This window comes from Pelecanus crispus, chromosome 7 (genome assembly GCF_030463565.1).
Source record: "Pelecanus crispus isolate bPelCri1 chromosome 7, bPelCri1.pri, whole genome shotgun sequence".
In the NCBI taxonomy this organism is placed as follows: Eukaryota; Metazoa; Chordata; class Aves; order Pelecaniformes; family Pelecanidae; genus Pelecanus; species Pelecanus crispus.
Window position 1 is genome coordinate 47,890,806 of NC_134649.1, and position 144,179 is coordinate 48,034,984.

Below are 144,179 nucleotides of genomic sequence, written 5' to 3' on the forward strand. Positions count from 1 at the left end.
TGCTAACTTTCACATTACCTTAGTGATCATTCCACATTTGTCTCTATATGGACACTCAGTAAAAGCAAGCGTCAATGATCTTTTCAGACTGAGGTGCTTGTAGAGATACCATACTTAATGGGACTGTTCTAGGTTGTTCTCATGAAAGCTCAGCATAAAGGAACTTAGGGATAAAATATGTATATTTAATTTATTACTGGAAAAATCTCATGTTAAGAAGTTTAGGTGGGACAGGTGGAGAGGAGAAGGAAGGAAGGGTGAGGAGGGCAAGTAATCCATTGCTTAACAGTGGTTGAAACTGGGAGGGCAGGAAAAATGCAGAGCACTAAATACACGTGAAAAGAAAAAAGAACATTTATTTTCTCATAAACATCAAAATAGGAATTCAGGTTGACACACTGTCATGTAAATCCCAACAAATTTGGATGAACTCTCTTCTTCTCTAGCATGTCCTGTGGCAGCCGGTACAAATAAAGTTCTCACTTCACCTGATCTGAGGCAGAGGGACAAAATCCTTGAGTACCTCCCAGCACATTTTTGGATTGCAATAAAAGGATGTGGTGGGGAAAATGGATGTATATGTCGATGAATATTATACATGTTGCTGTGAGTGTGTACATATTACTCATGTATGAAACTGTGTGGAAAATAGTTTTCTTGCTATCTGCTGTTAGGTGTGATTGAATAGAAGAAATGCTGTGATTTATTTAACAAAGTTTGTATAATGGCCTTATTTGCCCTGAGTTTGGGAGAGAAGGGGAATATTCTATTTACCGATCACACAATCAATTTTAATTTTAGATATTGATTCCTTTGTCTCTGTTAGTGTTTTGTATTCTTGTTCAGTCTCCACCCTGAAATCTGGGTCGTTATGTGGAGCATGTCTGTGTATGTTCCACAGGTGTGTGTTTTGCAGTGGTAAACCAGTATTTTCCTTTACAAAGTACAAGCAGAGCAATTTTGCCTCAGGTAAATTCTTTCTCCGGGAAAACCCATTCAATAATGCTTCAGGGCTTGTATCTCAAGATAAAACAGAAATCTGTCTTGCTGGTAAGATGTGAGTAAATTTTCATGTCTATGACATCTGAAGGAAAATTAGCAGGAAAAAAAATTATACTCTGTAAGGTGGGGGGAAAGCAACCAAGCCCTCAGAATATATCTATTTTTCTTAGTTCTTGACATGAATTTCTGTCTCCTGTGAACTGCACTATGCAGCTCTCACGGACCCATCTTAAGCCTTCCCCTACTTGCTGCTGGTAAAGCTCCCAAACCTCTATCGGATTTCTTCCTCCATCTCCTTCTCTCAGCCTTTGTGAAAAGACAGGGTTACGGCGAGGCCGTTCTTCTTGCTCTGGGGTCTGGCTTTGGCAGTGCCAAACGATGTGGGGGGATCTGAGGGTTTAGTGAGAGTTTTTGCCTGCCCTGGGGGTTCCCTGGCGCGATGCGGGACCCCCACGTGTCCAGTGCTGCTCATTTTGGTGGCCAGCGCTGTTCTGCTGTCTTGGATGTATGCATTAACTAGTGGGAGTGGGTACACATTGGTTGTCTTTAGAAGGAAAAGAGATATTTATGGTGGGGAATTTTCTTATTCTAAGGTAGATGCTGTGTTTTTGAGGTTTGACTATTAAAGACGACAGACATTTGAATTTCTTCATTTCTTTTTTTTTTTTTTTTAATGTAGGGTCAGAGGTTTGACTAAGCTGTAAGGTACACACCTGAACTTTTAATTTGTTTATTTTTCTGTTTTGACAGCTGCATTTTTTGTCACTATATGGTATTAATGAGGTCTGGTCTTCCTCCTTACTCAAAGCTGGAGGTTTGGTCCGCTGTAGCTTTCCGATCAGCATAGGCAGCAGGATGGCAGTGTCGGTCGGAGGTGGCTATACATCATCAGCAGGGCACGTGACCGGCCTGTAATTAGTTTACATTTCTTTACAGCTCCTCTTTTAAGCAGGGGAATTGCATAACTTAACGTGAGTAATACTAATCATTTTGGACCCATCATTGCACAACTGATGATGAATAATGCAGATACTGCTGTGACGCTAAATGCAGTTATTGGGGATTTTTTGCTTTTTCCCCTCATCATCTGTCTTGAAGTATTGTGACATTAGATGACACAGATAAACCTGAATTCTGTAATTAAGTTTTATTTTAACGATCCTGGAAAATATTCAATTTTGCGTGTTCTCATAGTTTAAACGTGGCTTAATGAGTCTTCCAGCTTTCCTGTCTGCTTCATACACTGCTGACATTTCTCCATTTGGATAGCAAGATTCAGTAGGATAAAACTATCTTCAAAATGCTCTACACTGGCATATGTACATTTTCATATTAATGGAGATATTTTTGTGCCGTTATATCAATGATTTCTTTCCATTTATCTATGGAAGGTCAGGTCAGGCCTATTGCTAAGCAAATAACATCAAAAGTTGAGGGAGGAATTTCAGTGACAATGAATTTGATTTTTCTAAAAGAATTCACTTTATTTTCCATGAACATTGGTATGAATAGGATTTTTTTGTACTGCTGCTTCCCGAAAGCAAGCTTTAAGCCTCCTTGTACAGGCTTTTGCATTTGCAAAAAAAAATTATATTTGATGAAAACAATGACTGAAACCACAGGTTTCTCACCCCCTCACTGTAAACTGTGCACAGAGTCAATTGAATATGTAAGCTACATAGAAAAGCTACGGTTGGGTGGGATTTTCTCAATTCTTGCCACAGTATGCCTGCGGAGCTGCTGGCTGCCTCGCTAAAGAAAAGGCGGCTGTGTGTGTTGGGTGAGGTATTTGTGTGTGTGCAGCTTGGCTGGCTGAGCTGACGCCCGAGTTACAAGAGCTCTGTCCAGAGCACGTCCAAACGGGGAGATTGTTAGAGTGAAGTTGATCCCCTTTAGGCACAGATACTTATAAATTTAACAGTCTTTTTTTTTTTTTTTTTCCCCTCCCTCCCCCTCCTTTTCTTTTTCCCCCTGTGGCTGTTTAATATTAAAAATACTGCATCTTGTGGTAGTAAAGTCAGCAGGGATCCTCCTGCTGCAGAGGAGAGCTAGATGTTAATTATCGGCGGTACAGGGTTCCCAAGCCCCTCGCCAGAGCGCTGCCTTTGAAGCGGCTGAGCCAGCCGGCGCGCTTGCTGTGCCATTGCACCTCGCCACATGCTCTCGGAGGGTTTTGGGCTCCCCAAGGGTGTGCGCAGGCCCTGTTGGCTTTCACAGGCTCTGCGAGTTTGTCCGAGTGGAAAAGATGCCCCAGATTTGCTCTGGCAGTACGGAAAGAGCTTAATTTTCAGTGTTGATTCCTGTAAAAGGAGGACACACTGATGGCCAACTCTCTCCCAGAGGCAAGGGTTTGAAGGATGCCTCTGGACTCCAGAAAGGTGATTTTATTCAATCGTAGACTTGGAAATAAAGCTGAATGTATTTCTGTTTTATCCAGCTATGTCAGAGTGCTTGGGAGTATGAATGACACGTTTCCAACCATAGTCTTCTTCCTCAATTGCAGTTGGAAAGGCTGTGGAAAAGGACTAGGAAAAAAATTGGCTTTTTTGATGATACTTGCTATAGAAGAGTCCTTTAAGTTAAGCAACTTAACTTTCCAAAAGCATGAGCCATTTAAGGATAATGTGTGTTGCTCTACAAACCAAGTTGGTATTTCCAGAAAAGTGAATTCAAGACATATTTATTAGCTCTATTGCTTGAATTCAGAGATCTTCATATGAGAAAGAAACTGTTCTTCAATTTTCCCAGTAGAAACATTTATAATGGCAAGAAATAGTTTGAAAGATTGGCATTTAATTTCTAGCCTAAGGCCAAAGAGAGCAATCGCATACAGACGTATCAGATGTATTCTATGTATAGAACGGTAGAAGAGTCTGTTATGAAGCATCAGTTAACACTATCCCATTATGATTTTTATGTATGTAATTACAATCATGATGCGTTTAGCAAGTGTGAACACTTACATTCCAGTGATTTGTTATCAAATTGGACACGGGGCTTAATTTAGATTAAATTCGGAAACTTTGTGTTTGAAAATTGTTCTGTACTTTATGCCTTTGTAGAGACGAAGATACACTTATTTTTCTTTTTCAGTTTACAAAAAAGGTCTATGTATGATAATAGAAACAAATCAACTTGATGTAAATCCGTTGCAAACCAGAGGTGCACTACATGTATCAAAAGGGAACAGTAAGCACCCTAGCCAGAGTCCTATGGAAGTTGGTTTTTTGGCATCGATTATTGTGAGACTGAGCCTAAGTAATAAGCATGAAATGTTAATTAGGCTACTGGTATATTTTGAAATAAAGGTGTTCTAGCATTAGGAAATGAAATTGAACCAGATTTAGAAGAAACATTTCAGACTGTTTTGTGCAATAGGCTAAAGCAAGTATTGACTCACTCGTACATTAATGCAAACAAATTAAATTATTAGGGATTAGTGAGCAGTTTAGTCTGTAGAGAATCCAAAGCAGAAAGCTTTAACCCTTTCACTAGTCTTCCTTGACTCTTACCTTTGGCTGGAGCAGCAGTCATGTCTGTCTTCTGCACCGAAGCGCTCGTATTCTCCAGGGTGTCCTGGTTTCGGCTGGGATAGAGTGAATTTTCTTCCTAGCAGCAGGCATAGTGCTGTGTTTTGGATTTAGTAGGAGAAGAATGTTGATAACATGCTGATGTTTTTAGTTGTTGCTGAGTACTGCTTATGCCAGTCAAGGACTTTTTTCAGCTTCCCATGCTCTGCCAGGCGCACAAGAAACTGGGAGGGGGCACAGCCAGAATAGTTGATCCAAACTGACCAAAGGGCTATTCCATACCATATGACGTCATGCTCAGTATATAAACTGGGGGGGTTGGCCGGGGAGCAGCGATCGCTGCTCGGGAACTGTCTGGGTATCGGTCGGTGGGTGGTGAGCAATTGCATTGTGCATCACTTGCTTCATGTATCATTATTATTATTATCATTATTATACTGTTACTATTATCATTACTATTTTACTTTATTTCAATTATTAAACTGTTCTTATCTCAACCCAGGAGTGTTTCTCACTCTTACTCCTCCGATTCTCTCCCCCATCCCATCGGGGTAGGGGGAGTGAGCGAGCGGCTGCGTGGTACTGAGTTGCTGGCTGGGGCTAAACCACGACACAGGGACATCTTTGGCCAAATTAGTCCATAATCTTTCATAATACACTCTCCAGAGAGTCTTATTACTAAACGCTCTTGATAAGTAATAGTATATGCAAAGTAGCTCCGCACTTGTAGGTCCTGTCATGTAATAAATGAATGTGAAGTACAGCGGGGAAGTGCGCTGTAGTAAAACCTCTATTAGCTGAACCCAAGTTAGTAAAATTGTTATCATCTGAAATTCAGACATGTCCCCCAGGCTTGCTTATCCACACAGCCCTGGATTTTCAGCAAGCCGGGATCATTCTCCAGTGGCACATCATTTTTGTTGCCTGGGTCCTGGTGGAATGAGAAGAAGAGGGAAAAGTACCAAAGGAGTAAGAAATAGTGAGCATTTGTGCTCCCTTTGCAAGGTGAAGTTGGTGAAGCCCGTGAGGAGGTGGAGAGGGGTGAGCAGTTGTGCCACGGAGGTGGGATGTTGGTATTGGCGCTATCAATGTGACCTTGTCATGTCTTTGAGACCATGTGGGGAAGCAGGAGGAAGGAATCGCTGGAGAAGTTCTGGTTTTTGTCATTGTCACTGATTCCTCCAGAAAGGAAAATCCTGGGGTTTTCTCTTGGTTGTGTTTTATTGCACGTGGTGTATAGCCCCTGGCAGCCACCTCCGTGACCGAAGCTCCTCTGTATGCCCCGAGCCCCTCCAGTTCCCCGGTTTTTATAGCAGCAGTGAGTGTCAGGAACCAAAGTAGCAGTCACTTTCACTTATATCCTGGTTTTCTGCTGTCATTTCAGTGGAAAGCCCACTCAGTGTGGAAGCTGCGGGCTCACAGCACTGTGCAGGAGCAGACGGTGTCCCCCGCTCTGCCCTTACAAAGTGTTGAATTCCAATAAATTCACCTTGCTGATTATCCTGGATATTTATTGATATTACTTGGGTTTTGTGCACTTTAACTCATCCCTGTTATAGGATCCCAGGCATTGTCAATTCTTCTAAACCTCCGTGTAACTTTTTTTAACTGGTACGGGGCTGATTTAGGTATTTTTTTGTTTGTAATTAAAGGCCTGGATTTCCTTGCATATTTGGAAGAAATGCACCTCAAAATAAGGCTTAAATAATACTTTCAGGCCATGATTTTAAGGTGTTGTTATTAGAATAGACCTGTGTATCCTATGGGAAGTCCAGAGACTATATTCATTGCACACAGGTCCCACCCTGAGAAACTTATTGTATGAATGGAAAAGGTGTCCAAAAGATGGAAGAAGGAGGTACGTCGTGGCTGGACACAAAAAGGTTCAGTAAAATCACATGTAAAGTCTGTCAGAGCTGGGATCTGAATTTCTGCCTCCAGTCCAAGACCATCGCCTTAATTAAAAGCACGACAGTGATTTGGGAAAGCAGAGGACTGCAGTGACAAGGTCAGATTTGAGATTTGTAATCCACATCATCCTTTTCCAAGCTCACGTTCTGCCCTCGCAAGCATTTCGTCGAGTGCAGGAGAAGGGCTGGTTTGTGTGTGAAGCTGGCAGAGTCGGAACGCGGACTGATGCCGACCTCAGCTGCCCGCTCCTGCCTGCCCTTACTAGGGAGAGCCTTTGGTTAGGTCCAGCAATTTTGCTAATGCGCCGTATACAGCGTTAGGAATCACTAGCCTAATTTCTTGTTTCATTATGGATGACAAAATAAAACATTCATAGGTTTTTTAATATGAACTGGAAGTTAAATATTCATTATTTCTTACGACTTCAGTGTCAGTAAGCTTTTAATATGCTGTAACTCAAAAAAAGTCCTCTCTCCGCTCTCTATTTGTACCATTTTAATTTACGAGTGTAAAGGTCATCTGAGCATTGCTTCTGGCCCATTTCATTGCTCGGCAGCTCCCAGCTGTACGACACGTTGTACACTGAATTCTGGTACGCACTTTGGCTTTGGGCTAACCTCTTCCTAAAGCTGGACCCGTCCTCCACAACTGCTTTTTCAGACGTGTGCCATGTAGAAGAATGGCCGTGTTAGATGGGGAAGGAGAAACATCAGGCCGGCCATGTGCACATAGCGTCCCAGAGGAATTTGCTGTACCATGTTGTGGTGGCCAGGGAGCTGTAAGGGGAACGCCACGTTCATAACATAACAGCAGCCGAGGGGAGAGGGACCGGCTTTGCAATTTCTTTCGTAAAGCTCTTCGTGTCCTCCCTTTCACCTTCACAGCCCCTTGTTGTGTTTGGAAGGTTATCTTGTTCCTTCATCCTCCCAAGGCAACTTTCATGCAACCTTCTATCCAATTCTCCCCTTCGGATTTGATTTTGTTCTGATACAATGTGTTTATGTTTGTTTCTAAGTGAGCGTGCTGAAAATATTGACTGCCCATTGTGCTTTAATACCAAGTATTTTACATAAAAATTGCATTTGAATGCCGTATGCGTTTTTGTGGCATGTGTCCACAGAATAGGAGCCGAATCTGCGTACACATATATGAAGCCTTCTTTGTGTCTTAATCTTACTGAGAACCCAGTCATAACCAAACCCTGCTAGTTAACGCCAAAATACCATAATCATTAGTTGTGCAAGTCATTGTATGCCCCTATAAGCATGGCCTTTGTTCTGCTGATTAAGATAAGCAGCAATGTGAAAATAAGTATTCAAAATGGGGGGGTTTAAGATGAGGAAAAAGGTACAAAAGTTGATTTTATTTATTATGACTAACCAGTAATTATGAATAATGGGATACGTGGGCGTGTAATTCAAGCTTCTTGTCATGCAAGTTGCATCCTGTGAATCTGGGGACTGAATTGGCAGTTGCTAGCGCACGATGGCACCTCTGCTACCCTCCTAAAACCAGAGCTGTCTGTGGGTGCTCAGTGCAGGTCCTGCTTATGGGTCCCGGTCTCTGCCTGGCATCAGCACAGTCCTCGATGGCGAGTGAGCAGGCTGCTGCCCTGCCGCTGCTGTCCTTAACACCATGAAATTCCTCGTTGCCCTTTTGGGTTCAGCTCTTTTAGATTGCTGAGCGCAGCGATCACAAGATCCTGGGACAATAACGGTTTCATTTCAATAATCTAAATGGAGTTAGTTGCAATGAAGCTGTAACAACGCACATACTGCGATGTTATGGTTTTACGCTATATTGCATCTGGGTATTTTCAAGTAGTCAGTTCCTCACATCCAGGTTAAAGAGAATTCTTCATTAGATACATGATCTCTCCTGAAAGGAACTGCACACTTTGTTTGCTGTCTGATTAAATATTTTGCTACCAAGAAGAGCAAACTAACTATTAAGTTTGTGCAGCGACAGATCTGCGGTACAGCAGTCGCTTGCCTGGTGAGGTGATTGCTGTTCTCTGATGGACTGGATTTTGTCTGTATGCAGTAGTATGCTGAGTAGTAACATTAAGCTGTCACTAGTGATACAACCTTAGAATGAAAGATATTTCATTTCCATACAAACAGACTTAGAATTCCAAATTTCTGGTACAGGTGAGACACAAATGCTAATTTCTCACTACTGGGTGTTGTGTTTACTACCATGAGCAGGTCCATGGATGATTTCAGCACGGTAGAAAGGAGCTAGAATAGCAATAGTCCTAGAGAGAAACTCCAGTATTTGATGAAAAAATAATACAATCAATTAATAGATAATCAAGTGTTAATAATTTAAATGAACTTGGGGATGAATGTTGTTAATAATTAAACATTTTTCTGATAGGTTAAAATTAATCACAGTATTACCTAGCTATCTGGAGGCATACTGGGGGTAAATTCAAGTCTGCCTCCTGATGCAATGGATTTCTGTAATGCACTTCAACATCAGCTTATGTTTTGTGATCCAAAAGATGTTGAGCGTATTTCCTATGGGTTATCTACATTTCTACAAGCATTCAGGGAAAAGAGTCTCAATATCTGCAGTGAAAGGGCGGAATTGATTTTTTTTTTTTTTTTTTTTTTTTTTTTTCCCTTTTTTGGGGTGGGGAAGAATTCAGAGCGTGTTGCTTTGCTACCGTGCCTCGGGAGTTGCTTCATGTAGCGTGCAACCTGTCCCTGGCAGTAAGCACGGGCGATGTTGGGGTGCATGACCTGTGCCCCAGCTCTGTTGGTGCCATGTCAGGTGCCTCTGGTGCAATTTTGGTCCATGGCATCGGGTAGGAGACTCTTGCAGTTGATATGCTATTTGTGTCAGGGTTACCCAGACTGGCTGTGATATTTGAAGTCTTGAAAGAAAAGCAAGTCTACATGAAGGTGCTCCTTCAGGTGTATGAACTGAATGCTTTAAAGCGAGAGTGCTCATGCTGAATTTATAAAGTGATGTCTCTTGATTACTCCATCTATTTCTCCAAAGGTTCTTCAGCACATGTCCCTTTTCAATGAGTTTTCTTGCAGCATTTCAGTCCTATAAATTGCTCCAACTAACACTGCAAAAAGCTGGATGATTACAGTTTTGTCATGTATTTTATTCATAAATCCTGAATGCAGTAATAGGATGTTTGAATTCCTTACTTGGCTGTGTTTTTTTGCTAAGGGCAATGTCTGTTGTATTACAGGAGGAAATGTTTCATCTTTTGTGATCTTTCCTTTCCAGCCCTCTGCCCTTTTCATATCATAGCTACAGCTGCAGATGTTTTGGGGTTATTTTATTTTATTTTATTTTAAGATGCAAGTGAATTCTCCTGAATCATCTGTGGCATTACAGATCAAAATGGTTGGTCCTCATGTGAAATGGCAAGAGTGAGAGGTCAGGGAGCTTGAGGAAAGAGCTAAAGAGCTTTGGTTGTACTAAACTGGGTGTAATGTTAGCCTAGGTGGGCCAAAGTGGTCTGGGCAGAAAATAAGTTGGTTTCATGCACTAACATGCATAGAACTTTGTAAAATTTAGCAGGTACTAAGTCGCCAAAGGAAGCAGGGCACAAACTACACAAGATTATATTGGAATAATGAAGTCTGGACTCTTACACGTGCATTAATTTTCCAGGTAATTTTAACCTCATGGATTCATAGCAATGAATGTGTTTCAGACTTGAGACATGGCAGTTCTCCAGGTCCTTAGAAAAACTTGTTTCTGTTGTTGTCATCCCCTTTCACAGTTCACCTTGCAACTCTAAATGCAATAATTGATTGACAGCATTTTAGATTCCAATAGTTAGTGCTTTATTCAGTGACTCTGGAAGAAAGGCAAGGAAAAGAATTTGTACACATGAGAAGATCCAGAGGCTCCTCACAGGTTTTTGCTTTCATTCAAATTCTTCTGCTTCAAGGCACCAGATTTTTTTTTTGTTTTATGTCATCTGGGGTTTTGCTGTATTTTGCTTCTGTACATTATTTGCTATAACTCATACCACAACTGTATATTGTTTGTAAAACACGTGGTCACTCTCTGTTTAAATGCTCTGACCTCTAATGCTCCATCATCTGGAGTTAAGGTCATCTTCACGTCACATCAATGTTGGAAGAAAGTTCAAGTCTTGGGAAGAGTAAACCCTATGAGCAGCAGATTGCTCACGATGCAGTAGTGTAAGTGACTGTTGTTCAAGCTGATTTATTCCAAAACTACAGACATACAGATAGGTGAACATCAGACAAAGATAAGGGTTTTTTTTTCATATCTTTAATTTGTCATGGGCTTACATGCTGGAAGTATTCGTTGAATGTTATAGAATAAGATACTGAGATTTGGATATATAATACAAAGAGTAAGATTTAAATAGTAATTAGATTAATAGAATCTTTTAATTACGTGTATCATTCACTTAATCATCTACATTAGATTTTGAAGCAGCTCTAAACCAGGAAGCAGGTCCTCCTAGAAGATCTTGTTGAGATAATTAAAACAGGAGACGGATTTATCACAGTCAACATTACAAAAAGGAGAGAAACAAAGCCCGTTTCCTTTGAGGTTGAGGTGCTTATCTCTCCTGCTTTTAAGATGCTTGGATGGAGGGCAGTTTCAGGGCCCCAAAGGCTGTTTTTGTGCATGCGGCAAAACTGAAATGTGGAAGTCTTTTCATCGGTGGATTTGAACAGGAGTCGCTCAGATTTGTATTCCAGCGCTTGCTGGATCTGGCTGGGGAGGCGCGGGGGGAGGCACAGTCAGCCTGTGGCTCTGCCAGCAACACTGGGTGGGAAAACACTTGAGTGATTTTTCTTCTTCAGAGCGCACTGTTACATACAGAGGGTTTGTATGTCAAATCAATACAGAATTACTTTGAGGAAAGTTCCCTGATCGTTTGTGTGTATGTAATTTTTTTTGGTTTTAAATGGGTTATGATTTTCACTGAAATGCACTTGATTCTTTCTGGTTTTACCGAAATCCCTGACATCCCATGGATCTGTTGAGATGAGAATAGTGGAATATTCTCTTACCTGTTCAAGCAGTTTAAAAGGTCTGTGCTCATGCTGCAGACGGCATTGCTAATCACAGAAAGGCCTGGAAGAGGCAAGAATGTAAACTCAGATAAAGTAGAAACTCTCCTGCACATCACTTTTCTAGGAAATTTTCCTTTAGAGAGGGATGCTGAAGCATCCTGTGCGATTACTGCGAGAGCCATGTTCCCATTTGAGCATGTTACGACCTGTGAATCAAGAGGTGCTTATGGCAGCTCTTCTAGCTTAAATATATTGACTATCCATGTTTTAGGTGTTGTCACCTTACCTTAGAAGAGTTGCTGCTTGCGAGAGGGTGGCGACTAGGCAGCAATGGACAGCAGTGCTCTTGCCTCACTGCTTTTGACAGCTAAAATCGAATCTTTCTGGTGAGGACTAGTGAAGGCAAAGGAGTTTGTTGCTGTCCACCTTGGTCTCTTCTTCACGTTCATGCACGTATGCCTACATACATTCATGCATGTGTACTTACAGGTGCATGTTCGACACAGTGGAGAGCTCCAGGAGCCTGCACACGTGCTAGAAAGGATACAGAATGACTTGAGATATTATGCCTACCTGAAACCCTCATACCATTGCTGAGCTGTGTATTTGCTCGCAAAAATATCTGCTCTGTCTCTCAGCTTTCCGTCTACCTAATGGGGAAGAGCACTGCGCTCTCTCTTAGCATTGCTTTTGAAGACAATTATATGAAGAGGTGGTTGGAGTAGTTTGGAAATGAGGAGTGTGGCCAAGTGGGGAAGGGATCTGAATCTCTAGAAATAATTCTCTATCAAATGGCTTCCAGTTTCAGGGCTTGTGTTCTTCATTTTCTCTCCTGACTTGTTTTAGTATGTTTTGGGTTTGGGTTTTTTTTTGGTGGGGGTGTGTGTGGGAATGAAGGTGAGCATTTAATAGACAATAAACTGTATAATGACTGTGATTAACATTTACACAAGGTAACTCAAGGATGGGAAAAAGACAGCTCGGCAAGTCTAATAAGTGCTTTCATAATTGGATCTGCTTCCTCAGTGCTTGGGGAGGATACACAAACCGAATAAAGAAAACCAAAAACCCACTCTGGGATTTTCAAATTACCCCTAGAGATTGGGCACACAGATTGCTTATGGTATGAAAGTGAACAGAGTATCCAAATCCCTTGAAATCTTGGTCTCAATCATGTCGAATGCCTGGAAGAATTGGTCTCCTGGAGGGAACCGTTTCTGCAGAGAGTTGGGAGTTTGTGCTCTTGCTCTGGGCTTCAGCAGCTCAGAGGTTTCGGGCTGTTGAGTCCCAGGGTTTTAAATAAGCTGTGCTGAGTAAAACCCTAAAACTGCGAGTGAATCATGAATTAGGGAATGGTTCCTGCGCTCTGCAGAAGGCAAAACTGTACGAGTGAACTGGATTGGATCTGATATCTAGACAGCTTTTACCAGGACTGGCCCCGTTACGGACATAGGCTTATACAGAAGTCACCTCTCATCTGTCTGTTCTGTGTACATCATCTGTCAAAGCTGCTCTGTCTGCTGGGCATCCATGCCCTTTTGGACAGATTTATGTTATACACCATACTTGCACTATGACCAATATAACAGGAAACAATGAAGGAGGCAGGTGCATGCTATTTCTTAATTTTTTTTTAATTTTATTTTGATGCAAAAATAATTCCATTTTTACTCTTTCATTTTTCTTTCCTTTTTTTTTTCCTCTCCAAGAACAGGTTCCTATTTGTTTTCCTTTTTTCTTGTTACTGTAATGGGCTGTCTCAGCTCTACAGCCATCAGAAATCTTGGTTTGATGAGGCTGCTATGAAACATTTAAAGGTTTAAATTACAAACTCAGAGTGAGAAAATCAGTGATGCATGATTAGTTGGAAGTTTTAAATATAATAGTCATATTTTTCATATTCATGTACAGAAATGGCTTATGTCAAATGTAATGTGGCTTTTAATACATATTAATAGACTCTGTTACGATATAGATGGTTTGTACACCTTTTGGCAGATGGCTGTGGCATTAGAGTCTGCACAGTATAAATTAGTAATTTAGTAAAAGAAAACAATACACGAGCAGTAAGGTCAATTCTGTTCAGAGATGCAGTTCCAGTGCATCGCTCCTGCAACCGCAAGGATTAGAAGCAGGATCAAATTTGCCAACGAAATCAAATAAATTAATAGATAAATTCCTATGTCAGAAAGGAGCTCACTGTTGTTACAGCTTGTCCACGTCCCCGGCTGTGTCTCAATCTTTTTGCTCCTGTCTTCTTAGAGGTCAGATGGTGCGAAGCCAAGGCTTTGGCTCAGCTCGCTCCTGGAAGGGTTGGAGTGGAGCAACATCTCCCACACGGAGCCACGCGGTTCGGGCAGCTCAGGCTGCCTCACCTGGACGTGTGTAAGGCAGTCAATAGTCTGCCTGAAAACTGGCGCAAAATATAAAAGGAGTTGATGCCTGAGCATTGCCTCCTTTTTTTGTGCTGTTCAGAAAACAGAGTTAGCTGGGGATCCATCTGCGAGTTCTTTAAGTGTGTTACACTTTTCAGGGAGCGGCCCAGCAAATGATATGGATTTTGCAGGAAATCACTTTAGCAAACACTAAAGGGCACTCACCTCTGAGCCGAAATGCAGCAGCTGCTTTGGCAATTTATTGCTGTGCTCAAATACCTAATCGAGTCGATTGTTTGTAATCGCTTTGACTTGGTAGCCTTGGCATCACTGAAGTGGTCTATAGAGAGATATTTAAAAAAAAAAAATCTGCATTTTCTTTGTTGGAAATCTTTTGCACCGTTCTCGCTCCTTAAGTTTTCAACAGGAGAGGCAGTAGCTTTTGGCTTATGCTTTGTCAAAATGATTGTCAGGGCGCTTAATGAGCTTTGTGCCAGAGCGACCGCTTTAGTAACATATGTCTCCAGCAAGAGCCTTGCTCCCGCTGGCTGGGCACGCCGCTCCTCTCAGCAGGCAGGCCCCATCTCCCCGCTTAGCTTATCCATGTAGCATTTAAATGTTTCAAGACACCCATTTTGAACTAGGACTTACCATCACCCTTGCATCAAGCCAGTCCCTTTGAACGATTGCTTTGTAGTGAAGGAAAAGCGGAGACAATTTCTAGCACAAATCTCAAGGTGCGAGAAAACTGCCTCTTTTTACCATTTGGGATTGTGTTTTCTCTTTAAAAGAAAGTGCAAGAAAATTGCACTTTAATTCTTCAAAAAGAAACCTTGCGAGATAAGGTGGTAACTAACATTAGTGCACAATAGCTGCCTGACAGGTTTGCACCGTGCACCGACACGTCGTGACAGAGTTGCTGTAGAGGAAGCCGAGTTCTTTGCTGGAGATGCAGCAGTTGCAGATCAAGTGATATATAATTTACTGAGCTGCGTGTTAATTCGATGATGTTATGAAGTCTCCTGGGCATAGAATTACTACAAATGTTTACTTGACTTTACCACATAGCTTGACATTATACTGTAGAAGTTTGTACTCGGCTTGACGTTATACAGTAGAAGTTTGTACCGGAATAAAATTATGGCCTAGCTATAAAATGCAACTATTAGGCAGCAAAATATTAAAGAAGTGTGGATGAGACTAAAGGCATTTTAAAAATGCTTTCTACAGCTTGGAATTACAAACATTCATCCCATCTCCCGCTGATTACACGCTTCCTAATAGCTATTGTTTCCACGGCTGGGGTTTAATTTTCCGCAGCACGCTGCCGGCGCTGCGCTCCGTGCCGGCGATCTCGATAGCGATCCTCCCAGCAAGGCTGCGAGGGCTGCAGGGAGGGCAGCGGGGAGGCAGCGTGACTGACGGATATTTTAAGCCTTTTTGCGGTTCAGGATTAGTGAAACATTTACAGGCAGACCTGGTTGAGTGGGTAATACGTGGGCTGGCGGCCACGCTGGGATCCGGGCACCCACGGGAGGCTCCGCCGCCTGCAGGGAAGCTGGGGATGACTTTGGGATCGGGCCAGTGTCACCCTTCCTGCAGGTTACATTTCAGCCCCGGGTCTCTGCGAAGCCTGGACCAAAGGTAGTGCCAGCTTTCTGATGAAACGCAAAGCCGCCCTCCTGGCTACTCATTGCTAAATTGCTGCCGAGAGGCTTCCCAATTACGCTGGTTGGCTGCCCGGAGTAAAGGCACGGGTTTGAGCTGGGTATTTCAGGGTGTCTGCTTCACCTTCGGCTGTTTGACAGACTGCTGACCTGCCAGGTTACGCAGGCCTTGGGGTAGGCTTAATCTGCTGCTGAGGCCGCACCTGGAATGCTGTGTCCAGTTTTGGGCCCCTCACTACAAGAAAGACATTGGGGTGCTGGAGCGTGTCCAGAGAAGGGCAACGGAGCTGGGGAAGGGTCTGGAGCACAGGGCTGGTGGGGAGCGGCTGAGGGAGCTGGGGGTGTTCAGCCTGGAGAAGAGGAGGCTGAGGGGAGACCTTATCGCTCCTCTACAGCTACCTGAAAGGAGGGTGTAGTGAGGTGGGTGTTGGTCTCTTCTCCCATGTAGTTAGCGATAGGACGAGAGGAAATGGGCTCAAGCTGCACCAGGGGAGGTTTAGGTTGGATATCAGGAAAAATTTCTTGACGGAAAGGGTGGTCAAGCATTGGAACAGGCTGCCCAGAGAGGTGGGGGAGTCCCCATCCCTGGAAGCGTTCAAAAAACGGGCAGAGGTGGCACTTGGGGACATGGTTTAGTCTAGTCTACCCTTGATTGGTTTAGTGGTGGACTTGGTAGTGTAGGTTAATGGTTGGACTGGATGATCTTAAAGGTCTTTTCCAACCTAAATGATTCTATGATTCTATGCTTCGCACCAGGACATGTTCTGCGACACCGGTCCTGTCTATACAGCAGTCCATTAGGTCCAAAACCAGATGAGCTGCACTGTGTGCCAATCCGGATGTTTTCCGGAGTCCTGGATTGTCCCTTTTGAGATGGAGAAGCAGTGCTAGAAATAACGGCTAGCTCCTGGGACGGTTCCTCCTGGCCTGCAGCTTGATGGTAGCAGCCCCTGAGCTGATTTTGCAACTAGCAAGAGCCGCTCCCAAACGCTTGGGATGCCCAAACTTGTCCTGGATTATAGAGGATTAAAGTATTTGTTGAAAACACTGATTTCTTTGAGTGTGCAAGCGGTATTCCCTCATACCCAGCAAGTTCCCGTGAGTCCATTTAAACATTAGGCAAGTTGAGAATGCAAGCAACTTTCACTCTAGTAAAGCAGAAGTTGCAAAATTAGAAACGCTGTTACAAAAGAAAAGCAGACAAAATTAGGAAAGAGAAACTTGACATTTACCTGGGGCAGGTTAGCAGCTGCCAAAGGCGTTACCTCCAAATGAGGAAACTTGTTTGTCTTTACTTCGCAGCTTCCAGCCTGATAGCGCTCAGATTTTGGTGAAGACTATTAGAGGTGGGAGTCTACCTGAGATTTTGCTCTTTGTTTTTTTTAATTTTCTGGCTAGTCCTAAATGTAAGAGGCATTTTATAATAGCTCTCAGGCTCTCCCCGATTCCTCTACTGATTTGAAGGACCTGTGTGTGTTGACAGTTTGCCTTTACCTGCCTGGCACCCAGGAGAGTGCGAATAACTCGGATTTATGGGCGAATGGATCTGAGGAAAGCAGCGGGACTTGGGATGCTGCCCTTTTCTGTTCCTCTCAGGAAGCACGCTGTATTGCAGTTATTTGGTAACGTTTTATAAGCCATATAAATCATATTAATATATTCCCCCAAGAATGGTTTTCCTGAGACAGGTAGCAAAGAGTGGCCACAACCCCAGCCCTGCTTTGCTTTACTAGTTGCTTCTCTTAGCTGGAAAGAGAGAGATCTGGTGCATGAGGGGAGTTTGATAGGTTTCCCGTAGAAACAGAAAATCAGATTTTTTTTCTTTCTGTTTTTTTTTGGTTTTTTTTTTTGCCAGTGAAGGTGATGTCAGTTGGGAGCATCTATCCTGACCTTAAAGGATACAGTCTGGTGTAGGATGGAGTAAGCAAGGGCTGAGTCCTCTTGTGCCAGTGTACTGATGCAACCGAACAGCTTGTACAATCTTGTCTGTCTTAATATTTCTCGTTTATATATAGATAAAAATTGCTCGCTGCTATTAGTCTTTCTTTTTGAAATAAATTCCCACTGTGTCTCTCAGCTTGAAGAGTTCAGGCAGGTTTGAAATACTGTGTTGGATGAAGAATTCGCTGCTGTGCTCTGCCTCAGTGAGCTGCTTTTCTCCCCGATCCCCGCAGACCGCCGTAGCCATCGCGGCATCTCCAGCTCCCTGCCTGGTGCTTTGAGACCCAAACTCTCTTTCATTTCTTCCCCAGTGAGTTACTGCTCCAGCCTCCCAGATTCTCCCAAGCCCTTGCCTGTCTCCGCGCAGCACTGATCCCTCGCTCATCTGCATTCCCTGCTATTTTGATCCTCTCCCAGGATCTGTTCAGTCGCTCATCTACATCTAACGGCAGCTGCTTCTAGTCTCCGCGTAGCTGTACCAGGCTTGTTGCGTCTGGTCTAATTTCCTCATGTACTCTTCTTTCTGCCTCTTTCTTCCTGAAACCTTTCTCTCTCCATCTCCTTTTCACGCGCCGAGTCCTGCGCTCCTCTGTGCGGCTCCACAGCACTTTGCCCATCCAGCTGCTTTCTCATTTCTGCACGGAGGGGTACCACAAGTGTCCGTGCCCACTGTTGAAACATCTTGGCTCAAAAAGCGTTTCTTTTTTTTTTTTTTTTCCTTTACCTTTTCTGCCTCCAGTGTCAGACTGGGTCTGATAGATAGGGGTTTTTTTTTTTCACAGTAAGTTGACTCTCTTGTTTCCAGTATGGAAATAGGTAAGAATCTCTGTGTTCTGCTTAGAGCAGGTCAAGATGAGTCAAGACACATGTTTGTTTTGTGCGATATCAATAGGATAGGAGTTTTTCCCTGACAAAGTCAAGCCTTTACTGGTATTTGGTCAACCCAGTTGCCTTTAATGCCATTCCTAGGGTTACCTGCTGGGAGGAACACAGTGAACAATTCTGTTAATGCATGTGGTAGAGTAAACCCAGTGCCTCGCTGATCCTGGCTGGGAAATGCCATCAAGCATCACAGAGGCATGCTGTACCTGGCTGTGCACAGGAAACTGCTCGGTTTCCTGTGCAGAAATTCTAAGAGAAAGAAATTTCTAAGAAACCTGCTTGAAATCCATATTTCTCAAGAACTGTCTTATTCATGTCCATTTCCATCCTCTGCAAAAACCTGCTTAGTACGTGTCATGATATCATTTACCTGATCTACTTTTCAGTTATTGGTGGGGGAGAAGGAAGAGAAGGGGGGGGGGGGGGGGAATCACTTTTTGAAGCGCTCTCCCAATTTACCATGCCATAAAAGAGACATGTGATAGTTATTACTAAAGTCTAATTATGTAAATGACATGATTTAATAATGATTATTAAATCCCAGCAAGTTTTGTTTCTTTTCCTTGTTGTTGATGGTTGTCCTTGATAGCAAATGTCAGGGTGCATATCATAAAATTAATTTTTGTGGAGACTTTGCATCATTACAGGGACTTGGAGTGCAGGAGGCCTCGCGGGTGAAGGTGGAGGCTCAGCAGACCTGTTATCTTTGGAAGAACAAACGTTGTCCACAAGGATAGCAGGGAGAGAAAACTTACACAGCAGCAAATATTTAATTAAAAGAGCTGCTTGGGCTGACTAGTCGTGGCAGCAGCTGCTTAAACAGAGATCTGTCCTTTAAATAACTTCAGCTAAATAAAGCGAGAAAAAGGAGAGTGGAGGGAAAAGTTCAAAGGGCATGTGCTGTAATTGCAGAAGTGGTTTTCATTTTTACATTGCAATGTCTTTAGTAGCCACTTGCTCCTTCTGTCTGTCTTCGGAAAACCAGGATGCTTCAATCTCTGGGATTTTTACACCAAAAAGTAGAGAGGGGAGCGTCAAGGAAGCCAATGCATCACCTGCCAGCTCCTGTTGCCTGTGCTTTAGATGTACGAGGTCTAATGAGGAAGGCTCCCATTGGCTTTCCTGCCACGTAGAATAAAACAGAATTTGGTAGGTACAGGATTAGCTCTTTCCTAGCATTCGCTGGCTGAATTATAGATAAGTGTGTGGCTCCCCGCTGCAGCAGGTTTGGCCTCGTGCCCTCATGCCAGGGAGCTGCCCTGGCTGTGGGCAGTTTTGTGCATTTCGTATCAGGCTCTCTGTGAGTTCCCTTTGCGCCGCCTCAACCTGTCACGCGGTGACCTGGACCGCCGAAGAATTGATGCTGCTCATTTAACATGAAATAGTATTTATAACAATACAGCCACATTTTTCAGATAATACCTAAGAGCATCCATCAAGCTTCCAGATGCCGTTCAGCTGTATCATAAATGATCTGGTTTGCCCCACGGATGAACCTAATTGACACACCAATTGGGTTGGACAAGGAAGAAGAGTGTGGGGCATACGTGCATTTGTATGTGTTGGGGAGAGCTGCTTGAAATGCTCAGATGTGTAAGGGGTGAAGCCACGCAGCTAGTCTTTCCCATGATCTGGGGACCTCTGTAGGCTCACAGCTGGCTGCAGGGAAGCATGAAGAAGCAGGAGATAAGTCAGAGATGTTTGGGAGTGAAGTGCATGAAAGGTACTGTGCAGTTCTTGTCTTTTTAACAACTGACTGTGTGGTTTTCTTAGCCATTTTCTGGTTAGTCTGTCTAAGGTGCATAACCAGTTCTGTGAGCTAACGATTAGAGGGCAATAAAGTGGATCTATCCACATGATGCGATACAAATGAGATTAAAAACCAATTTGACTGACAGTATTTACAATTTCTCCATTTTTTTGCTTTTTCTTTAAGAAAAAAACAACACGTGTGATGCTATAGAAGCTCTGTACAAAGTGTATAATACAGTTTTCATGTGTGTGACATGGAGAGCGCTTTTTCCCAACGTGCATGTAATTGATTAGTACGATACATCTGCAGACAGGCTGGCGAGCAAAAGTCACACTTGTTCTGAAGAACATCGTCTTATGGACAGAATGAGTAATGAAGACCATGGCTCTGCGTGTTTGACATTTAACATTAGGATTCTCCTTACAATTTTATGTAACTTCAACAGATTTTAATTGTTTGAGCAGAATTTCCCGCTCCTGATGTTTGTTGTACTTCTAATTTAATGTTTACTTTAATTTCTATCAAGTTCACGTTTTTCCAAAAATAGGATGGGAGAAAAACATCGTGTGTTTGTGCTCGGTGTTCGTACAGTCACATCACGGGGAACTGGCAGCAGCTCCAGCTTTTGGAAGAACGACTTAATATTTGGTGGTGTAGTTTAGGTGCGTGTGTTTTACTGTTCCTGTAAAAAGCAAAACCCCAAAAGTAAAGAGAAAGGAAAAGTAATGATGTACCTGCACTTGTGTAGTTAACGGGCACTACCTCCAGGTTGTTTCCAAACCATACTTCTGTTTGGTCTCGGGAGATACTTTACCAAACTCCCACCAGCTAACTGAGGGAATGGACTTAGTTTTGCCCAATTTCCTTCCATATTCTTTTCTCCTGGGAAATAGGTGAGTAATCTTATATATTTCAAGGCTTGCAGACTCTCTGGATAGTGGGCGTGCTGCATTTTGCTTCCTTGTTGTTCTCTGCTCAGGCACCTAGTTGGTGTCAAACTGTGTCTCTAAAGATCCGCTGTTCCTTAAAACATAGTATGTGTGTATGTGATCTGTCTAACCAAGTATCTTCTGTGTGATCACCTGAAAATAGTGCAGTCACTGGCAACTACTTTGCAGCATCTTGTCAGTAGTGAAAGGGATGATGAACGTGGATACAAGGGAGAGAGAAAGAGAATTACAAAGTCTTTTCCCTTTCTTTCGCAACTACAGTAGATATATTCAATATATTGTCAGTTAACTGGCTTCAATTTAGTTGACTGATGTTTTGATTCAGTGCTCTGAAAAAAGGCATTAATGGAGAGAAGCGGCTGTTGCAGCTAAAAAAATCATTGGGATCTGGAGCATTTTGAAAAAAGCTTTTCTCTTACAATGGTAAAACTACACAAGCGAGTGCAGAAAACTGCTGCCCATGCTCAGAAATAATCTTCACCTTATCAACAATTCAGTTCCCATGAAAGCCTTGGTACAAAACGTTTCCATTAACAGAAGCTATTGAAACAAAATGATGACCAGATAAATTGCAGCATTATGCTACTTAGAAGAATGTCTCAGGCACTTCCATTAAGATTCTAAACTCTTCCCTCCCTGGAGATCCCAGCCAAAAACTTGTCCCATCAATTTCTCATATGCCTCCGCTGGGATCGTAACAGCGCCTAAAGAACATAGGTGAAACAAGAGCATCTCCCATATGGATGGGCTTTTGCATGTGTGTTTTTCTTTAAGCTTCTTGGGGTTTTTTTTAGCTGTAAAGTTGTTCACGGAAAAAGGAAATTACTGTAGACTCCAGCATGTAAAGTAAACTCAAGGAAAGTAGGAAATGCAGAATCAGGATGAAATATCCATTCCTCTCTTAAGCTATCATGTTTGCTCTAATGCTTAGACTTCCTAATGCATAGAGTGGGCCAAATCCTGTGCTTATTGCCCTAAGTAAATTCTTCTGGCACTTCTTCCTTGGTAGGCTGCAAATCCCACTGGTAAGTGTGGATTCTCCTGTAGAAGCAAACCAGGATACCCAAACTGAGAGGCGGTGCTCCCTGTCCAGGCAGGGCATGCCAGGATTTCCGAGTTTGTCCTGTAGTGACATGGATGGTGTTTGACGGGTATCCTCAAATGCTTTCATGCAGTGTCTGTGGTTAAATCATTACATTTCACTTTTTACATTTTTTTCTTTTTAAGTAATCCTTTGTATCTCTGGTAACATGGAAAATGTTGGAAGCTTAATGGCCTTGGCTTATTAGGGAAAGCAAGCGTTGTGCGATCTTTCCCAAAGCTGGAAGAGCTAATCTCTTTTATTGCACAGAAGGAGGAAAAATCAGAGGAAGGCAGAAAGTACACGAGATTGCTTGCCGTGAAGCTCTCTGTTGTCATGAGTCGCTGACTGCAATTTAAATTAGAAACACAGTGGCCCAATGACTTTCACTGTCTTGTAGCGTTATTGCCCTGAGATACAAGAATAACATTGATATAGAAGCAGATTTGCTTCAGTTTTGATGTTAGGATTTCTTTTTTCTTGTTTTAAGATTTCATGTGTGAAGCCTGCCAGGATTTTCCTCTTGGGATCTTGGGAACACGCTGAACCTCCCCTGAGCTCGTGAGGGAGAGAAGCGCTGTGAGCGTGCATCTTGCATTGCATGGATGAAGCAGTGGGCTCAGATTTAGGGGGTTTTTATACAAATATTTGACAGTATTCACCAGTGTTGTACACTGTGAATGGGTTTACCTGTCTGGGATACATCAGGAAAAATTGATCCCTGATGGATCAAGTGGGAATAATAGCTGTTTTCTGCTGTTTATAGAGGTAATTCATTTCCAATTAAATGCCTTCCCCCCTACCCCGTTCATATTGTCACCTGGCTACCAGCACAGGGCACTCTCAAGTAAACACAAACCCATGCTGTGAAAATCACTAACACAAAGTGGAACCCTTGTTGCTCTGCAGTGGTTTCTGTTCTTGTCGGATGATTTTCCTGGCACGGGGATGGCTCCCGCACGGTGAGCATGCCCCGCTCTCCAGTGGAGTCCCTTAGGTGCCGAGTGCTGTACATTTTTTTTTCCCCCTCCTTTACTACCTGATAGAGTGCGGCATTTCTCCCGTGGCAGACTTTTGAGGAGCCCGTGCGTATGCGTTTGGGAGGGGGCTAGGCAGTTTGCACTGAGCTTTATGCTGAATGAGCAATCTCATTAGACCCCAGGTCTGCAAGGAGCTCTGCCTGGCAGATTCCCTGCCCACATTTCCAATTCAACAGGGCTCTGCCTGGCTTTGTGTCTGCTGAGCGATGTGCTGCCCAGCAGGAGCCGGAATGGCTAAAACTAACTGTGGCACGAGCTGGTTTTCAGGGTGAGGCAGGATTTCTCCTAGGAGGTGTTGCTTTACTAGAATGCCTTTTTTTTCATTGTTATTAACATGAGAAAGCTCATGATTTTGCTATGATTTTGTGCTTTGCGAGAGGGAGAACAAATGTAAAAAAGAAGACAGCACCTTTGCTGCAAATTCATGTTGAAATTCAGGAGAAATGGCATTGCTTCCGTTGGATGGAGGAGGCTGTCATTAGCAGTCTCATCTGAAAACAAACCGCAACCTGCTTTTATTTCCTTTGTGCGTGGCTGACGTGCCGTCATCCCCAGTCAGCCAGCCCAGTTGCTACTGTACTTTGCTTTATGCTTCATGCTTGACCTATGAGCTGAAATGCTAAGTGCTGATGAAAATTTCAATTAATACAAAGCTAGTTTCAGCCAGAAATGTGGTAAGCTCATTTAGGAGATGTAGTATCTCAAGGAAACATATAATGGCAAAAGCCTCAGATAATAGTTTAAATTTTAACTGGGTGCTGTGTTTTTAGATGTATCTGCAAGGCTCAGATCTGTGCTGTTTTGTTACCAGCAAGGGGGAGTGATTGTCATTGCATATTTGTAAGTCTGCGGAAAAGCCATGTTCACAACGTTCCTCTACTACAGCGTTATCACCTTGTGCTGGAATAATTTCTCTGATTGCATTGGTGAACAAAAAATGAATGAATGTAGGGCCGTACCTTTTAAGAAAAGGAGATACAACAGATGCACATGGGAGGATTAAACTCTTACATCTGTAAAGGTGCATATATATCTAAAGCCAGGAATCTTATTTTATGGTGACTTGTACAAGTTTTATGAAAAGTAGTACACTTTGTAGTGCAAGGAAGAAATAGAATCTAAAATTTCATCATGGTATCTTTAATTCAACTTTAACTTTAGGTACCTTAGAAAATTGCTAATTAAATAATTTAGATTTCTCAGAGGTCTGCAAAACATTCACACAAGCAATTTATGCTGCAGGATGTGGTATATACAGATCAAGTCCACTATTGTAAATCCAGATTTTCCCCTGAAAGAGAGATTGCTGCTACAGTAGAACTGGAAGAAGGCTAGAAGAAGATGAATGTAAAGATATGGACTGGTTCCCACTCAAGGAAAGACGAAGTTTGTGTCTACGGACCTAAACTCATCTGTTACAGGAGCTGCTGTAGTGGCCCAGTGCTCCCACTGCTCAGAATTGCTGCCCAGTTGACCTACTCCGAGAGTGGACTGGGGAAAGAACAATTTTACACGCAGTGGGGATGGCCAGAGAAGCAGGACCTGAGACCAAACCAGGCAGCTGAGTTACCCCACCGCATGCGCATGTTCTGGTTAAGCTGGTGCTCTGGTGGGGTTCGGTTTGGTAACGGGATTGCAAGGGGGGGGTTACAGGGAATTGAACAATCACAAGGGAAGTGGAGGGGAGGACCCATAGGAAGTTGAGGAGAGCCGGTGAGACAATTAAGCAGCAAGTTTAACACCGCACATATTGAGGGACTCGTTACCTCAGGTGATGGAGGTCAAAGTATCTCATCAATTAAGAAAAGAGAAGGTACTTAAATTTGCGGAAGAAAGGCCCGTCGGTAGCTATTACGGACAAAAGGTTAGATGCAGCATCTGCCTCGGGAAGTCCCCACGCAGCTCTAGGAGGTGGGGAGGATTTCTGTCCCTGGAGAGGACCCTTCCGTGCTCCCTCTGCCGCTTACCTGCGCCTGCCGGGTCAGGGGGGCTGAGCCAGAGCGACTTTGGCGTGACCTGGTGTCCCGCTTGTTGCTAACCGCTGCTGTTCTCTTGAAATCAGTACAGATGATGGTGTTTATTCACATCTTTAAGAACATCCGTAATGGTGGAATTTGGCTGCAGGATAAGGTTTATGTGCCCCTAATGCTAGGAATAACCACATCACCGGTTATCTCCATTTACTCACAAGTGCCGTGTCAATAATGTTACAGCTAAAGTTGAATGAGGTATTCATTGTAAACAGCGTACTGTTGGCAGTTAACATTTATTTCTTTGGTTATGAAAAAGCTAAACCAGGTATTGATTTCCACGCTGGATTTGATTTTGAGTCTTTATTACAAGTGCTGCTTGGAGGTGTTTTGAGCTACAGCAGAGCTGATCTGATGGGGCTGGCAAACGTCGTCTCCTGAGCGTCCTCGCAGGGCCGCTACCTTGTGAGTAGGTTTCCATTACGAATATCCACAGCTGCAGAAGTGAACTTTGTTTTCAGCAGTTGTGTAATGTGTATTAAGTTTGTTGTTTTATCAAATGTTCCAGGTTTTAAGCTTGGTCACCCAAATTTTCACAGGAAGCAAAGACAGAAGTGGGGCATTTTATTTAAGATTGCTTGACTTCAAGTGTACAAATGCTGCTGGGCTGAGTCAAGTCCACTTAACATTAGATGGGTTGAACAGATAGACCAAAATCGGTACTGACAAATTATTTATTAAGTTGAAATATCATGTGTTGCCAGAAACGTTGCTCAGTTCCACACTCTTTTTAAAAACCAAACTCTTGCTGACTTGAAAGGAGCCATCCAATGGGGCATGTTGGAAGATGTAATGGGGGAAAAAAAGAAAAAAAAAAACAGTAAAAATAAAAAAAATCAGATAATCTAGTTTATAAGAATCATATTAGTGAAATGACAATAGGGAATCCTTTTTTTTTTTTTTTCTTTTTTTTCTTCCAGGAAAACCTGAAGACCTCTCGTTCTTTGGCAGCAAGTACCTCTAGGTACCTCCTAGGAAGGAGGCTTCACATTGGCAAATGTCAGCAGACAGCTACTGACAAGCAGATCATTTGTACTGATTAGAAACCACATTTCTTTAGTTTCCAATCATCGTGTGTGTGTGTAAGACACGCAAGGCTTTACAAAATACGGTCCTTGTACTCTGTGATTTAGTAGTACAGCGCTTCAGCTACTAGATGTATGAAACAAATTAAATCAAATCTGTCAGGTGCTGTGCCATTATATGGGCAGAGTGATGACCCGGAGAAATCATTAACCATTTATAGCCAGCTTTTAAATGGCTTGAGAGCACAGGGTGCGATCCACTGAGGCTTCAGGGGGAATTTTAGGATTTTGTTGGTAACAGCTGGGAGTAGATAGGGAGCGTTTGCAAAAATGGATAGCTGGTGCCAGCTGCCTTCTCCTGGGGTCGGGGAGCTGCTCGTATGCCTTTTCAGCTTCCACTCGGCTCAGGGTAGCTCTCAGACAGAAATGGCATAAATTGAGTTTGCACACCATCAGCACGAACAATCGAACTAAGACTTCGTCACAGCCGGGCGATAGCAGACCGACGGCTCGGGGACCGGCACCGGTCATCGCCCTGTTGTGTCTGCCTGCCTGGGGAGCTGCCCTGCCCGGCTGGTGTCTGTCTTCTCTTCCAGAACACCAGGACCTGACAAGCCGGGCTCCCAAAACCCCTGCTTATTCCTTAAAACCTTGTCCGAGGGAAATTAATTCTAATACTTACACCGTTTATTGAATTGAATGTTTTACTGCTGCTTGTGCTGCAGTAAAACATTTCGCAGCCTTGTGTACGTATTTCTTTATTATTTATATTCATTCTATCACATTTTTAGAGGGTTTTTTTGTGGTTTGAGAAACTGAAAGATTGATGGATTACAAAATTGGGAAGGCATAATAGTTGCAATCATATTTGAAACATAAATTTTGTGAAATAATGCTGAAGTTGTTTAGCTGCACTAAAAAACTTTTGCTTTACATGTGCTGTCCAGTAGTGTTTATAAAGTCCTTGGCAAGATAAATAATACGTAGACTTCTCTCACTAAACCTCCTGAGAGTGGAATTGCATCTAAAAAAAAAAAATCTCCTTGCCTGTGTGCTACAGTCTATTTGGAAATATTTTACCACGGAAGGAAGAACGCCTTTCTGATTTGGATGATTATTTTAATCACCTCCAGCATGTGCATCAGTGGCTGCTTTTCTGAGAACTGACAACATCCAAAAATAGGTGATTGGGATAGAGTCAAGTGAAGGTTATCTTCTCCCTGGTACTAACACTGGGATGTCAAAAAGCTTTTAGGGGAAAAGCTATGTATAACGTTGACACCTGAAGCAAAACGATGGGCCCTCATGAATATTCCTTCTCATCTTTTCCAAACACGAGTGACTCTGCATGTGGTGGGGTTTTCACAGGGGGGAAAAAAAAAAAAAACAAACCCAAACCTATAGCTGCATAAATACTGTTGCTGTAGCATTACATTTAAGGTTTCACTAGAATAAATCTCAACCTTTTTTAGCTAATTAGTGAAGTAGGGAGGTATTCCTACTTGTGGCACGGAAAAGCGCAGAGGTGATTAATGCTGCGAGTTCCCTGGGGCTCTGCCTGTATCCCAGGGGACTGTGGCCCCTCTTCTGGGAGCTGCTGTGGGACGACTTCGTGGCAGGCTGAACACTTTTCCTTGCCTTAGGAGCGTTTTTTGTCACCCCTTTGCTGGAAGGCTCTGCAGCGGAGGGGAGGAACGGGCACGGAGGCTCAGTGGGGTGGAGATGAAGACTTTCTGAGCAGAAGTCCTTGTCATTCTAGGTATGACGTGCCACATCCCCTGAACCAGGGCGTGCAGCTCGGGGTGGAGATGAAGACTTTCTGAGCAGAAGTCCTTGTCATTCTAGGTATGACGTGCCACATCCCCTGAACCAGGGCGTGCAGCTCGGAGCAGTGAGGATGGAAACAGGCAGGTGGAGCATCCCTGCTGCCAACCGCTCTCAAATTCCTCAGCACCCGAGGTCACTCACTATGATCTTTGATTGAGCCTCATCTTCTCTGGGTTTCATGCCACCAGCCTCTCCAAAGAGGCCTTCAAAGGCGACAGGGCTTCAGGAAGCTTGCCTTCAGAGGCTTCAGGAAGCTTGCCTTCAGAGGGCTACGTTGGGTGGGAGCCACCAGCCTGGCCGCCGGGGCCAGGCTGAGCTCGGGCTGCGAGCCGTGCAGGGACGGAGGCGGAGGCATCGCTTCTGGGGCACCGGTGCTCGCCAGGCTGAGTGCCGACCGCGCCGCCTGGGGATCGCCGGGATGCGGGTAGACGTGGTGTGGTTCACAGCCCGACTGTCAGTTCGGTACTATCCAGCCATCGCCCTGTGTTTTGGGATGGGGGGCATTTTTGACTGTGTCTGGGATTTTTTTCTTCTTCTGTGATTGCAATTGAGACAGAGTGAGAATACTTAATTAAGCTCCTGTGCTGCATAGTCACTTAACTCACAACATATGGTATAATTAAATAACCAAATTTTTATTTCTCATACCAGGAAGCAATTTTTTTCCCCGAGTTCTGTTCTGTTATTCTGTAACTGCGGCCACACCGAAGGCTGTAATTTCTAATTACCAATGGCTTTTAGTTAACAATCTTGTAACGTGTTTGTCACTGAGAAATTAAATCTGATTCTAGCTAATGAAAAGGTCAGCCCAGAAGTGTACCAGTATTAAGCTGTGGGAATTCAGTACGTTCATGAATGTTTGCGCTGTACAGGACTTATACAAGGACTAAATCTTACATATTTTAAGAGGGAGCCAAATAGCTGAGATTGATGCCATAGTTAGTAGTGCAATATAATTTCTCTTGGAAGCAGTAGACCAGTAATCTGGGAATTTTGGCTGTCATCCTGCTACTATTTATGAGCAATTTTAATGTAGTAATTACATATAGGGAAAATTGTTCACTAGGTTGATGAGATAAATGGAAATTTAATTTTTTTTCTTGTTTAGTTGTCCAATATTTTTATTACACACTTCTGCAAGCAATGGTATACAATAAGAGAATCTGGAACTGCATCACTCCTTAGAAATACTGATATTTTGAAAGATTTGCTCACTGTAAGTTAAAGGCAGCTCATTAAACAAACAAATGAGCTGTCCTTAGAGCAATCAGTATTTACTATTAACTGAACAGCACAGTAAATAATGAATTGCAGGTAAGGAACTACAGATAAGTATTTGCAGTGAATTCAAATTACTTGACTTAAGCCTGAGGCGGAGAAAAGTGAACATAAAGCTAGAAATGGAGGAGGGGGAAAAAGAAAAAGGAACAGGAGGGATTTTAAATGTAACATTTGTTGTAGCATACATGTTCACGCATTGGGCCAAGGAAGGGTTTTCTTCGGTAATTTTTTGCCCTCCTCCCTGGTGCGAGGGATGCTGCAGCTGACTTCTTGAGGGAGCAAAAGAGGATGGGGGATTCCTGGCAAAATGCAGGGGTCCAGAGCAAGCTCTGAGCCTGATCCAGCACACCAGCTTGGAGAGCGGAGCTGGTGTTTTTACCAAGGTCAAGATTTTGCAAGTTGCTCTCCGGCACTTACTAGACCCCAGGAGAGCGTTGTGTTTTGGCACCACTGAGACCAAAACCTGCCTGTAGCCGCCAAGTGCTTGCGCAGCTACCTCATTTATTTCTCCAAATTGCTTAAGCAGTTAAATTGTTCATTTGCTAGGAACTGGCAGAAGATGAGAAATTTGGGGTTGGAGTTTAATCATCACAGGAGTGAAAGATCGTGCTGCCTGAAGTTTGGGCACACAGCCGCGTTTAAGGCGGGGATGGGTGGGGTGTCTGGAGGATGTCTGATGTTGCTCATCTAGGAAGGGGCTTGGGGTTGTTTGGGTGCTGGAAATGAGAGGGAAGGTGGGTGATTTAATCAGGGACTCCGCAGTTTCAGCTAAGCTATGGGCCTGAGGCTTGGTAGGACAGCCAGACGCGTGACAGCCATACAAAACGCCTAACGCTTGGCGGCCCTGCTTATACATCACCTTAAATAGGGTTAATCGCTTGACACAGGTCTCCTTGCGGGGAGGACGTATGTATCGACCTGTCCGTCTGCTGAGCACTCTCACTGTCCGGAACAGGGCACAGAAGAGCGACCGGTTGGGTGGGGCACGTCGGCGGTGATGTGCATTAAATGTTAGCTTTCCATAATAACTGTTGTTGCAGCTGGCACAGCCACGGTAACACCTCTGCTACTCCGTAGGGGTAGTATCTATAACATACGAGCAGGAGGCTTATCTTGCAGGATAGTTATCACTAGGTAAATACCTCCGCAAAGATACTGTTGCTTAATTCCCCTCACCCCGCGACTGTACCTGGTGGGAACTGCCACAGAGTAAAATGGCAGAGGTTAAATGCAGCTGCAGGGAGAGTTCCAAGTGGCCTTTGGAAGAATCCGATTGCTGTGCTCAAGTCCAGCGCCATCGGTCCGGAAGAGCTCGCTGCTTCCAAATGCTGGTGTTGTCAGCCCCCTGCATTAGTATTCAACACAGGGAAAAAGAGCGAGGTGCTAGACAGGCCGACTAATTACAGCAGCCTGCAGAGGCAAGTCGTGCCATACCACATGATAAAGGATATCCTTTTTATTTAGTACATTTCTTCTTTGCTCTCTGTCACTTTATTAAAAAAAAAAGAAAAAAGGAAGTGTGAGCTAATGGGTTTGGTTAAGGCATCAAGCTGTTTTTTCTTGTTTTTTCTTGAATTTAATCTGAATCTATACAATGCTTTGTAACGTTCATATAAAAAGAAACTTCCTACTCCTCTGTCTGCAACCTTAGCAAGCTGCACACCTCCTGTAATCTTAGCTCCCCTTCCTCTGGTTGGCATGCTGACACGGGCTGCTCCCGTCCCCCGAGCTGGGGAGAAGAGGGCTTCGCTACCACTCATGTACCATCTGCAAGCAGCAACACCGGCCAGATTTTCATGAGCTTCAATTGCAATCGTGTGGCTAGAGGGTTTGCTGTCAGAGCATCTGTTTTACCATCCACGACACAGGTCTGGAACTGAGCATCTGCCAGGACCAGCTAAGGCAGGGTAGGAGAGCCCAGTCCTGCAGTGGCAGAAGTTGTGCAGCCAACAGGTAGCTGCTGGCTGGGGCCGTTGTGCGGCTCTGGCTCGTGGGTACCCCCCCGTGCTGGGATACAGCCCGCGTTTTATTGCACTGAGGTTTGGAAAGGTCAAGTCAGAGCTAGGAGAAATCAAACTGAGGGAAGTATTGGGGCCGCAAACCAGAACTTACTGATCTTGCCCGATTCTGCGTGATTTGCACCCAGACGCAAGCTGGGGGTGGCAGCTCGGCCAGCGGGTCCCTGTCCCCTCGGTGCCCTTCTGTGCCGTCCCCCTCTGCGGAGCGAGGCGCTAAGCAGATCAGTCAGCTTCTTCCATCAGCGAACACTCGGTGCCTAAGATACTTACAAGACATCTGGTTTTTAGCCTCATTTCTTTAGAAATGAGGCTTATGTGATTATAGCGTCTGTCTCTTGTCCCCTCGTTGGCCAATTTCAATCTTCACCCGGGGATTTTGGTCTCAAAGACGCTAACTTCCAGAAAGTTTTCATGCACTGGTGACCGGGTGAGCAGAAATTCTCCTGCTAATGCCTTTGGAGAAAAGGCCACAGCGCAAGCTGTTGCTCACCTCTGAGAGCCAATGCGAGGGGGAGCGTGCCGGCTAAAAGGGAAATTTCTGCTTTATGCCTGTGTTTTGTAGAGGTCCAGCAAACCAACCATCATGGACCGGAGCGTGCGGGCTGCGTGGCTCGGCGCTGTCTCTGCTCCAGCTGCAGCCAGCTGTGCTGGGCCAGGGCGAGCATCCCCAGGGCGCTGCCCGGGTCCCGCCTCCTGCCTGCCCCCGCATGCCAACTGCTCTCGGTGATCCCGGGATTGCTTTTCTGATCCATGGATTAACCGGCTGGTACGTGCAAAGATACAAGGGCTGTGCGTGAGCCGGGCTTAGTCTGGAAATGTATTGCCACGGTCGTGCTGCTCTGCTTGCGAACTCAGGGGCTTGAATCAGAGCTCGCCGTGCCGTGCAGGGCTGGGCTGCCGGTGGGTTTGTCCTCACCTCCATCACAGCAACCTTGTCTTGAAAATTGCTCTTGCAAAATTATCTTGACAACTGAGAGCTAACTTCTCTTGAGACTGATGTCCCGTAAGTGCTATGTGTTAGAAGATGCAGAGGTACAAAACTTATCTTATACCGGTTAATATTTCGTTGAGATATTGTGAACCATGGTGAAGACTGAAATCCTCTGTATGCTCATGTTTGCAGAATTCTCTCTCCTTTACTCTTCTGTGAATTACACTTAAATGCTCATTAGAGCTGAATATGTCTCCTTCTGGCAGCTGCCTGACATTTTTGCCTTGTAACGCAGAACCTAAGAATGTGTAATGGATTGTGTAAAACCTACGTATGGTAGTTCTGGGATTATGGAAGAAAAGCAAAGGTTTCGTGTTCTGGTCCTTATTAACAAACTAAACTATATCGTGTCCTTTTTTTAAACATAAATGAAAGATAAAAGACATATGAGATTTATGAACAAAGTCATTAGCCTACCAAATTTCTCTCATTAGCTCCATTGCATTACTTTCCAACTTGCACAACTCTCATTAGAAAAATTTATGAACTGGAATGATTACAAATATACCAACTTTTAAACCATTCCCACTTTTAATTGCAAAACAAAAAATAATTATACTTCTGTGCTATAATGGATTTGTACTTCAGTGCATGTATTTTTTTGTTAGAAATTTAATAGAGGACCTTCCCAAAGCCAGGGGGTGGGGAGAGAGGAGAGGAAATTGTACCATTTAGGGCAATTTGCAATTTAGCTGCAAATCCTGAAGCATTGCTTTAATTTAGTAACCTTATTAGAGCCAAGTTAATATTGCAAGCTAATATGGCTGTTTCTTCTTCTTGCTAGACTTTCAATTTCACATCCTTACATCTGATTTGAAGTGACGGTGAGAGGAAGCATAAGGTATCTCTCATTCTGTTTGGACTCCTTGTTTACAGAAGAGTGATGGAGATGCTATTAAGCACAAAAGGCATCACCATATGCCTGTTTTTCTTTGTATTGAGTTTGGCAGCAGCTATTGAAATACCATTATCAGGTGAGTTGTAGCTATTTACTGAACACTTTGCTGTTTTGTTTTGGTATCCTTTTTTTTTTTTTTTTTTTAACCTTTCCCCGAAGAAAAAAATATTAAATCCCGCTTTTCAGTTGTTCCATTTTGAATTTAATTCTGCCACAACATGGCCTTTGGGAAATTCAGATGTGAGAAAAATGTAAGCTACTTTGTTTGGACCCGTTTAAATGTAGCAGTAAACTTGTCTACTAACATATATCTATGTTTGAGATCCAACACGCTGCTTAGCTCCGAGGGTTTGGTTTTGTCCTTCACATAAATTCCTCATTTTGGTTCCGAGTCTCCCTGAAGCTTGTTTGCTGTACATATACCCTTACTTACTTGTCTTACAACCTGCCGTTTCAGTCTGAAAAAGGAGCAGGTGTATGTCTCAGGGTGTACATTAGTCCCCGGAGAAGTATTTCCTACGCCTCGCATCCCGCCCTGGGGAGCACCTCCTTTATCCCTCTCTAGCTACGATGCATTCAAACTGCCTGTTTTACACGGTCCGTGTGGTTTCAGGACACGTGTAAAATATGGGATGAGGCTCACGGGGCACAATGCAATGAAAGCCAGTGGACCCCACTGCCTGGAGTGCAGCCCAGACCTCCCAAGCTTTGTGTTTTTCAAACATAAATGGACCAGGAGGATCACAAACTACAGGGGAAAAAAAACTCCACAACAAAGCAAAACGCAACAATATTGGGGTTTGAATGAATTATGGTGGGGATAAATAAACAAATAAATAAATAAAGCTAAGGAAAAAGAAATGCAAAAAAAAAAAAAAGGTGCTGTAGCCTCAGAGTAGGACACGGGCCAGTTTCAGGGCGTCGTGTGGATCTGCCGTGAGGTGTTAGCACTCTGGGGTCTGCCAAGAGCCCCGGCTGCAAAGCAGAAGGCAATCAAGCAGGTTTATAAGATATTTTTCTAAAGCTATCTGAACTTGTTGAACAGCATTTGGAAGTAGAAATTTTTTAGAGGAAGGTACCGCCGTGGCTCCTTGTGTTTAAATAAAGCAAAAGTAGATCTGTGACTGTAAAATGCAGGACAAACTGCCTGGGCATCCACTGCTTTTAAGTACCTACACGGGGGAACCATCTAGCCTTTAATTTGCTTTAATGAAGCATTTTATATTTTAATAAAAAGGAATTATGTCTGATCGCGAAGCTGGTGGGCTTGGAAGTGTTTGGCTTTGAGACCACATGGTATGGCAAGACCCCATGATTCACTCCAGCTTTGAGCTTCCTGGAACTAAAAGAGAAACCAAAGAGCATGTTAATTTTCTTCCTGACTGTTTATAACAATGTGATGATCCTATTATCCCCAGCTCCACTGCAGGGAGCATTCTCCCTCGTGCGGCTCGGTTACACAGACATTCGCAACACTTTAATTCCTTTAGAAAAAAAAATGTTAGTGAAACATCATTGCATGACCGTGTGACTGGTAACGGCTCTTCCCGTGCTGTACCCTGGAGGGGGTATTAAGTCATCTTTGCAGTCCATGGATTTGCTGGCAATTTCATCCAGGATGGAGATAGCAGTTTGCTACTTCACGTGTGTGTATCTGTGTCTGGATTAAAAAGCCAGTTATTAACTTCACCACTGAGTAAATTTACCAGTCCACGCACCCATGCTTTGGCTTTAGCTTGGGCATGGCCCCAGCCCTCCTCTGTCCTGGATGGGTTGTTCACACATGGAATTGTGCACTGGTGACTCCCCTGAGCGACTGGCGAACACAGGCAGTGCTGTCAAGCCTTCCTCTGGCTGCTGGGGCCGTGATAGTGTTCAGTTTTGGGAGGAGAGATCACTGTCGATGCCAGGAAGATGACGATCATCATCCTTTTTTTAAGGCAAGCCTCGCTCTTTGCAGGGGTAAGGCAATCCTGACATTGTCCATTCCGAAGAAAGGACCTGAGCGGAGCACGGTTTTGCTTGAATGGTGTTTTAACCCGGTACCTCTTTGTGTTCAGTTGTGCAGCTTCCAACAATCACGGAGCAATCTCACACCCAGGTTGCCTACCCTTTTGATGAGGACTTTACAATTAAATGTGAAGCTAGAGGAAACCCACAGCCCACGTGAGTACTGCTTTCACCTGGGGAAGCAAGCAGAAATTGAGTTTGCTGTTAGCCTTTGCCAAACGCGGTTCTGTTTCTGAGGAGGGGAGGAATAGCTCATGTACAGTGACCTCATCGTTGTAAGGGGAGGTTAAGGTTTGCGTTTCCATTTAGGCCATTCAGCTTTTGTTGCTCGATCACTTCCAGTCACTCTGTGAATAGATATCAAGGTGCTTTTTTCTTGCTGGGACATGTTCCATTTCTCTAGCACGTGCTAAGTTCACCCCATGATTTAAAAGAGCTTGTCGGGGCTGTGCTGCAAAAGATAGGAGGTGTGTAATAGTGATCAAAAGGTCCCAGCTGTTCTTCCGCCTTTTCCCCAGCAACCCTAAAAATACCAAGCACATTAAACCGTGTATTCAGAGATCACATTTGCATTTTATCAGGTACCTTGTCTGTAACTTGACATCATCATGGTCATGGTGATGTTGCAAATATACACGTAAGGAGTTACTCAAGTAAATATCCAAAGATAAGCTTTACGTATTTTACACCAATGTAAAAAGGAAAAAGATTTTTAATGAAAATGCAATTAACAAAAATGTAATAATAACACAGTAAAAGCTCCTCCTGAGACTTCTCATCACTGGATGGTCTCTGGGCTAAATTAATAGCTGGTTTGCATGTCGGTTTTACTCTTTAATCCTTCCTCTCTTTTTTCTCTGCAACACAATTTACCTTACTTGTTTTAAAAAAGCAACTGTTATTTTTATATCAAGATGATGTGATCATTTTTAATTGGGGTCTGAATGGAGATTTGTAGTTTTCCTTTGTTTCACTCTGTCAGCGGATCAATGAAAAGTTTTCTGGTATATTTAAATGTATGCGATAGAGCTGGGTAAACGACAGGAACCCATATTCCTCTCCATACAGTCACAAGGCAGTTTTCCTCTCTGAAGTGCCAAAGCATACATTTTTTTAACATTAATTTAGTCTCTTAAACATTGCAAAACGTTGAAAAAGGCACATGTTCCACTAAATGCATGTTATAGTGTAATTTTCAACTGTCTCTGCTTTTGAATCAGTTTAGCCCAATTTCAAGCCATCTTAGACTTCCAGAGAGATAAACTATGACCAATACTTCAGCATTCATCAAAATCACACACCGGTAGCATCAGAACTACAAGTGATTCTATGTCAAGACCAGGTTGAGTCATCTCAGTTTCTCCTGGGTTCAACCATGGGATCTCCTGTAGGTTGTGAGAAGAGCTCCTGTCACTCCTTGCCCATCAAAAGTAGCAACTTTCCTACAGACACAGATTTTTCGCAAACCTCTAGTTCCTTTCACTGTGTGGCTATTGCTTTCACGGATGGCATCTCTCATTTATTGTCCTTGCCTTAAGCTTTGTAGCCTTGTTTCATGTCACAGTCAGTTATCCAAAAGTAAAGTGTCCAACAGCAGAGACATGCCCAATAACTAACACAAGTTATAGTAGCACAGTGGTCATTTTAACATTCAACTCTCTCCTCTCTCACATCAAGTTTTTCCTTTTGTTTTAATAGTACACTATTGGACACATATTTACCACTGGTTTTGTACCATAGTGCTCTCTGTTCTGTGACCTGTCCTTGTAACATTCGTATTATTTTTCAGCTTTAACTGGACTAAGGATGGAAAACCATTTGATCTATTATCTGACCCGAGGATAGTTGCATCTAACAACTCTGGAACATTTGTGATTCAAAATCGAGGAATCATCACCAATTTTCAAGGGAAATATCGTTGCTTTGCATCCAATGTGCTGGGAACTGCCATGTCAGAAGAAATTGAACTAATTGTTCCAAGTAAGGGCTTTTGCTTTGCTTCTGTTTTGGTTTTTTTAAGATGAAAACATGTGTTTCCTCAAATTAAATGGAGAAGAACTAGTTACTAATAGGGTATATGTAAAACATGCGTTGTTTGCTATTTGGTGAATACTGGAAGGAAAAAAATCTGTGTGTTCCCTGGAATGATTTCATTTCATTCCTGGTTTTGAGGACAGAAATCTAAATGGCCGAATCTAAATGCAGGAGTTCAGACAATACGACTGGACTGTCAACCTCTTACAGGTTTCCAAGTGCTGATGCTGATACTCCTTATGAACTTTAATTAATACAAACACAACTGGGTAGATTAGGTATGTTTTCCTGGATATATTAATTTGGAAAACAGCTATTGCTTACTTTTGCTTTCTGAGTATCGTCTGCCCCACTTTGCCTCTAGAGGGTGGGTTAGCGGGTAAATTAGTATAGACTTTTTAATAGCCATCTCAGGAGAGCTGAATGGCAGAAAATTAGTATTTGCTTTGACTTGACAATTTAAATGCCTTTATAAAGCACTTGCTTTGCCTTTGCCATAAACCCCCTAAGAATTCTTTTCTAATTTGTATTTGGTTAGAGTCACTATTTGCTCTTGTGATGCTTCCAGTTCTAATACATTTCTCTTTCTGTAAAGAAGCAAGCATAAATATTGATGAGAGTTGTAGTCTGGTAAATTCTCTGCCTAATCTGGGCAGGGACAATTTGTTTGTGAGCTGATGGCAGCACATCATGGAAATACTGAAATTAAAATATTTGGAGAGGTAAAATAAATAACAGAAAAATGGCAGAGTAGCCATCTTGCAGTTATTGCAAGTAAAGTACCGTTATTGAAAGATATCAGCTGTTCATGAAAGATAGAAATAATGGCATACATGATGAAACAGTGTTAGAAATGTATTAAAAATGTAAAGTGTAGTGGGCAATAAAGGAATAGGAAGTCATTGTCAGAGAAAACAAAATCCGTTTGAGTCAAATCACTTTGGGGAAATGTTGTAAAAGACATTTTGTGACTTTGTGGAAACTCCTGAGTTCAAGTTGGAGTGATGTCTCCAATAGTGGAGAAATTTAATTGATAAAGAATTAGGAATCATGTGATGCTTTCACTTTCCAAACATTTACTGGAAAGCAAATGCTGTTAAGAGTCACAAGACTGTAATATTTCAGCTTGGCAACCACGACTGAGTGCCCAGAAACTGGGAGGATAATATGGTCTCTATCTCCGAGCAAGGAACATGAAATCAGAATCTGGGGGGAAAGATGGGAGAAATAGCAGTTTATTACTGCAAAACAGCAACCTATGCAAATGTTTGAAAGCTCAAGGGGAAGTGATCCAATCAACTGTGAGTTCATTAGTCTGATGTCAGTAGTATTCAGGGTTTGGTATAAATATTTACAGGGAGAATATTAAAGACCCGGAACGGAATGGAAAATGAGCTCAAAAATGTAGTAGTGAAAATTACTGATCCTAGAAATGTGTCCTTCCATCATGAGCACAGAGGAAATGGGTGATTTTGAGGACCAGGGTTATAAAAATAGGAAGAAATTTACTGATTCAAAGTTCAAGGTCATGATTAGGACAACATTGATACAACCGGCTTTGTACCAATACATTTAGGCACTTGTAGTTTGGAAGTAAGATAGGAAGATGACGACACAATTGGTCATAAATTCAGGTTTGAAATATATGAAATTAGAAGAGGAAGATTTGAGGCAGAACCTTCCTGGTGGGAGCAGAAAGGATGAGAAACTTCACCGGCTCCATGATGGAGCAGAGTGAGAACATGAAGCAGACTGCACAAGGTAGCCAAGTGGCATAGACAAAGAAGAGAATCAGCAGTGAAGTGGAGTTTTTGTTCAGACTAGATCCTGCATTTCCAAGTTCCTACAATATTTTGTTATCAGGGGATCTGAAAGCACGGTGCTCATGTGGAAATGGTGCGTCCACGTGGAGGACGCATCTCCAAAGTTCTCAGCCTTTGCAGTGACTGAAGATGGCCACCTAGCTACAAAAAGCTACTCCTAGCAGGTCAGCGCAGATGAAACAGTCTAGGAGAAACATGCATAATAATTTCAGTCGTGTTTTTATCATAAGAAATAATCCTGTGAAGTATTTTATGCATAGCTGGGGTGGGAGAGTTATGGCGCTGTGGTCATGTTGGAAATAAGACACATCACAGGGGCTGGGGGAGTTCCTGGCTGCTAAGGATGCCATGTAAATGAATTGTTATGAGTGCTTCTCATGAAAGACAGGATTTATTTTCCTTCCAGCCAGTTTTATGGTTTTTTTTTTTTTCCATGGGAAATTAATTTCATGTTGCGTTGTACTGTATAGTATTCCCTAGTGCACTAGCTTGGCGTTTGGTGAGGAATGACCAAGATTACATGTATTGCTATATGGTTTAGTCTCTACCAACATCCAGTTGCTAATAGGGATTGCTAATAGGGATTGCTAATAGGGATGCTAATAGCATTCCTTAGTAGAGGGGAACTGCACAGAGTTTCAGGACAGCAAGTTGAAGTTTATTGAACTAATGATGTAAGTTGGCTCCACAGGTAGGACAGTGCAGCTGATGTCAACTGGAGTTTCAGGCAAGAACAGGAGAGTGATGCAGTTACTCAGAGCTTTAGACAGGACATAATTATTCACTATGGACTCTGGCCAGGGCAGCGGGGTTAATATAACTTCTCTTAAGCAAAGTGTCTTAGACTCAGTAATTTTCAGAGGAGTTCAAGACATCAGTGTCATGTTTCAGACATCAGCAGAATATTCTGATACTCCATTGCTACTGAACGACAAAAGATGCTTAAAAATGGAAAACAAGAACGAGTTGATGTCTGTATCTGGGATTATTGGATCTGTACTCAGGGCAGACAATTTTTGCTTTTAATGAAAAATTGTCTGTACTAACCTGAGTAGGTATTAAATATACTGGGGGTAGTTAGCAACAAATTAATTGAGAAGTTACAAACATGGTTGCTATCAAATGCGAGAGGAGTTTTAGTGCCAATACAGGCAAAGCCCTAAATCCAGAAAATAAACAAATGGTATAGATAATATAATTAGAAGGATTTACCCAACTCCCACAACTTTTAAGGCAGGTTTACTTTTATTCATACTTTTCTGTCATAAATTCTTTCATTTAATGGTGCGATGTAGATGCTGCAACTTAAATCAGGATTCAGAGAGTAATAGAAGACACCTTTGATTTTCTAAAGTGCTATATAGTCTACAACTGCGCTCAAGAGAAAGAGAGCTGCTGGTGCACAGATCTGCTGTAAATTAGGCAATCGCTGACACAGAAGAGTTTGGGATAAATTACCTCTATTCACCCACAACTTTTGAAGCAGAGACTGGTACATGTGAGATCACTACATGTATTCATGATAATGATGCAGAGGTGGCAGTGCTTTGCCAGCTGTATTCAAGTAAAATGTAAGCTACTTGGCAAGTCACTATGCCAATGAAGGGAAGAAAACCCCAGCAAGTCAGACGAGGCCAGGTTTTTTCATAAATCACATTTACACTGCAGAAGGAGAATACTGGGTCTGTAAGGAAAGTAAGGTTGCTGCTGAAAAGGAGAACAAAAGACTGTTTACTCGCAGTAGTCATTCCAGGAAAGCAACAGAAATGTCAGCAGAAATGATCATTAAATGTCACCTACATAATGCAAATACCACACCTCCCCTATATATGATGACATTAAGGAGGGTGGGGAGGAATGGGGTCTGTGGATCTCTATATGTTCGCATTGTTTGCAAAGTCCAGATTGGTACAAGATCCAAGCAGCAGGAAAATGCATTTAAATGGTGAGAACACAGACCTCAGCTACCCTCCTCCTGTATTTAGAGAATCTGTTGCTTGAATTACTGAGTAGGCTTAATGCCAGAGGAAGAAGTAGTACGGTTTAAACTTCTTTAATTAACTGCAGTGTAAAAGGCTCTTCATGGTAGACTGCATTAAGATTTATGCTCAGTATTTCTAAAGCAGTTGCTCTGAAAGACTGAAGTTCTAGAGATGGAAACATAGCGTAAACATAAAATTGTCCAGTAGCAGGCTATGCTATGCCAATGATTTTAGTTCTCGCATTCCCAAAGAAAGCAAAACCTGTATTAACATTCAAAAAACCAGACGCGAATATTGTGAGATCATTAAAAGATATTGAGCTGATGCTGAAACAGGAGGTCTCAATAACACACTTTGTGAAAGCTTCAGTATAGCCTTTTTGGAAGAGAAAACAAAAGAGAGTAACTCACCAAGACTTTGCAGGCGGTGGGAATAAAATTCAAACTTCTTGCCTCCTAAGCCAGTGTCCTATTCCTTTGATAACTTTTCTGGCCATCTAAATCATTGGGATCACTCTGACTGTTGCCAGTGACCATCATTTGGGAAAGGGTGGTAGAGAAAGATTTACACAGCAAGAAAGACTGTCACTGAGTCCATCATAAAAGCTTCTTTGAAAGCAAGTGGACTGACAGCCGCAGTCTTCCTGACAGCCAGACTTCCCTAACTTTTCCAATTTAATGCAGCAATTAAAAAATCCATAAAGAAACAGGATTGTATCTCATAAACAGTTCAAAGGCTGCGATGAAAATTGCAGATTTAAGTACTGCAAGTACTATATGGATCAGAATATCAATTGATGTACTGAGATGAGTACTGGAAGCTGCTCAAGCTGTATTTGGTACAATTCATGTGATCGGTGACTGTAAGTCATGTTTATGGTTCTTTGATATGTTGGGCTGTTCACTGCACAAGATATAGATCCGTATAACAAATCAGTCAGCTACTAATTAAAGTGTCTGAGGAGCTGGGAATTTCCAGGATATAGAAATTTCTTGATTATTTCCACTTTTCCTCACTCTTGCATCCTTTAAGGATTTATTTGCACGGAAGAACTTAAGAATATCCATGATGGGTCAGGCTAAGCATCCATCTAGCCCTGGATGCATCTCCCAACAGCATCCACAGAGAAGGTTATAAAAACAGACCTAGTGTATAGTGATGTTTTCCTACAATAGTTTCCCAAAATGTTTGGTAATTGCTGATTTAACATAATGAGTTGACTCCCATTTTACCTCCCATCTACCAAATACTGGTAGAAAGCAGACACAGGGGTCTCAAGGATTCTACAGTTGCCTGGAGAAACCCTTTTCCTTCAGTTCAATTTCTCGACACTTTACCCAGAAACACGTAAAATATCAGACTGAATGGGCTCCATTCTCATATAAACTGGTATAAATTCCCATAGTCGATACATGTACGGTTGTGTGAAGTTACTATAGTCAGCAGTAGGACAAAAACTAAGCTGTAGGACAAAGTGTGCTAATAGGTATCTGAGTAAATCTGAAGCAATCCTGTTGGGGACTGGAGTACCCCAACTCTGGTTGCTGTATTTCTGAATCTATACTGCTAAACTCAAGTTTAGATTTTATATTGCATTGTATTGGTCTCCCTCCTGTTTGCTTTTCATTGAGATATTGCATTTTCTGAACAGAAGTAGGAGGGAGTGACCCGGCCTCCTTTCTGAAATTTCTCTCAGCCAACCTAATTTGCCAGTGGTATTGCAGCCTAATCTCAAGTACAGTTCAGTCATTAAACTTTGAGTTACCCCAGGGATTAATCAGCGTGCAGTTCTTTGCACAAATGACTCTGGACACTGATAATCTTCCATTTCCATGGTTTACACACTGCCCAAGCACTGTGATTCTGTTTTTTGAATGATGTACAGCATTCACAGTACAGCCTTGTCAGGAAATAATACTTGGGCAATGAAGCCTTCCCCAGGACTGTTTTGTGAGCCTCACATGTCACGGTGGGCTTTTAGAAGATGTCTCCATAAGAAAAGTCAAGCGTGCAGTTTTTCATCTTCCCTATGGCTGTTTTGTACATGCCACTTGATTGCTTGTGTTGTGAGAGCCATTCTGCTGGCACTTCAGCAAACCTTTCTCGGTGTCATTAAATAATGTTGTTCTCCCCTGTGTTCTGGATATGTGAGAGGTAGCACTTGGAGCTACGCTGGATTCTGTCCCCTCTCATTACATCTGTGTGTGGGGAATTGCATGAAAGATTGACATGACAGTTTTAATGGTATCGCTGCAAAGAGATCAATTGGTTTTATCCATGTGCTGCATTGATAACTCCATACAGTATTAAATACTTCCATGACACAGTTAATCTTGTATGATACTTTCGAGCCTAATTCAGCTGTGATAGTTTCTGTGATCAGCCACAAATCAGTAGTGATTGATTCTGGAATATCTGCTAATTAAAACAAAGGAACACTGAAGAAAAAAAAAGTATCGCCTACATATACATACTGAAGACAAATGTGCAAGAGCCAAAGTCTAATGTGATATTAGCTTCTTTGTTTTAATAGATCTACCTCATGCAGAATTCAGAAGCAGTTATTTTTCTAGCCTTTGAGACCAATGGGACCCCAGCAAAAAAATATGTTTGTCGGAAGGTTTGGTTCAGGAATTTGTCAAGAAAGTTGAGTTTTCCTCCCTTGCAAAACTTCAAGGGTTCAAAACACTCAAGGTTATGCATTGAGGGGAAAATCAGTCTTTCCATGTTTTTCACAATGAATAAAGTGACACAAACCAGCCAGCATGGAAGAACCCAGAAGCCCTGACTGCCTGTAATTCAAGTACTTGTTCGAGATGGAGGACACTGGGGTTCAAGGTGTTGCTTCCACCATTGGGGACCGAAGGCAGACATCTGGGCCATGCATTCGAGATGAATGCCTGTGCTACCAGCAAATGACACCAAGACCATGCTTTTTCACTCTCTCCTGGTGGAAATTGCTATCTTTTTGTATAATTCTGTAATTATTGGCTACAGAAATTGACTGAGAAGACCAGTGGTTATGGCACCCGACTGGGATATTGGTGACCCAGATTTAGTTGTGCCAAATGAGGCAGAAAATGGGTTTAAACAAGAGTTTCCAACGTCCTAGGTGAGTGATCTCACTATTAGTCTATTTGCTGGTCTCTTCGGTTGTCTTAGTCAGAAATCCCTTCACCTGATCCAGCTTTCTTAAAGTTTTGTTGACAGTGATGTGTTTTGGGGAATAAATAAGCTTTAGATCAACAAATCGGCTTTTTCCTACTGGAAAATGTTCCACTTCTTCAGCAATCAGTAGATGTATTTTCCAGGGCTTGAAGAGTATAGGTTACTGAAAATACTGGATTTTAATACATAGTTCCCTTCATTATATGAAATTCCACCTACAGGGTGGGTAATGCTCATTAGCTCCAATTTGCCTCTCCTAAGAATTCATAATGTATTAATAATCCTCCTGGAGATAAAATCTATGCACAATCTGCATTCAGGCAATCAGCATTACAGTGATTGCTTCTTTTTATGTTTACTAATCCCACAATGTGTAAAGTCTCCTCGGAGTCCTGGCCTTGCATTTCTCACCCTCCTTCTTCAGTTTGACTCCTGTGATGTGACACCGCAGATATCCTGCAGATCTGCTGGATTTTTCAATTCAAATTGTTTATTCGCTATCAGAGTTCCCTGTCATGGCTTGAACACTGGGATGGCAACATTTGCTGTGCCAGCTTCTTCTGCACAGCCAGGATGCTTTCATTCCTTTGCTGTTTAATTGCTGTTAATTTTGCTCTTTAATGCAGTTGCCTGAACAGAAACTTTCGCTAGTTTGAACTTGCCTGGAATGAAAGCAGAAGACAACGTCTACCCTGAAACTGGCTTAGCTAAATACATTTAAGGAGCGGTTACATTTTGCAGACTAATTTCTTTCCAATAATTGAGCTGCAGCCTCCCAGCGCTTGGTTTGGTGTGGGCTCCAGCCCAGCTCTGCTTCCCCTCTTGCTTGGATGTGCTCCGGTTGCGTTTTGGGCTGCCAAGACTGGCCAGGCTGCCCAAGTTTGCCAAGTGTGGTTCAGGCTTTGAACAGCCCGCTGGCATCAGTGCTGATGCTCTAGGTGATTAAGCAAGTCCTTGATCCATTAGTTATTTAATCTATATTTAAGCCCAAAAAACTGCAGCCCTTGCGCAACCCTGTGTATTCTTTTGTGCAAATCCTGTCTGTGCATCCCGAAGGACAAGCTTGCTGAGAAAGTCTGCAGGTCTGCACAGCAGAGGTTTTACACCTGAGGGGGTGAGGAGGCATTAGAGTCTTTAAACCAGACTTCTGCTTCATCTGATTCTGGAGATGGATAAGAAGTGAAGTGGGACAACTTCAGGCACAAGGCGGAATAGCTGGCTGATGTCTGTTCTCACCCGCGTCGTCTTGCAGTGGCTTTTTGGGAACCACATTTTAGCCAAGACTTCCAAGAACATACTGAACTCCCAGGCTGGTTTCTGATCTCCCGGGAACAGCCTGGGACCCATGAGTGCACAGTTCTCTACCCCGATCTTAGCCTCAGGCTTTGGTTCTGTGTGGCTTTGAGCTGTCCCTTCCAGACAGCACAAATAAACGAACTATAGAAAGCATTTATTGAAAATAAATGCATTAAAATAAAGCCTAAGAAAAGCTCATAGACATCACAGAGAACACCACCGTTCAGTTGCCTGACTCTCAACACTATGGTCTGTGCACTTTATGGAGAATGCTAGCAGCGACTTCTTACTCTTAATAAAAAGCATTGTTACTCCATATCACTTCATAAATAATAGTAGTAACTAAAGGCGGACAATGCAAAGGATGATGTTAAAGTAAATATTTTATTAAGAACTATATTAAGGGGGAAGCAAAGGGCAAAATGTCAAAAGGTAACAATAAAAGAGGAACTCTTTTGTGTTTGTACAGGTGTACCAAAATTCCCAAAAGAAAAAATTGAGCCCCTTGATGTGGAGCATGGCGATTCTGTGATTTTGCACTGTAACCCCCCAAAAGGCATCCCACCTTTGCATATCTATTGGATGAATATCGGTAAGTAAACAATTTTTACGCAATTCATATGAGGACACTCAAAACATTTGTCTTCCAGAGCAGTTTCATTACAGATTCGTAATTGATGGGAATGGTAATTGTGCAAGTGCTTAGGAAAAAGATTGGGATATTGAAAAACAAAATTGAAAAATGGAAAAAGGAGATATGTTTTTACATAACACAAAGTTAAATTGTAGCGTGCATCGACACAACATATTATTAAATATGAGATATCAGAAAGCTTACATATGAGTAAATGAGTCTACCAGTAATGAGGACTAATACATTTACAGTAGAGAGGATAAAATGTGTCAATATATTATTTCTATCATTACTATTTTCCTCTTTTCATAAACTAATGGTTGATTTATGATACTAATACAAAAAAAAAAAAATCTGTCAGGTATGTACAATTCATTCCTTGTGGGTTTCTGTCCTGTTATTCTTCAGCATTTGTGTTCTGCAGGAGTTTCTGACTCTTGGGAAGCAAAGTAACCGGCATTGCCTCCATGACACGAAGGCTTTGTTTCTGATGCTGACCAAATACTCGCAGAGACAGGGGGCCAGATTAAACCTCTGATCTTACAAGGCAGCCTCTCTACGTCTGACATACGTAGTTAGCACAGACTTGCATTGGGCCGGATGAACGACGAGACAGTAGAGCAACCTTAGGTCATGCTAACACTCCCCCGCTGTAATCGGTAGTTACAGAAGAGCAAAGTGCTTGGGAGACTGGCCGTGGGGGACGTCTGTAAATGGTGACCTCCCTATCATCAGTACAGACCTTCGTATCAGGGAGAGGTGCTGGAAATTTCCTTTGACCTGAGCAGGAACTTTGTACTGAGTATTATTTTTACTATCAAGTTTTCATTATCAATTATTTTTCCTATATTTAATGTATACATATATTATTATATATAAAATATTTACTATCAATTATCAATCATACGTTAAATATTGGTAAATAACCCATTGGCTATGCTGGGCCTTCTGCCTCTTTCGCATCGAAGTTATATTTTATATCTGGAAGCAAATATTTGACAGGAGAGCATTAGTAGTCATATTGGTGAAACAGCTCAGTATCATTACCATATCATAATTATTTTTTCTTGCTAGATTTGCAGCACATTCCACAAGATGAAAGGGTCTCCATGAGCCTTAAGGGAGATCTCTACTTTGCAAATGTGGAAGAAAATGACAGCCGAAGTGATTATTGTTGCTTTGCAGCATTTCCAAGACTGAGGACGATTGTACAGAAAATGCCAATGACGCTGAAGGTTTCGCGTTGTAAGTCAGTGCATGAGTAATTTCTTGTTTTCTATTGTTTTTTCTTTTTTAACTCCCCAGGCATCAGCGAATGCAGATGTGTGCCCCGTGTCTCTGATGCGATTGTCTCTGAAGAAAATGCATGTTACTGTGCTTATTCCTGCATTATTAACCTTACTCTAAGGGCTAAATTCAACTGATAAAAGCTTTTTGCAGCTGTCGGGCCCCAAAAGTGCCCCATTCTTCCTCCTGTTCTCCCCTCAGTGAAAGGCACTGATGCATTAGGGATATCTGCTTCTCTTGCAGTCCAGTGGGTCACCGATGGATGGGACATCACTGGGTCTTGAGGACTTTATGTGGCCACCTCCTCCTTGGGTGCAGGCCTGGTTTGGTCCGGGTGCAGCAATGCTGTTGGGAAGGACGGTGCTTTCCAGGTCTTTGCAGGCTGCCTTGAGCATCAGTAGTGACACGCAAGGCATTTTCCATTTCCTTAATGAAATGTTGAGCAGGGAACATCAAATTTTATTTATTTATTTATTTTAACACCTCTGTATTCCTGTAGGCTCCGAGGGTCTTATACAAAAGATGGTTTCAGGGGCTGCCCCTGCATCTGAGTCTCGCTGGGGCAAGTTGGGTTTGCTGTCCCGTTGTCATATGCGTGCATACGTTCAGTGTATACCTACCCACTGCGGTATCGAACCGCTAATTCAAGCTGCGGAAAGCCACTGAATACAAGAGGTGTACAGGTATCAGTGTTAGAAACAGAGGAAAAGAATACAAATATCCAAGGAAAAACAAACAAACAAACAAAAAAACCCCCAGCCTTCTAGGGCTTGCTCTCAGCTGCATTAAATCAGCAAAGCCTGGCAGAAACCTGTGGAACTAAGGCAGCTTATACCAGCTGGAGATCCATCCCACTTTGCTTGAATCTATTTTGGCTGCAATAGTTTCTGGTGTCACTCGTACCACTCGCTGAGGCTGCCTGTGCCCTTACTATCAGTCTTCTGTTTCACTAATACTTCTGACCTTTCGGGCTTATGCAGCCCAGAAAGCCAAAGAGATTTTTCTTCATGAATGAAAGTCTAATATTTAATATATGATTTTGAGAGTTTTCTTGTTGGGATAAAAAGATAAAGGGTTAGTAGTGGGTTTGTATATCTTAATACATGCTTAAAACGTATCTTGGGATGGTAATTGTGAGAAAAATATCAAAATGAAATGTTGCTCTCCGTAGCTTTTCTAATGGGTCCAGTCGCACACACATGCGCACACAGATTACAGAAATATGCGATGGGGTTTGATTGTGGGGCCACCGATAGCCCTGGCAGTGGCCCAGCAAACTGCTTCAGCGCGTGCACCTTGCCATTGAAGCCACGAGACCGGGTGCAGGCAAAAAAGCGAGGCACATACTTAAAGGTTTTTGTAAACTCTGCTTGGGATTGCCCACTCCTCTCCGTGCCAAGTACCTGTTGAGGGACTGTATAAAAAAAAAAAAAAAAACAAACATAGAAAAACATAGGCAATAAGAAAAAAGAGACTGGATAAATTTTATAAAATTTCTTTATAGTGGATACTTAGGGCTTAGTGATTTTTTTATTATACTAGGTAGCTAGGATGAAGTCATGATTATATCAACCATGAAGTATTTTGCAGAATAATACATATCTTTGAAGAATTTTCTTTGTATTTTCAGAAATTTGTTGTTCATCTGTTGCTTTATGTTTTTCTTTGTTTCTTTCTTTTATGGCAGAAATTGGGGGGAGCATGTTTTTGTTTTGGTTGATTTATTGTTTCTTTTGATTCTGTATCAACTACGCATGTTTGTGTTTGGTTGTCACTTTTATTTATTTCAGTTAAGCATGCTAATGACTCAGGCTCACCTAACGCTGCGGTTACTAAGGGTGAGTTGAATGCATCTGTTATTTAGCCTTTAAACTGAGAATCTACCGGCTGAGATGAAATGTGAGCTTCTGCTTAGGGGGAGAAAAAAAAAAAAATCATAAAAGCCTTTTTATTGCAATAGGATGGGTTTAAGTGGTCCATGGAGTACAATTTGCTCATCTTGTAATTTTTGACAGAAATCTGAAGGGTTTTTAACAAAGAGGTAGTTTTCTACTTGAGAAGCGAACATTCACATTTCCTAATGCGATGTAAGTAGGGAGGCTGGCGTCCTGGGTTTCTCATCTTATCAGTTCAGAGCAGGAGCCAGAGCTGGATGCTCCGAATCTCCCTCCGGCAGTTAAGGAGACACTGGCGTTAGGTACCCACAGTTTGAAAGCATGAATTCATGTCTAAAGGGTCACCCCGGGGCTGCATTACTCCAGGGTGAGCCTAAGGTGTGGATTTACAGAGCTTTAGGCGCTCTGTGTTAGATGTCCCCATCTACAGCTATGCCTCGCGGTAGATGGGAGGCGGTTCTCGTTGGCCGTATATTGCCCTGCCTGGTCCTTGCCGCAGGTGAGCACTGCAGCGAAGCGCTTCTCATCCTGGGATTCACATCTTCCCTCGCTTTGCGTTCCCCTCTTTGCGGAGCAGTATCCCGCGAATATTCTGCTGAGGCTTATGCAGGCAATCGGATAAGTCAGAAGGCAGCTAGTGGCTATTCCTGCAATTCTTCAGCCAGTTAATTTTGTTTGAAATACATAAAAATGGTAGTCTTGGGTTTTGTATGTAGCTCTTGACTCTGATTTATTTGGTTAAATTGCTTCCGAGAGCCTCTGTTTTTTGAAATGCCCAATCTTAAACTCCGGAAGGACCTCATTCTGCTGGATGAGGACTGTAGTTTTCGAAAAAGGGGTTCTCCTTCAGCGTTTCGGGATGGATAACTCAAAGCAGTGATCAGTCCTCAAGCCTTGGACCGCGGAGGCTAAGCCTTGTGAGCAGAACAAGCAGAGCTTGTGCGGAGTGACAGACAACCAAGAAATGATCTTTCCCTCAGAGAGATGTCTGAACTCCTCTTGCCGCTCGGGAAGGGGGACTGCCTGCCTTTGGCAATGGGAGGTGGAGGGCAGATGGAAAACGTGCAAGCGTATCCAGAGGCACCAAAGTGTTTTGCTGCAGCTCTGAGCACTTGTGACACAGATTCGTAGAGTACAAAGCAAAGGGAGGAAAAAAAAAAAAAAATTCGAAAATGGTGCAAAGAGATACATGTGGTCTTTTACCAAATCATCCGTAACCAACTATTTTTGAAGAACTAGTACCATTTGGGGACTTATTCATTACTGTGCTAATTGTTATTATAGTGATAACTGGATAGCCATTTAACTCTATGCATATTTCATCATGAAACCATTGTTTGGCAGGCTGGAACAAATGGTCCGTTGAAATCAAATGCAAGTCAATCTTGTTTTATTATTTTAACAGTCTTCCTTACAAATTGTATCCATTACTGTAGATTTAATAATTGTAGCAAGAAGGACAATTCTGTGGGATATTCAAGTCGGGAAAGATGGGTTTTCATCTGAGATTTAAAAGATGATGGAGTGTCAATGCAGAAGAAAGGTGCTCAGAAAGATGGGGCGCACCAGAAGATCAGCGATTGAGAAGACCGCTGTACCAAGCCTGGCTGAGGTGTATGAGAGACAGGGCCATTGCTTGCAAAGCAGGACATGAAACCATAGGCAAAGGGGCTTCACCAGCACTGCTGCCTGTTGTTGCTGCTGTAGCCATCTTCTGACTGTAAGCAGGAGAAATAGGAGAGTCCTGGATTGGTCTCAAACTGTATAAATAAATAAAAAAGAAAACTTACAAATCGCTGTCCAAAACCTTCTGACAGAAGTAATGTTTGTGGCATTATTGAAGGATAAGCAAAGGCTCTAAGATTTCATATCTAACTTTTATTTTATTTTATTTTATTTTTTAGCAAATTTTATCAAGGAAAGAAAACCCAAACTGCTGATCCCTCCTGAATCTGCTGGCAGTAGCTCATCAGTCACTGTCATCAAGGGAGGTGTCCTGCTACTCGAATGTATTGCTGAAGGGCTGTGAGTAATGCACAATACTGCACAAACTTAATCGCCTTTTGAAATAGAATTGAGGAAAGAAAGAGCTATATTAAAAATTATACAACTACAGATGAATATACCTACCTGCCCAAACAATTTTAAATTGAACCTCTATGCAGAGTTTTTCTAGAGTATGCATACTCCTTGTAAAGCAGCACAGAGCCAGCATGCAACATCCATGTATTAGTTATTGCTGTAGCTTGTAAACAAGTAATTAAAATCATATAGTGGTAAGTATTGATTTTTTTTTTTTACTGTTATATTAAAAAAAAACTATTATGGGACATTTTTCAGTAGTGCTACTTTTGAGATGTTGAGAAGCTGAATAACATCAGAATTCAGCTTCTGTGGTTTGGCTCACAACCTGTAATGTTTCTTTTCTAGTTTTGCCAATTCAGTTTTGGTCCAATGCTCAAAAATTATTCAGCATTTTCCCCAAGATCTCAGGTTTTTAAAAGGAAAGCTCTTGAGTGACTTAATACAAGACATCTACTAAGGAAATGCCCTGTTGAGTGAGACTGGTGGCCCACCTATCCCAGCAGCAGTGGGAGATGCTGGCTCGGGAGTGCACGTGATCCTGGCTGCTTTCTGTGGTCCATTCCCCAGCATCCAAAATTTCCATACAAAGGATGTTCCTTCCATGATGTTCTCACAGATGACTGTATGTCAAGGAACGAAGACCTCAACTATGTAAAAATATAGTGAACCAGAGTGAACCATATGGGATTGATCCTACTAAAACTGACAGTAATGGACTAACTTCAAATTTAGTGCCAGTCCCATGTTTTCTGCTTGAGCCCATTCCTGTGCATGCCTCTGGTGCTTTGTGCTGCATGGATATCCCAAGCTTGTTACTACTACTAGCATTTGCGTTGGAGCACTGCTCAAGCTCTAGTCACGGATCTGGCTGTGCTAAGCGTGGCAGAATATCTCAACGAGGAGATGCTCACTGTGATAATATAGGGAAAGGTTAAAGTAGATGGTGTGTGATGGTAAATCAGGACAATTTTATTCCTTATTGTAAATAACACAGGACAAAATAAGGGTAAGTAAGGAAACGGAATGGCTAAATAAATGTTAAGTGCAGCCCTCACAGTGAAGCTGTGAATACCTCTCTCAGACCTTGTTCCTGCTGCAGTAACTCACAGACATAAGCTCCATTTTGCCCTCAGTTCAGTTTTCCAGTTTTTACTGTGTGCTCGTAGATGCAATAGTCTGCTCCAGAAGAGTTGCCACCAGAGAAATAGGTAAAGCGAAAATCTCTCCAATGACTAAATCCACAATGAAAGCACAGTCGCTTCTGGTTTACTTGTGATAGAACTTTTTGTTGAATGGAGACTTAAATCATCGTCTTCTCGTGCTGTATGGTAGAGCTGCAGGTCTGTGAATGCAGACTGTGGTTAGCAGATAGATAACTCATATTAAAGGCTGTGCAATTATATCCCCTCTATAAAATTCCAAAATCATGATATTTATCTGCCTGAGCAAACATGTTTAGGGTATTTTGTTTTTCCATGTGGGCTTGAAAGGGCATTGCTCATTTGAGCTGGCAAGATTACGCCTCTGCAGTTGGTTGCCATTTCTGAGAGAAGGTGAATTACTTTATTGGATTCACTCCAAGTATCTGCAGTGAGTTTTAGTTCCCTGTTACAAAACTTCCTTGTCTGATTCACTACCCATCAAGCTAATTCGCAGGCGCACAAACCTCCACAAGTCCACAGTTATGAATTTATAGTGTTTTCAAGGTATGTAATAGGCAAATCATCTTGGAAATACAGAAATATGAATTTTCACGTGCAAGAATTAATATCATGTACAAGAAAAGAAAGTCAAAAAAGGACACTTTATTTGGAAAATAGTAAAAAAAAAAAAAATTGTTTCTCTCAAAATTTTCCAAGAGACTTTTGTTTAAATTATTTCAAACAAAAAGGTGTTTTTTTTAAAGTAGTCACTTTTGAAAGAAGATGAAGTACTTCTTTGTTTGATCACCAAGCATTTTTCACTGAAACCCTTCAAAGATGCAACATTTAGGCAAAAATAAAACAATTTTTTTAGTTGTTAAAATTCCCATTATTTTTAGCAGAAAAATGATCAGCTTTGCCTATATCTCTGCCAGTCTATCCCACCAAATGTCCACAAACCACAGAAGCGGATAGACTGAGCCAGATTTCAAGTAACTAAGATCAAGGGCAGCCAACTGCAAAATAAGGAATTAAGTACATTTCCAATCTGTCATTTTTGAAGACTTATATTCTGAGTAATGACAGTGTCAGGAGGGCATTGCCCCGATACAACACCACGGCAACACAGTGCCTGACTTTGGTACAAGAGCAGGACAAGGACTCTTGCAGGAAATAATAGGATATTTGCATGGCTGTACTCACTGCTCGTGGAAAACCATCATTTCTTGGTACCTGGGGCTTTGAGTAGCTTGTGCCCGGGCATTTTGCCACAAGAACAGATGGACACAAGAGTAAGCAGATATGACACTGTGTATGTGCGTCGTGTACGGTGTCGGGGTGGCGAAGCCCAGCTGGAAATGTGCAGACAACAGTCTGTCCCGAATTTCTGTGTCACTGCCATTTGCTTTCTAAAAACGTAAGGAGCATTTTCAGCCATCTCCGATGGCTGGCCACCTTTCTCACCAGGCAGGGCACCGAGTGAAGTCACTGTAATGAAGTCTTTACCTCCTTGTCTGTCCTCAAGTGCCCTTTTGGAGTAGGACAAAATGAGCTCCGCTCCCGCAGTCCATGCCAATACGCTTACAAGGAATGCAGCCTCATGCCATGGCCTGGTGTTGGCTGCAAAGAACCTATTCATAGGGGCCCTTCAATTCAAGAAGCAGTATAGACTAGTTGTAATCTATAGTAGAACCCTTAGTGTAGCCCCAGTGTTTTAAAAGGGCTCAAGAGACTCTGAAAATTTCACCTTGCAAATCACATGCAGGAAGTCCAGCAGCTCTGCTAACACGAAGCGTTACACCAGCCTATTATTCAACTCAAAATCTTTTTTCTTTTTTTTTTTTTTTTTTCCTTTGCTATTAGCCCAACTCCTCATCTAAGCTGGGTCAAGGTCACTGGAAACCTGCCCAAGGATGAACCAGAAACAGAAAATTTTGGGAAGATACTAAAGATAGACCAAGTGACTGCAGCAGATGAAGGAACATACCAGTGCACGGCAAGCAACCCCATGGGGAGAGCGAAGCATGAATTCCACGTTCATGTGGAAGGTGCTGAGTACAATTTACTAAGCTTATTGATTTTGAACAGAGAGGTGGTCAAAGGGAAGTGAATAAGGACCTTTGCTGTATCAATTGCTATAATGCATGAACCAACTCTATCAATTTATGCTAGCCAAGGACGCACCTTACAGTTTTGGGAAGCTTGTGGAAAGTAGCACTTTAAAAAAAAAAAAAAAATAGAAATAATGCAGGTTTTTTCCTGAACCATGAGTGCTCTACAAAGTGGTGAACAGGAGTACAAATACCTGAGCAGATCCAATACACTAAAGACGTGAGTTAGTCAAGCAGAGATATTGATGGAACGCCTTGTATTAATCTGAATGACAGACCAAAAGATCTAATTATTCTGCTTGCCCTTAAAGGATGTGAAAATGGCTATACTGGGCCAGATCAGAGGTACATTTTGCTCAATTTCCTTTCTTTGGCTTCCACTAAAAGTGAACGCCTAAGGAGGATGGTAAAAATGCAGTGAGCAAACATAGTACCACCCCTCTCTTCCCCTCCTTCATGTGCTTGCTATCATTTTTGTATAGGGACAACCTGAGCTAAGAGTGGTTTCTATAGTCCCTGAAAAGTATCATAACTTATGAAACAAAGTAAAAAACCCACTTCCTACTAATTTTTAACAGTTTAAAAAAATTGAATTAGGACGCTTTTTGTCATCCAACTGAGTATCCAAGGCCCGTTCTCACCCTAGCCTGCGTGCTTGGAAGGATGACCAATACTGTATTAGCAGAATTCCCAAATAGTCTTAGGTTACAGTCGTGCATATCGTACACTTGAGCATGCACACGGGTCTGGTGGCTGAACGGGGGGTGAGTGCTGGCTGCTTGTGCTGGCCTAGCAAACCAGAGAACCTGCTATCTTTGTGCATCTGTTTGGTCATCATCACTTATTTATGTTGCTGCTGGAAGAAGGGAGATTAATGAAGCCAGCCAAGATACCTTCATAAGAGGCATCTTGCAGAGTGCAGATAGAGGTGCGCGGTGCCTGCTTGCCCTCCATCCTCCTTTCTCCCTTCTCCTGCTCCCCAAGCCCCGAAGGTGTGAGCCCTTCACGAGGCCGGTGCAGATGCTCTTTTCCAGGAGCAAAGCAGAGCTCCAGTGAGACTTAGCAGAGACTAGCGAGCCTTGCAGAAGTATCACTGCCCCTGCAACTCTTTCAGCAGTGCTGGCCACAAATAGCTACAAAATGAGAATCCTGAAGCACAGCTGAAAAACTAGCTGGAAACATTTTCTCTTTACTGATGAAAAATGCTCCAGCCTCTGGTCTGCAGAGTAAAAAAAAAAAAAAAAAAATATCGCAGACAGTATTAAACTGTTGGAGCCTACCAACCGCTTCATTTTAATCTGTGCTTCTTCTCACTCCGTGGTCACAAGGAGTCCTCACGGGAGGAGAGGCACTTTCAGCTACCTGCTCTGTATTTACTCGTCAGCTGAGGAAAAGCCTTTTCTCCCAGTATGTGATGAATCATCCCCATTCACTTGACACAGCCTTGTGTCTTACAGTCTTCTTTCCCTTCCTGGAAGTGTGGCAGAGGGGGATACCAAGGCATGGCAAGTTTTCAGCTGCGATGGAGGGGAAGTGCTGACTCCTAGAAATCATTCCAGATGGTTTGGAGCATCTCTGCTGTAGCTGAATATTTTAACAATCTGGCTATGATTTTCTCGGCTGTAAAAATTGAATCCTTCAAAGAAATTGCAGGAGCTGCAAAAACTAAAATACCAGAGAAGGAACATTAATTAAGCAGTTCAGATTATTGACCCCCTTTTCCCCCAGTCTCTAGAGGGAGAAAAGCTTTCTGGCAAATTGCTGCTCCTGCTCATTAACAAACAAGTACTTTAAAAAAAAAAAAAATTCCATTCCAGCCATTGTGATGTAACAAATGCTTTTGCAATTACTATTAAATTCAGTTTCCATGTGTGTAACTAATGATGGCTACTGTCACTAGCAGGAATTCTTCCTATTAGGAGTCACCTCACATACAGGGTATCAAGGTAAAATTGAGCCCAAACACCATCGTCTTCGAGAATTTCTAACCAGAAAATGTCACTGCTATTAATCAGAGATGGGCATGTTCATCATTCTTGCAGCAGCTCCTGTGTGCGCACTCAAGGGCAGATCTTGAGTTGGTGGAAGTGAGCATTAATTGCAGTTGGTTTCAGGGAGGTTATGCTTACGTAGGGCATCCTCGAACCTTGACAGGCTCTTCTGGGCATCCTCTTTGCCTGACAGGCAAAGGATGCGTGCAGGGAGAAGAAAATTAAACATGGAAGAAAAATTATCTCGGTTATTAACCGCCAACCATTCTCAATGTAGCGCTGGTGTATAAATCAGCATTTTGCTATCATTTCTGCACTATGTCACATTTTCTGTTCTTCTTTCTGGTATTTGAGGATTTCAAACCAATACCCCAGCCTTCTAAATAACAGTCTTAATTAATGATATTTGCATGCAGCCCACTTACTAATCCTACAGTACTCTGAGGGCAAAGATTCAGGCAATTACTACCAAGCATATGAAAATATTCAGCTAGCAAATTGGTTGGCTGTTTGAGCATTTTAATCTCTCTTTGCGAGGAAAGATGTAGCCTGGAACATTGGAACAGGCACAAAACCCCCATTGTTCTTATTAGAATGAGAAAGAATTATTAAAAAAAAAAAATGCAAAGCGAGTCTGCAAATTGTCTTGACTTCAAATGTTTGTTTATTTGGTTCTTGTATATAATTGCCCAAACTCAATATAAAATGTTCATATAACCTCAAAATCTTGTCACTATCACAGCGCCTGATCTCATGGTACCTTGATCTTGACTGAGGCTCCTAGACTGTGTTTAATAGAAATAATTATTACAATATAATGATTAGTTATAGTAATGATATAATAGCTAAGGGCCTTTGCCATTAAGTCTTATAATACTTTCATTACTCAGCTAGAGAAAAATAAAATAGATACAATTAATGTGAGGCAGAAACATGGCTGGTTGTTTTAATCAGGCTCAAACTGTAGTTCTGGGTTAAAACTGCTTCAACAGGGATGCAGACCCCACGGTGGTAACTGCAGCTGAAGCTGCCGATGATGCCCCTAAAGTGGGATGGATTGCCAGCCCTTGGGAAGATGTGAGGAGAATTTGAAATGATCTTGACAAATTGGGAAAATGGTCTGGAATAAAAAGGATGGGCTTCAGTAAGCACAAGTTCAAAGCAATTCTCATCAGGCAGCACTAATTGGCTTCATAAGCACAGGATGGAAAATGTCTTCTTAGACTAGTCTGGAGGATATACTGGATCACAAGCTGAAGACAACTTCCAAATACTAGTCTTGCAGAAAAAGCAAAAATCATCCTGGAAAGTATAAAGTGTTGTAAGAGAGAGTACTGAGGACTGCTAAGGCCTCGTGTAACGTAACCAGTTTTACATCATGAACTTCATCAGGGCTGGCGTTAACTCAAGACAGTTCAGGAGAAGGTAGCAGGGGTAGTCACAGAGCTCAAAAACATGGCGTTTGAGAACAAATTGATAGATATGTTTAACTTAGGAAAGAATGAATCTGGGGGATGCATAACAGCCTTCAGATGAACCAAAGTTTCTTCACAAAGTTCTCTGGGGATAATGTAAGATACAATAGACTTAAATTGCAGCAAGGCAGGAGTTGGTTAGATGTTAAAAATTTGTTCTAGTCGTAGGAAAAAGCATAGTGCTGCTGTAGACAGCGTGGGAGGCTGTGGTGAAGGTTTTGATACATCTGGGATGTTTTAGGTGCAGATGATCCTGCTCTGTTGCAGAAGGATCAACTAGATGCCCATTTTAGATCCCTTCTATTTTTGGACGTGTCATTATATTCCCATAAAGACACAAATCTCTTCATCAGGAGCCTACATTTATAATTCTTACCAAGAAGAATATATTATGCAGTGAAATATTTGCCATACCATAATTCCTCACCCAGATTAATTATTTGACTATCCAACCCCTGGTTTTTGTAGCTGCTAAAAATATGTGTATATTTTGTTATCCCTATATTTTATATACTTATAAGTCGTATAGCATATCTGCCACACAGAGAAGAGATTCTTCAGCCTTTCTGTGAAATTACATTTCATACTTGGCAAAATCTTGTTGCTTACGGCTTCACAGCTGCATCACTTTCTTGGGGGAACCACAGCAATTCCCACGCTGAGAAAGGAAAGAAGTGGCATAATATATGTGCAGCTCACTTCCAGAGCGTGTGAACAGATAAAAATAGGAAGGGGTCCTTTGGGTGGTTTGTGTTCAGTCTGTGCTTGGTGTCTCACCTCCTCCAAAACAAGAAAATACCTGTCTCAGGTACTGTGCTTGTGGCAGACCTAGAGGAAAAAACAAAAAAACCCAAATTAATCAGGACTGTTACAAACCTTTTCACCTTCATGCCTTTGACCTGTCTTTTTCTGAGGAAAGCATAATGTATATGAGCGAGAGAGAAGGAAAAAAATCTGCAAAACCAAAATGTTCTGCTGCTTGCTGAGTATTTTCCTAGAGCCAAATACTACAAAGCATAACAAGTATGGTCACATCACACCCTGCACTATGGGAGGGCAACCAGCACTGCATGAGGAAGGCGGTAGAAGAAATCTGTACTGTGTGAAGGAAATGCAAAGGTGTCATAATTTTAGATAAGCTTCAGTGTCTTGAATTTTACTTTGGTCTTTAGATGTTGCTTAATGATGTCTCTTCATGGGTACTTTACTGTGGAAATGGTGGACAGTGTGTAGAAGCTCTTGTGTATCACACTTCAGGGGTGTTTTTTTTAATATATCTGTGTGAATATGAGCAATGATGCTTTGTTTTAGCATATCACACTGATAACATCTGGAGATGTATTACCAGGCAACAGCTCTGTTAATCTTCAAAGCGTTTTATGAGCATTAACTAATGAATCCTCATGTTTCCCATACATTAGCTCATCTTTTTCAAATAGGAAAAGAGGCCCAGTGATCTGCCGAGCACATGCAAAAGAGGTAGTGTCAGGTCTGGAATTAAAATTTGGAAGTTTGTTGCTTCTCAGGGGGGGATAATGATGAATTCAGGGCTGTGTTTTAGATTGAAGCTGCCCACTGAAGGGTAGGCAGGCTCAGGGACCTGCATTCGGTCTATAGAGAACAAATCATTCATCAGATGAATGTTATTTTTTTCCCCCTCGGTTCCCTTCCTTCCCTTATGGTTGTGTTTTTCCAATGAGGTTTGGGTACCTGATGCTCAGGGGCTGCTCTGCAGAAGAGAGGGTTTCCCTAGAGCTTACCCCAGTTTAGCTGGCAGTGCTGGGAAAGAGGAGAGCACAGGGAACGCAGCAGCACACTGCTGCTCCTCTACCACCACCCTGTGGGCAGCCTTTCTGGACCGCTCCTCAGGACCACGGTTCTCTCATCCCCAGCCGTGAGAGAATGTTTCGTTATTCCTAAATACGTTACAGATCAGCCTCTCATCTGAATACATGATGGAAAACCAGAACATCGAAAAACACGACGCATTTCCTCAGCAGATGTAGATGAGCAGATGGAGGTGCTGCATGCTCTCATGGAGCTCTGCTCTGCTGCATCGCCATGCTCTGCCCTCCGGCCACTCCTGGGCAAGTCGGTGGAAGCCGCTTGCTCGTGCATAGTGAGGAGGATTTGAGCTGGATGGATATTTGCATCTGGTTGGAGTTGCTGGAATAGTCTCACTTCATTTCACAGACCACAGTCCCATGTCTGAGGGTCCCCGTGAAAACACCGACCCGTTCAGGTTTACCTCCTTCCCCAGCCTCCCACCCCCCATTTGCATTTGTTTTCCATTTGGATAAACACTGCCCATTCCCTACACTCTCTCCCTGATGCTCACATCGCACAAAGTCTCAAGGACAGAAATAGATGTGTGCTGATGCTAATTTTACCTTTTGTAACATCAGCTTGCAAGAAATACAATAAAGCTGCACAACAGGCTGCCAGGAGCTGGCTGGGAACTGTTGGCAGCGTTTGCCATCTCCTGGAGGACCACAGCAATAGCAGAGTTGGACTCGTCTCGCTCTGCACCTGATACCTGCTCTGTCCCCTCTTTGCAGAGCCTCCTCGGTGGATAAAGGAGCCCGAAGGTGGTGTCTACAGCGTAGGAACCAATCTGGTGCTGCTGTGCGAAGCTATTGGCAACCCAGAGCCAACCATTCAGTGGAAACTTAACGGGATGCCCATCGATAGTAAGTGCAAGGTCCAGCATCCTCCCTTAGGTGGTGGTCGGGTGGGATGTGCCTGCGTGGCGCCCAGTTAGAGCGAACGCACAAATCCGAATGCACCGAGTGACGTCTGGTTTGACATCTATTTCGACATGAGTTAATGTTTATTTACTTAATAAAGCCCATGTTTAAATGTGATCGTGAAGGGAGTAGGGGTGAAAGCTGCAGGGCTGTGGAGCGGTGGTACCCGTGAGTTACTGCCTCTGCCTCACCCCGTAACGCTCCCGTCTTTTGGGGTTCTGGGGTAGCTTATGTGCATTGAGCGCCCTTGGTCTGTGTGGGCGGGGAGCACAGGCCCTGCTCCCTGGTGTAACAGTATTCTTGCTACCATTTTAAAAAATCCATGTGGGGATTTTACTAGCAATTGGTGCTCTAGAGCGCTTTCTTTAGGCCACGGGACTGCTGGCAAAGGCAGTGCTCTGCAACTTGCTCGCCGGCTGTTGAGCAAGGTCCTGGTTTGATCCTGAAGATGTGCTTTGCCTTTGACTTTCAAGCAGCGAGGAGAGACTGTGAACTCCACAGTCGTGGTGTTTTCTCCATCTCCTGATGTAGTCTGGGTCTTTCCAGGTAGGACCTTCAGAGGGAGAATCTCTGCCAGAGAGATCAGCCTTACCAACCTTCAGCTTCAGGACAGCGCCGTGTACCAGTGCGAGGCCAGCAACAAGCACGGCACCATCCTTGCCAGCGCCAACGTGAACGTCCTCAGTGAGTACCCTGCCAGCCTTTCCCGCTCATGAGAAAAGATCTAACTGTGGTGCCCCATTCTGCTCGTTGAATGCTTCAGAACAGCTTGGGGATTGTAACCATGTCACTGGGGGCATTGGCCCAGATTTTAAGAAATATGTCATCCAAACTAATGCAACAAGCCTTATCATGGGCAATATTATATGCTTAGCATAAGTGCTCATGATCTTCAATATATTCTTTATTTTAAAAGCATGGTTGTCATTGGGCTCAAAACCTTTTGAATTCAAATGTACTAAAACCACTGGGGGCTGAATTGTGACCACAACCCTGGTTTTTAATTATTAAGTGTATTGTTAATCTTCAGTTTCAGTTGTGATGCTCAGCCTGTTCTTTGAGGAAAGAGAGTGATGGGAATTTATTTAATAAAGAACATCTCTAGGGGAAGCAGAACCGCATCTGTTTTCTCTCCTGGACCACACTGATGTTTCATTTTCTGACATGTCCAGCAGTCAACCACTGTTATCTTTGTCAGTGAAGCTTATGAGAGCTCAGTTGCTCCGTGCAACTCAGTTCCAAAAGGCAGTGAAATGCCCATTAAGTGGCTAAGCCTTTGACCTTTGCTAGAAAAGGGGATGAGGCAGGGACAGTATTTATATTCCCAGTTCTGAAATGCGGTGCTGCTCATTTTGCATTCTCTTCTGCAGATATCGCTCCCTTAATACTGACCTCAGATGGTGAAAACTATGCCACAGTTGTGGGTTACAGTGCCTTCCTGCACTGTGAAATTTTTGCCTCCCCTGCAGCAGATATTAGATGGTAAGCCACTGAGAACTGATGTTTTCATGTGAAACAAGTTCATACAGCCTCCCCAAACATTGGAAAATGTGCTAGTTGTTATTTCTATGGAGTTAAAATTAGAAATTTGTAGCAAAACTGTATATAAGTATTCTGTGTTTAAATGCACTTCCAAGGACCCTGAAGAACTGGTTTATGAAAAAAGGTTCATGATAGTCCTCAATACCTGTGTGAGACAAATGCTGGGATATTCATTAAACCAAGCCATGCTGTATATAGCCAAATCCTGCCACAGCTTCATCGGCCTTAGTTTCATGTTGGCAACTTTTAAAGTTTGGACACATTATTGAGGTGGAAACGCGATGACTTACAGAGCATATTTACCTGGAAATGGTTCCATATGGCTGGAAATCACAGGATTGTCATAGCACTTGACAGGTGCAATAAAATTGCAGATGACAGCTATAGATTAAAGACTCAGCCAGACTGGTTTAAAGGCCCTGCTAGATGCTGTCAGTGTGGTTTTGGTTTGCAGGAAGCTTATGCCCTTTTACGATTCGCTGCACGTGGGTGAAGTGACTTGCTAATCTTGACTTGATTGCTCAGTGGCAGAGCTGAGACCAGCTCCCAGAATTCCTGTGTCCCCTGCAATATCTGCTAATCGCGAAATAACAGCTCCTGCAGCCCTAGAAATAACCCATAACTGATATTATCCTCTTTAGGACTAAGGATGACAGCATAGAGCCACTTTCAACATTACGCTATGAGCTAAATAAGAATGGCACCCTAGAGATCAAAGAAACAAAGAAAGAAGACTCAGGATCATACGCTTGCTGGGCTGCAAACTCTGTTGGAAAAAGAGCAATCACTGCTAATCTGGATATAAGAGGTAATGTCTCACGAACAGAAAGACCTTTGACATCTGCCAAGGTTTTATATTAACAAATTTTCAGTAAATAAGTAATTAGTAAATACTCAGTCTGAGATACAGATTTATTCTGTGAGGCTATAAATTCTCTGTATACCAAGACCTGAAATTGTCTCTGATTTCTCCCTGCTCATACATGATGTTTACTTTCTTCTTGACACTTCCAGAAGCTGCATAAACCACCAAAACCTTGCAGTTTACTTCCCAGCTCAGTTAGCTTTATTATCTCGGCAGGATTTTCCCTCCTCCTCGCCATCAGTCCCGTTACACTCCGAGCAGGTTCTTGGCTGACCCTTGGGAGCCCAGAGCCTTCCCTGTGCTCGTGGGCTTGGTGGGGTCCTCGCTGAGCCAGCCAGGGTCCCTGCATCTCCCACGGCCGTGGGCTTCCTCCTTCCCTAAAGCTACTTCCCACCTGTTGATCAGAAGGAACGTCCCAAACTGAATTAAAATCTGCAGCGAACACTGAGCACGTTGCAACAGGATGAGTTAGGGGATGCCGCTGGTTTGAGGGTTTTGCAGTGGGCCTTTGCCTGATTGTCAACTTGACAAATATTTGTAAACAGCGAAAAAAGTTACTGAAATGCATTCGCTCATACATTTCAGATACATACCTTGTGCTCTAATTCTGTTTTAAGGGGTTTATTTGGTTGGTTGGGCGGGAGGGGTTTTTCACTGTGGGGCTGATGGTAGTGGACAGCTTCTGTTGAGCACACAGGTTAAATTTAGTGGGTTGCATACAAATTTATTTGGACTTTAGGGCTTGCCAATAAAAAAACCCCTTCAATACTCAATTAGCAGAGTCCTCAAAAGGACTTTCAGATGCAGGTTTTCTGTGACAAACTTGAGAAAGAAATACTTTTTGTGTTCTGTTTCCACCCATTCCCTTTGCTTTGTAAATTTTACGGTGATAATAAACATGAAAATGCACAATGAAATTCTAACAGAGCAACCTTTCAATGTAAAAAGAAATTCAGCCAACTGCTTTCTTCTTACTTATTCATCTGTTTCTGCATTCAGATTAGAGTCAATTAAAAGAACAAACTTGATTGCAATAATTTTTTCTCACTTGACTTTAATAAGCTTGTAATTTTTCTTGGATCATTGCCAAAGCCTATTTCAAATGGCAATTGGACATAAAAAAACATATTCAAGCTTTTTTTCTATCATCCATTTCATGTCAGTCTGCTAACAAGGATTTTCACCTGTGACTTTTTTTTGTGGGTTTTTTTTCTGGAGCTCCTTGGTTTGGAGTGAACTAGAAAAGCATTTTTCAAGACGGAAAATTAAATCCTGGCAAATATCTATTTCAAAGACAGCCATCCTTCACCTGAAATGTTTGTATATATAACAAAAAAGACATGATCATTGCTCCTAAGGTTGATTTTTAGATATGAAGTGCTTGGTGAAATTTTGATGTATAGTCTCTCTCTCTCCTAATCAAAATGTTTTTCTGTGATCAATCAGATGCTACAAAACTTGTTGTTACTCCGAAGAACCCCCGAGTGTTGAAATCACATTCAATTTTATTGAAATGTCAGTCTGAGTATGATTCACACTTGAAACACAGTTTTAAATTATCCTGGAGGAAAGATGGAGATGAGCTGCCAGTCAACAGCACGGAAGATGGCAGGTAAGCAGGGAAGAAACAAGAGTTTTCTTGATCTCAGCTGAATAATGTTGTATGGTGCGGGAACACGAGTTTCAATAAACATGAGACTTAATAGCTTGAAATGCAAATTTATGTATGCAAGAATTCTTCATGCGATATGTGAATAGATCTGCATTTTATATACATATAAATATAAATGCATCTATATGAGTTTTGAGCCATGGCTGGCAAATGATTTTTTCTTTTTTAACTCTCTCATCATCACAGCAGAATACTGCATAAATGTTGGGTCAACCCAAAAACGTAACCCTAGCCCCAGTGCAGTCAACCGGGGTTTTGTTTCTTCACTTCAGTGGAACTATTATTTTCCCGTGTTTTATACCTGTTTGGCCAAAGCAAGTCCTTGTAATGTTAAAATGAATGTAAAACAGATTTCTGGGATTCTGCCTGAAATCGTACAGATGAAAAGCAGTAATTTTTTCTTACGTATGAGTTTAGGACTTGCAAGTGCAGGCTGAATTTTACCCTACTCCTGTGTTTCCACTGACCTTAAGGGGAAGAAGCTCAGCCTTTATTCCATATGAAGGGTCTCACAGTGGGCTATCAGATGTCTTTATTAATTACCACAGAAGAGAGATGCTTTCCTAAATACTGCAGTGCTGGAGAGGTTGAAGATCCTGCTGAGGCCACGTAGTGTGGGGAGATAGCGCCAAGCAAATGCCATGTCTGCAGCAGAGCCCGTGTGCTTGAGTTAATGCCAGCTTCCCCTGGTGCATTGGACATTACACAAGTGGGCTGGGAATGCTCAGTTTTACTCAACCCTTTCAAAAATTCGGACATAAAGCCCATGCGTTTGCCTCATTAATGATGTGCCAAAATCCTATGTTCCAGACACTCAGCCGATGCATATCAATGTGGCTCTTTTCAGACCAAGAGAGACATGCCAACTTCCAGCCATGGAGGCTAAATTGCTACAAAATACAAATAATAGCCTACAGCACAGTGTATAATACAACTACAATTACGCTTTAAAGTAATAGGCCGAACGTGCAATTACATTATTCAAAATGCCCTGTTACCAAGTTATTTTATGAACAGTTTTTCTGGAGGACCATGGTGTCTGTCTGTCATACGCTTATCTTACAGATTTTTCTCTTCCTTATTTGTGTGTACCTTCTTTTTTGCCCCGTAGGATAATTCTGGACAGGGATACGCTGTTCATATCAAGCGCGATACTGCAAGATCAAGGAGTTTACACGTGTGCGGCTAGCACTTCTCTGGACAGTGTCACAGCCGAATCACAGTTAATTGTTCTTGGTAAGAGGATATTTTCCCGGTGTGCAAACAGCTCCGTGCAGTACATAACGCCATGGCAGCACTTTTGCTTATTTGCTTCTTGTGCCCAATGCAGTTACAGAGCCTCGATAACCCAATTTCACAGAGGTGCAATGTGCCTCTCACTCATTAACCTCAGTTGTGCTATCCTTGTATCTCCTGGAATGGGGTTGCTGACGCAAACTTTTCATTTCTGTTTAATCTTTGTTATACCTAAGACGAGGCAGTTTTTTCTCAGTTCAGGAGTCACCCACAGCGGCTGTAGGAGCTCGCCCAGGCTGGAAGGTGTAATAGCACATTAAGAATGGCTCTGCTTCTGCTTGGAAGTCCTTGGTCAGTCCTTCACCCCACTTTACTGGAGATTTACACACAAATTACTCCTTGGACGATGTTTTGAAGAAGAAAGATGTAAGGCCAGTATTTAGATGTCTGACTCCTCTGAAGATCAGGGGAAGTTAAGCACCTAAAAGGATTAATTAACTCTGTGAATCTGAGCATAAATTATTGTCCAGTGGCAAAGAGCAAGTCCACAGCAGAGAAAAGCCTTGACCCATGGAGTCTGAAGCTTGACCTTGTGTGAGCATCCTTACAAACCACCTCCCTTCCTGAAGGGCCCCTTGAAATTAAGGGGGTGAACTTGCGGAGTGATGTGCCGTCCTTTGCACATGTACCCAAGGGCATCAGCCAATAGCTAAAAATCTGTTTTGTGGACAGTTTTGCATCATTTTAATTTCATTAAATTTTGCTTCAATTTTACATTTCTATTTATTTCTGGCAGTGATTGCAACAAGAACTAAGACAATCTGACCTTCAAGACGTTTTCACACTTTAGATGAATGGTATTTTTCAGTAAATAGTAAATTAAGAAGATGCTATGCACAATATTCATGGTACTGTGTTCTTTAGTGCTGTATAATTCAAAACGTTTGTAGACTATTCATTACATTACCTATGAAAATTTCATGAAGCACTTTATTCCCTTTTAAAAAGGTGATTTGCAGAAGAGCAAGAACAGTCTTGTGCTCTTTTCCCCTTGTTTATTTTATGTAAGATATGTCTTGGTGGAGTAACAGTGTCTGTTATTTTCCAAATGAAAAATTCTGGCTGCTTCTTCAATGAAAGACTTGTGAGATGGCTAGAGAACTAAATATGGCACAGATGGAGACATCAGAATATGGGCAACTAAGAGCAAAAGAAATACTCAGTGGGAATACTTCTAAGTATTTGTTCTATGATTAATGAACAGATAGAGGGGTATCTTTAAGATACACCATTGCCATCTTTAAATTAATATACTGACTTATATATATATAAAACCCCAAAACCCCAAACCCAAACATAACTTTTTAAACTTTTTGATCTAATCTGAGATACACAAGAAAATTCAACATTGTTATTTAAAAAATTCTGTACAGACACAAGTAATTTCTTTCACAGTGACAGAGAGAGTCTTGGTAGTTGAGGTAGCTGTTTTTCCTATAAGAAATTATAGTGTCAGCCAAAAATAAGGTTGGGACATTGGGACAGGAGAAGGTGGAAGAGCTGAAGTTGTGCAATCTTGTTTCCTTGGTCTGTACATTTTTTTAGATTTTGAAACACCAGCCCTATGTTTAAGGAGGGGGAGCGTGCATGTGACTTTGGAAGGATGGCGGGTTACCCTCAGCCCCCTGCAGTGAGAAATTCCTCTTTTACATCAGGCCCAATATATTTCCGTTACCAAGCTAATCCAATGCAATCAGACTGCAAACTGTCAAAGCAAGCCTTAAGGAAGAGAAACATCTGTCAGTCTGAATCCGCTAAATTTGAAAGCGTTCCTTCAATTACAGGCAATTTGGTGACCGCCCCATGCCACAGATCACCTCTTCTGCCCCTGATGCTGTTGAGCAACCAGGTCGTGTTGCAGACGTGTGTCCCCCTTGCCATCTCCCGGGACTGTGAGGGGGAGCAGCCTATTTCGGTGGTGCTGGTAACCTCAGCCCTGGTTAAACCACGTTCCTGAAACGTGTTGTGTCCCTGACAGCGGCAGGGTAGTCCTGGGCTCGGGGCTTGTATAGTCCCACACTTGGCCCCAGGAGGTGCACTGAGTGCAGTTATCATACCAACCACCACCAACTCTGATATATTCTCTGGACAGCATTCGATGAGCTGGCAGGTAATGAATTTTCTTGTTTCCTTTTAATATAGATCCCCGTGGCTGGGATAATGAATGTTATTCTTTCATTCATACTCTGAAAGGCCAAGTTCAATAACTGTCGGAGCTGAGTCACCTTCTACCGCTCTGGTTTGCACCAGAGTAAATCCAAGTGATGCTAATATAACTTTCTGCTAAGAGCAGTGTCAATATCTATTAATGATTAAATAGATCTTAGTGTTGATTTGAAAAGAAGAAATCTGTTGCTGCAAGCACAGTAATGAGAGTAGATGGAAACGAACTCGAGAAGGGATATTGCGTTTATTAAGGGAGAAAGGAGGACCGCAAGATTCAGCTTGATTTTCTGTAATAAAAAGGATCTTTAAAAGCAATTCCCACTTTCCTAATTTTGTCCATTTTGAAATCAAAAGATGTTTTATCACCTTCTTCACTGAACTTGCTGTTGCAGTCCTTTGGAAAATGCCAAGACAAACAAAAATAGCTTGCCGGGCTCCTGACGCTTGTTCATTATTTCTCAGATGTTCCTGATCCACCAGAAGATCTTCGGCTCTCAGAAAATCAAAACCGAAGCGTTCGACTATCCTGGAAAGCCGGAGCCAGTCATAACAGCCCTATTAATGGTATGAAGGATTTCAGTAGCATCATCTTGCGCTATTTAGCGTTATGGCACGTCATGGCTGTTAGAAGAAACAAACCGTGCTCACAGCCACACTTAATCGTTTTTACTATGACAGTTAATTTGTTGTAAGTTCATTTCCAACCCTGCTACTTATAAGCTGTTTATACAGGCTCGGCCTTTTTTCTTTTGTTTTGTTTCTTTTCCTCCCCAGAGTCGGTTATAGAGTTTGAAGAGAACCGGTGGGAGCCGGGGAGGTGGCAGGAGCTAACGCGAGCCCCGGGGAATGACACCACAGCCCTTTTGTCACTCGCCCCGTATATGAATTACCAGTTTCGCATCGTGTCTGTGAACGCCGTGGGAAGGAGCCAGCCTAGTAAACCATCGCTGCGCTATGCAACACCTCCGGCTGGTAAACACTGCCATCTAGTTTTCTGAATATTAATATTTTTAGTGTTTGGCTGGGAGTAACAGTGCCCTCCTGTGCTTCAGAGGGGTGTAAAGAAGTCAGGCGTGCTTGTGCTGCTTTCGCTGCTCAGCTGCAGCCCTGGGATGCCGAAGTGAGGAGTCTACGCTGCCGTGGTAGGCAGGGTGTTTCCTACCAGGGTACCGATAGCATACAGCTTTCCTGAGCTCTGCTGATTTTGCACCTTTAAAGCCCCTTTGTGGACCAGCAGTTGCTGCAAATGATCTTTGAGGTTTGCAAGGAGCCTTTCAGCAGCACCAAGCTTGTCAAAAATCTCCATTCACGGTGCATTTCTCACTGTGACAGAAAATGTTGTGTCCCTGAAAATAATTTTAGAGGCCAACTGTTCAGCACAGCATTTGCATTCCCCGGCATTTTTCTTTCTTTTTTTCCCCTTTTACTTCAATTTCAGGTCCTTCTTGAGCTTTTCAGCTGTGTGCATCCCACTAATGACGTACCTTCTGCTTACTATCCCCATAGGGGGAAAAAATCTCTTCCTCGTAATCCCCCTACATCTGGTGCTTTGAAATCCAAAAGTCACAGTTTCATGTTAGCTGGTGGCTCCAACCAGCAAGGGCACTTAGGAATCAAAACTGCATAAACAATGTGTTTTGGTCACAGCAGCTTTGCTGATCTAAGTCATTAATCTCACGAACGCTTTTCGTTTAGGTGCCTTTCACTTTCAGTAATAGGGAAATAAGAAAAGGGTTTTTTTGCATCCTTTTTTCACATTTAAATAATAAATGCAAACAAACCCCAGGATATGCAAACTAACCTCATCACCTCTGTGGTTCCAGCTCCAGAAAAGAACCCAGAAAACATCCGAGTTGAAGCTTCTGAACCAAATGAAATGGTGATGAAATGGGAGGTAAGGCAAACGTGTCTGTCAATGCTACATTATTGGAAACAGGTTCTCCCTTCAAGCAGCAGCTTCTAAAGCAGCATGGAATTTATCAGGATGTTGTTTTAATATAAATACATTTAAAAAAATGTATTTTTTTGGATCTCTTGACTTTGTCTCCCCTTCCCCTACCTCTGTTTTTTAGGAAATATTTGCAAATTCCATAGGTAGGACCCTTTATGGTACTAAAGTCAAAGGTAAAGTTGTTATTGACTTAAATGTGTTCTGGATTTCCTCCCCTCATTTAATTTGGATTCAAAAGTCAATTTTTTTACATCTAACTTTGCAGGTTATGAAGAAATATGAAAGTCCTGTAAAGCACAGTGAGAATCATCCAGAGTATGCTCTTCTTCTGTGCACCTTGCATACAAGAAAGTGCTTAAAATAATTGTGGTCTTACCCTGCTCTGCAGGAGGAGCAGCCAGGCCCAGGGAGGGGATGGTTTGCACACAGCTTCGGCCCTTCCAGCGTGGAGGTTTAAAAATGACGCAGATGACTTGGCCAAGAGAATGTGGGCATGAATTTTTACACCAAGAACTAAATGAGTGTAGATAAAGCTGCTGAGCACGAGCGTCAAAGGAATTGTGTAAAAGTCTTGAGGATGGTTTCCAGTCTTCAAGTTCCCTGGCTTTTAAGCTTACAACTTCTGTGCCAACATTTTAGAGAGATATATGTTCCTTCATTTAACACAAATTTCAACAACTGTGGAAGGAAGCGTATTTTTTTGTGGCTGGAATTAAACACAATTTACATGAGATTTACTTCTCAATCTGCTGCTCACAGCAAAGAACAATAAATATTTCCCTAGTGTGAATTCATGGTTTAGGCTATAATTACGCCAAAAGGAGATGGCCCTCTAGATCTGTTGACTTGGATGTGAATGGGGATTTTTGCTCTACTACATAGCCCAGGGTCAGGGAAGACAGTCCTGCCTCTTGGTAGAAATGCAGTGTGGTAGTTACCAGCATGCTACTATGACCAACGCTTTGTTGAACGGAGAACGAGCGCTTCCCCTCGCCGGGAAGCCCGTAATCCGTTGCTCAGACAGGGCAAAAGTAGACGTGAAAACTGAGACTGAAGGGAGACAATGGGATGGACAGGCTTTGTTAAATCTTGTTGAATCATTTAAATGTTGTAAACAGGATATTAATTTATTTATGGTGTTCCCTGTATGCTTTTCAGGGGAAATGCTAGGCACTGAACGTGCTATTTCTGGCAGACAAAGGCTGCAAAACGATGTTAATCTGCCTACTTTGGATTAAGAGACCAGATGAGTATTACTGACTAGCTTTTCAGCCAAGGATTTGCAGCATTAAGGGAGATCAAAATACGAGTCAAGCAGTGCTGCAATTTAACTCTAAACAAGAAGTTATTTTTGAGTAGGAATTTTTTACTTCTTCAGCTTCTCTTGCAAATCCCATTCCCTGGGATCTTTGCCATGGAGGTGATTCTCCCAGCGGTGCCTGTTAGAAAGCTGCCCAGTCTACCGGCTCCTTGGCCACGGTCATCCCAAAGGTCCTCATACCCTCAGAGGAGACAAATGGGAATTTTTGCAGATCCTCCAGACCTACGTCCCCCCATGCATGAGGATGGGGTGGTCAGGTGGATCGATGGGGCACTGCTTTCTGCTGGCACTTGCAAGTCAAAGCTGTTTCATTACAGACTCTGTGTGCAGCTTGGATACATATCAGTTACTATATATTTGAGATGTACAATATATCACTTAAATATTATTGTTAAAAGTAGGCTATGTGGTGGGAAATACCCACAGCTGTTTCAGTGGACTGAAAACCAACCCATTATTTTTGGTAGTGCAGGTGACCAGTCAACTTTATTAATTACAGAAGTATATTTTCAGAGAGATAAACTCAATTGGAGACTGTCTCATGGCAATCCATTGCTATATGTCTTCTAATACTTTGTAAAATAATGTTAATCAGATGGGAACCATGCTGTGATGAATTTTTCAGCCAATTGGTAAAAGAGAGTAGCACAGCAGTTGCACATTAAATGTCCAGGCATAGTTTCAAGCATTCGGTGCATATTTAGAACAAATATAAATTTTAATGACCCAACTTGCTGTGGTACATAAAATTCTAAGACAAAACACAGATTTTAGCTGTACTAAAAGACACACAGAGTCTTATGCCAAAACATGCATTTTAGAGGTGTTAAAAGGCATGCGGTTTTACATCACACAAGAAAACAAAGAAAACCTGTCGCAAAATAAAAACTGATATATATACTGTGCAGAAATATGTCTACTACCAATTAATCTGGTTTTAATCCAACTGTTTCTCTGCCTTTCGCCCACCTTTCTCTTGAAGTCATGACATTTTTCTTCCAGTCATCTTAAAATTAACATGACAGTGAAAAGTTAAAGCTTTCTTTTTTCCCCCTTTTCTCTCCCAGTGTTATAACACGCTCTGCAAAATTATTTTCCTCTCCCCTCAGCTGCTGTTTCGGGATTACTGCAACAAAGGCAGTCAGCATCTCTTTTAACTTCTTCCGCAGCCGTTGAAACCCATGGAGAGGAACGGGCCAGGGCTGGAGTACAAAGTCAGCTGGCGGCAGCGGGGAGTCGAGGCGGACTGGAACGAGGAGACGGTGAAGAAGCATTCTTTGACCCTGCGAAACACCCCCACCTTCGTGCCTTACGAGATCAAAGTCCAAGCGGTAAATAATTTAGGGTCTGGTCCTGAACCAAACGTTACCATCGGATATTCAGGAGAGGACGGTAAGTAGTGGAAACTTTCATGTAAAAATATGCTGTGCGGGGCATTCTTGCGGTGCAAAATGATCGGATGTGGAGTGATGGATTAGGCAGCCCATGGCCAAAACCGCTTAAATGCCAGTGCTCAGCGTGATGGGCTACATGAGATGCAGATACGACTGATGCTGGGTGCCGTGGATGCCAGCTTGCTGGAGTTTGAGGGTTTTTTTGGAAAGGTCACTTCTGCTTTCATTAATCTCGGTTGCTGGTTTTATCTGGATGCTTGTTTGAAGGCCACAGTCCGTACGAAGTCTATGAAGTGTAGCAGTCATTGTGTTGTACTTGGTGGGAAAAAAATCTTTAGCTTGTCTGGGGCCAGATTCAACAGTTTAACACTGTCAGGAGTTAAGTACTCTGGCAATTGAGTACCAACACTCAGGCACTGAGCATTGGAAGTGAATTTATAGATGTTGCCACATTGCCACGTATGCTGGGTGTTACCTTATCCATTGAGTCCTTGAAGAACGGTTCCTCTGCTCCAGCCTGGGTTTCTGTCCAGTGGCTTTCCGTGGCTCCTGGGTGGCACAGCCCCCTCTCAGTCCTCCTTGTGTCTCTGGAGAAGTCTTCTTCCACTGTAAGGCTTTGCTTTGGATCTACTTCTGCTCCAAAGTCCCCTCCCTGGCTCTTCTCAGTGCCTGCCCACCTCTGACTTTGGACTCTGCCTGGCCCACAGTGCAACATCCAGGCCAGATCAAACAGAGAGGCTTTCTCCCCTTGCCACCCGTTGTCACAAAATAGATGCCCTGGGCTTCTCTGAAATCACAGCGACTGCTGTGACACCCACCCTTTGCACATGCTCTTTGAGCTCCAGCTTCATGGTGGGCTTTGATAATCATGTCTCGTTAGGAGAGATGAATATGCGGGAGGATTGCCCTGCTAATAGGATTAATGCCAGTGCCGTGTGGGATGCGATAGCCCGGCTACAGCCATGGGACACTGGACAATGTCACTGCTGAGGCCACCCAACGTCTCTGAACGGCAGCCTGTCCCCTTTGGTGTTTACTGCATGGCTACAGAAAATGTTTGGAGGACTGGAAATGTATCCGGCTGCAGTAAAGAAACGCCGAGCCTCACTTTAGGAAGCAACCCAGTTAAGCACTAACACCACCAAAAAAAAAAGCATCTTTTTTGTAGGAATTAAGGATTTAAATCAACAAGGGAGTAAACAGCATGGTGGCTAGCTAGCGTTGGGCGCCAAGCTTCCCTGATCCCAAATCCAAATGCTTACTGCATTTGCAAATGCTTAGCAGCAGGGGCTGGGAGCAGTTGGCAAAGAAGGGCCAGGAGGGCCAGCGAATGGTCCGTGTTTTCAGACCTGCAGATTAATTTTATTGGTTAAAATCAGATAGTTTTCATCCCATGCAGAAGCTGAAGCCTTTAAGTTGTTTTCGTAAGAACGAAATACACTGGCAGTTTGAATAGCCTTTGAAAAGTCTACAGTGGATTAGCCGACTAAGACAAGCAGGTGTTTTGCTGCTTATTAAAATGACCAAACAGCCACATCTTTGACTGAGCCCACCACGTCCCGCAGCAGTCACCCCCCACTAGCAGTAGTATAGGTGCTGCTGCTCCCACCCCTCCGCTGGCTGCAGCTTCTTCCAGAAGCTGTTACGGAGTATCACGATCCATGGTAGGTGATAGCAAACAGTAAAGTTACTGTGATAGCCTCAGATGTAAAAAAAATGTTACCGGCTTTACAGAGGGAAACAAATCCTGAGGCGGGCTCTCTGGAGCACTCCTCTCATTGAGGGAGCACGCTGAGATCTGCGTTACCAACCCCGAATGGACCGGTTTGGTGTTTGCAACCCACCGAGTGCTTCCTGGTGTTTCACCAGCGTTAGGTTTCGGTGCTGGGAATGGTCTTGGTGCTGCTCAGGCAGGAGAATGCCCACGGCGCACCCAGAGGTGGGCAACAGGAAGGTTTGGTGGTGCGTCTTCTCTCCTCTGTAGAGTGCATGGCAGAAGAGGTGGTGAATAGTGAGAAGAGAGAATAAGAAACCCCGCAGCATGTTTATTTTCTTTCTGTGTTTGTGATGGATCTAATTTTATATCTATCAGTGGAAAATCTTGGTTGCAATTCAGTTGTCAATGGATCGGGGCCTCTCTTTTTCAGGCGCTATAATAGCTCTCTGTGTTGTGTAGTGATTAAAATCCTACTGTTTAATGAGCTTAGTTGTAAAATGAAATTGATTATAAAAAAAACCCGGCGTGATTGCCTTCTTGAGTGCTGTGTTAATAATTTTTTTTATTCTTCTCACTGCTGTAAGCATTACTTGAAACAGGAAATCATAAATACTGGTGTAGAAATTCATATGTCCCAGTGCACCTGTATTCCAACCCTCAGCAGAAAGCCCTGATACGGCAAAATAAAGTTTATTGGCCCATTTCACCCACTGGAGGCAGGTGGAACGGCTTTTTTCTTGCCTGCAGTAAGACTGCATGAACCGCCACAGCTTGAGCTGGAAAGCCAAGCCCTGTAGCTGTGAACAGTGTGAAACCGAGCTCTTCTAAGTGTCTTTAATATGCAGCACTTTTGTTTTTACAGTTCCAGATGCCGCTCCTTCCGGCGTGTCGGTGGATATTGTGAACAGCACGCTGGTCAAAGTCTTCTGGTTTGGAATACCAAGGGACAGAGTTCGCGGACATTTAAGAGGCTATAAGGTTACGAATTTCTCTTCAAATAATTGTATGCAATTCAGTAAACTATTAAATGAATCCCAGATAAAGGACAGGTTGCAGTCTCGCGTTTCTGGGAAGATGAGAGAAATCAATATTGTGCTCAGCCCCATAAAACATAATTTGTTATAGAAGTGCCAATCTCCATGCAGGTCAGTTGGTGGAAAACAAAAAGCATGCTGGATGGAAAAAGGCATCACCCAGAGAAACACTTCCTAACGTTTGTAGGAGACAGAAACTATGGGATGATTCCCGGTCTAGAGCCCTTCAGTGAATTCCGCTTAACTGTTTTGGCCTACAATGCCAAAGGAGACGGCCCGGAAAGCTCCCCCATTGTGTTTGAAACTCCAGAAGGAGGTAAGACAAAATGAGAAGGTGGGATGGAGGGACATAAATAGAATTTTTCCATGTAACAAGGCAAGTTTGGTTTCCTTATTTAAATGATTGTAAAATTTCCAGTATTCATACAACCTTTCACTAGAAAGGGGAACTGTAGGTTTTGAGCTAAACTGTATCCTCATTTAAGAAGTGTGTGTAGAGACAGACCTGTCCAATCTTCTTTGCTGAAAGCTAATCCCTGTATCTTCCAGTCCCCGAACAACCACGTTTTCTAAGGATCCTGAACTTCGACAAGGACTCTGTCACTCTGTCATGGGGACTTCCCAGGAAAGCAAACGGCCACCTTACTGGCTACATTTTGCAATACCAGATAAGTATGTGCTTGTTTTACTTTGATTTTAGAATTTAAGCTTTATTAGTTTAAAAAAAAAAAAAAGGAAAAAAAAAAGGAAAAAAGGTTTACATGTGCACAGTTATTTAAAACAGAGGCTGACGAGCAGGGCTGTTTCTGAGATCCCTATAACAGCCATAGAATGAGAACAGTGCGTTTTGAACTGCGATGTGCGCACAGCCTGCTAGAGGGCAGGCCAAAGTCATCTTCCAGAGCAAGAAGTTTTCCATGTACTTTTCCGATGTAAGCTCACATTGCTGCCATGTCCTATTCCACATTTATACGCTAGTTCAATTATTCCATATTTGCAAATTATACCTAACGTAGTAGTTACGAAGACCCATAAATTGTAGTCGCATTGTACTGAAGTGAAACTTACTGAACACAAAATAATTTGTAATGAGAGCACTTCAGCCACATTTATTCAGATGTTCACATCATGTCAGTGAGCACCTCCTCCCTGTGCAATGCCTCAGCAGAAATGCAGACAACTACTACCTGAGCCATGTTATTGAGTAATCACATCGAGAAACAACTAAATACCAGGGGTGTTTCTTTCCTGCCTATGAAAGAACTGAGTAGCTGGGAAGAGACTTTGGGCAGATGACCTCAGGCAAGATCCAGTATTGGTCCCAGACTGCCACAACACCACCTGTGAGGTGTGGCAACAATTCAGGGTACTTTATAGGTTCTTTGAGGATGGAAGAGGATTAGACTGTGTCCTATTTACAAAAAAAAACCCATGTACTTTTCACTTATCTCTGCTGACAACAGAACTGCCCAGTTGCCTTTGCAAGCAGAGGCTGAAAGCTGGATCTTCCCTTTGGTTTTGATGACTATAGGCAGAGAGTGGATCCGTCTATTTAGGCAGTTTGGGAGTAGCAACCCCTCCTTCAGCTGCCAACTGTGCCAAGGCAGAGTGGAGCAAAGCAGAACAACCATCCGTTAACTTGCTTGCAAAAGTTTGCAGATGTTTGGAAGCAAAGCAAGAAGCAATTCATATATATTTAATGATCTAGGAGATAGTAATTTTTCCCTCCTGCTCAGTATGTGCATATCTAGAATCAGAGAGCTTTTTAAGAACAGTAATAGCTCACCAAGTAGTTGGGAGATTGACAAGGACAAGATAAATCCCATTTAAGCACTTGGCAGGAAGGTGAGATATGCTTATTCAGACTTCATCCTTCCTACTTACCGCAGAGTGCCTCCCTTGCAGGAGTGTTCATGACATGTTTCATGTTCGTAGCCTTTAGCTGCTGGATCTGACTCAACTGCCTTTTCCCTTTCAGTAAACGAAACGCATGAAATCGGACCTCTGAACGATGTCAGTGTAACCAACCACTCCACGCTCAGCTGGAGGCTTTCAGGTCTCAGCTCCAGTACCAAGTACAAATTCTATGTAAAGGCTTGTACAGTCAAAGGCTGTGGGAAGCCGGTCACGGAAGAAGGACTAACAATGGCTCAAGGGAGTAAGTTAATAGGCAATATGTTTTTATGTGGAGAAGCTCTAACAATAATGGAAAAATCTATTGAGAATATTCCAGGCTTGACATTTCCTTTGTAATTAGTGGAAATAAATTTGTTTCTCTTTCCATGAGAACAATCAATGAACTTTTTAATGTAGCTATGCAGCTCTTCAGAAAAGTAGAGCTTATCTGTTTCATTTTGCTTTACAGTACTGTGTTTCTATTCCCACCGGTCAACTCTTTAAGCCGTACTAGAATAAGTGAATTGCATTTAGTCACGAACAGAAAATTGAAGATCTAGATAATCTGTTCTCAGTAATATTATAAAAACAAATTCTGCCCTTGCATGAAGATGGGGGAATGCCAGCAACATTAGGAGCAGGTATTTGACATGGAAAATCCAGATGAACATAAAGTTAACTGCAGCGCATTGGGTCCATTAATTTATTATTATTTAATCAGAGACTGGAAGTGAGCATTTGTGTGCCACTTATACCCTATCCTAGAACACTCATGTTCAGGGATTTAAAAGAAAGTCGCAAGCACTGTGTGATAGCTCATCTTTCATATTCAGCTGAAATGAAATAAAATGTACTGTGCTCAGCAAGTCTGAAAACTCTACAATACCGAGGAACAAGTCCTTGCTATTAATCAGAAACCATTGCTCTGCACTTACCATGGGGAAGGAGAAAGAGAATGTGATAAGCAAAAGAGTCCTGGCTTCATCATTTTTAGCAATGATAACAATGGAACAATGTTAATATAAAATAGAAAAATGGTCCTTGTTGCACAGCATCCTGTTGGACCTCTGAGTTGCAGAATCTCTTCAGTTACTGGTAAAACGAGGAAAAGGTGCTTTAAACTCATCACGCCCCAGCTCAGGATCCAATCATGGACTACCATCCGTTTTCTCAAGTAGCGAAACTCCTTCTCAACTGTCGTGTAGCCTCCAGTCTCACTGTAGCATACAGGTACTCAACGTAGTAGTAACAATCTATCAGTAGGGTTTAAATTTTATTCTTCATTAAGGAAAGTAAAAGATCTTTTTTTTTCCAAGCTAAAAACATACAATTTCACCTCATTAGTTACCTTTTCTGGCCTTCGTTGGGCAGCCAGAATAATGTACTTTGGCCACTTGAAAGTCTATAACTTCTTTGAATAACCTTGTCAAGTTTTACATAATACATCCCTGCCTCATATGCTTAAAAGGATGATAGTGTGGCCATTCATTTTGTTCTCGTTCTCTTCTTTCCTAAGACTTTGTTTCAGCAGTGGCAACAACTGAGTCTTGTGAAATGCTTGTAGAATAGTGTAGTGTAATTAATAAAAGCTGCAAGGGTGCAGTTCTGCCATTAATGTGCGCTCCTTGCTGGTTGTCAGACCACTCTAAATTAGGACACTGCATCTGTCACCGAGATGCCATTAGAGTTTTGTGTCATTATTTGCTAGCTAAATTGTTTGGATATTTTTCAACTAAACATGATAGGCTGAAAAAAAAATCACTCTTTTCAGTGACCTTCTTGGGGTTTTAAGCTGTGGTCTGGGAAGCAAGGCGATTGCTCAAAATTAAAACAATCTCTCTTTTTGAAGAAAGGGAGTGATTTTGAAAGTCAAAGTTTATCATTTAAAATGACCCACAAAAATGACAGATATAAGATGTGGTGCCCTCTGAAATGAAACTCCGTGACAGAGCACTCCAAGTTTCTTTGGGTTTTGATTCAGTGATTCTATATCCACTATGTTCCAGTTTTAGTAATAAAAACATAAAGCTCTCGTTGTTCATTTTAAGACTTTGAATAGCTTCCACCGCTGTAAGATAGCCTTTGCAGTCGGTGCCATGGGCATTTCGGAATCTCACGATACCTTCTGCCAGGAAGGTGGAGATGTTGAGGTGGCAGCTATGGATTCATTCATATTTTATCATTGATATACTTGATCTGCATCACTGCTATTGCCTTCATTTATTTGCAGTTATCCCTGCTGCTATAGTCAAGAGAAAAGAAAAAAAAAGAAAAGTAAATCTCTTTTTTTAATATGTACATATGCAAGTATGCACGTATCACCACTAAAACCAAGTCTGTGTAGGGAAAATTGTTGTGCTCTAAATGATAATTTTGCCAGCCTGTAATTTATGTGCAACCCATTTCCGGATGATGAGTTTGCAGTGGCGTGAATGACTGAATTTAGTAAAAAAAGTTTCAATTAAATAAATATAACGCCCTGTATAGATAAATGGGTAGATCATGCCCTTTCTCTGCAACCGCAGCATCTTCAGCTGTGAAGGAACCGTTCAGATTCAGGTTTTTGTTAGGAGTAACACATTGCTGTGAGTTAGCAGCACTTTACCCAAAGGTCAGCGAGTGGATACTGATAGGAAAAGACCATCTCACGCTCACATCTCTATCTCTTTGTTGTCCGGTGGAGCGGTGCCACGTTCTGCATCCTGTGCGTGCCCGGCAGCGGTGGAGATCGAGCCCTCTGCTCTGCAGTACTGCCTCTCTCAGAAGGGGCTGTTTCTGTATAACTACTTACCAGAGGAAAACCACACTTTAATATTCGTTTCTACGATTAAACGCAGGCCCACTGGAATTAGTGGGATCTAGCAGTAGGCTACATAAAAGCTTTCATTTACAGCATCCTTGTTGCATGACCCACCACCATTGGTGCTGGCAGCTGATACAAAGTCAATGAAATAAAAGGCCTCTTTCTTATGAAAGATCTTAAACATAGCCAAAATAACTCAGATATGAAATGCTGATATCCAACCGGAGGTCTTTATCAGTTGTTGATAAAATACCGTGGACATCATGAAGAACCTGGGCAAAAGGATATCTGCGTTGTACTGCAAAATAAATAATAGATTAATTGTTGTGGCTTTATCTTGGTTTCATTCCACAGAAGAAGGTATACTGTCTTTAGAAAATTAGTTTTATCTTGAATTTTCCATTTGCAGGCAGTATTTCTTAAATGACCTACAAACTAATTAATTTTCCCCTTGAAAATGTCGATTTCCCAATGATCATTAGCCCTCAGAAGCGGAAGACAAAATAATGTTCTTACATAAGTGAAAAAAATTAATTTAATGTAGCAGTCCTTCTTTAACACAAAGCTTCTTTTCATCCAGAGTTAGCAGTGTTTCTCCAGGATTACTAAACATGTATTACATGTTGAGAATGATTACTGTGTGTCCAGAAATTCAAGCCTTAATGAAAAATTCATCCAGAGGAAGCCGTAAACTGTAGTTCTATTTTTCAGAGAAGCCAGAGAATAGAAGTTCACCAGTTTCATTATATTTCAATGGCGATTGGCACGTAACTCCCACAGGCTTTTTGAAAATCTTATCCGGAGGGTACCAACCTTCATGACACACCATAAGATGAGGAGAGTAACCATTTGTAACAAAACGTAAGGTTTTAGTTCTCTTTTGCCACAGGCACGGTGAAAAAGGGAAAATACAACTGCCTTAGCCATATGTAACCACTGGTATTGTGACCAGCAAACCCCCCAAATAGACCCTAGCTGCTCACAATCAGGAGAATCTGATGAAATCTTGGTGGAAAGTTCCTTTTTTCTGTCATTTATGCCGCTCTACTCTGTGCCTCTTCTTTGTCCAGGGGACCTGTAGCCCATCAAACCCTCTTGCTAATGCCAGGCAACGAATTGTCCTGCCAGCCTGGGTGCTGCACGCAGGCTGGGTGGGAAAAGGAGTATGTGACGTATCGCTGTTTCAAACCCCTACCATTCTGAGCAAGAAAAACAAGCATGTTAAATATACTATGCTAAATATATCAGCCTTGGAGCACTTCAAGCAAATTTGTGATTACCTGTTTGCCTTTGCTATTTTTGTTTGATTTTTTCCTCTTCTATCAGCCTGCCCCAGCGTAGCCAACACAGAGAGCTGAAGAGAAGCAGCAAGAGATGAGCAAGCTATAACCTGTTGTCTTGAGCTCAGATTTCTCCTACAAATGACAAACAGTACAACTGATCACTAACTCACCTATAAATTCATCTCAAGAGGCTTTACACACAGCAGGTTTACTAATCTCTATAGCTTAAAATAGTCCCAATTCAGCATGAATTGCTTCCTGCACTAGGAAAGCCCAGATGAAGGATACTTGTGATGCATATTTATACACTTTTAATAGCCAGGCAGTAGGGGAAAACTAATGAAAGTTCAACTTTCCATTTATTGCAGCAGATGTATTTAGGCAGGTATGGTTATAAATTAAGAAGTTGCCCACAATTAGTATTTCGCTATTAGGCTGCCAGCTTTTTTATATAAGTGTGTTTTATAACAGATGTGCTAACTTTTGGAGAACTAGCACTCTTGTAAGTCTTTGGGGGCAGTTTATATTGTTTTTCCCTTTATACCATAAGCTTCTATAAAAAAATATGTGTTCTGTTGTTCTCATAAATCTCGAAGCCCAGTAGGAATATTGTAAAATTGCAGTTCAGTGTTTAATGTTCATGTGAGTCCCATGGTATGGCTGATAAATAGTGGGGGAAGATGAGAAGTGCTGGTGATATGCCTTTATTACTAATGTTTCTTCTCCCTTACTGTAGATTAAAAACCTAACCCAACTGCTTTCAATTTTCTGAAGCTAATTTCTGCAGCTCACTGACCTTTCAGTATGTTGAGCTTTTCCTTATCTGTGTATCTTTGCTTTTATTTTTCAGGATGCTACACTGCTTTTTCTATTCCAGCCACCAAACTTGCCCCAATTAGCAATGCTTTCTCCTCTGTAGGTGCTATATTGAGTGTGTAACACAGACCAGAAAGAAATCGCATGGAAAGAAACCTCATAATCACCCATCACTGGACACCTCTACCAAGTTTTAAAGAAAACAATTTTGTTTAGTGTTTTGGGATAGGTGATGTTAAACAGCCTGGAGAGCCAATGGTAGATCCCCAGTCCCAGGTCAGGCTGGGCTCTAAGCCTCATGCCAGTACGTGCACCCCAGCCCTGCGCTGCTCCATGTGCCGGGGCAGCGGGAGGGGCTGATCCGGCTGAGCAATAACCTGGCAGAAAAAGGGGCTATTTTTCAGCCATATCAGTTCTCCCTTTCTGCTTCTGTAAGGAGCTGACCGTTCAAAAAGAAGAGGCTGGCACAAGCTGGAAATAAATAGGTGATAGATACGGACTGGTTAAGTTGGTTTAAGAAAATGCGCGACGAACCACAGCTGTAGGCTACCGCTGAGCTCAGGGTTAAGCATTTTGCTTACTACGAGTTCAGGAGAAATGCTTCCGAAGGAGACCTGTGTTGTGTGCAAGGTGGACCATGTGGTTATCATGTCATGCATAAGGCTTGCACGGTATTCAATGCATAACGGCTTTAAGGTCCGCATTCATTCTCGCGACTTGATGGATAGTGTTTCCATTAAATACGTTTTTCTGATGTCTTGATTTTAGAACATGTAATTAAAATATACCTGTGGTATCCTGTTGCTTAATTTGCAGTTTGATTAAAAATTACAGCGCAGTTTCACATACGTCATTTAGCAAAAATTGCCAATAGATGGATTAATTTATGCTAATAAGCTGTGCTTCAGTATCAGCAGTATTTCAGCTGTATGTGTTCTCTCTGGGTCCCAATGGTCTACTAATTTAACTGCTTATTGTAATACATGTATAGTTGCTTTGGAAAACTTATCTTGAACTGCTGCTTTGATTGTGTTTGGATTCATCTTAATCTTTTTTTTTTTTTTTCCTTCAGCTGTCAACTAAGCCTTAGTCTCTGAAAGCTTCTTGCTTTGCTTGTTTGCTTGTTTCAGTATTAATGAGCATTGTTTTACTGTCAGTGCTAATTGGTCAAGTAGTTTTCAAATTATACCGTGTGCTCAATCCTTAGTTTAGACGACTTTGGATAAAGCAGGCAAATTAGGCAACGGAACACAATTAGAGAGTTATATTTATTAAGTGCAGCCCCCAAAATGTCTCTCCTGCCATCGAGGGCAGTCCCAGTCCCATGTTGGTACCCACTGGTTGACTGAAGAGATCCCCCATGTCAACCCGCAGCTCGGAACTGGCTTGTATGAACAGGCTTTTCATGCTCAGGCAGCGACTGCTAACCTCTGTAGATGTCCTTTTTTCCATTATCCACAAATGCTATTTTAAAAAAGCTTATTTAATACCCTGTAATCTTAATGCAGACAGAAATTACAGTAGGTGTTTTGCAAGTAAAAAGGCACTAAAACTAGGGCTACTGGAATTTCCCTTCTACCTCTAAATCGAATACTAAACCTAGCAGGAACATTTAAATGCCTAAATATCAGTTTAAAAGCAAACTTCAGCTGTATCTAAACTAGTGTTTTGTGCAGGCATTGTGGAATTTAAAAGGACATGGAAAATCACTGTCAGGAGAGAAATGAGTACAAATCCCAAAGTTAATTTTTTCCATGAGACACACAGGAATCCATTTCCAGATAACAAGCTGTCTGTGCTTCCCTGCTGAGTTCCATTCAATGGCAGAAGCATCAAACCCCAGATTATCTATACAAAGCAAGCCCATTTTCAAGTTGTAATTTTTTAAGCATGCATTAGTTAAAGCAGATCCATAATCCCCCATCAATATTAACTTTCATCCTGGGAAATGTACAAACCCCTTCATAAACATCAGGATTACTTCAGTCTGCTGTTTACTTTATCTGATGGAATATTAAAAATCAAATAGGGAGAATGTTTTTTAGTTTACTGCCTGCTTTCGAAAATCACATTATCTGATGACAAACGTTAAAAATCCTCGTGTGTCGTATTTCTGTGTTATTTACATTATTTATAACTGTGCATTTCACGGGCCTTTTGTTCGATGAATACAATTAATCGATGTGACTTGAATATGTACATTCCGTAGGTAAAGGGATCGGCAAGATTTCAGAAGCAGTAAACCCCACCCAAAAGTTTCACCCCATTGAGGCACTTGAGCCTGGAACTGAATATACAGTTCGTCTAGTGACTAAGAATTGGGTTGATAACAATAGCATTTTTGAAGATGTAATTGAGACAAGGGGGAGAGGTGAGACATGAAAACCTTCAAGGTGATAAAGATTTATTGTGAACGTAAATAAATGTTGAGGTTACATCTTACGTTGCGCAGTGGAAGTGTACCAAAACCGTAATTTTGTTCTGTGATTTTTAAGTTGACCCTGGCAGTTGAATCCCATGGGAGCATAAACGCATCCGTGGTTCTCGGCTGAGTCTTATGCTTTACTTGACGCACAATAGCCTGGAACAATTACAAACTCTACAAAACCGTTTCCCCTCCTATGCGATTTTGAAAGGGTAGTGCTGTGATTTAATCCATTTTAAGTGTGCCAGTCCAGTGGTTTGCATGTATCGGGTGCACTTTTAACTCTTATTTCTTTTGCAAAACTGCTTTTGCATGAGAGGCTTAACAATTCTCTGTTCAGCTTTCCGATTTGGCATTAATCCTTTGAGTCAACTACTCTCTCAGAATTACCTTTCCAAAATGTCTGTATTGTGCCTTGTAGACCGCACATTCCCCTTAAGTCTATAAATATCACGCTCTGGACATATTTCTCTCTTGCATTTCTTTAAGTTCAACACAATAAATAGTGATAGTCTGATTCAATTAAGATGTACTGATGCAAATGTTATCTATTCATGTTATAGTAGGGCGGTGGCCTTTTTCTCTGACTAATTTTCTTTTTTTTTTACTTCTCTTCTGCTTCACAAAGCCTATGCTGGCATTTACGATGGAATTTCCACCCAGGGGTGGTTTATTGGACTGATGTGTGCCATCGCTTTGCTCACCCTACTGCTGCTAACTATTTGCTTTGTCAGAAGAAATAAAGGAGGAAAATATTCAGGTAAATGGATTTATTGTCCTTCTGCTACGTTCACATGTTAATAACAAGCATCCCTCAGACTTTCGTCTCTGGCAGCTGCAAAGCCGCAAGCAGAAACATCCAGTTAGGATTTGTAGCTTTTGATAAATATCTGCAGAATGGATTCTAATGAATATAAGTGAAACTGTGCTCTCTGGGTGAGATAGTGCTGCGTGCTGGCCAGAGATCTTGCTAAGGCCTTTGGTAGTGCTCGTTGAATCTTCCAGTATTTAACCCATCCGTAGAGCCAAGGTCCTTCACCAGCTGCACCTCTGAGCCTCCGTCGGCAGGGCTGCCAGCTCACTTGCCACCTGATAACTGCTTCTCCATGGACTGACACAACTTCCATGGCTAGCCAAACTGCTTAACAATAGAATATTTTGCTAAAAGGAATTCTGTCATTTTCAAAGCAACGAGTAACGGTATTAAGTATAAATATTTAAGTATAAAGCTGGTTGCCCAGAGAGGCGGTAGATGCCCCATCCCTTGAAACACTCAAGGCCAGGTTGGACGGGGCTCTGAGCACCCTGCTCTGGTTAAAGATGTCCCTGCTCATGGCAGGGGGTTGGACTAGATGACCTCTAAAGGTCCCTTCCCACCCAAACCCTTCTATGATTCTATAAATTCTATAAACACTTGCTAACTTTCTTAAAAATTAGGGAATGGCAGCAAACCCTTGCTGGAAGCATGCTGGTTGTGTCCAGCCAGACATGCAGTGCAAGGTTAGGCTGTAGGTGATGACAGGTGGTTTTCCCGTTGCACCTTCAAAAAGAAAAGTCCATGGCAGAACATGGCATACAGATCTGTGCTTTATTTTATTTGTACAGTGAAAGAAAAAGAAGATTTGCATCCAGATCCCGAAGCTCAATCAATAAAAGATGAAATCTTTGGGGAATATAGGTAAATAGGACCTGCTTTAACAAGCGTTTGTGTTTGTTGGGGTTTTGTTTGTTGCCAGATGTCATCATTAGTTAGGACATTTTTATAGCATGCAATTAACGCTATTTTTCATTTTCAAAGCAAACCTTATAGGAGTGGATAACAGTAGGAATATAAAGGTATATCCAGTATACTTAAATCCATCCAAGTTGGGATATAAGTAAATGTTGATGTATCAGTGGCTATTTTTCACTTTTTTTTTTTTTATTTAACATTGTATGAATAATGTAAATATATATGATAATTTGGGTTCCTGCTGTGCTGTCCATTGAAGTCAACAGAAAGACTTTTATGTCTTCAGTGGGTTTCTGAAACCCAGTCAGGCCGAAATTGTGTGATATGGGGAATGTTCATTTTGTGGAAGAAAACAAAGAAAAGTTTGAAATACAGTAAGAGATGGCAAAAACCCAAATGAATCTCACTACAGAAGTTTCTGTAGGAGAACTGAAATAATCACTTTGGCCGCTTTAAAGTAACTAAAGCTGACGATATTATGTAACTGTGGTATGAAGAAAAATACATCATTATAAGAACTGGAAATGCTGGAAAACTGGTGTCGCTTGCCTTAAAGGCGTGAAATTTCTGTTGAAATCCCACTTATATATACTACATTATTTGTACTGAAACAGGGTCTTTTTTCTGCATAATTTCATCTTTATTTAATTTTTAATGCTTTCTAATGGGACAAATATTTAGAAAGGTAAGAAAGTCCTGAGGTTAATAACTTTGACCCCCTCCTTTCCCCCCAAACTCCACACTTGTCTGTTTTTATAAACAGAAATGCCATGTGCAGAGAAGTAGCAAATATTTTTACTGCATTGATTATACGCGTTATTGATTATATGCTGAAGAGGTAAAGTTCAGGTGCATTTCTCTGTCATTCCTCAGATAACGTTACCAAAGCTTTGACACCGAATTGGCATTAGCAAGGACCATAACTGAGTACTTACATACCTTCTTCGCAGGCCTAATTTGATTTTTTTGGTAATCTTTTAATCTATGTTCCCAGTCCCCCCAAATGTTGTGTTCAGTCAGGAGAAGTCAGGCTGCTTTGGTTCTTCTTCTGCAGTACCATTAGGAGGAATGGCCACTGGAATTTCCTTTTTTTCCTGAATTTTGGTGGTGGGTCTGTCCTTTTTCATGAAATTGCCGTTGAACACAGACTGCCTGTGAGCGGATACAGCCACTCTGATTCTGCTTTCGTTTTTCCCTGTTCTTCCCCTTTAGCGGAGAGAAACTCTATCAGTTACAGTAAGATAGCAGCAGAACAAGTGAAAAAAGGGGAAAAAAACCCCTTCATTAGTCATCTAAAACCAAACAAATGCTCACAAAACAGTAAAAGATAACTTACAGCTTATGCCTCATCTCACAACTTAATGTCAGTTCACCCACCCACCTTGAAAGAAAAATGAAAGAAATAGGCCCTGAATATTGCCCATTGTTTTGTAAAATGAAAATGCCTCTTTCTGTAAGGTGCCAAAGACTTGACACCAGCACTGATCGCTGGAACGGATCCCTCAAATCCTTTCCATCATTTAATTCTTGCTTTTCTTTCCCCTTCATTTTCTTCCCATTCTTCTGTCTGTCCAAGGCGAAAAGGGAAAAAACCAAAACACACGTGTAGTTTTCACAGATGTTTGCTTTTTTAACCAATTCCATTGTTGTAATAATCACAAAATCATATGTGGGGAATTCAGGTCGGTGTAGCTGACCTGTTTGAGGTGCGCTGGACGAAGCAGGACTCATGGGGTCAGACCATTCTCAATGTACAACCCACGTAGAAATGTTGCCCTCACTCTTCCCTTCTCCTGCTTTCTTTCGAAATGGAAGAGCAGTTTCCATGCTTGCAAATAAAAGCTAGATTTTTGGAAAGGCATTTCTTTGTTTTGTAGTGACAGCGATGAAAAGCCGCTGAAAGGCAGCCTCCAGTCAATTAACGGGGACATTAAAGCCACCGAAAGTGCTGATAGTCTGGTAGATTATGGAGAAGGGGAGCATGGGATGTTCAATGAAGATGGTTCATTTATTGGAGCTTATTCTGGATCTAAGGAAAAAGGATCAGTGGAAAGCACTGGGAGTTCAACGGCAACTTTTCCTCTCCACGCCTAAAATATTAGCAAGAATGATTCGTGTTTAATTGTGATATTTATCTTGATTAGTACTCCGCAGTCACCACATGTGATTGGAAGCAGGTTGCCAATTGAGCCAGTCAGGAACCTGACATCCAGGTAATATAAAAATAAGTCACTGCCACTAAAAGATGATTTTCCATCCTAATTTCTAGGAGTTTTCTTCTAATTAAAACACATAATTCTTTACTATATAAAACGTCTTAGTCTTGCCAAAACAGAATTTCTCAGTGTTGCATCTGTATAGTTAACTGCTACTCCATGTGTTTCTGAGGTTTGGAATATGTTTCTCTGTGTGGTATTTTTTTTTTTTCTTGTATGGCTGTTGTCACTTTGTGCATACATTTATATGGAGTATTCCCTCATGTATGGTGACCTCAGCATTGTAGAGGGTTATAACACAACAAGAAAATCAAACAAAACCAACAGGTTACCCTGCAAAGTGACACAACGCATCCCACTGAGAAAAACGATAATTTAAAATACTGGAGAAATATATTCTATGTATTGTATAATTTTTCATGAAGAAATAAACTCCTTTGCTTATGATACTCTAAAATTATTTTAGTGGTTACAGCTGACTGCAATTACCGATACTTAGAGATGCAACTTTATCCACAGAAAAATTGCTCTTAAAAGAGAAAGCTCTGGCCTTGTGGATGAATCTTCTGTCCAGTAGCTGGCACTATTTCCTTAAATAAGTTAAGCTGCAGTATCTTTCCTGTGGCAAGGCAAAACAGGGTTCCCATCCACCATCATTAGAAAATATTTTGTTTTCCCGAGTCTCTGCAAGCTGCATTTCTAAGCAAAATGCTTGTTGTCTGTCTCATATCTGTATATTTGTGCGCTAGCATACATTTCATGGAGACGTTGTACATATGATATTAATATTGACACAAGTAAAAACCAGCCTTGTTTTATTTTGAAATGAGACATGTTGCTAGCATGAGTCTGTATAGCTGTGTAGAAATGACTAGAATTGCTTCTCAATACGAGTTTGGACCGGCAAAGCTAGTTTTCAGAAAGAGCTGTGTGTATCCCAGTCATATAAACCTCACATCTTTCTAGTATCACATAAAATAGACTTACCTGGCTTTCAAGAGATCATTTATTATCAAGCTGTTCATTCTTAAATAAACAAAAACGCAAGCAAAGAGAAAATATTATGGTAGAGCTTCTTTTATGTTTCGTGTGCTGAATGCTGGTTTAAATCCGGTTCTTTTCTCTGCATTGCCAACACTAACTCAGCAAAGCTGTACAGCACATTTTTTTGGTCTTTTTGTATTGGAATTTCCTGAATGTCTTTAAAAGCGTTTGTATTTTTGAATAGGCTTATTCGAGTAGAGTATCAATACGGCTTCATTTCTTCTTGCACTTACAAATGACTGTCACTTCAATTACAATATTTCTTAAATAGTTACTGCGGGAGGAATAGGTCCTAAAAGCCATTTTGCATCTTGGTAGTAATTAGGAAAATATCCCCAATGGCTCCTTCATGGTCTCCATTACTTCAGTGGAAGAAAGAGAGGAAGCAAGAATTACTCACATGGTTATGAGTTTCCAGTAATGCCTACAATTAAGCCCCGTTAGTTGCCCACAGAAACGCAGGTTGTTACCAGTAGGAAGGTTCGCGCGCAGCTCCCTTTACGCTTGGGCTCCGCACCAGGGCGGTTGAATTCTCAGTTATGCTCATCGATTTCCGAAAGCAGGAAGAGACCTTTGGGGCTCGATGCTTCTGCCTATCTGTTCCTCTATTTTTATTATTTTTGCTTGTAAGGACCTTTCATCTAGCCTCTATTTGGGAAAAGCAAACCCCAGCCAGCCAGCCCAACAGTGATGCCATGCATATGAGTATAAAAGGATGGATGGAAATATGCCCCGAGTCAAAAATCACCCCACTCCGTGTCGGTGACCCTGTGGTGTGAAAAACATTATTTATAAAGTTTTATTTTCTGTATTTCTCTCAATCCAAATGCTGAAAAAGTCCAAAGTCATTGTTATTTTTTTTTAAAATAATCATTTTAAAAGAAGTGAGTGCATAATTGGAGAAATGTGAAAATTGGCATCTTGTCAACAGAGACATTTCCCGCCAGGATCTTTATCTGCTGACTCGTCGGCTGCAGCCCAAACGAGATAAAGTCTAGGAGCTGATTAGGCTTGTGACAACCTTTGTTGCAAGCTTCGGGCTGTTTTTAACGCATTTCCTTTAGGAATCACTTGCGCTAGCGCCTGCTGCCGCAACGCCGATTGCAGGCGAGCGTTGTTTTGTTTGCTCAGTCATTTTCGTTGAAGTGTTTTGTGTTTTCAATGGAGATATTTCTGCTGAGACTTCGTGAGTGTTAAAGCCAGTCCCCTAATCTTGTGTCTCCCTGCCGCTGGGAATCTCCAGTGGCCAAAGCAGGGCCACTTGCAGCTTTCCCCAGTACTTGGAGAAACCCTGAAACGCCGTTCCCATACCAAAGTTGCAGCTCTCTCCAGCATTCCGAGGGGTGGCAGGTCTCAGATTGCTGGGCAGATGCTGTCTGAGCACCTCCCCAGCCTCCACAAGCTAACAAAATCCCTGCTCCTTATCCCTGGCGGGGCAGCGAGGAAGTGTCATTAGTTCAAGACGTTCTTTGAAAGAGGAACAAAATAGGGAACAAAATAAGGGAACAGAATCGGGGAACAAAAGCGAGGCGGGCTCCCCCAAAGCCTCCCAGCCCTCGCTGTGCCGAAGGTTGTCCCAGCCCGCCGGAGCTCTCCCAGCCGCAGGACTGCCAACCCGGGCAGAGCTTTGGGCGGGCACACACGGATGCGGCTGGATGCGACCCGTCAGCAGGCAGAGCCATCCGTTTTCTCGTACTTTGGGTCGCTGCAGATCAACCAGGCTCATTGTCCCAGAAAACGCCTACGTTAAACAGACACAAATTTCAAATTGTATTAGCGAGTGTCAAATTATCGAGTAATGAATATAAATCCCCTGTGCTATCACTTGCTCTGTTGCTGCTAAGAGATGTTTATGACATTCCTGTGATGTGCTACTCATCTGTGCTGGTATGAGTGCTTTTTCTATTAAAATTTAATTCGGATCCTTAAATCTTAACGCTGGTGTTTCATGATGCCTCAGGGCCTAAAAATCGTACAGTGACAAAAAGATGTGCAATGGAATTTGTACAGCGCGCACTGACTTTTGAGGAATATGCCCAATGAATATTAAACAAATGGCTACAGCTCCTGGGGGATCTCCCTCACCTGAGTTTTTCTCTCTTTCCCAATCATTTCTTTTCCTTCTTTTTTTTTCCCTTTTTTTTTTTTTCCCCTATGGTAAGTCTACCACTCATACAGTGTACCTTGGAAAGTGCAGGACACCAATGGTTTTTTTTAGAGATTTGCTTTCAGAAGTAAATCTTACGGAGCAAGCTCGCATTTTCCTGAGCAGTTTTTTGTCATTGTCACTGCATTTTTCCCAGGGCAGTCTGTTACAGGTGAGAGGAAGTGCGGCCGTGTAGGCTGAATAATAAACCATCACCAACTGTACTGCGGTTCTGAAATAGTCCATTAAATCAAATAACTTTTTTTTTATTTTTCCTCTGGCCAGGAGTATGTATTAAAATTAGTTGGTGGAAATCTGTGGTGATTTCATTAATTAATACCTAGAAGAGAATTTCAGACTGCCTGCTGGGAGGAGGGAGCCAGGGACAGCCAGCCGTGTGAGCATGCAGACCGGTCGGATAGGGAATTATTTGTCACCTACTGCCATGGCTCTTAGTTTGGTTACATTTGGTTACGATACGCCTTTACGTTTTGCTGGCAATACCAGTGTGAGAGGGGAAATGCCACTTTCAGATTTGATATCTCAGGCAAGCCGGGATGCAATTTCATCCAGCAAGGAGGAGGCATTTCCCTGGCCCCAGGAATCCTGGCTTGCGGATTGAAGCAGCCTCCTCTGGAACAAAAGAGAGATGGATGTTTCTCAAAAAGTTGTGTGGTTTTGAATGCGTATAAGATTAAGCAAATAAAATCAGCTCTTCCTAACTAACGGGAAAAATCTCCCATGTGCTAGCTCCCGTGCAAGTGAGCTGTTTGCCTTCACAGAGCAGCATACTGTTGATTTGGTATGGATTGTAATCTGAAACCTAAATTTTTATTTAAAAAAAAATATATAATATAATTGCACAACCAAGAACTTGTAGAAATGGCCCCAGCTTCATTCTCTGGCAAAATTTGGGGTTCCAGTCTCAAGAAATCCTCGCTTGCGCTCAACTCTGCTCTTCAGCAAGTCTAATGGTACAGGGCTGGGTATCGCAGCCCTTCTGGGGCTGGAACTTTAGGAAGAGCAAAATTAGGAACCAAATCAGAAAATGACTTTCCCCTCTGGATAAAAATGTATGTGTATGTATAATAGATGACAAAATCCCTTCTTTGTAACTCAAGTGTTAAATGGATCTAATTAGCGTATCATGTAATGATTTATGATATTTGCTCTGTTGTGTTCTTATTTCAGAAATTTTAATGAGTAGCTCTTTTTCTGATACCTGCTTCCATTGACTGAATGGGTCAGGTCCAATGCACGAGAGGTTTTAATAAAAGTTTTCTGGCTGACATTATTTTTGAGACAAAAGCAAATACTAGCACAATCATTCTGCATAAAAAGGTGTTTTTTCTGACAGTAATTCCACATGCAGTTTTGTAAACACATTCGCTGATCCTTGCACATCTCTGAAACGAAATCTCATCATAATTTTTTTCTAGTCATTATTTTGCAGATGGGTGGTAAATCTAGATTATTTTACGTACTTGTAAGAATGGATATAAAGAAGTGAAATTCTTCACGGCAAGAGAATTTCCTTTGTTTAACAATGGATCAAGCCCTCCACCGCATCTCTGTTAATGTTTAGTATTTCAAAATAAGGCATATAAACCATGTTGGAGTACCAGAACATGTTTACATTGCAGCTCCAGATCTCTCGCGTCAAAGTTTCAAGTGATCTGCACTGATTTGTCCAGTTTTCAGGCAGGAACCAGTAGGTGGGTTTGAGCCAAAGCATACTGTCTGTTTCGGTTTTTATTATTATTATTATTATTACTACTTTGGACAAGATACTTTGTAATTTCATGAGAAAAGATCAAAGCAAATGTGGTGTCACCGTTACAATGTTACTTTTTGAGCTAAATGTTAGTGTGCATTTATTAAAGTTTAGAGAACCGTGTTGTACTGTAGTTGCTGTTTGTATCATGCATATGTGCACGTATGGTTTTAAAAGAGATTTTCATTTTACATGAAATACAACTTTGCTAATAAAAGTTTGACTTGATGTAATCTTCAAAAGCCTTAGCTGTAATTAGCAAGTTTTTCTTTGGTTTTGGGTTTTTTTTTTCTTTTTTTCTTTTTTTCTTTTTTTCCCCCACCCCCCTCCTGATACTGTTTCTTTGTTGGAAATTTGTTTTAATTGTCATTCATAACCCTCTCTAGCTTGTGGTCTCTGGTGGGTTTTCTTGGCCCCGTGCCGAGGTTGAGCTGCCCTTGGCTTTCGCTGGGACTGTCGGACGCCACGGACAACCAACCATCTAGATGTGATCTGCACCAAAGCAGGGATGAACCTGAACTGCAAACCCCCTGAATCCCAATGCCTCATTTATTTCATGGTATGATCATCTCCTGGATCAAACTATCGTCTGATATAATGTTAGCATCTATAACATGCTTTATATACTCTGATTGTGTCGGTTAACATCACGTAACCTCCCAAGCACACAGAGCTTTAAGTTAAGTGGTATGTGAAGTACCCGCAAAAATAGCATTATCCAGTATTAAAATACACCTAGCCATGAAATGGGAGGAAAAAACTCAACAAACCAGGCATGAACGGAGGTGAAAGGAGCTGATCCAGGTACCCGTGGTAGAATACAGCTATCAAGGTTAGCAGGGTGAATTTCTATTCCTCTTCATTAAAGATCAGCAGAAAAATGGCAATTTTATAAATATCCAGGCACCTAGAAAACCAGTACTACTCATTCTTTTCTTCTTATCCCCTAGTTAGGGAAAAATCCACTTACGCTAAAAGGCTGAAATCTATATGTATTCATTATATAGAAATATGACAAATGTTCTTTGTGTGCCAAGGAAAATAGGAAAAGACAAGAATACCTTAGTTCTTTTGTTACTGAGTATTAAAATGGTCATCCTGTCTTCCCACCCCCCCAAATATTCACTCTTACATGATTTCTTTAATTCTACTCTGCCTGTCCATGGAGAAAGGTTAACCGGGCAGGGCCCGTGCGATGCACACGGGTACACCCATCCGATACGCGAAACAACAAAACTGCTGCTACTGAGGACTCATTACAAGTCAGCAGACAAATCCATGGCAGCTGATATTGCTGCAAAATCCATTAAAAAAAAAAAAAAAAAGGTATTTAACAGAAATTTGAAAGATCTAGGCAGTGCTCCAGTGTGAGACATAAATTGCTCACACAGAGAATAATCCCTGGCTTCCAACCCTGGCATGTTTTCTGTGTCTCACTGAGGGAAATGCTCTCATACATTGTTTTTTTCCTCATGTTTTTATCTATTTCACTTTAGCAGGAAGGTTTCAAGACTTTTCTAATGCATTCTTCACCTGCAAAAACTCTTGAATACATTCAGTGCAGATGCAGAAGCAAGTAGGACTGTGCTAACTAGCATTCACCTTTCAGGAAGGCATCAAGGGCATCCCAAGTCTTTTTTATTGTTTTTCATATTCTGGAATAATGAGATTTACACTTTTCTCAATACCATGATGGAGAGAAAAAGTCTTACAATCATGTGCTTCACTGGAGGGAGAATAAAGATGCTGCTGCCACCGTCAGGTGCATGGGCTGCAGATCCCAGCTCGCTGCATCCCACAACCTCTGCTGACACACAGCCGACAAATCCCTGAGCAAAATTTTAAGGAAAAAGTATGGGACCAATATACCTCTTTGATATTTTGCTTTTAATACCAAGTTGGCATTATTGGCGCTATTGCAGGGGCAGAGCATTATTTCTAATGTTCAAACATTTCATCCTGTTCTTCAGTATTACAATGAAATGTCATCGCTTTTGGACTTTTACCATCTGTTAATAAGCTTGAAATGCAGAGAAGGCAGTCAGTCACCCAGTGGAAATGCCAGCAGTCTCACTCATTGGAAATGTGTGAGCTCTGCAGATTTATAAGCCGTATGTAACAAGATCTGTGCATTGGTTTTGCCGTGCTCGAGGCCCTGATGGCGTCACCGAGGCCACGTCCACATTTGATGTGGCTAAGCCTGCACAGAAGAACTGTCTCACCCCATCACTGCCTGGAGATACAGGTATTTCGGTAAAAACCCACCCTTTCCTGCTGCCTGGCAGCGCAGGGTCCGGCTGGCAATTCCTGCTGTGCTTCTTCCTTTTGCGGAGCATCTCTGTAGCTGCAGGAGATATTGCTGCCCAGTGCAGGACCACAACGCTCTTTGCATTTCAAAAAAAAAAATTGCCTGTAGAGTTTATACTGCTAGGGTGCATATCCAGCCCGGCTTGGGGGCTGCAGCATGGTCCTCCCCATTTGCTTGGGACATCAGGACAGGAATATTTCAAAACAGAATACATGCGGCAGTATGGGTTTTTTGGGGTTTTTTGCTTTGACAAAATGCTCTTGGTTTGGAGTTCCACGGCTTTGCGCTGCTGTGCTTTTTCCGCATGTTTGCAGCGCTCTCGTTGACTGAAACCTCTGGAAACTGGTGGCTTTGACAGCTGCTCTTCACCTGGGATGGAGGGGAGGAGGAGTGGGTGTGAGGAGGAGCGGGAGGGTGCGACACCATGGGCAGCTGTGGCTGGCACAGGGCGAGCCTCTGCTCACGGCTGCTGGGGGTTACACACTGTGCACATTCCCACCCCGTTTGCCATTGCTCCTCCTGAAGGAAATGACATGCAGGTGGTGCTTCTTTACTAATGATCTTGGTAACAAGTTCGTAGCCTTTCTTTCCAATCTGGGATGCAGTTACCTTTATGGCTGCCAGGTGTTTCCATCCCCTCCTGATGGCTGAGCAAGTACTGCAGCAGTGCTACAGCTCCTCGCACGAGAGCAGGACTTGGAGGTGAGGCCATGTCTCCCCTGTGTTTGCTGGGGCTGCAGGAAGCCATGTGGCTGGGGGGAGGTGACCCAGGCACCCCGGGGAGCACGTACCAGTGCTGGGAAAATGGGTTTGTTCCTGTTTTTACCCGAAAGAGCAACGTGGGAAAGTCAGGAGACCTTGCTGGGGAGATTTACGAGGCTGCGATCCCTGCCAAGGGGCTGTGCCGCACGAGGGCTGGGGTAGAGCCCGTGCTGTGGGGTTGTCCCCTTCCTCCTGGCTGGATGATGGGGCTGGTCTTCTGTGCTTCTTCTGGAACAGGTTTGTTGTTATCCCTGAGGCAGCACAGCTGCCTCTCCTGCACAAAAGATTTTTTTCTTCTTCCTCCCAACTCTCTATCAGGATGTCTCCATACTGATCCCTCAACTTCTTGGTCCCCGGGTTTAGAAAATTTCCAACCTGTTTGCATCGGTGCTGTGTTGGTGCTTCTTCCTCACCATGCATTTTTCTCACTGCCTGTAACCTCCCCTATCTCTTCAGGGTGGAAGACATGTTCCACTTGTAGATGCACCCAGGATTTCCAAAGTGCTGTGGATGAACATGTCTGAACTGTTTCAGACTTGGGTTTTTTTTTTTTATGTGTTGGGGTTTTTTGAAGTTTAAAAAAAGGATGGGGTGGGATTAATCTGCAGGTTTTAAGATTTCATGTCACAAATGCTCATTTCCTTGGAGAGGAGAGACTCAAAGGGGAGTGTGACCTGTGCCGCGTCCCTCACGTGGGGCACGTGAACCTGGGGAGCGCTTGGATGGCTTCCCCAAAGGAACGTGGTTCTCGCTGGAAAGCAGCGGGCTGCTGCTGGGTATTTAGCCAAAGATGCAACAGTTAGTCCAAAATGGTTCCTTCAGGGTGATGTAAAGAAGATCTGTGCAGGTGTCAAGGTCCTCACCAGTATGTTACTGGTGGAAGACCTTCCTGAGCCCAGTCCTGGTGCAGGATTCAATCCGGGAATGACTTGCGCTGCTCCCTCCTGTGTGCTTCTGCCATGCTGCATCTCTGCAGGTGGCTGGACACATGCTAATTGAGATTACTTATATTTTTAAGTGAGTTCTTTTTATGATTATTTATTAAATAATTAAAAGCACAAATGCATTTTCTAATAAAAATAAGCTTACCATATAAGAGGTATGTTATCCTTTATGACTTCAGGCAGTCATCATTCTGAGCATTTATTTTCCTCTAAGTGGCAATTTATACAAAACATGCATACCAAAAAATTACTGGGCTGTTTAGACTGACAGTGGAGTAGCAACTTCCAATGGAGCAGGAGTTCTGGTTAATTATTTATCATTAAAACAAAGACTACATTTTTCCTCAACTCAGCATGGAACCGAGAGGCTACTAAGTAAATAAATTTACATAAAGTGCAGCGAAATTGGATCATTTGACACACTAATTCGCATAATGTAAAAAAAAAAAAAATTAAAAAAGTGCTTGAGGAAAAATAATTATTGCAAAGAGTAGTGTCAGCAAAGGGATCTGCAAGTGGCAACGACAAGTGGAGAGGGAAAAGCTCTAGAACAGGGGTCCTGAGTGTCACAAGATGGGGGAAGCATCGTGGCGGCTACTAAAGCCACTTGTTTTCATGCTTTGTTCATCAGCAGCAACTTCAGTGATTTTTGTCACAAGTTTGGGGAGGGGGGGATTTTTTTGGTGAAAAATGGTTTATTTCTTTTCCCATAACCATCACTTACCGAGGATTTTAATTTTTCTCAACATGTTTTGTGAAACATTTTTACTTAAAAACCCAACCAAACACCACTTACTTTTTTAATTGCATTTTTTCACAACTCCAAGTATGCAGATGAGATAATTCTTAGTGATGGCATGGCTGAGGTCACAATGCCTCTTCGCTGCCGTGTTTTACGTGCTTTTCTGGCTTTTCCTGCATGCGGTTAGAGCTGAGCTCTGCCAGGCTCAGCAGTGCAGCCGCTCTCCTGCGCAGGGATTCAATCTCCCAGCAGCAGGGTCTCTGTGGGTTTGCCCAATTCTGACTTTTCTGAACCTCCCAGCTCCTGGAGTCCCAGGACTGCAGGATTATGAATAACAAGACGAACTTAACTGTTCTGCTTTCAGATTGTTTCAAGAGGGGATGGAAAAAAAAAAAAAAATACAGTCTACCTCAAGGAAGAAAGGTCAGCAAGCTCAATCTATGGTTTATTGAGAACTTTACATTTCAGACTTTTTTTTTTTTAAGAAATAGTTACCAAAAAACCCCCCTGCTCTCTAACCTTGTGGACCTCAAAGCGTGAACCCGCGAACTGAAAGTTTCAAACATGGGTGGTGAATGGAAGAGCACAGTAATTCTTTAAACAGGCAGGATTGTGACTCTCTGCCTGACTCTGACTTTCAAAATTGAGAGTTTAAATGTCTGAGTGAGAATCTCATGTTTTGACTCATTTGGGCAAACCTCGTAAAAACACGCATTTCTCAGTCCTATTATTTATGAGTTTAAATTTGTCTACATCTCTCCTTGCCAAATGTTCTGAACATTAAAATTTTCTCACATCTGCAATTTCAGTTTCCACTTAAAGAAAGGAAACTTTCGACTCAACTGGCTCATTTCATCAGCCTGTTATCAGCGCCCATTGTATTTTCAGGTTTCTGTCAGCTTGACAAGACATAGCTGAATCGGTTTCTTCTTATAATCAAGATAATAACTACTAAAAATTGATGGATTTTGCTGCAGTTGAAAATACAGACTAATTCTTGCCATAATTATCGAGTCTTTAAATGGTAATTGCAGACTGTTACCATCTACCTGCTGTCAAATTTATTTCAGTAATTGACCTCCTAGTCCAGAAATTAGAGACAGGCTTTGATTATTGGTTCAATTAGTCTTAAAACCTCATGTCTCCTTTTTTTTTTTTTTTAATTTTTAAAGGTATTTTAAGTTATCCAGTCAGTTGAAGAAAGTGCCAAGAATGTCACTAAATATTTCTTACCTTTATCACTTTCTATCGGTTCTCACTGCGTCTCATTTTAATGGGTGTGTATAGATGCATTGATGAGATTTTTTTTTTTTTTAATGAAAAATTAGGGACTGGATTTGTGCTTTTTCTTAGTTTCAACTTTTAGTGACACTTCTTGGGCAAGGGACTGGGCTTTACTGCAGTGGCAGAGCCCATAGCTATTTTCTGACAAAGGCAGCACGCTGGCTGTTTCTGCGCGGTGTGGTTGGGGCTGTTCCCATCGGGGCTGGGGCACTGCTCCAAGCAGTCTTTTGGTTTCCTTCCAGGGAGGGGAAAAAAAAAAGTCAGGCATAGGTCCAATAGACTCTGTTGTACCCACGCTTTCTAATATGAGGAAGGCAGAAGAATATATATTTTTCTAGCATCATTGTTATAAGAGAGGTTTTCCACCATGCAAAATGACCAGGGCTGGGTTTGGGGGAATGGAAGAAAAGGAATAGTGTGTTCTTGACATCCACAGCCATGTGGAGGTGGAGAAACATGTGCTGCTTTATTTGTTCCTTGCTTTGTGTAAAACACGAGTAGCGCCTTGGATTTAAGCAACAGTTTCTGGTCTGATTTTACTCATGAAAATGAAAGAAAATGCATGTCAACAAGAGCCAAAAGTAAGTGTGGCTTTTCTCTCTTGTAATTTATTAACTATTTAGGCAAGTTAATTCCTTCTTGTAAAGGGGAAAAAGTCCTTTATTGACTCCCTGACGAGGAAGCATGCTGTTTTCTGTGGCAGTGCTTATTTTGTAGCTGGGAGAGGAGGAGGGAGGAAAGAATAAGGAGAATAAAAGTCCCGTCCAGGTGAAGTGTCTATGCAAACACCATGCAAGTCCAGCTTAGACTTTCCAGCCGAATTAATCACTGATTTTGTTTTAAGTTGTATGTATAAAGGTGACTTTTGGACAAAGCCATGCCTGACAAGCAGCTGAAAGGGCAAAGAGGTTTGAGGTGGAATTAAATCAGTATTGGACCTGACCTTGTCATGGAGGGAGGGAAAAAAAAAAATACTCTCATAGTCTTAACCCTGCCCCTCCCTCCCTTCCCCAAGCTCCTTTCCCCCACATTAGCATTTTGTTTTTCTCCCCTCCCTTGCACATTTTCCTCATGGAAATTCAGTGTATTCCATCAGTTTGGGAATATATTTTTCTGCTTTTGTTGCATGTACACAAATGAGTGTTCATGCAGCAATGGAAGAAAATGAATGAAATAAAACAGAAACCTGTTTTCTGGTTTCCACCCTAAGATGAGCAGTAAGCAGTAAAATAAAACAAAAAAACCCCACTTCCCTTGTATGTAACAGATACATGATATAGACTTTTTAATTATTTCTCTACAGTGATATTTTATTCTTTAAATTCCACCCTAATTTTAATCATCATCATGAGTCATCCCTACATTACATTTTACAATCCACATCCCTCCAGGCTGGTAACGAGAGCAGTGTAGCACAGCTATCCTTCATGCAGCCGTCTTCTGCAGACCGAAACATCTGCTGGTGATGCAAACAAAAGTCACACTTGGCTTTTTAATTCCAGCTGATCACCATTTGATAACTCTTTTCATAAGAGCAAACAACTGCTGAATATAAGCAAATGCAGTCCGGAATTTCATATTCTGCAGTATTCACCTGGCGTTTCTGCTCCCTGCTATTATCCCAAATCCCTTCTGTTCTTTGCCAGTCGGAACAGAAAAGCAAGTGTTGCTGTGGTTACACTGGGGAAATAGGCAGATGCTGCAACATGCATGATGACTCTTCCAGGAAATGCTTCAAGATAATTACAAGTAGCAATTGTGCCAGGGATATTGCTTGTTCCTCTGTCTCTTCAGATAATAACTTTTATAACCTCCTTGGCTGTGTCCTCTGGAAGGATTTGAGGACACAGTGATTGTAAGAAATCACCTGAGATTATTATTTCCCTGTGTCTTCTCCCTCCTGGACTGAATGACAGCCTTCCCCGCACCTCAATAACGCGTGCTCTAACTCTCTCGCCTCCAGTTCTTGAGCTTTAGCTGTATTTCAGCATCTATTTTTTTATTCTTGAAACTTTTGCTGCTTGAGAATTTAAGACTAGACCTTCAGAACAGCTAAAGCACCTGAGTTCAGTGCTTAGCTGCTGCCTAACCTGCAAGTGCTCGACATGAGTGGGTCTATAGGTGCAGCTGTGTTTTAACACTAAACTTTACCATCTCCCTGTAGCTCCTTTCCTGGGTGTGTGTACCCCGAAGCTCTTGCTCTTAACAACACAAAGCACCTTGTGCAAGAGCTGGGGGATGGATTTCATAGAATCTTTTAGGTTGGAAAAGGCCTTTAAGATGATCAAGCCCAACCATTAGCCTAGCACTACCAAGTCCACCACTAAACCAGTTAAGGGGACAGTCATAATTTCATGTGTCCTGGCTTGGTGGCTGGATTATTTTTTAATGAAAGTAAAACTAGAATAGAATCACTAAGGTTGGAAAGGACCTCTAAGATCATCAGTCCAACCGTCAACCCAACACCATCATGCCTACTAAACCATGTCCCAAAGTGCCACGTCTGCCCGTTTTTTGAACACCTCCAGGGATGGGGACTCCACCACCTCTCTGGGCAGCCTGTTCCAATGCTTGACCACTCTTTCCATGAAGGAATTTTCCCTAATATCCAACCTAAACCTCCCCTGATGCAGCTTGAGGCCGATTCCTCTCATCCTGTCCATTTCCAGCAGAGTTCGCCTGTCTCCTCATGGCTTCACTTCTGCAGGTATGACCAGGCAGACCTAGCTTGATACTGAAGGCAGATGGATAATGGTATATATTTTTCTCTAGCATACTTGTACAGGTGGGACTGGGCCTCCAAGCGAGGTAGCCTGGGAGCGAGGACCCTGTGACAGGAGGTGGGACATGGAGACCTGACCCACCAGAGGCTGGAGGATCCCTTTCCCAAATGGGGGCTTCAACCAGCACAGGTGGGCAGCAAGAATAGGATACTTTAAATAAATCAGTCCGATAGTAAAAGAAACATCCTTTAGTCTTATTTCAGCATTAGTTGCTACTTTTCCCTAGCAGTAAAATGCAAAAGCTCCAGAAAGCCACAAGATTTGAGACACTTGAGGTGTCTTGAGCTTCAGTGTTCCCTGTTTACTGGGACCTGGCTCCTACTGGGGTGCGAAGGGATGTGCCTGCATCTCTCCCGATATGTTTGTGAGGAGCCGCAGCATTGTACCTAAGCTTGAGAAAAAAGCAGTGGAAGCACCGTCTTTTCCAAGTCATCTGTGAGAACTGGCTTTCAGTCAATTCATTCATTACGTTATTAAAAACACATAAACATTTGGGGAATTCAGAATTCCCCCTCTCTGTAACTTAGCCATTGCCTCAGAGTTGCCAAATATATGTATTTTTTTTTTCCCTCTGTACAAAACAACAAGCTTAGCTGCTTCTCTGAGACTATTCATTTTCACCACATCAGGAACTTATTAATTCTTGATGAGAATTCAAGCATTAATCAATTCTTGATTGAATTGTCCCCAGAGGGAAAGAGGAGAAACTGGGCCAGATTTGCCTTTTGGCTGCTTTGAGCTCTGTCTCTGACTTAACACACATGGCAACAGTGGTATAATCAGTCTGCTCAGCTTCAACTCCATATCAAATGCATCTTCACAGCTAATGTAAGACTCTGAAGACAATCTCACTCCTACAGGTACTGTCTGATGAAAAGGAAGTGGCCCCCGCAGTGCTTTACCTTTGCAGTTCTCCTGTGGCGGCCGCAGCAGGTAGCAGTGAGAATAGCCTGAGGGTTGCTCCAACGGAGGTCAGGCATGCACAGAGCTGCAGCAAGACCAAGGCAATTAAAAGGAGAGGGGGGGAAAAATAAAATAAAATAAAAATATATAGCTTGCATCAGCTGGGTTTTGTGTGTTGCAGCTATACCTTGGGGTCTGGCCAGCAAGTAAGGATGCAGGAGGATGGAGCGCTGGGAATCCGAGTCACGTCTGGAGTCAAAGAGTCTCAGTCTTCTGCTGGTCTAAAGCTGATTTAGATGCAAGGATGTCAGGTTTCTGCAGTGGGGTCTGAAGTCAGGCCCTCACTTGCTGTTAAGAAGTTCTTACATCGAAGCTGTTTGCTTCTAGTGCAAATCTTACAAGTAGACTGCCTGCATTAAAGACAAATCAAGTCAGATTTTTAAACTGAGATTTCCTCGTGGTTTCATTTAGTCATGGTATACCGAGGAATTTACATTTAGATTTATACAGCTGACCCACTTCCTTGTAACTGTGTTTAGCAGAAGAAGGAAGTTTCCCTGTGAGATTTTTAGAGCTGTTTAGATGAATTTGACTTGACAGCTCCATGTCATTTCTTTTATGACTCCCTTGCAATGAATTAGAAATAATTTACCCTTGTGCTAAAGATTTGCCCTATTTTCATAGGGACCCAAACTTCCTTCATTTTTCTTACACTTCTCATGAAAAGTAAAACATGATGACTTTGGTTCCAAGGTGAATTAGACGTGGCACAAACTCTAAAGGGATGCCTACAATACACTTCATTTGAGCTGCACTTTCATTGTCAGCTTGCATATCTCTCAACTCAAGAGCATGGAATTATTGGGTTTTTTCAGTAAGGTTACTATTGTTTCCTCAGAAAAGATTTCTCTCTTCCCTCCGCTCCTCCCTGAAGGTAGAAGTCCAGTCAGACTGCATTCATAATCAATACATTTCCAAATTCTAGTGTTTGCACTTCTTTTTTTCTTAACTATCGTACTCAGAAATTTGGCATGATACATCAAGCACAGAAGTTTTGCATGGGCGACGTTGTGTGAATTTCCTTGACAAAGCGAATGTTTTTGGTACAAGCTCTTACTAGAGGAAAATGGCAAACGAGGCAGGAAAGACAGTTTTCTTTCTACGTGGATTCTTGTCCCCAGCAAGCCACTCTGGTATCTGCAGATACAGCCAGCACTGATAGGGTCGCTGGAGTTGATAGCCATAGCTGGTGGGTTTTTTGCAGTTATTGCCTGTTCCTCTTTACCAAAAAAACAGGTTTATGTAAATCTTTTCCTTTGTAAAGTGCTTTGAAACCTACAGAAAAAAGTGATCTGTAAGAACCGCTGCTACTATTACTTTTCTCCCTCATTCCAGAAAAAAAAAAAAAAAACAAAACATAAAACATTATCTTATGAAAAACATGTCAAAACAACCCAAGAAAGTTTTGTTCCCGTTATTTGCAAGAGAACCGGTTGTTGAAGTCCCCGTTGGTGGCTGCTCTCCTCACCGGGGAGCGTTGCGTGGCAAAGGTAGCGCACGGTGAGATGGGAAGGAGCAGTGCAATGAGCATCCTTAGTGCGTGGTAACTTCAAGGCAGTTCCCCGCTCTCTTAGAGCGGCCGAGCTGCTCTCTTACTGCCCAGTGTCTGCACTGGAGCCGTCCGGCGGCACGGCACACGCTAACTCATTTCTGAGCACAGGCTCTGAGGATGGACCTGTGATGCTCAGCCCCGGTGGCTTGTTCCTTCCTCCCTCCTTCATGCTCATGCAGTTGAAAATTGTGTTTCATTTTTATTCCTTCCAACCCTTCAAAGGCAACCTCCGCCGCTTTGAAGTGAATGCGGCTGGAAGCAGTAACCTCGCCTGTATTAGCGTAACCCCACTTTGAGCGCTAACTGGAGGATGTGAGGGCTGTAGGAACTCTCCTCCCCAACCCAAAGAAAAGACAGGTTCAGAAGGGAACCAGAGCCTGGGACAAGGACAAAACATTTGGGTATTTCCTCAGGGCTTGGGCAGAGAACTGCGTTAACCTAGGAGAGAGCTACTGAGAAGCCACGGAAGAGGAATGGGTTTTAAGCTGCTTTATTCAGATTTTCAGGTTTCTGACTTGCAGTGGAAGAGTGGTCCTGGCTGCCCTGGGAGAAGCACACAGGAATGGGCTGAGCTTTAACCTCGGTGCTGGAGCTTAAACCTCCGCTGGAGGAGCAGAGCCGGAGGGCTCTGGGTCGCACGGGGAGGAGCAGCTGCCCGTGGGTCAATCCCCTCTGGTTTTGGGCTTAAAGTAGCAAGATGTTTTGTTGTTCATTTGCACTGTGGAGAGCACTGCAGTGCTGGGCACCACCAGCAGTGCCTGTCCCAGCAGGCACGGTGGTGGTGGTGATCTCTCAGGGTAATGGTGTTGCAGCCTCTGGTTTCACCTGTGAATGGCTCTAGAGGAGTTAAATGGGTGAAAGAAGAGAAGAGCCCAAATTTTGTTCTCAAAGACCCTTCATGCTCTAAGCATGAAAGGAAATACCCTGGTAGTGATAGAACAAAATGGGGGAGTTTGGGTTTTGTGGATTGCTGTCCTGCCTCCTCTGCAAGGAGAGAACCTCTAATCCAACCAGCCTCAGCTAGGACAGCATGAATAGCTGAGTGGGAAAGGTACAAAACAGCTTAAAAATTAAAATAAAATTTAAAAAAAAAAGGCAGTAGGGGACTGAGGGAGCACTTAAAATGAAGATGTCAGCAATGAAATGGAGATTTATCAATTCTAGTGACCTGTATAAACAGATGAGAGGAGTTGTAGCTGGTCACTGATAACCATGTAAATTTAATTAAATTGGTATTGCTTGCAGGAAATAGAGTATTGAATACAACAATTAGTGGCTCTTTCTGCTTTTTTTGGAAGAAGCAAGTAGGCAGGAGGCACGGGGAAATGGCACTTAGACCGGAGTGCATTACCCTTGTCAGTCACAGGTAATTAATACAAATGAGCCATTGGTGTTTGAGTTCAATTTTCTAACAGCTAAAATACAAGATGGGGCACTTGGTCGTGTCTGCTAGGAAAACAAATCCCCCAGGATCTTTTTCACTCTCTGTTTTGCAATGTATGTTTGCAGGGTAGAAGGAGGTGGGCTTATGGGAGGAGCAGGAGGAGAACTGCGGCACTGCTCGGTCCTTTCCTCTGAGAAACGGATGCGGAAGGTCTCAAGTGGCTGCTATGAGATTGCCCTTGGTGGTTCTTAAAAACTGCAGTTGACGTTTCCCTAACTCAAGATGCATTGCACCCAACAGGAGGGAGCTCTATATTAGATCCCATCTCCACGGCAAGAGAGTAATTGATCACTGAATGAAAAGTTAGCGGTTGCTTGGTGCAGGGAAGCATGGTTTGATTACGTCTAGTATGTGCTAATGGGAAAAAAGTCTCAATAATTTATTTACTGTTCTCCAAAATATCCAATTTCAGAAAGATGGAAACAATAAAATTCCCCTAATTTCTCCCCCCATCCCTGCCCCTGGCAAAATACTCTGCAACAAATGGTGAGAGGGGCGATTAGGAGCATATAGCAGGGAATATAAATGAGGAGTTGGACACGGTAAGATTGACAAGCAAAAAAGCATGAGAAAATGAACGGCCAGCAAGTTTAAACCTATTTCATAACGTCCTTTAAATATGACAGGAGTGAAAAGAAGTTTAACAGTTGCACCAGTCCATTTGCAGATGGAAACAGCGTTGTCAGTGCGTCTGTCCTCTCCCCAGCGGGGAGGGAGGAGGGTGATGCCGCTGCCTCACAGGAGGGAATAATTTATATCCCAGCAGTGATTAAGAGGCAGTTAAACAGCAGCTACTATCGTCGGGCGCTGTTAAATCAGTAAGTCTGGGTAACTGGCACCTAAAATTTTTAAGAGCCAGCTGAGCTGCTCTTTGGATCATTAATGTTTATTTTTAATAAGTCCTGGATCATTAGGGAAGTTTCAATAGGCTGGAAGAAAGCTCGTGTTCTGCCATTATTTAAAAAGGGTAAATGGGATGACCTGAGTAATTACAAGCCTGTCAGATGAGCATTCAATCAATATGTGTTTCATACCACCAAATGTAAGGTCATATATCTAAGAATAATGAATGTAGCTGATACTCGCAGGATAGGAGATTTTATCCTGAGAAGCAATGTACAGTCGGAGAATACTGAATAGGTCTGGGGAAAAACTCTCTTCCTCTCTGTCACGGGGGAACTCCGCGCAGCAATGCTGCTGTCCTCTTTTGGTGTCCACGATGCATGAAGCCACTTGGAAATTCAGAGGGAGTTCAGGGAAAACTCAGCAGAATGATAAAAGTTTTTTGCAATCCAGCCATATAAAACTAAGTCTGTTTAAGCCACAGAGAAAAGGCGAAGGACTTCCCCGACTGGTCTCTAATGATCTGTGCTGGGATAATACCAGCAGAAAAGGTAGCGGCTGCAACTCCAAACCAGAAAGCTCAGGCTGCGAACGATGCGTGCAGATAAATTAGGATTGCGGCAAATTTCCACCACTAGATTTCTTTGCAATAATCTCAATTTGTCCAACCGTTGCTAGTGGCCTTTGAACTGGAAGAGACCTTGGTTGGTCTTCCTACCAGGCAGGCTTTGCCTGGCGTGCAGCATTGCAGCTGATGGCCATTGCAGGTCAGAAAACTTTTGGTGTTGACTTTGGTGAGGATGTGCAGAGCAGGTCGCGGGCACGGCGGGGTGTCTGCATGGGCACAGCTTTCAGCAGGACCTCCGGAGTTGGAGCAGCCACCCTGGAGGAATGAGAAACGAACGTCTGCAGTAAGATGTAAAATTGATAATTGATCCTTCAGGTTGCCAAAATGTGTTTGACCACCTTGTTCAGAGATGATTCTTACATAAGCTCTTTTATTATTTATAGCTGTCTAAATAGCCGTGCAGCCTACGAGGCTGTTTTTGGAAGTGCAATCTAAATTTTTTTTTGGAGGTTCAATCTAAATTGAAGCCTATTTTTAACACCTCTTCTGGAGGTCAGGATGTGTGCAGGTGTCGATGGACTCTGCAAAATCTAGAAATATTTTCCAGATATAGTGTGTGTTTTAACTCTCTTCAGAAGCTCATGATTTTCCTCGTTTTAAAGCAACCACTGAAATCTTGTGCTGTCCGTGTTCTTTTCGAACGTCCTTTCACTTATTAATCAATTGACAAAATTAGCAACAGTATCTGCCCTGTTTTTCCCCTTTAGTTATTGGATCTTCTGTATGAAAACACCGTTGTATTTTTGGAAATAACTTGGATTATACATTACCAATTCAATTTGTATATTTATATTGGGTTTGTAAATTGTTTATGCTAAAAAAAAAACCCTGCCAATGCCTTTAGGGAAGGAAAAGAATCCTAGAGTCCTGGAGGAACTTAGTTTGGAAGGGCTTCTGGAGACTGCAGAGCAGTTAGCTCATCTTGGGTACTACTACCCTGATTTTCTACCAGGAGTTAAGGAGATGTGGAAATAAAATGGTGTTGTGGGAATAAAGATGCTTTTGACAAATTTCCCCATTAAAAACATATATATTTTTAAAGTATTGTTTGACTTTAAGTGAAGAGTTGCATGTGGAGGGTTTAAATGACATTTTGGGTTGGAATTTAAATCAATATCCTATATTTTGAGAGATTAAACTTGAATGAAGTCCATCAAATAGTTCACTAGGGGAAAATTCCAGGTTTCAATTTTTGTAGTACAATTCCCCTCTCCTTTTTACCATTCTTCCCCAGGTTGAGCTTTTTACCTTTCATTTAATTCCTAGGCAGGTAAAATTTAATATTGATATTTCTCACAAAACAGGCCGATATTTGTTTCCTACACCTAGCTACCAGTAAAAAACACTTCAGGAGGTTGAAGTCTCTTGGTGTGGCAGACAATCATGCTGGTACACGGCTGTTCTGAAAATATGAATGGCTCCTAACGGCTTTGACAACCCATTCGTCTCACCCCTGCTGTGCTGAGGTTACATTTTACTGCAGCCTCTAGAATATATTTGTTTCCTCAATTTCACTTTCACAGACTTCCCTTTGACTTTCTCTTCCCCTTTCCTCATAATTCCATTTTTTTTTCCCTCTTTCTTTAGGGAAGTAAGCCTTTGAAGCTTTCTCTGTTTATTCATAGTATTTGTAAGTTTATTAAAATATTTACTGGATACCTTCATGAGGTATCAAAACGTCTATGAGGAAGGTTACTAGAATTAGCATGTGTTTGGAAGTCTCATTTGGCTCTCCCTCGTGACTAGTAAATCAATTTCTGCTCATTTGAAGTTGATGAGCCTGATTATCAATGTTCCTCTAGCAAGCAAATGGAATTCTATCGATTTGGGTGGAACCATGTCAGATTTATAAGTTAACTTTTAATCAACAGAATCTAACTCAATGGAATATAACCGGTAGGATAACATCACTTTCAACCCAAAACAATTAATAAATACCCCCCTCCCCGAGTACTCACCATTTCTACAGATCTTAATTTAATGGTTTTCTTAATGTGCTGTATATCTCTTTAGTGTTTAAAAATAAGAAAATAAGTGCCATTTTAATTCTCTAGCAGTGCTTGGTTTGTTTTTTTAATGAGTGCTGCTTTGTTTTTATCACTAAAGAAACTACTGACAAAAAGGTAGTGTCTTTGCAACTGCAGTGTTGTCCAATGAGGCCAGCAACGTTCAGGCTATTATTGATTGACAGAATTTTGTCAAATAGTAGTCAGTTTGAGTTATTGTGGGCAAAAATTTGTTCTCCGATCAGCTGACACATTGTCTTCAGCTTCCAAGTCCTAAAAAAGATAAAATATACTCTAACTATTTTAATGTTTGCAAATGTGCTTTCCATAATTGAGCAAAACCAGAATCAATGAGCAGCTAACATCCAATTTTTGTGAAACATATGGAACTCACTTTTTATAGGGTTTCTAATGAAGTCTTCATTACTGTAATATGTACTTATTTTGAGTGTTGTCAGGCTGTCTTTCATTGGTGTTAATGCTAACATACATTAATTGGCAAATGACTATGAATTACATGGAGCTGTAATTTCGTTTAGGAGTTCTGGTTCCTGCTTGAATCACTTGGGAGTGAATTATCAGAAAGTTAATATGAAATTTTGATCACACGACCTCATTTGTTCCTTTTTTTTTTTTAACTTCATTTGTTCCTTGTTTTAACATTATGGGAAACCACAGCCAAGGGAAACGAATAAAAAAAGATTACTTCAGAGAGTACATTGACCACCAGTAAATGAGTTTCAAAGGAGAATCCCTGCAGCATCTCTGTGTTGTGGGCTCCGAAATTGTGATATTTTGGAACTATAAATGGGAGATAAGGGAAATGGGAGTGGAGGGAACTGGGTGTCTGTGTACTGGCCACCATCAGCATGTACCACCATGCGGTCCTCTGCCGCTTGCTAGGGTGAGTTGTGGGTCTCCTCTGTTGTGCTAAAATGACAAAACTTGTGGTCTCCTTCAGTGAAGAACAAGCTGAGAGAGAAACCTGGCATGAAGAAGAGAAAGAGCAGAATTCCAGCCCTGGGATCCTGACCCGGACTGTGGCTGAGCTGTGCAAGGTCGGTACCGCATTCATCTCTTGCTCCTTGTGCAGGCGATGCCTCCCGGTGAGGGCTGTGCTGGTGATCAAAGCACATGCAGTGGGTGTGCAGCTCGGGTTCAAAGGCTCTAGCCTTGTCACTTATACCTTAATATAGTCCGTATATTTTATTCTCTACAAGTTATTTTTATCATTCCTATTTTCCCTTGAAGGTGGTAATTATTTTATATTCATGCTTCAGTCATTATCAATTGATGTGATCATTTCACGTTCTGTAGCTTTGAACGCTACAGAAAATTTCCACTTGCGACATCTCTGTTTTACAGTACCTATTTGCGGCCAGCGTAACTGCGATGAAAGGTATCATGTGTAGACATGTGTTTTGGTTTACTGTCCAGTGATTTATCTGGGTTGTGCTCTCAGCATCTCATGACTACTGTTGCACAGATAAAATAATGACGCATCCTGATTTTTGGGTATGCCTAGCTTTGTTTCACCTGTATGTCAAGAGAGACTTTACAGCCCAGGACACCTGGGGACAGCCTCAGTCTGTGCTCCCATGAAAAGGAAGGGTGTTTGTAGAGATCCCCCTCCTGCCTGGCCAGGGAGGCAGAGGTGTGTATGGGTTGTCTTTGATACCTGTGCACATATGTGGTTGGACTGATCCTGCAGTTTTGTCTCCTGGGTCATGAGATGCTTGATGCTGATCCAAACCTTTTGGGGTTATCCTCAGTCTTCTACAATATCTAGTGGAGAGAAAATATCTTTATGGTAATATTATTTTTCAGAAGAACTCTTTTTTTTTTTTTTTTAAAATGATATAGAGGTGTCATTACAAGGCTCAGCAGCCATCTTGATATGGATTTAGTACCCACAAATATGGGACAAGGAGGAAATACCAGTTACTCGTTTCCAATAGTTAAGCTGAAGTATGCTAACAGAAATATTATTGATTAGCTTTCAGGGTAAAAAATTAGCTATGCTTGCAGAGATATGTTCAGCATCATTGTATATTGACTAAATGTATTAAAGATAGATAAGATACAACTGTGATAGGCATATCTTCTTGTCTGAAGCAATGGCTTTCATTAACTTTATTATTAAAGTGAGCATATTAACACTCAAGCGCTAGAGCTCTTCTACATATGTACCTGGGCGATCAGTATTTGAATCTTACAGTTTACTGATATCTGATTCAAGTTTTCCAACAATATCACCTTCAGTACGGCATGTTTCATGCTCTTCTGAGAGATGGCTCATTCAGGGAAACACAGTGCAGAGAAGGAGTGAAACTACTTGCCGGATCAATTTTAACCAAGCATAAGAAAAACCTGTTTCTTTCACATTAATAATCTATTATTAAGTTTATTTTCACAGTTGGTTTGAAAATGTGAAAATCACTTCATTTTCCAGATAACACGATTCATCTGCTATTTGTTGTGTATTGCTTGAGACCCAAAAATGCATATTTAAGCAGAAGTGATGTCACTGGAAGAAAATGAGAATGTGCTTACTCTGTGGTTGTATTTGCTACGTTGCACTGAGGTTGCCCGGGCCAAGTCCATTTATTCTAGACTTTGTGTGCGGTGGAATCTGGCTAGTTACCGTGATGAATTAACGGGCCAAGAAGATGAAGTGCTTTAATCATAGATTCATGTTCATGAGCCAAATTTCAAGGCAAGGATTTAATATCTTTAAATGCAAGAGATAATAATGGCAAAAGTTATATTGTAAGGAGTAATTTCAGTTTCTAAAATCATTCTGAAAAGGCAACCCCACTCAACCAAGTAATTTGTGTAGCTACATAAATATTCCCTGTGTTCCTTAAAGCATTTCTTTTTCTCCTGAAGTCTGCAAATTACACTTTTATGAGATGCTGTACAAACTAACTACTATATCTATTCAGAGTATGATAATATCTCCTTGCCTTTGAATGAAATATTTGGCCCTTGAGAATCTGGCAGTATCTTTCCTCATAAAATACCTGAAAATTGAATAAGATCTTAAGCTTTATTATGTACATATAATACTGGTACCTGTGGGATTATATGTAGTAACCTTATTTACAGAACCTTAAGATGTATTTGCAGAATATATTTTAGGCTGGGGCAACTCTGTAGCATGTGTTTATAATCTCTTCTTCTTCTGCGACTTGATCTCAAAAAAATCCCCAAGGTCTTATCTCAGAAGAAGTATACGTTTCCCCAGTACAATCCGAGTATAACTTTACATTGCAACATTTCAGAGTATCAGGAATAAAATGTGTACCTGATGCAATATAAGTAGTCAGTCTCTTGGGTTATGTTGTTTCTAAGTCCTTTTTGCTCAAAATGCAAAGAAATCACAAGGAAATGCAGCTTTTCTTTTAAGAGAAAACATACATCATGGATGCTGCGTCCACAGAGACCCTTCTTTTGAAACTGGAATAGGGCCATGAATTTTCAGGTACCAGAGAAATATGTTAGAGACCTAATACTGACGAAAAGTCTTAACTTTCTTATTGCAAAAGTGCATTCCCTCTACTCTGGAGGCAGGACTTCCTCCGGTAAAGCGTAAGGTGAAGAAGCTGCTCCCTGAAATGCAGGCATAGCCCCAGGGAGAACGGATTCCTTGCTGGGGAAAAGTCACATGCGAGGTCAGAGAAATGTGATTTCCCAAGACAAAATCCACTCCCTCTGGAAGAAAGGAGGACAAAAAAATCATGCCACGTACAAAACAAATTATAAGAGGGCCTATATTTTCATATTGTGAATGAGTTTGAAACCCTTATTTTTTTGGGAGGCAGCTGAGAAAACATAGAAGCATTTGCTTTTCAGAAGAAGTATCCAACCCATCTGCTCTGTGTGCATGAAATTCTTCTTGGCCAAAATGGATACATGTTAAGGCTTTGCAAAGCAGTGTTGTGGTATTATCCATGGGGATGCTGATGTAAAAGTGCTTTATAGAATCTTTTGAGAAGTCAAAATCCAGGACAAACCAGCTTTTCCTCTTAGTTCAAGAAAAAGGGAGGTTTCCAAACATTTTCTTTTTTCCCAAGGTCCTCTTAGCAGTTCCTTCACAGATAAATAATTCTATTATGTTTCCATTTGAAACACACAAACGTGATCACTTTGGTGGTTTTAGTTATTGTATTTTTCTTTACTAAGCTGTTCTTTACAGACCTTTTAAGGAGCTGGAACTGAATCCATGTCCAATCAAACTGATCAGCATTTTTGGACATGAGTTTTCAATCACAGCATGATGTACAGTCATTTAATGTAACTTTATACAACAGAGCTGTTTGGATTATTCCCTAAAGATCATCTGCAAGATCTTAAAGAGCACTTTGGATAGCTCGGAAGTCTCAGCACTATATATATTTTTCATTACATTCCCGCTGCTTTTGTAATGTTTCCAAAGTGTCAGTGTCGGGTACAGTAACAGAAGAGGGCTTGCAATTTACTTCACTGAGATAGCAATGCTGTCTAAGGTGAAATTAAAATAGACTTCACTTATTTGTGGAATTAATTATTAAAATGCGCTCAGCAATCACTCACGTCAACCCACTATGCTTACAGTGCTTTTTTTTCTTCCCTTGTGCAAATGCCACCAAAACAACATTTAGTGGTACCAAGTTTCTTTGCATTAATGATAGCCAGTCCCTTCTTGTAGCTGTTGTATTATTTAAAATGTTACTTTCATTAGTTATCCAGTACAGTGCATTTGTGGGGGACAAAGTAACCCTTATTCATTTTCATCAGCATCTAAGCCTGCAAATATCAGTAAAATATCAAAGACTTAAATTGTTGGGCTCTTAGTTTTCATCTGGTTGTTGCCAGATGTCAGCTTTTGAGTCAGGCTCAACAAGTTTTCCTGAATTTTGTTCTTGGGCCTGATTGGTTTTTAGGGTCATCTTCTGTATGCGTGGGGCAACTCTTGGTTTGTCCTGCATTGGGTAATTTGGGAAGAGGTCCGTGGTGTCAGTGGGTAGCACTTCCATGAAGATGGCAAGGGAAATCTTAGCAGAGTTTCCTGAGATGAAGCCTCATTTAAGGATCACTGAAATGAATTATGCGTCAATGATTCTCACAAATTGCACTTACATCACTCAGTGGCTTCATTTAAAAGCATGTATCTGTTTGAATTTAAAATTGAAGAATTTGGGAGTGGATGTGAAGCGGGACATTTAGAAGGCTCTCTGCTGTGAAGCAGCAAGTTTAAAGGTCTGAAGTTGTGGGATTTTTTTTTTTTTTTTTCAACAGAGATGATCTTTGAAATCTTTTCCATCAGTTCTCTCCACATTCCAATTTCAGTTTTATAACACCCCTCACTGTGCAAGTCTTGGCAGGAAACTTGCCCATCTTGCGGAGCCTTGCATGAATAATTCATTTAAGTGTCATGCTGATTCTCAAAAGGTTGGAATATTTCTTTGGAGAAAGTGTTTAATAAGATTCTTCCAAACAACACTAAATATAGCTTTGTATGAATTTTATGGAGTAGTATCTCTTAAAAGGTTTTGCACAATCAAGGATTTAATGAACTGAAACCCAAAACATATGGTAGTCCCTTCTACCTATTTGCTTCCTAGGTTGAAGTATGGAGATGAAGCTGCTCTAATTGGGGTCAGAAACTTGAATCTCTCGGATCTGAAGGCATAGGCAGAAGTTCAAGAAGTAGGATACAACTCCTATTTGGCTCCTTCTATTTACGTCTTCATTTGGGTGATGCTATATGACAAAGACAGAGAATGAAGCAGCACTTCCACTTATTTTTCCAAGCCAACAGAAAATGTCACACGGCTCCTGCAAAATACTGTCACTCTGGAAGACTCCCAGCTGCACGGCGTCCCAGCCGTTTTGTTCAACAAGGTGTCGTTTAGCCCATCAGATGGAGACACGCAGGCATTTGCAGTCGTCTGAAGAAAGAGTGAGTTCCATGAGAAATGATGGATATTTAGAAGTTAATGAAGCTTATGAGAATGGGAGGGTATTTTTTCTTTTCTTTGGTTTTTGAAGACAACTTTTTAACGGGCTTTGGTGATCTAAGAGGCTGGTTTGAAATGGGAAGTCCCTTGAAATCTTTCAAAAGAACCTTTTCTATTTTTTTTATTTTTTATGGTTTTTTTAGCAGTATTACAGTTTTTAATGGGCAATATTTTGCCAGCAAAAAATAAAAGCAAAGCCCAAGTCAAGAACCATCCAATGTCGTTAGAATACAACATCACATCAATCTCGTCGGTGTTTGCAGGAACACATTCCAGTGTGTATTGGGCAGCTATACAATTGGGATAAAATATTTTGTGTTGCTCTGAGGACGGCAGACTATCATGCTTTGAGTAGGACTGTTTGTTAAGAAGGAAAATAACTCACAAGGGAAACGTTCTTGGTATATAATTGGTTCTCATTATTAAGTGAATTAACTAGACAATCATTATATTGTCATTTCAAGCCATTTCATCAGAAGAATTTGGCTCAAGTCTAAATTAGGGCAAAGGCTCTCATTGGTGTTAAAGTGGTGACACAACACACTTGAGCTGAGTGTCGAGGTTATGGATCTGACCTTGTCAGCAGTGAGTATAGATGAGGAGACAGCCAGAGCAGTTTGGGGCACGTTGACTTTCATACTGTGACTTTGCCCGCTATACTATTTCAGTATAGAAACTGAGGAGTGAGTTACAAGATTTCTTCCAGGTCTCCAGTTTAAGAAAGGATGGGGAGTCCTTTCTCCCACATTTTTCTCTGGCAGCACTGGAGCTGGCTGCCTAGGCAGTTGCACAGTCTCCATCCTTGGGGATTTTCAAGACTTAGCTAGAAAAAAGCCATGGCTGACTTGATCCAGGATGAAGAGATCCACTTTGAGTGAGGAAATTACAATCTCTTGTGGTCCCCTCCAACCAAGATTTCTATGAGCCTATGAAATCTTCAAGGCAAGAGGCACTCAGAGCTTCAATGAGGCTTTGAAAAACACCCAGTTGCATGGGACAGATCATGGCCCATAGAGTGGGGTCATAAAGTATAGCTCCTTGAATTTCAGTGCAAAGATGCCAACAAAGCTAGCGGGGCCAACAGCCTGCCTGTGTGCGCGCGTGTGTCTGGTTCCCCCACCTCGGGGATCTAGCCGATTTCACGGTCAAACTTGCAGCTTGACAGACTTGAAAACTTGCATGTTCATTACTGCTGAAATGTCTTCCTACGCAGATATTGCTCTTCGTAGTGCCTTCCAGGGAGCTCATTTAAAGATTAGATAGGTGATCGGTGATTTTCAGTGTTTGTGAAGTAGTCTTCATAATCAGGATCTAAGAGAACTGAACTCCTTAAGCTAGATGATTTTTTTTTCTTTTTCCTAGTTGTCATTTAAGTTGAAATTAATATTGTAATTGCTTTCTCAGGAGACTCTATAGCTTCATGCACTCTCATTTATGGAGAGAAATATGGATGATGGGTGACTAATGCTGCTTAGTTAGGCATTTTTTAAAAATAAATACAGAAACTGTCAATCCATTCTCTGTCAGAGATAGAGAAACAGCTCCCATTTTCACACAGCTTCTTCCTTCAGGGGATTCTGTCTTGGGAAGTACTATAATAGGGAGAAGCGTATGGGTTTTGACTTCTTCGGCAGTTTTCACCCTTTCCTTTGCAAACACCCTCCCCATTTTCTGATAACATTTATGGGGGCTGAGAAGTGCATTGCCTACCGAAGAAGGTAGAGCGAACTTCTTGGAATGACATTGACCACAGCATGTCGAGTCCATATTCTCTAATGTTATAACTAAGGATAATAAAAGTTGAACAAACAATATCTTTAGCCTGAGAAACTCAGCTTAGGTGCATTGATTAGGATGTTGCTATGTGGATTTAAATTAGCTGAGTCTGTCCTTAATTGTTTAGAGGAAGTGGACTGGTATGTCTCGCTCTCCTCCTACATCCTTTGTAAGCTGCTTGCCACAAATCATTTTTTCCCCCCTATCAATAGTCTGGTGATTGATTAATTTGGTTCAGATTCCTCTGACTGCAAGGTTCAAGAGGACACATTCTCATTTTACTCTTACAAATACAGAATATTTTATTTCCTTCATATTAGCTCCTCACTCTTCAAACATTTATTTCTTACATTTTCTCTTCTTGTGAACGGTCTTGTTTCCTGCTGCTTAAAAAAGAAAAAGAAACAATCTACTTTCTAAGCCTTCTTAAGGGACAACCTCCTCTGTTTGGAAAAGTAGTTGTGGGGTAGAAGGTGCAGGGGAACAGAGGGTGGAGTATGGCAGCACGAGCAATCAGCTTGGATCCGAACAGAAAAATTCATGACCTAAACGAAGTATCTCCCTCCAGATGTCAGAACAGTGAATAAATGTTTCATAAACTTTGCTTTCCACGTCAGCTCCAAACTGTGATTTTATGTTTGTGGTTTAACCCTTACTGTTTAGTGAAAGCAGCATGGTGAGACTGGGCAAGGAGCAGGGACATGTTCCTGGACATCCCCATCCTGGGGAGTAGTTGCATCACTAGTGCCTCCAGCCAGGAGAAAAATTGTGCAAAACTGATACCCCAGTCTTGAGGATGAGGAATAATATCACATGAGTTTCTTGTTGTAGAAAAATCTGAGGAAATCCTCTCCATACCCCATTAGAGTACATCATAGCAGGTGTAGCACCCCAGGGCAAGAGCAGCCAGCAGTGACTGCCGACTCAGCCGCTGCAGCTCCTGTGGGAGCCAAGCAAGCCCTCTGTGAGGTCCAGCCCACCCCCCTTTGCACAAGAGAGCTTGTGTTTTTACAATGTGATACAGGAAAGTAGACGGCAGGTGACTGTGTCGAGGGCACAAAGCCAAAATTATGTCTGTAGGGCAAACGCTTTTCCAATGACTCGACCCTTGCAGCTTGTTGAAGCACCTTTATCTACAGGTGAGGGGAAAAACCTGTTTGTTACTGCTGCTGCAGCCTCAAAAGTGGAGAAGCTTTGGTTACGTGAGCTAATCCTCCACCGTTGAGCAAAGATGTCTGGCACCGAGGCTTCGCTGTATGCAAGATTCATCTGTGTACTCCAAATTGGCCCCCGCGATTTTCGTGGCGTGGGGAACGGTATCATGGCAACCTGTGTCTGAAAGCCCAGCCTGAGCTGGCTGTGCCTATTATTAGGAAGCCAAATGGGACTGCACACCACACATTTTTAAGTGGAGCATGGAGATTGTCAGCAAATTCTGTTAACAAGTGGCAGAATTTATGTGCTCGTGGACTAGTCCCTACATTGGAGATTTATGGTATTCTCCTTTCATGCTGTGCTGTTGCTGCTGCTTTACAATTACAGAGAAGGTGGCATTAAAAACATCTGCTACCCATGTTGGCCCATAGTTGCCAAACTTTTCACTCTCTTTCTGCCAAGTAGTACCTTGCCAGCAATACTGTTGTGCTTAAATGTTAGCTCCCAAAAGCAATGCTTGCAGACATTAGTGCCACTGAATCAGCACTAATACTGACATTTCACTTAGGGAAGGGGAAGGATTTGTGCGGAAGCGGCACCTCCAGGAGCTTCATTAGCAGGGAAGTGCAGGGAAAAAAAAAAAAAATAGTGCATCCTACACAAGAGCGTGGTAAGAGGTTATTATTTCCTGTGTTTTCCTGAGATTTCCCAACACCTGCTCTGGATATGTTACGTGGGAACGGGTGTCTTGGTTCCAGGCTGTGGTCCTGCACTGAGGTCCCTGCAAACCAGGGCACACAGACCCCCAGCATGGGTGTCCCCATTGCTGCCAGAAGTACAAAATCTCCTACTGTTCCCAGCCCCTTGTTCATTCAGCTGCATTTTGGGGAGCTGTCGTTATAGTGCTGACATTGTGGTGAGCTGCTCCAAGCCGGTCGGGGGCTGTGCTAGGTGGTGTGCAATCACGTGCTGAGATGAGATCCTTGTCTGCAGCATCCTGGTGTCCTTTCCACATGTTTTCACTCTATTTAAAATAATTGCCAATAGATAAAGAAGTTGTCAACTATTCATTTCCAATCTTCACTCTAATGGTTAGTGTTTTGGGGTTTTTTCCTATTGCTTCCTGAGCAATGTAAACGCCCTGTTGTAATATGTGTAACACATTTTCAAAGCACAGAAAGAATGGTGGCAAAGTGCTAAAAAGACTGCACAGGAGTGCTGAGCTGGGGAGTGGCAATGCTCGTGAATAACATGAACGCTGACCCTCTCCATCTTCTCGCTATATTTTGAGATGAAGTACCTCTGGGGATAGCTACGGATATTCAGCAGCCAATATGTAATGGGATTTGCTTTGACCACTGTAATATGTTACTAACACCAGGGAGCAAGGCACTGTGTAGCTCCGTGCTTTGTGAAACTGCTGAACCAAGTGATGTCTCACAGGGGAAGAGATGCCCCTCTGAAACACAAAATCGGTGTCCAAATTCACCGGCTGTTGGAGAAGACAACACACGTGCGCAGAGGTGTGTGCTCGTGCGGGGAATATGTGGTTGCAGAACCATTATCAAAATATTTTTCTATTCTAATTTCTGTGAAAAATATGAAGAGTGAACACTAGAGCTGAGATTATACATCAGTAAAGCAGCCTACAACACGTCCCTGGGAAATGGACTCCCAGAAAAAAAAAGTCACTGGTGTTTTTTTTCAAATTTGGCTGAATCCTGTTGGTGCATATAAGCTGAAAGGTCAGGCTAAAAAGGAGGAATTAAATGTAAATAGTATTAATAGACTCCAAAGATTGCTATGTGCATTTCTTTCTGTTCTTCATGGAACAATGTGTTCCTTCCTCCAGGCAGCATGTAAACTTAGGCTGCTGTCAAGTTTCCCAGCTCACTATTGGATTTTTTCTCTTTTTGTAACTGCTCTGCTTTCTTGTAGTTATCTTTCAGTTTTTTTAAACTAATAGAGCCTTTACACTTTTCTGCATCTTTATGCATTTGTGACATTCACTCAATTGCAGCGCGAGACCCTTATTGCATGAGCGTCCCCAAGCATAATGCTGTTTCTAGCCAAGATGAAATTTCCCTTCCACCCGTATCTGCTGGAAGCAAGGACGATGGTGTTGAGGACCAAGTCCATATATGGTTTCTTCCTTTAAATGTCAAGTCACATACTTGGAGTGTGTTTCAGGTGGTTGTGAGCTTTTTTGCTGCAGGAGTAGCGTGCGGCCGGTTTAATCCAAGCAGTGATCAGCAGAGGGCACTGATCTAACAGGAGTTGGAGTAAACTCAATTGTCATTTTACTTCAGCGCAGTCTAAAAGGACCCAAGATTAATCTGTTAATATCCTCTCATTCCTTTTCCCTCCTATATCAGTGTTAATTGCCAAGCAAGTGACAACTTTCTCCAGTATATTACACTGGTACATTATACGCTACGGCTCTAGATACGGTTATTTGCAAATTCGCTACAGACTCCTCCACAAACTTGAGAGGTTTTTATGTTGCTTCCATATGTATGAATACAAATAAATAGAGGCTGCAATTTCATCTATATCAAATTTAATCCACATGCTATTTAAAGCAGTCTAAATATTAAAAACAGATTATTGGAATATTCCACAGGAATAATTTTATTTATGAAAGTTTACTTTCAAATAAACTCATCTACTTCCTTTGGGTTTATTTTCTTCCAGAAGAGGCATTCCTCTCTGGATTACAGTATTTTTTTTTTTTTACCTATGCATTCAGAACCATATTCAAGAACTGATTTACACCTGTTGTCAGCTAGGCTGAGAAACGCAATCAAGCCTGAGACGTGGCAGAAACGGCAATCATAAACCCGGCTGCATAAAACGGCCCTGTAAACCGAACAAAAATCGAAAGTAAAAGGCCAACACGCTTGTGTTGGGGTGAAGGAGATGGCAAACAGGGGCATAAGCTACTGGTGGCATTTCCCCAGACCCAAGCGCACAACAAACCTCCTGCGTGGTGGCAAGGGATCACGGCGGCTGCAGATAGGGTTGTAGGCAATCCAGTGTCAGCAGAAGTGATGAAGGCTGGCATGTCTGGAAATTGCTCTGACAGCCAGGGCCCTATAAAATTTTAATTTGAGAAATGAACCTGTTCTAAACTTTGAGAGTCAAGCCCTGCAGCTTTTACTTGGGCAAGATTTTTGCTAAGATAAATGAAAATAGACTTAAGGACTTTGACAGTAGCCAGTGGGCAAGCTCCTGTCTTGTGTCCAGCACATAACCCTTTGCAGCCCCGACCTGTGTCACAAGATTGGGGTCAATAAATAAATATCAGTTTGGTGGAAGCATGTCTTGAGTGTCACAGCATTATTAAAAGCCTTTCTGGTTGAGCAAAGGGCAGTTTTGTAAAGTTAGTCTCAGAAGTGTTGGTTTCCTACAAATCGTGTTGCCTTTTATGTATTAGTCTTACTAAGAGCATTATAGCAAATGTAACTATATCCTGCAGAATTTTCTGAGATTTGTTTTGCCTGGTGTTTTTAGAAGAGTTTTGAATGAAAAAAAAAACCCAAAACTATTGCTGAAGGTACAATTTAGATGTTTCGTGAACATCATGGCCCAAAACAGAAAAGGGATCTCAGTCTTAGCTATTAGGGATGAAAACCCAAAATGAAACCCAAGTGAAGACACCTAAGTGGGACCACTAAAGCCAGCACTTTCCTGTTTCCTAATCACTGCCACATAACAATTATCATGGGCAAATCTCTTGAATGGCTGGAAAGGGGTTCCCCCACATACCCCCCCAATATATGCTAAAAGCAGCATGTTTAGCATTTGTTTGGGGAAATTCCTGTCTAAATACAGATCGTGCTGTTAGGAGTCAGCAAATAATTGTCAGTTAAGGACTCATCTATCTAACTTTGTAGTCAGCTTCAGCAGAACAATACCAAATTAGTGTGCTCTCAACTGATGACAGATGCTCACTTAATACGTCCAAACCGGTCGGTCCGATAGACATTATTTTCAAATATGGATGTAGCATCTTCCCAGTTGATGGGTAGTGCATCTTTGTGAGTGCTAACTGGTTTTTTTAAATACAGTATTCATATTGCATGGTCAGTCTTTCAAATATCTTTTTAATGTAAACTGGTTTAAACTTAAGTGTTGGGCCCAGTTCTGCTGTCCTTTTCCTCACCAGGTGCTGCTTTATCCCATCAGTATGAAGAAGGCTGGGTTTGTGTTTAATTCCATTTTGCATGTGGCTTAGCAGTGCCCATTTGACAGAGAAAGCTTATTCATAACTGTGAACGTTAAGCAGAATCTGGCCTCCGTCCAATCTGGGATGCAACAGATCAGACTTAATCTGTGGCAGCTTTCTGTTTTGTTTGTCTGATTTACTCTTGTTTAGCAAATGCCTAAAAAGAATTTCATAAACTGAATTAGATCATCTCAAGTGAGGTCAGTCAAAGTGGGCTGCCCAGAAAAATCCCTGATTTTAAGCTGTGTTTTAGCTTATTCATGGCAAAGGGATACAGCCCGGATTTTCTGCTGCATACAGCTGCCGCTGGGCACCAGCGCTGTCCATGAATCTCCGCCCAGCTTAGGTCCTGCTGCCGGATCTAATCTGGGCTGAACTTGCCAAAAGTGTACGCAAGTCATCTCCTAACTTGTATATTCATATTGTATTAACGTGAGAGAAGCAATAAGTCCACCTTTTTAATGCTTGAGCCGAAAAATGAATGTAGCTATATCTGCATGTATAATCCTGCTGAAAAGAGATGTGTGGGAGACATTTAGCAGATATAGCAACTTCTGTGGAAAAAGAAACAGTTCTGTACGTCTGAGTCCAGCAGCTGCAGCAAAGGAAACATGGAACTTTACCCATGATCCGAAGAGGAGGGAAGAACTGGGTGTTTCAGGTGTGGGAGGTCAACCCAATGGAAGGAGCAGACGGGAGAGAGCAAGCCTAAGCGAGCAATGTTTGAAGTGCCCTTCTTCCCTATGTTATAATCATGGAATCATGGAATGGTTTGGGCGGGAAGGGCCCTTTAGAGCTCCCCCAGCCCAGCCCCTGCAGCGACAGGGACAGCTTTAACCAGAGCAGGGTGCTCAGAGCCCCGGCCAACCTGGCCTGGGATGGTTCCAGGGATGGGGCCTCCACCGCCTCTCTGGGCAACCCCTTCCAGAGCTTCACCGCCCTCACTGTAAACAATTTCTTCCTGATCTCCAGTCTAAATATACTCTTCTTCAGTTTAAACCCATTACTCCTTGTCCTGTCACAACAGGCCTTGCTAAAAAGATTGTCCCCATCCTTCCCGTAGGCAATCCGCTAGGAATAATTGCTTTAGCCTTTAGTTTTGAGTGGAGTTTTTTCTTTTCCTCTGCCAAGCAAATAGAAAAAGCACTGTACTAGCTTAACATACACTACTATGTGAGAAGAAGAAAAATTCAATGGAGATGAAGATAACTTTATTTCTGTCACCAAAGCAAAATATATATTTGATCCAATCTATGCTAAACTTCTCTTTGCAGTTCTTGAGAAATACAAAAAAAATCTATATATCACACTCTTGACCAGTACTTGACGACAGTTTTTCCCTCTATTGTCTTGCTAACAACAAAAAAAGGTAGAGTGTAAGCTTATGTATCAGTAAAGGTAGAGTAGCAGAGTTCCCATGCACCTCATTTTACAATTTGCTTTGACATGAAGTGAGAAATAACTGAGCACAACCTTTACTACAATAATTGGATTTTTGCCATCAGGAAAAGCTTGTTACAATTGTGTCCTCTGAGAAATAATACACTTTTTAGGTTTAGTTTTATAGAATCCATTCTCTGTAACCTTAGAGGGCTCAAATTCCAGGGAGAGAGATGTGATGTACACGGGCTGGATCCTTCCCCACCTGAGTCAATAGTCTGTCATCGTTCTGTCAATAGCATTGGTTGGTTTACACCACCACCACCTAAAAATCATTTTGTGAGACACATCTTAAAAACACAGACTAATTTTAGAGCAGTCTCCTTTGTCTTCCTCTTTTTATTTTGCTTGCTTTTTTTTGTTGTTGTTGTTGTTGCTTCAGGTCATACTGGTTTTTTTAGTGGTTTTTCTCCCTTTGTGCAATTTCCTTGAAGAATTATAGGAAAATATAATTAATTATAAAATCTGCATGGATATTGCACCTGAAAACACATCAGTTAGGCTATAAGGGTCAGAGCCTAAGGATGAGTGGGCTTTGTGAGCTGGGGATAGGAAGTTCCTTTGGTTTTAGGATCTCAAGTGTTTTAAAATTGCCTGTGGTGCATCTCTGCATCATACCTGGGCTCCCCCAACCCAAGAAACTGTGTAATTATATGCATCTCATTACATACGTAAGTAATTTCATGGATTTCATTAGTACTACCAAATACCACTTTACTATAAACATTGATTATCATCTACCAGTTTTTCAAAGACTATTTTTGACATTCTCAAACCTACAGTTGAAGCTGAAATGAAACTTAGATTTTAAAAAAATTTAAAAATTGTTGCTTCAGATTTTGTTATCGTACAAGTCTATACTCTTACTAACATTGCTGATACACTCTTCAGAACTTTGAGTACGAGTGGTGAAAAACTAAACATACTAAAAATATTCTATTAAGAATGTATTAAAAAATATTCTATTAAGATTGTGTTATTTAAGGTATTTTAACTGTTTTAAAAGTATAACAGGAGGCCATTATGGTAAGCTTTGGATTATTATTTTTAAAAATAAGTAGTAAACTATTCCACTTAGACATAAGATGCTGTGTGTAAGGAGTTAACAGGGCTACCTACTCAGTGTGTGTGAGCTGAGGGATTAAAATCTAACTGCAAGGTACTTGTTAGGACAGCGGGCCATAATAGCTGATGGAAGTACGAAAGATCAGTGGAGAATACAAGTGCTTCATTGTCTGCCACTGCGGTCTCTCTGTCTTTGAGCTGCCATTTTGGCCAGTGAAGCGATGGCTGGGATTCGGCAGAGACAACTCCAGAACAGCCCTTTCTCCAAGGAAAGCGATCCCAGCAAAACCCGGCCAGATGTAAAAAACCAGGATGACTTCAACAGCCGTACCGTCTGTACCTGTGGGGACGTAGCTGCTGTACTAGGGAATCCACCCCATAGGAAACAGTACCTTCAAGACTACTATTAGAGTACCGGAAGGGAAAGACCTGAGATGGATCCCCAAAAGAAGCAACAGGAACATCGCATGTGAGCATCACCGCTGATGAACTATTCGTCTCTCCAATGTATACACCAGATTGCCTCTTCAGCTTCACCAGGACTAAGTATCATATGAGTAATAATTCTGTTTGAGAAAAATATATCCACAAAATTATAATTATCTGGTGTATTCTTGGACTTTCCTAACAGTAAGATCTCTATCAGCGCTCTGAAATCTTTGGATTTTCAGAAACTGACAGCCATCTAAGGGAGCAAATCTGATGACGCACCTATCACAGTCACACCTCTTCCCTTTGGAATCATAGAATCATAGAATCGTTTAGGTTGGAAAAGACCTTTAAGATCATCCAGTCCAACCATTAAATAACAATTTAAGTCAATAGCAAACAGCTCCCATTGGCATTAATGGGAACAGGACCGGGCCTTGAATTATTAACCACACAGAATAATAGGAAGCTGTTTTATTTAAATATAACGAATGTGAGATTGGAAGTGTGAGGTGGTAGTAACGAGCCATTTTGAGTGGAAAGAGATGCATATTAAGCTAAAGTGCCTTGTACTCAAAACCAATTTGAATTTACTTCAGACTTTGCATAACCTTCTCTTCAGTGCTATACAAATGTCTTGATAGACTCATTAAAATCTGGAAAATGGGAGAGAAAATCAGAAGATCAGAGACTCATGAAAGAGCTGAAATAAAAATCTGTAACTGAAGTGTGAAGTTACAGAGTGGATCAGTGAGAATTTTAAGTTTCAATTTCTTTCACTTTGTGGGTTTATCACATACTAACTATTACTCCACCATTTTTATGCGGATGGAACATACACATTACAACCTATTCAGATTTGCTTTTGCAGGGTCTTCCCTCTGCCGTTCTGCTTGTGTCGCTCACGGTGAAGACCCCCATGATGTCTTTGACAGAAGAGAAGACCCAACATTAGTAAGTCTGTAGGAAACAATGATTCTTGTGTGCTCCATTCAATACGTTACCTTGGAGGCCAAAAGAGGACAGTGCTCTGATTTGGAGGAAATCCTTCAGAGCTAAATGGCCATCTCTTCCTTCTAGAAATAAATTGCAAATGCAGTTTACTTCATCAGGGGATGTGCATTTTTTTTTTTTTTTCAGAATGCTCTTCTGACTTGCTGCTAAGCACCATGTCTCTTGAATGCACATTTTATCTACCTGTTCTTGTTTATCCCCAAATGGACAATACAACTGGTAGCATTTTATCTACTGCTACACAAGCAAGCCAAAATCGCTTTCTCATATCTGCTGCACCGCTGAGGTTAAAACTGGGTTCCTGTCCTTAAGGATACCTTTAAATGTGACTTCTATTCTGACGAAAGATTTTTGGTTGAAACTCCTATTTACACCCGAATTTGATAGAGAAAAATTGAGATTTTCCTTACCATGATGGTACAGTATGAAACAAATTGCTTCAGATTATGATTCCCTCCACTTTAAATTGTTCCATTGTTTCGACTAGAGCTGGCTGACAGTTTCTTCATTTATCTTTCGTAGACTAATGCTGCAGTGGACATATTCGAGGCATTAGGCTGGTGCTGATTTGTCAACCTTGACCTTCTGCCACATTAGCTCATTGCAAACCTGACACTCTTCATTTCTGAGCTGTAGATTTTTTTCTGAGCTTTCTGAGTCAAGATTAGCCACCATTGCTTATGTGAAAGATATATGGACACGTATCAAAAGCTGTCATACAATGGTTTTTTTTCCACGTTGGAGCCCTATTCGCCAACTTGTGTTCTATATTAGAAACACATCTCATTGTTCACAGCTTGTAACAAAATTTAATTGCTATTTGTCTGAACTCTGATTTATTTTATAGAATTCATCTGGCTTAATAACAGCTTTTACACAATGGACCAGCCTATGCTTGAAATACAGGCCACTGAAATTAGCAGTGAGTTCTTGCTACTTAGTGATCAGAACTAGTCTGTGTTGGATATACTGGTGCTTTCTTCTAAAAATCGGCTTTGGTCAACTTTATATTTCAGCTTCATCTTAGGAAAGGATTTCAGTTGTTGGAGCTGAAATCTGAGGAACCAGTCTTGCAAGTTTGCAGCTAATGCAACCGTGTAAGTACTTCCATGAGTGCTGGAAGCTGATCCCACGTTCACTTTAAATTGGATAAAACTAACCACTATTTCAAAGCCACCTGGAGAGGCAGCCAGCATGGGCTGATCAGCTTCTTTTCACCAGGAAGCTGGCCTTCCTTCTTTACAACAATTTCTTGTGAACTTCGTATGTTCAAATGTTGGACCTCATCTTTAGTCCTAACAGGAATTACTATTGCCATTAAATTCTCACAGCAATTGTCCCTTTTAAAGGAGTAAGGTGTGACTCTCACTAAAAGTTGCCTCTCTGGTTTCCTTGCAGGTAGGAACCCCCGGGGAAAAAAAGCACTATTGCAGAAACAAACAAACAAGATCCACAATGACACTACTCACAGGTAGGGACGGTGGCCTCCCAGACCACTTCATTTTCATAACCTAACGTAACTCACAGACCTTTAAAAATACTGCTGCTTGAAAAGAAGTTCTCGGGTAGATTGTGCAAAACCAGTGCATTTGGGAATCAGCTGCCGAGGGAACATGAAAACAAAGGTGCTGATTGCAAGTGGTGTGAGAAACGAGGCTAACCTCATCACATCAGGGAGATTTATCAGCGGTGTCGGCTCAGCTCCTGTATGAAGTGGAGCTCTTGGAGGAGAGGGAGGTCTGTGGCACCCTTGGCTCATCACTGAACCCACTTGCAGCTGCTCGGCTGCCAGATGTTCCGGTTTTAATGGATAAATCACAGCTGCATCACTGAAAATGTAGTGTATAAGACTCAAATCTATGCCATTAAATCCTGATGTCTCATTTCCAGTTTACAGATTATTTTTCTTTTCAGTTCTTTAGAATTTTTTGTTTAGTTGGTTCTTTCCTTTTTTGTCCTGTGTTTGTAGAGAACTTTGTGAGCTAGTGGACTTAGGCATGGTTATTCAAGAAGAGTTCAATAAAACAGTTGAAGTAATGCAGTCTTTACCTGAATACCACTCCCATTGAAGTCAAAGAGAATGTAGTATGTTTAAATACCACAGAATGTAGCCCTAAACTTAATTGGCTATTGCAAGAAGCTTAAATCAGCCATGTAGGAGGGCTTAGGAAGCCTTTTTTTGTCCCCTAGGATAAGCATTGTGTTTCATATAGTGATAGACATCCGAAGTGAGGATAAGGGTCACCTCCTTTAACCTGGACTACTGTTTCATGGATTATTTACCTTTATAGCATTCATCTCTTAGTGTAGGCTGATCTGACAAAATGTAACAAGACGTAATGATAACTTACCTTCACCGACTAAAAGTTACAAAAATAGAACAATCTGCCTTTGATGAAACGCGTGAATTTTTTAAACCCTTTTAACGACACTCTTGACCTGCACAGTCTTGCAAATTCCTAGACTTCTGCAAACAAATGTCATGAAATGAGCTACAGCTATTCCACGCATGTGGGTATTTCAGTAGTGTTATCCAGTCCACAAGTTACAGTTGTTGATTTTGCGCTGCTTGAGTGGCAGTGACTAATATTATTTGCTTCGTAGTCTGTGGGGAAAAAGTAAAACTATAGGATAATAAAATTTTGTTGGGTTTAGTGTGAATAAGTGTGAAGCCAGGAATAACTCTCAGAACAGAGCCAGGATCTTGCGCTTGGCAGAGGGTTTGAGCAATGAATCGTAACAAGGAGTTACTGCTTGCTACTTTTAGGGTCACCTTTTGTAATTGTGGTTCTTATTTACGAACAGAGAGTTAACATGGTTCTGTCTGTTTGTGGTATTGCTATTCTTAGGGATTGCTACATGCCATATAAAACCCCACCAACATCTTGACAACTTGTTCAGATAAAGAGGAAAGAGCATCTGTCCTTGGCGAATCGCAAATAATAAAGGAAGGTTAGTAAGATGATCAGGAAAGACTTGAGTGAGAATCAGGAAACAATTGGCAGATTATAACAGCGTAAAGTCAGACTGACTTTCAGATGGCACAAGGCCTGGGCATGTCCAGAAGATGAGTTTCTCATGACTGCACTTGCTGTGATGATAAAATGTTGATCTTTATCAAGTCTGAGCTATCTACATAATCTCCTTCCCTGACTGCTAAACTCTCTGAACAAATCCTTCAGCTAAGGGGACAGAAAGGTAATGTTTTCCAACTTGTTTTAAGAAGGAGCCTTCTCACCCAGCACTGCAAGTGGTGGAGGAGGCCACGTTCACCAACTTTTTGTCTTCAATGGAGCCCAGACTTCATCCTACTGCTGGAGCACGAGAAAGCTGTGATTATCTGACAGCCACTTGTTTACATGTAGTGGGAGGTGGGAATGATAATTTCCCTCAAGAGCACTTCACATCTTTTTTTCTAACTTGAAACTACATAACATATTAATCTTTATTGCCATTTTATTCCATGTAAGACACAGATCAGGCCACGTGACATTTTACTCATCTCTCGTACTACAGTAACTGTAATTTCTACCAAGAGTTGTAAATTGCCAGACAACTGGAAATAGCATGAAGTAAATGCTTCCTGAAATGCTTTCACGTGAGAGCTAATAGCTATAATGTATGTTGCTTGTAACTCAGTTGAGTCTTAACTGATAGTTAATCGGACTGTCATACTTACATGGGTAAGTATTCAAACATGTCTAAACTTCGTAAAACCTCCTGTACAGAGAGAAAGACAGTATTACAGCAAGATCAGAACCAAACTTTTAAGCATGTTTGCACAGCAAGCTCAATAGGCACTCTTGCTGGTCTGCATGAGACCTGTACAATTTAAATGCCGTTATTCTTTTTGTCAATGTGCAGGCAAATTCTAGTACTAGTGGAAAACCTAAAACTATTAAGTTTACTTAATAAAACCTATTAAAATGGGTGGCATGAAACTGAATTATTTCAACTGGAATATATACACCGGGGAAAAGCAAGATCTTGAATATTTACATTACAGCTCATTGAAAAGGCAATGGGCTATGCAACAAGATTGACAACAAAGGGAAAAATGATGAGGAAAATTGCCTTACTTATCTGCTAGAGTGCTCTTGACTGCCAACTGTAATTTTATGGTTCATTATATAAAAAAATACCATTAATGTTAGTACTTGTGTATCATAATCATGCGAAGAAGGGAAAAAGTTCATTGAAATGTGCTCCATTTTTAATCAAGACACTATAATTGTGTGTTTTTCAGGCATCATCAATTTCCATCAATTTTACTGCTGCAAAAATAATGTGCTGCTATAGTTCTTCCAAAGGTCAATTCCTGCATAAGGTACATCGACTGCAGGGATGTAAACTGTAAATAAACAGCAGCATAATTTATCTTCTCTGATATTACTTGATTCATCATGAGCTTTAAGTTGATAAGTGAAGAAAACGGTATGGCTGGCTTTAAATTCTGTGGTGCATCAGATAACTTAGAAATTACAGGAACTTTGGTTATATAAATGTTGTTATATAAAATGTCAGGCAACAGCCAATATTAGCATTGCAGAGCCAATATTACATAGCAAATGTATCTGTCAACCTATCTGTGTGCTTTCAGTAGTTTTGAAAATCACAGAACAGATAAAATTGTCTGAAACAATGACAGGCTCTGCACTGCAATGTGTTGCGTGCCTTATGCAACCATCTCAAAACAACTTGGACCATCAGAGAATTTGGGTTCCTCGCACCTGAAGAGGAACGGTGGTGTAACTAACCCAAACACCCCATCTCTTGTTTTTAAAAGGGGAGACAGGGAAAATTAGTGACACATTAGAATATGCAGAAAGTTTTGTGCGGAACCAATTTTCTGAATTGATGTTTGTATTATTCCAGGACGACGTCAGGGAGCAAGTCTACAGCAGAGCCTCAGACCCAGTGCAAACCCAGAGCAGAGGAGAGTCCCTATCCCTGGGACTTTCTTCTTGACAAAACAGAGATGATTCCTGGGTGATTTTTTCCTAGCTAGGGAATGCTCAGACTTTCTTTATTCCGTGACTCTGTGATTGAGACTGACCTTGAGCAAAAGCTGCTCTTTTGTCCTGGGAATGCGCTCTGAGTTTTGAGGCCTGGGCATGTTAAATTTTGTTTAGAAGTTACAACTGGCCAGTGAAGTATGAAGAATTCATGGTAGATCTGTTACTGAAGTTTTTAAAGTCGTTCCTTCATCTACTGGTGCGGAATACCAAAAAAGAACTGATGTGCTTTATGGGCACACTCCGTTGTAGCTGGTCCGGTATCCTGTTGAACGCATCCCTTCTCGCAGAACTACTACCAGTATTACTTTTCACGCTCAGTCTTGTAATCGCCACCTAAATTTCTTGCAGCGCAATCTGCATATAGATGCCCGAGACTGAGGGCATCTCTCTGCAGAGGCCAAGTGCTGCCTTTCCACCCTCACAGAAAATCCCAAACGCACCAAGTCCCTGTCCTCCATGTCAAGCTCCTGGGGACTCCGCAGACTGGGCTACAGTGACATATCCCCTTGAGCAAAGCCAGGAAGGCTGCTTTCATTTTTATTAGCCTTACACACTACTTCGGTCACAGCTTTTGTTGCATTACGTGAAAGGAGCAGTGGTGCACACCGCACCCAGAAAGAAACATATTTTCTATTCTCCATCTGTTGAAAGATCCCTCTCCTTAAATAAAGCAAGAAAAGCCAAGTACATTAGAAAGGGCTTCTGCTGGGTAGCTCATATTAGGGCAAAGAGATCATAAACCCAGCATTACTCGGGTGATATATTTGTGTAGTATTTCATCTGTACTAGTGTAATACACTATCAGACTTGTGTTGCTTTGATGATATATTACTTGATAAAATAAGGTCAGCTGTCAAAAACCCATTCCAGTGTCTGAGGCACTCAAAGTTTTGTTGGGGGAAAAGAAAAAGAAAAGTTCATTTTATTCCTAAAGAGCACATTCTTCAACATGGTGAAGTGAAGGATGGGAAGGCTGAAGCTGAGAGGCTTTACGGAGGCTGACAAGCCCTCCAGAAATCCCATCACTAGCCAAGGCGGTAGGGCCCAGGGCCCTGGGAACAAAGCGCAACGGTTGCTGCCGACTGAAACCTCTCCTGCAGCTCAGCAATAGGCCTGAAACAGCCAAATAAATACAGGCATTATGGCTATTTTCAGATAAATGTGGGACCATCCCGCAGCGGATGCGGAGCAGCTGGGCGGTAAGTGGTGGAGGAGCCTCTCCCTTCTCCTGCCCCCAGCAGAAGTGAATGTCTGGGATAACACTTTGCAAGTCTCACTGTAAAAACATGGCATTATTCATAGCGTATGATTAGTCTTTCATGCTTTCCTTGTTATAAATATGTAACACATGCTACAGTGCAGAATGTGATAATATATTCTAACGTGATCTTTAATGCTGGTATTTAAAAACCTGTTCCTGAATATGCACAGTTTAAGTTTCACATGAATGTACATCTACCATTTTTTCCTGTTTTAAAGCATGAAGTCTTTTAGGCAAAAAGTAGGTTTTATGTCAATCCATTTTTACCCCTTTCTTCAGCTCATCTCTCTACAGCTAAATATTTTCTTCATCTTCCACAGAAAAAAATGAATTATGCTAAAGCAACGTGTGCTGCAGCGTGTGCGCATGTGTTTGTTGGTAAGTCAAAACACAAACACTGGGAGAAGATATTCTCATTTGTTTTCCGTTCCAGTTTTTAAGTGATACGTTAGGAAGCAATCATAATAAAGAGGAGCTGAAGGAGCTGAAGAAATTATTTCTCAGTTAGACAGCAGCCTGCTGTTATCTCTAATCTAAGAGGCACTGGATAGAGGTCATCTTCTGATCAATGAGGTGAATTTCATTTTATGATGCTGAAAACAGACAGAGAATGGTACAATCAAGTGCTTTCAAAGAGAAAACAGAAGCAGTCAGAGAGTGATGGAAGAACCATAACGAAAATAAACAGATTTATTGCTATATATAGCCTGTTTTACAAGGACTCCATAGTGCAGAAAGAGAACGTTACTCTACTTTAGCCCCCCAGATATACAGAGTATTGCCAAGATTTATAATCACTTTACCTGCCCAGGACAGTCTTCTGGACAAATGGGGTTAACATGGTGCACTGCTACGTTCAAAGATTACCTCTCATAAAGGAGAAGCAATTTAGTTTCCAAGCCGAACACTTAGGCATGTAACGTAACGCGACTTTCGGGAATCCTCATGCACAAAGAGCACCAGCAGCTTTTTCTGTTGGGCAGCGTCCAGCAGCCCCGGCGCAGCCGAGCTCCTCCCACGTGCACGGGCTCCGAGGGGCCGCGCTCTGCCGCGCTGCGGCGTTTGCCCGCGTTTTGCTTCTCAAGTGCTATTTGACCTGGCCAGGTTTTACTCGCAGTCCTGCCTGATATGACTTCGGGTCATTAAACAAGATGAATTGCAAGGCCTGATTAAAGCGTTTGCCACTGAAGTTCTACAGAGAGTTTGGAATATTAAGCGTGGACACGTTGCCATGGTCCCTGAGTAATTATTGGCTGTACGGTCTGGCCCGTGCCATAGGTGAGCCTTAAACGGTGTCTGCTGTTCCATTCAAGAACTGGGGAAAGGAATGGAGCTTTAGCACGCAACGGTTCATTGTGCTTTAGAGAGTTTGCTTACAAACGACCGTCAAGGAGGAAGTTAAAAATGCTTTCCCACAAGAATACTGAATTTCACAGTGAGCACAATTGTCTATTTGAAATGATCCGTCATGTAGCAATCTGGATAATTTTCATGGAAAAGGAAGCAAGATAACCAATATTGATAAAAGCAAGTTGATTGATAAAGCAAGATGAGTAAGAGAAAAGGATTGTTTAAATACAGAAAAAGATGAAGAGATCTGAAAAATGTACGTACAAGGACATGGACAACTGCGTATCTGTCACAGTGCAATGGGAAATCGTCCATTTCTGAGTGTCTGACTTGGTGTTTGCTCTATGAAGTAAACGAAAGTCGGACTGGAAGTATTCCTTGGTTAAGGTTTTAAAAGTGACATTAGACCTACACTTGTACCCCATGCAGCCGTGGATGGAAAGGTGTCGCTCAGCCAATGATGGCAACGAGCAAATGGTTACGTACATTCATAAACCAGTCACGGAATAAAACTGCAAGAAGAGAGACCTAAAATGGCAGAGCAGCAGCGTGCAAGGGAGCCCGGAATTTTAACTGATCTGCTGCCATTACATCTATTGAAGGGTGCACAAACAAGAAGCAGGAAAAGGTGAAGTATTCTGCTGGCAATGAAATGCAGAAACAACTGCCTACATTTTTGTATGCCTCATCCAAAAATAGGGACTTCTGCATATACATATCTGAAAAGATAGTGTTTGCCCCAAGTAGCAGACCTTACTTTTCACCAGAACATATAGCAGAGCTTTATTTTTTTTTTCCCCCCAAACCTTGCAAGCTGTCCCCACAATCAATGGAAATCTAAAGAGAGCCCTTGCTGTCAGTGTGGATTAATCTGGAATTCCCTGGCATCTTCAGATCCTTGTGCATCAAAACATTAGTTTGCACCAAAAGTTTGAACAGTGACTCAAATTATTCACAGTTCAGAAAACAAGAGCAAACGAACTAAAATGCCTCCAATTCCTATGGTTTGCAAACTTCAAAAACTGTAATTGTGCTGGAAGTCTTTGATCTCAATATTACTCTTCTATTGCCTTTGAAGCTAAAAGCATAGGGCTACTGCAGTGGGATCCTACGGTGCCAAATGTTAACTCCCTGTAGCCACATTTAAGGTGCATCGTATTAGCCATTGACTACTAGGTGCTAAAGAATGCGGCCATATGCAGTGAGTGTCTTCTTATTAAAGAAGGTTTCACACATCAGTAGTTTTGGTGCAGATTGTTTTTTACCATCAAAGAGGTCACCGCAGACCACTGATGCACAGGACCTCTGGAAGATGCTTTCTACAACAAATGAGCAATGACACATTTTTAATAATCAACAGTTACAGCTGAGCAGGAGTTAAAATGATGTCAAAAGTTACATGCTAACCAGGAGCATATGTTATTTTTGGTGCTGAGGAGGGAGCCCTAGAAGTGGGAGGCTGGTGAAGGGCTTGGCTGGAATGCCGGGAACCTCTGCCTGCCCCTGAGATGGGAGCTTAACGCCGTAAATTGGTACCGCGTCTGCCTTCATACAGCAGAATTGGAAAAGAAAAATGGAAAGGGCTGCATTTATATGACTTGTAAAATATTCATTTATGTGCTGTGCTTGAGGAGAATCGATCTCTGGAGAGCGTGAGGTTTCTCCATCACAGTCAAATTAGATTAGAGGTAAGAGCTGAGTGGGATAAAATGTCATGGGGACGGGAATGGGGTGAAACAGTGTGGGCATGCGCTCGCCTCTGATCCCCTGAACGGGACGGGGGGTCATTAGGAAGGGCTGAAACTGCAACAGGACTGAGCCACAGGCTTGCCCCTGAGCAAGCGTCTCTGGGTTTTGATTTCTCCAGGTGGCAAACTGTTGAAATCTTTTTTGTAGATTTGGTCTTCAGTGACTTATCTGTCAAATCATAGCAAAGTTAAATAAGGTCAGCATTGAGGGAGGCAATGGTTTATTCCTTTTATTTACGGTATTATTTTCAGTGTATGGTGAAGGCGAATGCAGCAATGGGCGCAGCAATGGGCGCAGCAATGGGCACAGCGGGATTTATGCTTTGCTCCTCCGCAGATGTTGTCCTTGCCTGTTGTCCTTGGCATTGCTCAGACACCGGGTGTGCTGCAATGACGACACACACAACTCCAGAGCTTTGCGAGGGGCCATGTGGCTGGATTGCCTTTCCAATTTCAGCCTCTTGAACATCAGTTGTTGAGTAGTTTCCTCATCATCAAGAGCTCGTCAAAGACAAAGTCTGAAAATACGCTATGATAAAGAGGAATCAGTAAAAATTGTGTGTTTTGGGCCAGATGTTACCTGGGAATTGTTAGTCTTGTTAAAAATCTGTTCTGAGTGACTCCTTTATAAATGCAAGTGGACCACCTGTGCAGTGACATCCACCTTATTTCTGGTTTTCTGGGGAAAAACCCCTAAGCATCTCAATGTCAGTAAGGTTTTCACGGTGTACCGGTGGTGGTTTAGTAGCTAACTGGGTTTCTCAAAGACTGTATGACCCCCAGCCAGGGCTGTGCACAGGGCGTGAGACGTGGTGCGGGCAGTCGAGCTAGGCTAGCCCATGGCTGGAGTGATTAGTCACACCAACCCAGTGGGGGTTTTTTCCAGTTAAAATGCTCTTTGAAGGCTTTAAGTGCGATGCGCTATTGTGAATGGGGTGCTTTCAGTGTTTTCCTGGTGTTAAAGAATCCTGAAGAGTTTCTAACAACAGACTTTTACATAGTTAAACTGAGAAATATCATATATACTGTTTTCAGCTACTTCTGACAATAACGTCTTTACCTCGGGAGCAAAGCATTCATGATGATGTCAGTAAAGACAGCAGCTTTGACAGCAGTTTTATATATCAGCATAGATGTAGGGTGCTGACTATTACCTGTATTATCAATTGGCTAACACTTTCCACGAGAAAGATGTCTCTTTAGAAAGCTGTGCTTTTTATGAGTGTCATCAACTTCTGTCAGGCTTGACACGGCTGGGTTTGACTGGGTTTGAGGTTTTTGCTGTTGTTTAAACTTGTGATAAAATAAGTGAGCATTTTCTGAGAAATGGATGTTGAAAAATGTGGTATGTTCAAATAGAAACGGCTTCATTCTACTGTTTTTTGTGAAAGCTCTGAGATCCGTGGAGGAAAAGACTTAAGTAATTGAGTGATTTGCCGTGCTTTTAGTATTAAAATGGCACAGGTACAGCTCGTGCAGAGGCAGTGACTTATTACAGCTCTAAATATCTCTCCTTTTAAAAGCTCTGGGGTTTAAAAGCTTTGTGCAGAGTCTCCATCGGCTTTCGAATAACCCAAGGGTTGAGGAAGAAGAGCAGTGAGGGCAGCGAGTGCAGGCAGGCAGCTGCGAGCACACTGCATGTACAAGTGCGTAGTATCATACTGATAGGAAACAACTTATTTGCAAGTATGAGGAATAGTTCTTTTTCCCCATTATGAACAAAAGATTCTCTGTATTTCTAAGTCAGCGCAGACCAGCATGGATTCATAGTTTATTATTTCAGATGCAGTCTCTTGATGGATGCAGAAAGAGGGCAGGCGTACTCACAGATTTCTACCATTTCAGCTTTCTCAGTGTTTGTGGGAGAGCACAGCGTAGGGAGGGGACATAACACAGATCATATGTCACAGCTCACCACCGGCTTATGTCTGCAACTGGTGGCTCCTGAAAAGCAAGGATGCATCAGTCACGCTTCCAACTGGTGACACTAAGTGTTTCCCAAATGATTGCTGCCGGCTTGTAAGGTGCTGGTATGAAGTACTGCTCCCAGCTGCGAGCCCTGGGACAACTCGTGGAGGTGTGCAGCGCTGTTTCAGACCGCACTGCTTGAGCCACCTTCTTTTCTGCCTATAAACCACCGGGCACGCAGACCATCTGGCGGCCGCGTGACCCGCCGGCGCGCCCTCCTCTCGCATTGGCACATTGAAGTGAAATGCAGATAGGATCATAGAATCGTTTAGGTTGGAAAAGACCTCTAAGATCATCCAGACCAACCATTAACCTAACACTACCAAGTCTACCACTAAAACAATTAAGGGGAGAGTAATAATTTCATGTTTCCTGGCTTGGTGGCTGGATTATTTTTAACTGAAAGTAAAAACTAGGAATCATTAAGGTTGGAAAGGATCTCTAAGATCATCAGTCCAACCATCAACCCAACACCACCATGCCCACTAAACCATGTCCCGAAGTGCCACATCTACACATTTTTTGAACATTTCCAGGGATGGTGACTCCACCACCTCTCTGGGCAGCCTGTTCCAATGCTTGACTACTCTTCCCATGAAGAAATTTTTCCTAATATCCAATCTAAACCTTCCCTGATGCAGATGGAGACCAGCAAGGAGCTGCTTTCATTACAGGAGGCCTCCTTCTGCATATTTATGTCTGAGATATAAATCATGCTTAGCACATCACTCAGTGTAATAGGTTCCTGTAATTAAATGAGAGCTTTGTTGAATAAATTACCACAGTAGTAATTATATGTGTAATACTTTTGCTGTATCTCTGGCAATTCCTTTGACTTTATTGCAGATAAAACAATGACCTTGTCTATTTTCATAATGCTTGATAATTTAAGAAGACTGAAGAAATGTTAATTTTGAGTTGTCCAAGAAGTCTTTAGAATTGTTACCATTAATAGTATTAGCTCCATACTGAGACAACATTACTCCTAATATTTCCTGCGTACTCACAGTGCCACCCGTTACCTTTGGAAACACAAATTTACCTGTGCGAGCAATGGAGCAACACACGCTGGTAATATAGAAGGAAAATGTTGGTTTAGCCTGTCATATCCCCAAATTGATTTTTCTTGACAGAGCGGAGAGCCAGAAATTATCTGCATCCAATCAGCAAGGATCTTTACCTAAATTAATGCAAAATTAGAATAGCAGAGTATAACTTGATGACATTGGCCTTATTTTTTGTATATTAGTCAATACTTGCTAAGTTTACAAATTTGCCTTTCCTTTGGCCAAGTTATTTATATATGCACACAAGTACAAACTCACCCATTGGATACTTAAATTTAATTCCAGTGAGGCCTTATTTTTATTTACTGCTTTCTCCAATATATGCACATCTTTCAAATCTCTACAGAGCTGCATCGATTCCTGTAGTATCATCTCCTAGTTTATTGAGTACAAGTGGTGACTGATTGTCCCTTGATACTTCAGGAAGACCTAAAAGATACAAGAATGTAGTTTTAAATAGGCTACGACTTTATTAAGCTACCACCACATCTGGGAAATTATTTGAGAAGGTTGGGAATTTCTTGACAATTTTTTTCCCCACTGGAAAAAAATGCTGATTTGCTAAAATCAAAACTGTTTGCTAAGCAGAATTTGATTCAACATATCCAATTAAGAAGAAAAAGAAGCCAGTGCAATAGCAGGTTGACACTGTTAACCGAAGACTGTGCTCTTTCTTGTGATGGCAATTTTTCAAAATTTGAATGAACTTCTACTTAAAAAGAAGTTGAAACCAATTAATTTGACTGACCTGACAAAAAAAAGGGAGGAGGGTGTTGGTGGGTGGAAATGTGAGATCACAGATTTACACTGTCTCGCACACAACTTCTCTGCAAACTGTTGAAAACTTGTGGGACAAGGAAACATAATCCATGCTCAGTGGGGAACCTCCTTGCCATGCTGTCACACTGCTGATAGCATCCGTCCCAACCACTGTTTAGAGAAAACTTGGGAAATTGGAAGAAAAAATCAGCATCTCAATGTAGAAGGCATTAACAGCCTGTTTTCCTCCGTCTTGGTGTCTTCTGGTTGGTGTCTTTTCCTTTCCTGAGAGCAGCTGCCTTCCATCACCCTGTGCCACAGAGCTGAGCCTGGGGTCCTGCTCGTCCTTCAGCTCTTCGTTAGCCTGTGCCAGCCCATCCATGGTTCTGCTTCACTTGCTGGCATGTTCCTGAGCATCTCCTCTGTGCCTTGACCCTACTGAACGTCGCATTTTCGTGACAAACTGATATCGATCCATTTCTAATAATGGTTTTGCTTCAGATTTGCATTACTGTGCTACCAGGATCCTGTCAGGTTAGTTTGGAAACACAGGCTAGTCCAGAGAAAACACTTGAATTTCTTTTAAGTAAGATCAGAAACTATCTTCAATTAGTAACAGTTTAAAAAATTAATTTGCACTTGCGCTCAATAGGGTGCAGGAAGGATAGCAAAGCTTTTACTATGCTTTGAAAAGCCATAGCAAATAACTTCCTCAGTAGAAGAAAAATAACCTAATAGCAGCTTTCTATGGAAATTCACAGTATTTCTCTGTTCAATGGTGCGTGAAAATACATGTGCTTCGTATGAATACAGAAATGAAGAAATAATTTATCAAGCAAACATATAGGTACTTCTTCAAGAATTTCTATTGCTTTGGAAACCATTCTTTTTTCGACACAGCTTTACTGATCTGTTGTCTGATGGATAGATCTGCAATGGGAGAGGAAATACTTTCCTTCATTTTATGATAAAGAAAAGGGAAGGAAGAAAAACTAAGCATTAAGATGCCAACATGTGTTTCATCTACTTCAGTTCTGCCTGAGAGAACTAGATTCAGCAGCACAGTTTCACCTTCGCAGAAGTTATTGCCTTACCTTCTCCGCTTCTTCTCACAAGTTTGCCCATTTTTTCCTTAGTTTCTTCATATTTTACCTTTCACAAGAGAGTAAAGCATCTGCTCTCTAAGGTTATAAAGAAGTCAATGTCATCGACTACTGAAGAATCATAGAATCATAGAATCGGTTAGGTTGGAAAAGACCTTTAAGATCATCCAGTCCAACCATTAACCTACACTACCAAGTCTACTCTAAGCCAATCAAGGGTAGACTAGATTAAAGAGCCCCAGGTCTGCCAGACTAAGGGGAATATTTTTAAGGGTGATATTCTGTAAATGCAATTAGGTATTTGTGTACCTCTAAAACTTATATAGAGCCTAGAGGTATCTAAACACCTTTTAAAAATCTGCAGGTAGATGTTTATTGGTAAACACCACGAATAAGTCTTGTCATGGAAGATCTGCCCCAGCGACCCCCTAAGCTCGTCCCCTTCCGCTGGGGCGGGCAGGGGCAGGCATCCTGGTCCGTGGGCACCCCAGCTGCCCCTGCCCCGTGCTGGCCTCTCTGCCAGGGGCTACTGGATGGGTCCAGCTGGGGAGAAAACCAGGGCTCAGAAGTCTAAGACATTTTTCTAGCTGTAGCTAGAAACTTTGCACACCTTAACTGTCCTCTGCCTCAGGGCAGGATCAGCCACGCTTGCAATGTTTTTGACATCTGTTTGTCCAACCTTTTCTTAAATGCCAGTGATGGAGATGGAGATGCCATGGTCTGAACTGGCCTTGCAGTTAGGCTAGCCTAATCCTCTCTGTCAGTATTTGTTGCTTAACTCTCAATGGCCAAGAGAAGAAGTTCTTTCCTTCACTTTTGCCGCTACCTTTTAAGTACTTGAAATCTGTTATCATGTCTCTGCTCTGTCTTTATGACAGATTATGGCCAAAAAAAACCCCCAATATTCCGTGTAGATGATACTGGTTGATCTCCAATTATTTTCATTGTTTTCTCTTGCCTCTTTTTCTCTGGCCAAACAAGATGTGCATCAGACTTAGACAAATTTAGGTAACACCGAAGTTGCTGCAACAGGAGTATCCTCATTTTGTGGAGCAGAGACTACTCCACCATTTCCAGAAGCGGCATTTGGTACATGCACCAGGTATGACAGTATTATTGTGACGTACACATCAGCATCTCGTTATGAGAGCGTCATTACATTTCTCAGTATAGCCACAACGTTAATAACAGGCTGAGTAATCTGAGCTACTGTTATCCCTTTACATTACTGCTATACTCCACAGGAAAATCAGCTAAGACTTTTTGTGACTATAATTATTCTAAAGTCTGTATTGTTAACACAGCAGTGCATTTAGGTTAGGCTGAGCAGCACACTCATTTAGGTTAGTATTTGCTGGAGGAAAGAGATGGATGGACAGAAAGAGGCTGACAGTTTAGGGAAAAGATATGATTATTCATTTTTCCTTAGCAAAAAATAAGAATCATAGTAATTCTTAGTATTGACTAGGAGCCAAAGGCTAAAGTTGTCTTTTAGAAAAAATAAAATGCAGTGTCTGTTGGGAATTATTTTACTTTGAACTCCATGGTCAGCTGATATCCTTGACCCAACAGATGGAAAGGTCATACTTAAAATATAAAGTAGCCAGTATTTTAAAAAGCAAATATAAAAGACATGTAGCTCACCAAAGTAATATTTCTAAGCTTTGTATACTGGCAAGAAATCCAAGAGTTTCCTGTAACCTCTTTGTAGTTGATAACATAAACATCTTTCTTCTGATGCAAATAAGAGGGGTATTTTTAGTATAGATTATATGGTATGGTATTTCTAATGCTTATTTACTTTTTGTAAATACATTTTCTAAAAAAAGAAAATATACTGCCAGCAGACTTTTCATAGAATCATAGAATCATAGAATCGTTTAGGTTGGAAAAGACCTTTAAGATCATCCAGTCCAACCATTAACCTACACTACCAAGTCCACACTAAACCAATCAAGGGTAGACTAGACTAAACCATGTCCCCAAGTGCCACATCTACCCGTTTTTTAAACACTTCCAGGGATGGGGACTCCCCCACCTCTCTGGGCAGCCTGTTCCAATGCTTGACCACCCTTTCCGTAAAGAAATTTTTCCTAATATCCAACCTAAACCTCCCCTGGCGCAGCTTGAGCCCATTTCCTCTCGTCCTATCACTAACTACATGGGAGAAGAGCCCAACACCCCCCTCCCTGCCCCCTCCTTTCAGGCAGTTGTAGAGAGCGATCAGGTCTCCCCTCAGCCTCCTCTTCTCCAGGCTGAACACCCCCAGCTCCCTCAGCCGCTCCCCACCAGCCCTATGCTCCAGACCCTGCCCCAGCTCCGCTGCCCTTCTCTGGACACGCTCCAGCAACCCAATGTCTTTCTTGTAGTGAGGTGCCCAAAACTGGACACAGCATTCCAGGTGCAGCCTCACCAGCGCCGAGTACAGGGGCACAATCACCTCCCTGCTCCTGCTGGCCACACTATTCCTGACACAAGCCAGGATGCTTTTGGGATGCTCCAGGCCATATTCAGCATCACGGCCTCTTGTCT

General features: G+C 42.0%; 1 protein-coding gene across 3 annotated transcripts; it reads left to right on the forward strand.

Moving 5' to 3' along the window:
- Window positions 1-33,217: 33,217 nt before the first annotated feature.
- Window positions 33,218-88,919, forward strand: CHL1 (cell adhesion molecule L1 like). 3 transcript variants are annotated; one of them, XM_075714496.1, is made up of 26 exons: window positions 33,218-33,308; window positions 35,293-35,398; window positions 37,032-37,222; window positions 46,015-46,137; window positions 47,254-47,424; window positions 49,257-49,304; window positions 51,266-51,386; window positions 54,452-54,636; window positions 60,724-60,888; window positions 61,474-61,596; window positions 62,283-62,394; window positions 63,096-63,262; window positions 64,766-64,931; window positions 66,103-66,227; window positions 68,916-69,017; window positions 69,228-69,425; window positions 70,277-70,347; window positions 72,895-73,117; window positions 75,699-75,814; window positions 75,982-76,186; window positions 76,420-76,542; window positions 77,849-78,028; window positions 84,878-85,039; window positions 85,722-85,853; window positions 86,699-86,771; window positions 88,703-88,919. In XM_075714496.1, exons 1-26 carry the CDS (start codon window positions 33,218-33,220, stop codon window positions 88,917-88,919), a joined length of 3,696 nt encoding a protein of 1,231 aa, XP_075570611.1. The 3 variants fall into 3 exon arrangements, with proteins under 3 accessions (XP_075570611.1, XP_075570613.1, XP_075570612.1); XM_075714498.1 differs by lacking the exon at window positions 84,878-85,039; XM_075714497.1 differs by lacking the exon at window positions 49,257-49,304.
- Window positions 88,920-144,179: the final 55,260 nt, after the last annotated feature.

Excerpts from the sequence above, each read along its gene's own strand:
- CHL1 (XM_075714496.1), top strand. The coding sequence starts at position 33,218 with ATGGAGATGCTATTAAGCACAAAAGGCATCACCATATGCCTGTTTTTC. Across the intron at positions 49,305-51,265 it reads TAACGCTGCGGTTACTAAGG|CAAATTTTATCAAGGAAAGA; the intron begins GTGAGTTGAATG and ends TTTATTTTTTAG. Across the intron at positions 86,772-88,702 it reads GAAATCTTTGGGGAATATAG|TGACAGCGATGAAAAGCCGC; the intron begins GTAAATAGGACC and ends TTTGTTTTGTAG.